This window comes from Anomaloglossus baeobatrachus, chromosome 4 (assembly GCF_048569485.1).
Source record: "Anomaloglossus baeobatrachus isolate aAnoBae1 chromosome 4, aAnoBae1.hap1, whole genome shotgun sequence".
Taxonomy (NCBI): Eukaryota; Metazoa; Chordata; class Amphibia; order Anura; family Aromobatidae; genus Anomaloglossus; species Anomaloglossus baeobatrachus.
The window spans coordinates 701,663,435-701,807,613 of NC_134356.1; the positions used below are offsets into that span (position 1 = coordinate 701,663,435).

Consider the following 144,179-nt stretch of genomic DNA (forward strand, 5'->3'; position numbering starts at 1 on the left):
GGCATCAGCTTCCACCACTGGCGCCACCATGGCATCAGCTGCCACCACTGGTACCACCATTACAACAACTTCCACCACTGGCACCACCATTACAACAGCTTCTACCACTGGTACCACCATGGCATCAGCTTCCACCACTGGTTTTGACGGGCACCCACTGAGAGGAGATAACGGCAAGCTTAGGAAGCTGACCGAGCACAGCAAGATATGTAGCCAGGCGACTGGATTGTTCCAACCTGGGTTCTCGTAGCAAATTAGTGGGCTCTCGTGACAGGAGCAAGGCCCTTTTTATATCCCTCAGTTCCTATTTCAGGGGATTGTGTCTTTCAGGATTGGGGGCAGACAATCATGGCTGGTCCTCATTTTTCACTGATTCAGTTATGCTGCACATTGTTTTCCAAATGCAGACTAGTACACCGCTGGGCGCTGATGCAATCCGTAATCAGCCGACAGTCCACAAATTAACATACAGAAAGAGGCACCGCACAGTCTGACATAAAACAATGGCTAATGTCTCTTATTTCCTGAACAATGGAACAATATGTCTGGCCTAATTAAGAATCGTTCATCCCACACAAGTGGTCAGCTATTCCTCATTGACGCAGAGTCATCAGATTCCTACCCCTTCTTAACTAGCCCCGGAGACTGCTGGATCCTAAGTGTACGTCACTGATGATGGGGAATCCAGACGTGATAGACGGCCAATCATCCTTCTCTACTTGACTGGACAATCCATCGTCATTTCCATAATCTTTGCCTTTTTTTATGATAGACCAACAAATTATAGAACTGTAAGGCTAGACTCCATCTGAGTAAATGTCTGTTGTCCTCGTCAGTCCAATTTAGCCAACGTAAGGGATTGTGGTCAGTTAGGACCGTGAACTCCTTGCCATAGAAGGATGCAATATGATCAGGGCCCAGACAATGGCCAGGCATTCTTTTTCTCTTGGTTCACCAGCTTCTGGGAGAGATAGCACCTTCTCTATTCGTGAGTGGTGATGTACTGGGACTAAATCCTTGTGTTCTCTCCCGATCTGCCTATGCACAGGAGAAATGTTTGCCAGGCACTGCAGCAACTAATGGAGAATCATTTATATGCCAAATTCAAGACGTGCATTTTTGAGTGGACGTCCTTTTCTGGACTACACTACCTCCGACACTAGTCGGAAGATGGATCCACAGAAAGTGTCGGCGGTTCCGAAATGGCCTCACCCTGACGCAGTGAAGGCGATTCAGCCAATCCTAGGGTTCACTTATTACTACCATCAATTTATTACGCACTTCTACTCCCGGATTGTCCCTATCACTGCTGTGACCCACAAGGGGGCGAATCCTAAGATGTGGTCTCCTGAAGCGGGAAGTGCCTTTATCTCCCTCAAGTAGACTTGATTCTTGGCTCCAGCGCTGTATATACCAGAGATCAGCAAGCAGTCTTCCTTCAAGTAAATGCTTCTTCCTGTAGGGCCAGGGTGGTCCTTACGCGGACGTCTGCTACCGGTAAGATGGCAACCTGCAGTTTCTTTTCCAACGCTTGCTCTATCTCTGAGAGCAACTACTGGATTGGCATCCAAGAATTTTTGTTGATTAAGATGGCTCTGGAGGAGTGGCGATACCTACTGGAAGGGGTGATGTATCCCATTGTCATCTACACTGACCAGAAGAACTTGGTCTACCTACCCTCGGCTCAGAGGTTGAATTCGCGCTAAGCTCAATGGTTGCTGTTCTTTACCTGCTTTGACTTTGTTCTCCATTTCTGGCCAGCTGAAAAGAATGTCAAGGTGGATGCACTATCCAGGTCTTTTCTGTCAGCTGACCAGGATGAGGAGACTCAGCACATCATTAAGCCCTCCAAACACTCATGCTAGGTCCAGTGACCTTGTCTTGGGTACTGTCTGGAAAGACATTCATTGCGGAAGTGGACATGAAGCATGTGTTGCAGTGGAGTCACTCCTCTAAGCTGGACGGTCACGCCGGTCAGAGGAAGATGACTCTTCTTATTTCGAGGCAATACTGGTGGACAACTGCGCGAAGATGTAGTGGACTTTGTCTCAGCCTGTCCCTTGTGTGCCCACAATAAGATTCCTAAGAAACCTCATACTGGGCTATTACCTCCTCTACTTGTGTCGTCCGCCCCTTGGCAATACATATCGATGGACTTCATCACTGACTTGCTGGTGTTCTCTGGTGGCTCTGTGACGCCCTGGCAAAACCAGGTAGTCACACATAGGCCCCCGCATAACACCTTCCCTCACCTAGGAAACATACAGCCGACCTGAAACCCTAGTCGCCTCCCCTTAGGGCAAGACAGGCACACCAGTGGGCAGGACCAGGCGGTTAGGAAACGCCCACCTAGGGGTCTAGACAGCCCGGGGCGGGAAAACAGTCAGTTCCAGTTCCGTTGGAGTCCAAGTTGTAGTTGGAGTGGAGAGGAGTGAGGCTGGAGCTAGGTGTAGCTCCAGCGGAGGAGAAGTTCCAGTTGGACGGTGCCAGGGTCGAAGCCCTGGTACCTTGGCTAGGTGGCAAACGGTGGTCTCCATCAGCAGAAGATGGGAAAATGGCTCAGCAGTTCCGAGGTGGACCGGGACAGGGTTGGAGCCCGCCGGTACCGACACCAGAGACCCGAACCGGAAACCGTGCACAGAGGGGGTACTCGGACCCTGAAGCCAGGTACGGAACCAACAGCCTAGCTAATCAACCGATTGAGGGCAGGATTACAGGTCCTGTCCCAACCAAAGTCCCAAAAGCAGACAACCACCCACAGAGAGGGATAGGGCAACCACCAGAGCCCATAGATCCCACGGGTCAGCGTCAGCGGGCTCGGCTCCTCAGGCACACAGAAAGCCGGGAGCGGACTCCCGTGTTCCATACTGGGATGTCTAAACACAAACACAGCCAGTTCAGATGAAGAGACGGCGAATACCAGCCTGGGTGGGGACCAGAGTACAACCGGAGGCGGCGGCCGGCCACCAGCACCTTGGTTTACCAAAAGACTCGTGTGATTCATTTACTTGTGAGTAACCAAACATCCCCTGGTCCATCCGGGCGCACAAGCCCCTGCCATCGCCATACCCTGCACAGAGACACTGGGCCCCGGGGCAACCATCCCTACCCACGGTTAACATCCGGCTGCCATTACATCTCCCCCGGGTATCCCACAGCAGCAGCAGTGGTGTCCCACCTCACCACACACCGTGGGTGGCATCACAGACATTTTGCAAACAACCCCTGTATAAATACGTCCCTTTTATTCGGAGTATCCACGTGACCCCCCCCTCCATCCCCGGGTCCGGAGAACCCCTCGAGCCGTACCATAGATCCAGATCCGAGCAGCACCAGCTGCTGGCACGGGGGCGGCACACCCCCATCATCTGGGCAGTGGTAGATAGTTTCTCTACAATGTCCCACTTCACTCAGTTGTCTGGCCTTCCTTCTGCGTCTGTGCCTGCTGAGCACTTTGTCCAGCATGTCTTCTGCCTGAATGATCTACCCCTCCACATTGTGTTTGATAGAGGCATCCAGTTCACATTTGGTTCGGTAGGGCCACCTGTAAACTGCTGGATGTTAACCTGGATTAGCAGCGATGTCCCTGCACTGCTCTGCCTCTCCCCAGCTGGGACACCGACTCGCTCATTGCCATGGCCGGACTGTGTCCTCCCCCGCACTCCCACGGCCTTCCCTCTGGGAATTCGCTTAGGGAGCACATGCCTCCCCTACTCTTAAAGGGCTGGCGTGCCATTTCCTGGAAGTGTCTCTCAGGCTATGGCTGTGAGGCACTAGGTACTTAAGGCATCCTCCCACTAGGGGAGGTGCCTGGGCAATGTCCTTCGTTAGTTGAGTGTCTTGCGTGCTAGCTAGTTGTCAGGTCTCCTGAATCCTGTGTTTGTGCTCTCTAACCCGTACCAGTGTCCTAGTCCCTGCTACCTGTCCCTGTGCCTGCCTTTCCATATCTGTCAATATCTGCCATCCTGTCTGCTTCAGCTGTCCCGCCTGCTCCCGCTGCACCTACAGACTGTAGCTGCCAGTACCTGAGCCCATCCCTGCCCTGGGGGTCAGCTGCCACAGTCCCGAAACTGCCCTGAAAGTGCCACCTTGCGTCTACCGGCAGCCAAGCCCATCCTCACGCTATGGGGCTCTGGTGTAAACCCAATAGGTGCTTCGCTAAGCCCCTCTCATGTAATCCCGAGTTCCCCGTGTGTTCCAGTGGGTCCACTCCCACTCATCACCACTGTTCTGTCCCCACTTAAAGGCGATGGAAGGTGCGTAGTTGTGAGAGGTTGTGAGAGTCTTACCTTCGTTTTTCCTATAGGTGGGGCAGACAGGACCTTGAGCACTCCAGAGTGAAAACATGCACAAGCTGAGATGAAACAATGGTGGTTTATTTTCTCCAAAGGTTAGGACATGCAGAGTGCAGTAATCCAAGTACCTGGCATTGTAATCTTCCAGTGATGCTTGCCTCTGTAGCTACTACGTGGTCAGAAGACTTTGCTTCTAGTAGCTCCTATAAGGGATCTTGCTCTCACAAAAGCTCTGGCTGGAATGAAAATCCCAGGAAGTGATGCAAGAGGGTCATCAGACACTCCCATGGGCTGGGCAAAAGAAACAGAGGAGCTGAAAAGTCTGACCAGTAGATGGCAGCAGAGACAGGCATGAAAAACATTAAATAACAGTTTTAACTAAGACAAATAGAAACAGCACACTCCCCGTCTGAAATTCACTTTGGGGATTTCACTATTGAGTCCATAATACAACCTGAAAGGAAAGGCATGTTAAATGCAAAAACAAGCTCAATTGAGTCGAAAACAAGAAGGATGGCTCAAAGTTCAGGTCCGGTAGCGTTCATCCTGTAGGGACGCTCTCTATGGGAGATGTCCTCAGCAGAAAGGGCTTTATGGCAGACATGCCAGCGATGACAGTCTTTGGTTTTAAGGTCAGTACGACAGCATCTGGCGATATGCACTAACCTAGCGACAGTCCTGACGAGCCTCATCCAGCTGGAGAAACGTTTAAAACGTTGGCAACCGAGGTTGGAAGTTTTTTCTGCACTAGTGGCCAGGGTATTGACTTCAGCTCGGACATCTGGATCGTTGTCTGGATCTAGGATGCTGAAGGCTTCCTGGACACCTTCTTCTGACTGTCTCAGCAGGAACTCTGGACCCGTAAGCCAAGAAGAGTTAGCAAAAGAACTTATAGACATAGGTCTAGTTGCGTGATCTGCTGGATTCAGTTCAGATGGTACATAACGCCATTGTTCTGGTTTGGAGGATCTCCTGATCCTTTCAATGCGGTTACTGACGTACACATAAAATCGTCTTGATTGATTGTAGATGTAACCTAAAACGACCTTACTGTCAGTGTAGTATTGGACCTCATCTATTTCGACACACAGTTCTTGTCGTATGAAGTCGGCAATTTCCACTGCCAAAACGGTGCCACAGAGTTCCAGTCTGGGAATGGTATGGTCGGGCTTCGGGGCCAGCTTCGCCTTGCCAAATACAAATCCAACGTAGTTTTGTCCGTTGGGGTCTGTCACTTTCAGGTATGCAACTGCTGCTATAGCTTCTGTGGAGGCGTCTGAGAAGATGTGCAGTTCCTTCTTTATGCTAGAAGTGAGGGAGATTTTGAGATAACATCTTGGGATGTGGATGTTGTTCAAACCACACAACGACTGTTTCCAAGCTTCCCATTTTTGCTGTTTGTCAGAAGGGAGTGGGGTATCCCAGTCCTTGACGGTTTCAGAGAATTGTCTCAGCAAGGATTTGCCTTGTATAGTGATAGGCGCCACAAATCCCAGTGGGTCGAACAAGCTGTTCACTATAGAGAGGACACCACGTTTTGTGAATGGCTTGTCTGAGCAACTTACTTGAAATCCGAAGGAGTCGGCTGCAAGATCCCATCTGATGCCCAGGCTCCTCTGCACGGGTGGACTGTCTAGCCCCAAGTCAATGTCCTTGAATCCAGGGGCGTGATCACCCGACTCAAAGGCTCTCATTACGGTCAGGCTATTGGAAGCAATTTTGTGTAACCTGAGTTTTGCCTGGGACAGCATGCCTTGAGTCCTTTTCAGCAAATCAATGGCTTCTTCCTCGGTGGGTAGTGATTTGAGCCCATCGTCTACATAAAAGACTTTCTCAACAAAGCCTCTGGCATCTGTTCCATACTCGAACTCTCCCTCTAATGCGGTTCTCCGGAGACCATAGGTTGCAACTGCGGGTGAAGGGCTGTTTCCAAACACGTGGACCCTCATACGATATTCCACCATCTCTTTATTGGTGTCATTATCCTTGTACCACAGAAATCTGAGGAAGTTCCGGTGGTCCTCTCTGACTAGGAAACAGTGGAACATCTGTTCAATATCGGCAGTGATGGCGACAAGCTCTTTTCTGAACCTCAGCAATACTCCTACCAAGTTGTTTGTTAGGTTAGGACCTGTGAGGAGAACATCGTTAAGGGATACGCCTTCATGTTTGGCGCTGGAGTCGAAGACAACCCTGATTTGATTCGGTTTTCGTGGGTGGTATACACCGAATGAAGGCAGATACCAACACTCTTCGTTCTTCTTCAAGAATGGAGCAGGTTCTGCGTGGTTGTTGCGGAATATTTTGTCCATAAAGGCAACAATATGTTCTCTCATTTCAGGTTTGCTGCTCATAGAACGCTGAAGAGAGTTAAATCTGGTCTGAGCTTGAGCTCGGTTGTTTGGGAGTCTTACCCTGGTAGATAGGAAGGGTAATGGAGAGACCCAATGGTTGGTTTTGTCTTTAGAAAACTCACAGTCCATTATTCCGATGAATTCTCTGTCCTCTACTGACAAGGCTACTTTATCGTCGTCCTTGGTTGTGTGAAAGACTGATCTTCCCAAGTTGTCGATATGCAGAGAAGAAGCGATGTCAGGTAGCTGTATTGTGTCTGGAGACTTCTCTTTCACTCCATAGTGATGAGGACATGGCTTTAAGCAGGTTGTGCGCCCATCTCCATGCACATAAGTCTTGAAGGAATCAATTTCTGATCGATCAACGCACACATTTCCTATGACTACCCATCCCAAGTCCAGTCTCTGGGCGTATGGTGCATAGTCAGGCCCATTACACTGCTGTCGCACCTTGTGTACCCTTAGATTGTCTCTGCCGAGCAGGAGTAGAATCTCTGCGTTATTGTCCAGAGGTGGGATAACGCTAGCGAGGTGTCTTAGGTGTGGTTGATGAAATGCAGCTTCTGGGGTAGGAATTTCATTCCTGTGGCTGGGTATTTGGTCACATTCAACGAGCGTTGGTAGAGGTATTTCAGTCTTCCCATTGATAGGAGAAGCAATGAATCCCTGGGCTCTTCTGCCGCTAGTCTCTATGCGACCCGAGCAGGTGTTCAAGGTGTAGGGTTCTGATGGTCCATTAATTCCGAAGGCTTCAAAGAATTTGGTTCCTGCTAGGGACCGGTTGCTTTGGTCGTCTATGATGGCATACACCTTCATTGCCTTTTCTGGATGTCCCTCGGGATAAACCTTGATGAGGCATATTCGGGCACAACATTTCTGTGTTTGGCCCTCTCCACATACCTCTGAGCATGAGCAGGAGACGGCTGTGGTGGTGTCAGTCTGATTCTTGGGCTCCCCGCCATGACTTGGAGTGGGAGTGGTGGTGACTGCAGCCGGTGTGTCTCTAGCTAGCTGGGTTGGGTGCATGGCTGAAACGTGTTTTTCACTATGACACTCCTCACACTTGACGATGGATTTACAGTCCTTGGCCATGTGCTCAAGTGATGCGCAGCATTTGAAACAGATCCCAAGCTCTGTGAGGACTTTCTTGCGCTCCTGTAGGGTTTTGGATCTAAACCCTCTGCACTTGTTCAGTGAATGCGGTTTTTTATGGATGGGACATTCTTGATTGAAAGACTTATCTCGTGATGAGATGGTGTTCTGTTTATCTGTGCGTGCTGCAGGTGATGGTAGCTCAGTCTTCCTGACACTCACAGTGTTCTTAATGTCTCTGCGTTTGTGTATGGCACCTTCATACCTTGATGATGATGATGTTGCAGCTGCCGAAGTGTTGAACTCTAGGAAGTCGAGGCTGGGGTCGTTCCTCATCTGGGCCTGCTCATCGATGAACCTGCAGAAGTGAATAAATGGGGGAAAGGTGACGTCATGCACTCTTTTGTACCTTGAGACTGACGTTGCCCATTTCTCCTGCAGACTGTATGGCAGCTTCACCACGATTGGGTTCACTCCATGGGCTGTATCCAGGTAGCACAGCCCAGACAGACGAGGGTCTCTTTTGGCTAGCTCCAGCTCCATGAGCAGATCACTTAGGTCTTGAAGCTTGTGGACTTCTTTAAGGTTGATCTTTGGGATGTCCTGCAGTCTCTTGAATAGGGCTTTCTCTATTGCTTCTGCGCTGCCAAAGGTGCGTTCCAGTCTCTGCCATGCAGCAGCGAGACCTGCTTCTGCTTGTCCCACATAGACGGTTCTGAGGCTCTTGATACGGTTTGTAGAGCCTGGGCCCAACCACTTGATCAGGAGGTCGAGCTCCTGTTCCGCAGTGAAGTTGAGATTGGCGATGGCTGCCTTGAAAGTTGCTTTCCAGGCCCTGTAGCTCTCTGCACGATCATCGAATTTCGTGAGACTAGTGTTGATTAGCTCTCTGCTCACCATGAACCTGGCAAACTCAGACATATCTGATTTCTCACCACTTGTTGCCACGACGACTCGTGATGCCCCTGGGGCGTATGGGCTGCCTGGCGTGAATGGATGAGATGTTCCCGGGTAAAATGACGTTGCTGCAGGGTTGAGCTGTGGTTTAGCCTCTGTAGATTCTGATGACCGCTGCTTGAGCTGTGGAAGTGGGTCAGGAAACACTTGGTTGCCATCTTGCTGTGGTGGCTGTGTTTGAGAGGGCACCTCTTGGTGACTGTTATTAATTTGCTCGGGTGCTTTAGGTGGTACTAGCACTGGGAGAGGTAAGTTGGAGGTTTCGGTGTTGTCGGCTTGGACGGTACTGCAAACCGGGGTTGCTACAGGTAACTGATTCAGTACATAGTCTCTTGTGCGATCAACTGGATTGTCTGCTTCCAGTGGTGGCGAGTCAGCTGGATCAGGGCCTTGGATCAATGCTTGCTCAAGTAGTCTCACTTTAGCTAGTGCAACTTCCTCTTCCATCTGTGACCGAATAATCTTTATCCGAGCCTCCGCTTCTGCCCTTTTGGCTTCCGCTTTAGCAGCTTCTGCTTTTGCATGGGCTTCTGCTTTAGTGGCTTCTGCTTTTGCAAGGGCTTCTGCTTTAGCAGCTTCTGCTTTTGCAAGGGCTTCTGCTTCTGCCCTTTTGGCTTCTGCTTTAGCAGCTTCTGCTTTTGCAAGGGCTTCTGCCCTTTTGGCTTCTTCCTCTACTTCTCTTTCTGTGAAGGAACGTCTCACCTTGGATTCCTCTGCTCTTATGCGGGCCTCTAGTATCCTGTCGCTCAGGGCTGAGCTTCTTGAGGATGATGACCCGGATGACCGAGAGGAACGTCTAGATGAGGTTGATCGGTGTGATCTGGTTTCTTGCTGGTGAGAGTTACGGTGTTCGGCCTTGTCTATGGCATCTTGCACCTTGGCATCTCTTTCCTTGTCTGCCTCTTCTGCCTTGCTCAGGTCTGAAAGAGCATCATCAATTTTAGAGTCTTTTAGAAAGGTAATGTACCTTGTTGACAGTCTCTTGTATCTTTCATGAGCTGTGTTCAGCCGTTCCAGAGCGGCTTGTAAGCATGTGGCATCACCTGATGAGGATTCAAGTCTTGACATGTAATAGGTGACTCGTTCCCACTGTTCCTCCAGGTGTTCACATAGCTCATCTTTCATAGTGTGATAGTTTTCAGCGGCCTTTATTGTGGGTTTGGAAGAGCGCTTCGGACGGACAACTTGGTCTGCTGGAGGCGTGGGACCTGCCTCCTGGGCTTCATAATGGACAGTATCAGGTTGTATTTGCTCTGTTTCAGCAGTGGGGAACTGTCCGAGGTCTTTTTCAGCCATTTTGATTTAAGGTGTACTGTCTCTTTAAGAAACTTGACTTTTGAATAGGGGTCCAAAAATCGTTGTGCAGCTCTGCAAGGACTCCCTGATGAGATTCCCAAGGTGTCTTCAGTAAAACTTGGGGTTCGCAGTGCAGCGATGTGCAGTAATGAGGTATAATGTACTGCAAGTCTATAGAAGGAGTATAGCAAGAGAGAAACAGCAGGTGCATAAACTGTCCTTTACAATGCAGCAGAGGTGACACAGGACGTGGCAGATGGGAGAGCTTCCCCTTAGGCTTGTCCAGGCATGCACTGTGCAGGCAGACTAGTGCACGAGGCTTGTTGCTAGGCAGATTACAGGGGAAGTTACAGGGCTCTTAGGGATCTGTAGCCGGGGTATTGAGCTCTTAAGCAGTCTTCTGACTGTTCTGTCCCCACGTAAAGGCGATGGAAGGTGCGTAGTTGTGAGAGGTTGTGAGAGTCTTACCTTCGTTTTTCCTATAGGTGGGGCAGACAGGACCAGAGCGCTCCAGAGTGAAACATGCACATGCTGAGATGAAACAATGGTGGTTTATTTTCTCCAAAGGTTAGGACATGCAGAGTGCAGTAATCAAAGTACCTGGCATTGTAATTCTCCAGTGATGCTTGCCTCTGAAGCTACTACGTGTGATCAGAAGACTTTGCTTCTAGTAGCTCCTATAAGGGATCTTGCTCTCACAAAAGCTCTGGCTGGAATGAAAATCCCAGGAAGTGATGCAAGAGGGTCATCAGACACTCCCATGGGCTGGGCAAAAGAAACAGAGGAGCTGAAAAGTCTGACCAGTAGATGGCAGCAGAGACAGGCATGAAAAACATTAAATAACAGTTTTAACTAAGACAAATAGAAACAGCACAACCACAACACCGGAGAGAGTTACAGTTTGCCCCGGCCATGGACTCCACGGTCCCGACACCCTTTCTCTTCCAGCCCTGTATCGGGAGATGTCTCAGATGCGGGAGCAGCAGGATCAGATTGTGTCTTTTCTGCACCCGGTGAACTCCCGTTTGAACAACGTGGGTCCGGCTGTTTCATCTGCATCCGTCCAAGCTGCAGCTGCGTCTGAACCAGGACCTCATCTATTTGCTCCACCACGTTTCATAGGCGACCCCAGGCTTCAAAACCGCCGTCACTTATCACTACAAGCGGTGGATACCGCGCGCACCCACAGCGCCGCACTCCGGCAGCTTCCCACCGGCAGCAGCTTCTCACTGGTGAAGGTCTGAACTTAGACCGAAACGTCTTTGTTTCTTGGACTAACTGCTGTAAAAAATAAAATAATTTTTTTTTCACCATATTGTAGTGCCTGGCACCGCCATGGCATCAGCTTCAACCACTGGCACCACCATAATATCATCTTCCACCAGGGGCGCCGCCATGGCATGAGCTTCCACCGCTGGCACCATTGTATCAGCTTCCACCGCTGGCACCACCATTGTATCAGCTTCCACCGCTGGCACCATTGTATCAGCTTCCACCGCTGGCACCACCATTGTATCAGCTTCCACTGCTGGCACCACCATTGTATCAGCTTCCACCGCTGGCACCACCATTGTATCAGCTTCCACCGCTGGCACCACCATGGCATCAGCTTCCACCGCTGGCACCACCATGGCATCAGCTTCCACCGCTGGCACCACCATGGCATCAGCTTCCACCGCTGGCACCATCATGGCATCAGCTTCCACCATGGGCATCACCTTGGTCAATTCTTCTACCACTGGCACCAACATAATAGCTCCATAATTAGCACCACAATAGTCACTTCACCTAGAACTGCCACAACTAAGCCATATCATCTTCCATCGCTGGCACCACCATGATATCTTCCACCAGTGGCACCACCATGACATCTTCCACCAGTGGCACCACCATGATATCTTCCACCAATGGCACCACCATGATATCATCTTCCACCAGTGGCACCACCATGATATCTTCCACCAGTGGCACCACCATGATATCTTCCACCAGTGGCACCACCATGATATCTTCCACCAATGGCACCACCATGATATCATCTTCCACCAGTGGCACCACCATGATATCTTCCACCAGTGGCACCACCATGATATCTTCCACCACTAGCACCACCATGATATCTTCCACCACTAGCACCACCATGATATCTTCCACCAGTGGCACCACCATGATATCTTCCATCGCTGGCACCACCATGATATCTTCCACCAGTGGCACCACCATGATATCTTCCACCACTAGCACCACCATGATATCTTCCACCACTAGCACCACCATGATATCTTCCACCAGTGGCACCACCATGATATCTTCCATCGCTGGCACCACCATGATATCTTCCACCACTAGCACCACCATGATATCATCTTCTACCAGTGGCACCACCATGATATCTTCCACCAGTGGCACCACCATGATATCTTCCACCAGTGGCACCACCATGATATCTTCCACCAGTGGCACCACCATGATATCTTCCACCACTAGCACCACCATGATATCTTCCACCAGTGGCACCACCATGATATCATCTTCCACCAGTGGCACCACCATGATATCTTCCACCAGTGGCACCACCATGATATCTTCCACCAGTGGCACCACAATGATATCATCTTCCACCAGTGGCACCACCATGATATCTTCCACCAGTGGCACCACCATGATATCTTCCACCAGTGCCACCACCATAATATCAGCTGTTACTGGTTTACTGCTTTGGATTATTTTTCCCTCTCTCCCCTCTTAACCCTTCGTCTGGTGTAGTTGCCACCTAACAGTCGGTGCTTCTGAGGTCACGTATTGGCGCGTTACATGTCTGATTGTGGATGGGAGTGGACACCGCCTGGGTGGATACACATGTGGGTCACTCAGATATCTGACATCTCTCTCACTTTCTGCAGGACAAGAGATGGAACCATTGCAAAAGATATTCCACCGAGCGGTAAGTGCAGCTCCATATACTCTGTAATAGCGTATGTAACTTATTACCTGTATATAATATATCCATATCCTCCTCTATATATAATACACGTATGTAACCACCCATGTAACTTATTACCTGTATATAATATATCCATATCCTCCTCTATATATAATACACGTATGTAACCACCCATGTAACTTATTACCTGTATATAATATATCCATATCCTCCTCTATATATAATACACGTATGTAACCACCCATGTAACTTATTACCTGTATATAATATATCCATATCCTCCTCTATATACAATACATGTATGTAACCACCCATGTAACTTATTACCTGTGCATGATATATCCATATCCTCCTCTATATATAATACATGTATGTAACCACCCATGTAACTTATTACCTGTATATAATATATCCATACCCTCCTCTATATATAATACATGTATGTAACCACCCATGTAACTTATTACCTGTATATAATATATCCATATCCTCCTCTATATATGATACACGTATGTAACCACCCATGTAACTTATTACCTGTATATAATATATCCATATCCTCCTCTATATATGATACACGTATGTAACCACCCATGTAACTTATTACCTGTATATAATATATCCATATCCTCCTCTATATATAATACATGTATGTAAGCACTCATGTAACTTATTACCTGTATATAATATATCCATATCCTCCTCTATATACAATACATGTATGTAACCACCCATGTAACTTATTACCTGTATATAATATATCCATATCCTCCTCTATATATAATACATGTATGTAACCACCTATGTAACTTATTACCTGTATATAATATATCCATATCCTCCTCTATATATAATACACGTATGTAACTACCCATGTAACTTATTACCTGTGCATCATATATCCATATCCTCCTCTATATATAATACATGTATGTAACCACCTATGTAACTTATTACCTGTATATAATATATCCATATCCTCCTCTATATATAATACATATACGTTACCACCCATGTAACTTATTACCTGTGCATCATATATCCATATCCTCCTCTATATATAATACATGTATGTAACCACCCATGTAACTTATTACCTGTATATAATATATCCATATCCTCCTCCATATATAATACATGTATGTAACCACCCATGTAACTTATTACCTGTATATAATATATCCATATCCTCCTCTATATATAATACATGTATGTAAACACCTATGTAACTTATTACCTGTATATAATATATCCATACCCTCCTCTATATATAATACATGTATGTAACCACCCATGTAACTTATTACCTGTATATAATATATCCATATCCTCCTCTATATATAATACATGTATGTAACCACCCATGTAACTTATTACCTGTATATAATATATCCATATCCTCCTCTATATATAATACATGTATGTAACCACCCATGTAACTTATTACCTGTATATAATATATCCATATCCTCCTCTATATATAATACATGTATGTAACCACCCATGTAACTTATTACCTGTATATAATATATCCATATCCTCCTCTATATATAATACATGTATGTAACTACCCATGTAACTTATTACATGTATATTATATATCCATATCCTCCTCTATATATAATACATGTATGTAACCACCCATGTAACTTATTACCTGTGCATCATATATCCATATCCTCCTCTATATATAATACATGTATGTAACTACCCATGTAACTTATTACCTGTATATAATATATCCATATCCTCCTCTATATATAATACATGTATGTAACCACCTATGTAACTTATTACCTGTGCATCATATATCCATATCCTCCTCTATATATAATACATGTATGTAACCACCCATGTAACTTATTACCTGTGCATCATATATCCATATCCTCCTCTATATATAATACATGTATGTAACTACCCATGTAACTTATTACCTGTATATAATATATCCATATCCTCCTCTATATATAATACATGTATGTAACCACCCATGTAACTTATTACCTGTATATAATATATCCATATCCTCCTCTATATATAATACATGTATGTAACCACCCATGTAACTTATTACCTGTATATAATATATCCATATCCTCCTCTATATATGATACATGTATGTAACCACCCATGTAACTTATTACCTGTATATAATATATCCATATCCTCCTCTATATATAATACATGTATGTAACTACCCATGTAACTTATTACCTGTATATAATATATCCATATCCTCCTCTATATATAATACATGTATGTAACTACCCATGTAACTTATTACCTGTGTATTACATATCCATATCCTCCTCTATATATAATACATGTATGTAACCACTCATGTAACTTATTACCTGTATATAATATATCCATATCCTCCTCTATATATAATACATGTATGTAACCACCCATGTAACTTATTACCTGTATATAATATATCCATATCCTCCTCTATATATAATACATGTATGTAACCACCCATGTAACTTATTACCTGTGCATCATATATCCATATCCTCCTCTATATATAATACACGTATGTAACCACCCATGTAACTTATTACCTGTATATAATATATCCATATCCTCCTCTATATATAATACATGTATGTAACCACCCATGTAACTTATTACCTGTATATAATATATCCATATCCTCCTCTATATATAATACACGTATGTAACCACCCATGTAACTTATTACCTGTGCATCATATATCCATATCCTCCTCTATATATAATACATATATGTAACCACCCATGTAACTTATTACCTGTATATAATATATCCATATCCTCCTCTATATATGATACACGTATGTAACCACCCATGTAACTTATTACCTGTATATAATATATCCATATCCTCCTCTATATATAATACACGTATGTAACCACCCATGTAACTTATTACCTGTGCATCATATATCCATATCCTCCTCTATATATAATACATGTATGTAACCACCCATGTAACTTATTACCTGTATATAATATATCCATATCCTCCTCCATATATAATACATGTATGTAACCACCCATGTAACTTATTACCTGTATATAATATATCCATATCCTCCTCTATATATAATACATGTATGTAACCACCCATGTAACTTATTACCTGTATATAATATATCCATACCCTCCTCTATATATAATACATGTATGTAACCACCCATGTAACTTATTACCTGTATATAATATATCCATATCCTCCTCTATATATAATACATGTATGTAACCACCCATGTAACTTATTACCTGTATATAATATATCCATATCCTCCTCTATATATAATACACGTATGTAACCACCCATGTAACTTATTACCTGTGCATCATATATCCATATCCTCCTCTATATATAATACATATATGTAACCACCCATGTAACTTATTACCTGTATATAATATATCCATATCCTCCTCTATATATGATACACGTATGTAACCACCCATGTAACTTATTACCTGTATATAATATATCCATATCCTCCTCTATATATAATACACGTATGTAACCACCCATGTAACTTATTACCTGTGCATCATATATCCATATCCTCCTCTATATATAATACATATATGTAACCACCCATGTAACTTATTACCTGTATATAATATATCCATATCCTCCTCTATATATAATACATGTATGTAACCACCCATGTAACTTATTACCTGTGCATCATATATCCATATCCTCCTCTATATATAATACACGTATGTAACCACCCATGTAACTTATTACCTGTATATAATATATCCATATCCTCCTCTATATATAATACATGTATGTAACCACCCATGTAACTTATTACCTGTATATAATATATCCATATCCTCCTCTATATATAATACATGTATGTAACCACCCATGTAACTTATTACCTGTATATAATATATCCATATCCTCCTCTATATATAATACATATATGTAACCACCCATGTAACTTATTACCTGTATATAATATATCCATATCCTCCTCTATATATAATACATATATGTAACCACCCATGTAACTTATTACCTGTATATAATATATCCATATCCTCCTCTATATATAATACATGTATGTAACCACCCATGTAACTTATTACCTGTATATAATATATCCATATCCTCCTCTATATATAATACATGTATGTAACCACCTATGTAACTTATTACCTGTGCATCATATATCCATATCCTCCTCTATATATAATACATGTATGTAACCACCCATGTAACTTATTACCTGTATATTACATATCCATATCCTCCTCTATATATAATACATGTATGTAAGCACTCATGTAACTTATTACCTGTATATAATATATCCATATCCTCCTCTATATATAATACATGTATGTAACCACCCATGTAACTTATTACCTGTATATAATATATCCATATCCTCCTCTATATATAATACATGTATGTAACCACCCATGTAACTTATTACCTGTATATAATATATCCATATCCTCCTCTATATATAATACATGTATGTAACCACCCATGTAACTTATTACCTGTGCATCATATATCCATATCCTCCTCTATATATAATACACGTATGTAACCACCCATGTAACTTATTACCTGTATATAATATATCCATATCCTCCTCTATATATAATACATGTATGTAACCACCCATGTAACTTATTACCTGTATATAATATATCCATATCCTCCTCTATATATAATACACGTATGTAACCACCCATGTAACTTATTACCTGTATATAATATATCCATATCCTCCTCTATATATAATACATGTATGTAACCACCCATGTAACTTATTACCTGTATATAATATATCCATATCCTCCTCTATATATAATACACGTATGTAACCACCCATGTAACTTATTACCTGTATATAATATATCCATATCCTCCTCTATATATAATACATGTATGTAACCACCCATGTAACTTATTACCTGTATATAATATATCCATATCCTCCTCTATATATAATACATGTATGTAACCACCCATGTAACTTATTACCTGTGCATCATATATCCATATCCTCCTCTATATATAATACACGTATGTAACCACCCATGTAACTTATTACCTGTATATAATATATCCATATCCTCCTCTATATATAATACATGTATGTAACCACCCATGTAACTTATTACCTGTATATAATATATCCATATCCTCCTCTATATATAATACATGTATGTAACCACCCATGTAACTTATTACCTGTATATAATATATCCATATCCTCCTCTATATATAATACATGTATGTAACCACCCATGTAACTTATTACCTGTATATAATATATCCATATCCTCCTCTATATATAATACATATATGTAACCACCCATGTAACTTATTACCTGTATATAATATATCCATATCCTCCTCTATATATAATACATTTATGTAACCACCCATGTAACTTATTACCTGTATATAATATATCCATATCCTCCTCTATATATAATACATGTATGTAACCACCTATGTAACTTATTACCTGTGCATCATATATCCATATCCTCCTCTATATATAATACATGTATGTAACCACCCATGTAACTTATTACCTGTATATTACATATCCATATCCTCCTCTATATATAATACATGTATGTAAGCACTCATGTAACTTATTACCTGTATATAATATATCCATATCCTCCTCTATATATAATACATGTATGTAACCACCCATGTAACTTATTACCTGTGCATCATATATCCATATCCTCCTCTATATATAATACATGTATGTAACCACCCATGTAACTTATTACCTGTATATTACATATCCATATCCTCCTCTATATATAATACATGTATGTAACCACCCATGTAACTTATTACCTGTATATAATATATCCATATCCTCCTCTATATATAATACATGTATGTAACCACCCATGTAACTTATTACCTGTATATTATATATCCATATCCTCCTCTATATATAATACATGTATGTAACCACCCATGTAACTTATTACCTGTGCATCATATATCCATATCCTCCTCTATATATAATACATGTATGTAACTACCCATGTAACTTATTACCTGTATATAATATATCCATATCCTCCTCTATATATAATACATGTATGTAACCACCCATGTAACTTATTACCTGTATATAATATATCCATATCCTCCTCCATATATAATACATGTATGTAACCACCCATGTAACTTATTACCTGTATATAATATATCCATATCCTCCTCTATATATAATACATATATGTAACCACCCATGTAACTTATTACCTGTATATAATATATCCATATCCTCCTCTATATATAATACATGTATGTAACCACCTATGTAACTTATTACCTGTGCATCATATATCCATATCCTCCTCTATATATAATACATGTATGTAACCACCCATGTAACTTATTACCTGTGCATCATATATCCATATCCTCCTCTATATATAATACATGTATGTAACTACCCATGTAACTTATTACCTGTGCATCATATATCCATATCCTCCTCTATATATAATACATGTATGTAACCACCCATGTAACTTATTACCTGTATATAATATATCCATATCCTCCTCTATATATAATACATATATGTAACCACCCATGTAACTTATTACCTGTATATAATATATCCATATCCTCCTCTATATATAATTGTGACGGGGGTGTACAGCAGAGCAAGGAGAGACAACAGGCCGAGGAACGATCCAACAGGTTTATTCACAAGAACACTGGAACAGCACACGATAAGTCCACGTAAAACAGATTCGGGGGCCCTTCCCGACAATCCTCGGACCGGATTACAAAGCAATCGTCCTTACAGTAGTCCAAAGAGTTCCACACAATCCCACGGGCCACCACACAGGCCTAGCTCCGTCCGTGTCCACAGCCACACAGGCTGGAGCTCCTGCTCCCTTCAAGTTTCAGCTCACTCTGAAGTTACAAAAAGGGAAATGCATTGTCTGTGCTCCTTGACCAGCCCACCATGTTCAGGGGGTGGGGGTCACACATCCTATCATCAATGGTTTGGTCCATCACAGGGCTCCGATATGTCTGCCAGCCACAGTAGATGAAGGGATCCCCTGCTGTGCAGAACAATGACTATTCCTTCACTGGCCAATGCAATTACAGATTAGATACACAACTCTGGAAAGAAGAGGACAGGCTATTTACATAATCACATTAGATGCCAAGACTACAATTGTATGAGAGAGACACATTGAGATCAGTAGCTCCCCCAAGGAAATACATGAATTACAACTAATACAACCAGGGAAATATACATATCATGACATAGTATCACAGCATATACAGTGAGAGGGTAAATTACATCTTCACAATCCCTCCCCCTCCCAACTTGTGTACGTACTAGGGACCTCTACAGGTCACTGGTTAAGTACACACAGGCAGAGCGTTACTTACATGTGGCTTCATGCAGCCACGAATTGGCATCGTAGCTCTCCCACATCATTGCCCAGGAGAACAGCTGCAGGCAGACCACCCATCACCCCAACCACACATCGCTTGACCCCAAAACCAAAGTTCAGATCCACAGTGGCTGTGGGAATAGTCCTCCATTGTCCACCAGCCAGTTCAATAACAATCCCAGGTCCTCTATGGATTGCCTCAGGCCGAACCACTCGGGGATCAGCCAGTGTGAGGAAAGCACCCGAGTCACAAAATCCAACAAGTCTCTGTCCATCCAGCACAACCTCCTGCAAGTGCTTACCTCGATGAGCAGAAGTCGTCATAACTGCGGGTCGCACCCCGTAAACTCCTGGTGGTGCAACATGGGGGGCTGAGTCACTAGGCCAGTCCTCACATAACGGTGCCACATCTTCCTCCATGGCACTGGGCTGTAAATAATTAACAATCCGATTGGGTGCAGGATCAGTCCTCATTTGAACAGCTGGGCAGGAGACTTGCCGATGCCCTGGCTGTCCACATTGATAGCATCTGAGCTGGGTCTCCCTCCATCCAAGGCGTCCTCTTGGGTAAGGGGTAGGGGAACTTGGAGGCCGGCTCCCACCTGAAGGTGCTGTAGGGGTTTGAGGATGATTCCTCCATGGCCTGGCTGGGCATGAGGCCTGCAAATGCCCGGGATGCCTACAAACATAACACCTGCGCTCTGTTACTTCCTCTCCCCGGCGTATTCCAGAAAGTGCAGTAGAAGCAACTGGAGGCACATTAACACGGGTATCAACATGTGGTGGCTTAGAGGAACGGGGAACAATGGGGACAGAATAACTGGGGGCATCCGGTGTTGTGGAGCTGTTAGGCGTCTCTCCATATCCTCCTCTATATATAATACATATATGTAACCACCCATGTAACTTATTACCTGTATATAATATATCCATATCCTCCTCTATATATAATACATGTATGTAACCACCTATGTAACTTATTACCTGTGCATCATATATCCATATCCTCCTCTATATATAATACATGTATGTAACCACCCATGTAACTTATTACCTGTATATAATATATCCATATCCTCCTCTATATATAATACATGTATGTAACCACCCATGTAACTTATTACCTGTGCATCATATATCCATATCCTCCTCTATATATGATACACGTATGTATCTGCTGATATCTCCTGAGTACACCGATACCCCATATGTGGTTGAAAACTACTTTTGAGATGCAGTACAAAGTGAAGAAGGGAAGGAGCGCCATATTGGAGGAAGATTTAGTTGCAATGGTTTGCGGGCGCCATGTCACACTGGCAGAGTCCCAGAGGGGCCAGAACAGCAGAAACCCCCACAAGTGACCACATTTTACAAACTGCACCCCTCAATTAATTCATCCAGGGGTGCAGTGAGCATAATGACACTACAGGTGTCACAAAATTTTACACTATTGGGCGGTGAAGAAAAATAATTACATTTTACCACTAAAATGATATTTTAACCCCAAATTTCCAATTTTCACAAGGCAAATAGTTAGAAAAGGCCCCATAATGTGTGGCACAATTTCTCCTGAGTGTGGGAATACCCCACATGTGACTGTACAGTAGTGTTTAGCAGGACGGCAGGGCTCAGGAGGGAAGCAGCGCCAGCATGGATTTTCCTAGAACAGTTGCGGACTCTTTTTGCAGAGCCCCTCAGTGACAAAACAGAAGAAATTGCCTTAAATGACCACATTTTGGAAATTACACCCCTCTGAGAGTTCACCTACATGTGTACTGATTATTTAGTCTCTGGAAAACACCCATTGTGTCAAACGCAGTGAATGTTGCAAAATTCAAAATTGCAAATAAGTCCTTGTAGTGCCCATACATTGTAGTGCTTGTACATTGTGTGCGGCTTGTGCTTCTGGAAACCTGCACCCCGTAAATTAAGCGGGCTCTTCTCACTATAACAGTGCCAGACATGTGTACGCTAGCTGTGGTTTAGGCACATTGTGGGGCTCAGAAGAGAGGGGGGCATTTTGATTTGGGAGCACAGATTTTGCTGGATTTCTTTTTTGAGGGGTGATAGTATTTTTCCATAGCCTTTGTGCCACCAGTAATGTGGACGCCCCTATATTTCTGTTAACAGATGATGGACCTGAGTGGTTACTTTTTGTGAATTGAGGTGAATACTATTTGGTGGTGATTTTGGTACAGAACATTTTGGATCAGATCACATTTATCCTGTGCTCTATGCTGAGCGCTTACATCGGGGTTATAATCTCCAAAATACGTGATTCAAGTGAAACCCTGACGGATCCATAAACTAATGAGGCAGCAGAATTACTCCGCACTCTGTTCGGCCTCTGTTCCTCGCTGTCCGTCTTTTTAAAAGTGAACAAAACTGTTGATGACCGCACTTTTGTGCACACGTGAAAAAGGGCATAAAAAGATGGGCACCGCCGCACCACAGGCCAGACGTGAGGTCACAGTGACTCCTCTGCCTCATTACAGGGGATTTTCTTTTAAAAATTTGATCTGAATCATGTTTTTCAGAGATTTAATGTAATCCCCGGTGTAAATGCTCAGTGTAGAGCGCAGGATAAATGTGAGCCACACCATATTGCAATCTTTGGAAGGTAGAATAAACAAATCAACAGCAGGTGAAGAATTGCAAATTCCGTCAAGACCTTCAGGAAGGAACAAGCTTTAAATTGATCCTGGTTGGGCGCGTACCGTCCCGCTATCGTGCACATAGTAGCACAGATTCTGAGTTTCAGCATTACATATCTGCCATCTGGGTCCAGACTCCAGTCCACCACTGTGTGATTTAGATTTTTATGCATTGTTATAGATACCCCTCGTGAACGTGACTCCATATTGGCGCTGTGGAGCCACTTTGTGAAGCGTCTGTCCCGTATATCAGGAACAGGACCCGCTGTGAAGTGTTTTCCGGTCCTCTGAGGAGGGTGTAAACCTCTTTAAGGATCCGCGCTTTAGTGCCGACAGTCACCCTATCTCAGCAGGTTCACCCGTCTGCTGTAAATAATGCCCCCGCGCCCACAGAAAGAGGGAAAGTAGAAGAAAAGGGACAGAAATAAAGGCAGGACAAAAGAAGGAAGGGGAGTATAGGTAAAGAAGAAAAATGGGCGCAGAGGAGAGAAAAGAAAGGGAAAAGCAGAGAAAAAAGGAGAAAGAAATGGAAGAGGGACGGGAAGATATTGGTGGGGGAATAGAAGTATAGTCCTATACCACGTCCAGCGAGGTATACTACCCCCGGGGGTCACCGGCCTCCTCCAGACCGGGCAGACCCCGGCCTGTAACCTATAACAATGGCAGGCATGTATATCGGAGAGCAATCCTACTATATATATATTACTAGGACGTATTCTACACATCTGGAACCAGGGAGGCAGCATGAACCTCTCCACCACAGCCATGGGCAATAAAGTGGTTCTCCAGCCCATGCCGAGCCACGTTAGATAACACCGCCTTCTGCCTGAGGTAGAGATTCTTAGGATAACCCCTTGAGCCCTCCCACACCCCCAGAGATCCAGTCAGTCCTAAATAGAATCTACAAGTCCGGGCTAGTCCAATCAGATGCATTCAGGAATGGAGGCAGACGGCCCCAACACATCAGGAGGGGATAGCGATAGAAGGAGGGACTCAGGCATAACAACTAAGGTCCCAGAGGGGCAGGAGTACCACAGGAGTGGACCTTCTTTCACCAATCACATCTCTTCATTTCTCCTCCTGGGTGCTCTTCGCCTTTGAGGGAATGGGTGGGGTGGACCTTCTTCATGCAGACCCGTGGGTAATTGGGGCTAGTCACATATCATCAATTACAGGAAACGGAGAGTGGCACATAAAAGCGTTGATGCCTCTAGGATGGGTAAGGGCATGAATTCTGCCCAAATATTGGACCCTCAGATGAAATGTATCTGGGATATTGTGCTGACAGACCACTTCTAGGAGGGGTGTCAGTGCCTTCCATTTCTGTAGAGTCCATTTCGCTGAGGTCCGGGAGTATCTGAACGATGTCAGTGCCTTCCTTTTCTGCAAAGTCCATTTCGCGAGGTCCGGGAGTATCTGGATGGTGTCAGGGCCTTCATTTTCTGTAGAGTCCATTTGGAGAGTTCTAGGAGTATCTGGACGGTGTCAGGGCCTTCCTTTTCTGTAGAGTCCATTTGGAGAGGTCCGGGAGTATCTGGACGATTTCAGGGCCTTCCTTTTTTGTAGAGTCCATTTTGCGAGGTCCGGGAGTATCTAGACGGTTTCAGGGCCTTCCTTTTCTGTAGAGGCCATTTGGAGAGGTCCAGGAGTATCTGGACGGTTTAAGGGCCTTCCTTTTCTGTAGAGTCCATTTAGAGAGGTCCAGGAGTATCTGGATGGTTTCAGGGTCTTCCTTTTCTTTAGAGTCCATTTTGAGAGGTTTGTGAGTATCTGGACGGTTTCAGGGCCTTCCTTTTCTGTAGAGGCCATTTGGAGAGGTCCGGGAGTATCTGGACGGTGTCAGGGCTTTCCTTTTCTGTAGAGTCCATTTGGAGAGGTCCGGAAGTATCTGGACGGTGTCAGTGCCTTCCTTTTCTGTAGAGTCCATTTAGCGAGGTCCAGGAGTATCTGGACGGTTTCAGAGCCTTCCTTTTCTGTAGAGTCCATTTAGCGAGGTCCAGGAGTATCTGGACGGTGTCAGGGCCTTCCTTTTATGTAGAGGCCATTTGGAGAGATCCGGGAGTATCTGGACGATTTCAGGGCCTTCCTTTTCTGTAGAGTCCATTTGGAGAGGTCCCGGAGTATCTGGACGGTTTCAGGGTCTTCCTTTTCTTTAGAGTCCATTTTGAGAGGCCTGTGAGTATCTGGACGGTTTTATGGTCTTCCTATTCTGTAGAGTCCATTTGGAGAGATCCAGGAGTATCTGGACTGGGTATCCCTGATATTGTAGATTCCCAGCAGTGCGGGCGTGCAACATTATTTCATCCTTTTGCTGATAACGATGCACCCTACAGATTACGACCCTGGGGTGCAAGGATCCAATGATTTGGGGCCCAAGGCCCTAGGTCCAGCTGGAGGTCAGTATCCAGGGGGCGCTCTGATGACAGAATTACACTGTTTTGCTCACTGGCCTCCTTGTCTCGGGCAGACCCCGGCATATGTTGTGATGCCGTCCCCCGTTTTCTGCGTCGTCTAGTTGGTCTGTTGGATGTTGTAGATGATATGAGGGTGTCGTCATGAGTGTCCATCTTTTGAGACAGAGAAGTCGTGGAGGTTTCGACTATTGCTCCTCTCTTCCCAGAGCTGTGCTTCATCGCTCAGCGCTATCGGTTCTGCTTTATATAACTCTCTACATGGGAGACATATTGCTCAATATCCTCCCTCGTGAGGATGTATTTGATTTTATAATTTAACTCATTAAAGTCCACCCGATCTTTGGAGGACCCCTGAGTGTTCAGCATCGCCTCGCAGGGGGCAGTGGCGGCTGCTGGAGACTGTGGCTCCCAATGCTTTGTGTGTCCCATTATCTCCCGGGATCTGGGAGTGCCGCCAAGCATGGGGGCAGGAAAGAAGCCGGGGATCCACAGGATGCTCAGGGTGCACTGTCCTCCGGGATGTTGTGGTCAAAGAGGAACCTACGCCTGAGGAACTTAGTCGCAGCACAATGTCCGCAGCACCAGAGCATCGTGCTCCCGGTCTCTCTTCTGTGGCACCATCTTGCCCCAGCAGTCCCAACCCAGAAGTACCCACACATGCCGCTCCGGGGACCACTGCCGGGGTCTGCTCCTTGGACTCAGGACTATGCCGTCCAGGGGAACCTCCAGACGCCTCCGCTTCCGCCCTTCCACTGACAGAGGTGAGCACCATGTTTGGTCAGGAGACTTCGAGGTCTGTGGGTCCTGGCCACGATATATATCGGACGATACCTTGTGTGGGGGACAGGACTGCTAGGGATCCCCTCTTCTTTCTGTCTCCCATTGGGGTGGGATTCAGAGCTGTGTTCACTGAAGGGGTTAACTTGTGTGACAGTTTTATAGCTCGGGTTGTTATGGACGCAGCAATAACAAATATGTGCAGTTTTTTGTTTATTTTTTTACATATTTATTGGAATTCTTTTGTTCTTTTATCGGTGCTCGATCACTGCAGTGTATTATATGTCGGTGCTGCACTCGCAGCTCTGACATTTTACCCCTCATGGATACAGCATGGTGTGTGAGGCGATCCATAGATGGGTGACCCGGGGTTGCCATGGCAGCAAACAAGTCTCTGTGATCGTATTAATGGGACCTGATTGACTGGGAGAGGAGCGCAATCCTCTTCCTGCCTCCTCAATGCTGCACTCGCTATTGATCACAGCATTTCGGAGGTTAAACATGCCAAGTGCAGCGCGGGCACCGCAACAGGCGATGAGAGCCGGGCCTCGGCTACAAGATAAGTCGCAGACCCGGAGGCGATCGCGGGGGCAGAGAGCATGAAGCCTCATGATTGCCAGGACGTACTGGGTACATCCTTGGTCATTAAGGCCCAGACAGCCAGGACAGACCCAGTATGTCCAATGTCACTAAGAAGTTCAGCAAGTTGAAGATGAAACGATCTCTAAAAGGCAGAACGTTACAGTTGGACATTTCCATTGTATTTTGGGCTAAAAAAAATAAATAAAATTATTTTCATCTTTCACACTTTAAAAATTACAAAAGGAAAATGGGCAGATGCAAAAGTTTTGGCACCCTTAGAGATTTGTCTGCTCAGGTAACTTACCAAGTTTTCAGCCCTTTAATATCCCGTTAAGGTTATGTCTTGTTAACTATCATCATTAGGAAAGGCTGGTGATGCAAATCTCACAGCAAAACAAACCCCCTTTAACCTTGTGCTGAGAACCAGCAGCCATGGGTTCATCTAAGCAGCTGCCTAGCACTCTGAAAATGAAAATGGTGGAGAAGACTATAAGCAGGAGAAGACTATAAGAGGATAGCAAAGTGTTTTCAAGTTGCCCTTTCCTCAGGTCGAAATGTAATTAAGAAATGGCCGTTACCAGGAACAGTGGTGGCCAATGTAAGGTCTGGAAGACCAAGGAACAGTTATGTGAGAGCTGCTGATAGAGGCAAATCAGAACCCCCTGTGTGACTGCAAAAGACCTTCAGGAACATTTAGCAGACTCTGGATTTGTGGTACATTGTTCTGCTGTTCAGAAACACCTGCACAAATATGGCCTTCATGAAAGAGTCGTTAGAAGAAAACCTCTCCTGCGTCCTCGCCATAAAATTCAGCGTCAGAATTCTGCAAAAGAACATCTAAACAAGCCTGATGCATTATGGAAACACGTCCCGTGGACCAATTAGGTTAGAACTCTCCACAATTGTCAAAGGTATGGGTGCAGAAAAAAAGAGCACAGAATTTTCAGGAAAAGAATATCTCGCCAACCATTAAGCATGGGGCTGGATCAATCATGCTTTGGGATTGTGTTGCACCCAATGTCACAGGGAACATTTAACGGGAGAGGGAAGAATGAATTCAATGAAATTTCAACATATTGTTGATGCAAACATAACACATCTGTAAAAAGCTTAAGCTGAAAAGAGAAGAAAAGAAGAGAAGAGAAGAAAAAAGAGGAGAAAATGGCTTCTACAAATGAATAATGATCCTAAATACAAGTCAAAATCCCCATACACTCCCTGACAGAAGTTCTGTCACTTATCCATGTTATGTAAATAAAAGCTTATAACCTGACTTTAAATTCATCCAATGGTTTTATAAATTACTCTTTTGAAAGCTGAAACCCTCCCAAATTTGGTTTAGGTTATGAAAATAAAGCTGCTGCAAAGCTGAAATATTAATCATTTAATGAACACAGAAAGGTCAGATTTTGTCGCCCACAAAAAGTAATGTGAAATTCACACAAATAATTAACTACTAATACAAAGATATGTGGCATAACATTGGTGAATGAAGTTGTGGTGCTATTAGAGCCATATGTAATATTTTGTGTGACTTCCATGAGCTTGAAGGACTGCATCCATGCGGCTCAACAATGATTCATGCAATTTATTGATGAAGTCATCAGGAATAGCAGAGAATGCATCTTACATGCCTCCCAGAGCTCATCTAGACTCTTTGGTTTTGTCTTCCAAGCTTCCTCTTTCATCCTACCCCAAACATGCTCAATGATGGTCATGTCTGGTGACTGGGCTGGCCAGTGCTTGAGCACCTTGATCTTCATTTCCAGGAGGAGCTTTGTTGTAGAGATGGATGTATGAGATGGAGCACCATCCTGCTGCAGAATTTGACCCCTTTTATGATTGGGAATATAAGAGGTAGCTAATACTTCTTGATATTTTAGGCTATTGATATTGCCTTCCACCTTGCAAATGTTTCGCACACCCCATACTGAATGTAACCCCAGACCATGATCTTTCCACCACCGAACTTAACTGTTTTCTGAATCCATACGGGCTCCAGTAGGTCTCCTGCAGTATTTGCGGCGGCTGTGGTGTAATTCAATCGAAGATTCATCAGCGAAATCCACCTTCTGCCACTTTTCCAGCGTCCATCTGTTTTGCAGACTGTGGGACTTGACAAATGCCACACGTTTTTTTTTGCCTTTTGTTTAGTGCTGTCTTCTGGGCACTGATTGGACCATGGAGGCCATTTCGAGACAGAATCCTACAAGCTCTTCTAGTTGACACAGGGACTTGAGGTGACCAGGCCTGTTGGAGCTCTGCTGCAGTGGAAGAGGGGCTGGCTTTGGATTTTCTAACCAACAAACGTTCCTCCTGAGCAGTTTTCTTGCGGGGTCTGCCGGACCTGGGCTTGTCAAAACCATCTCCAGTATCTTCAAATCTTTTTTTTAATTCTTTGTACTTGACGCTGAGACACATTAAAGGTGCAGCCACCTCTGCAGTGGATCTGGTCTTCAGCCTCTTGATAATCAAGGCTTTGGTCAAAGGGTGGATTTTTGGCATGTTGTCAGAGGTCAAGTTGCAGTTCAAGTGAAGGTCTGGGGTGCTGGGTTTCTTTTTATACACAACCACTAATTAACTGATCATTTAGTGAGCACAGGTGAGGATGTAAACTAGGATTGGGTGCATTATATGACAAGGCGACAAAACTTTTGTCTTGCCAAAATCTGGCCTTTCTGTGTTCAGTAAATGATCAATATTTCAGCTTTGCAGCAACTTTATTTTCATAACCTAAACCAAATTTGGGAGGGTTTCAGCTTTCAAAAGAGTAATTTATAAAACCAATGGATGAATTTAAAGTCAGGTTATAAGCTTTTATTTACATAACATAGATAAGCGACAGAACTTCTGTCAGGGACTGTAGATGACCTCAAAAGGCACAAGCTGAAGGTTTTACAATGGCCTCACAGTCCCCTGATCTTATCATCATTGAAAATCTGTGGCTAGACCTCAAAAGAGCGGTGCATGCAAGACGAGCCAGGAATCTCCCAGAACTGGAAGACGTTTCCAAGGAAGAATGGAGGGAAATCCCTGTAATAGGAATTGAAAGATTCTTAGCTGCTACAAAAAGCGTTTATAAGCTGCAGTACTGCCAATGGGGGTGCTACTAGGTATTAACCATGCAGGGTGCCCTAACTTTCGCATCAGCCCATTTTCCTTTTATGTTAATTTAAAAAATGTAAAGGATGATTTTTTTTTTCCTAAAATACGAAGGAAATGCGTCATCAGTACCGTTCTGCCTTCTAGAGATCGTTTCATCTTCATCTTGCTGAACTGTTCACAATCACAGTCATTTTGACCGGGGGTGCACAGACTTTTACATGCTGCTGTATGTAATAACACGTGTAATGTATTACTTGTATATTATTCACTGAACTAAATCTAAACACAGCACTTTTGTTTTCCTCCCATATTTCATGAGCTGACCTCTGAGAGCGCAGACTTTTTCTATGGACACAAGGTCTCACTACTTTCAATCTGTGTTAGTGATCACTTCTCCTCTGCGGAGATAATCCTCCACCTCACAGGTGTGGCATAGCAAGATGCCGATTAGACACATGATTATTGCACAGGTGCGCCTTAGACTGGCCACAATAAAAAAGCCACTGTAAAATGTGAAGTTTTATCACAGCACAATGCCACAGATGTCACGGGTTTTGAGGGAGGTGCACTTATGCTGATTACAGGAATCTCCAGCACAGCTGTCACCCATGAATTTAATATTCACTTCTCTACCATAATACCGTCTCCAAAAGTGTTTCCGATAGTGATGGGCGAACCCCCAGATATCCGGGATCAGTGGGTCCGACCAGCTTTTAAAAAAAAAACAAAAAAACATGTTTCTGGACCAGACTCAATCCAAAACAAAGTGAGCAACTGGGGGCTGGTATACTCGGGCTAGGGAAGCCCATGCTTATTGGGCCCACCCAGCCTAAAAATAGGTGCCTGCAGCTGCCCAGGATTGCCACATCCATTAGATGCGATAATCCTGGCACTTTACCAGACTCTTCCTGATTGCCCTGGTGTGGTGGAAATCGAGGTAATAAGGGGTTAATGACAGATCACAGCTGCCATTAAGATTTAGATTAGTAATGGGAGGCGGGAATGAGACCCCCCATTACTAATCTGTAGGTGAAAAGAAAAACAAAAAACACTGAAAAAATGCTTTATTTGAAATAAAATACAAAAAAAACCCACCACCCTCTTTTACCCCTTTATTAGCCCCCAAAACACCCAGGTCCGACGTAATTCACACGATGACGAGGTCCCACGATGATTTTAGCTCTGCTACATACTGAAGTCACAGTGTGCGGGCACCGAACATGTCTGCACGCTGTGGCTTCAGGGAGAGAATGACTGAACCTCAGTTGTGAGCGGAGACGTCACTCAGTTTATCTGAGGTCACAGCTGGAGGTTCCCACGGTCCTCTACCTGTGACCGCAGATGAATTGACCTAAGGTGACCTCATTGAACTCAGTGACCTCACCTGAGGTGACCTGAGTTCATAGACCTGCATCTTCTGGCTGACATTTACATGTATACACCGTATTCCTGCACCAAATCTGCATCTTCTGGCAAAAAAATGCATCAAAACACAATGTGGCTTTGATGCGGTAGTGACGCAATTTTTTTTGTCAGGAGATGCAGATTTGGTGCAGGAATATGGTGTATAAACTTCAGCTCTAAGTCTGCATCTCGGGCAGTCTCTCTGGTAGTGTCACCTCTTTCTCAATTTAAGCGACCTGACTTCTCCTGTTCCTCAGCTCTTCTCCTGCTCTTTCTCCTCTTCCCGCACTTTTTGGGCATCGTTAATCCTACTGCATAGTTCAGAGGGGAGCACCCACTCGGCCGGCTAGTCCACATAACACAGGGGAGCACTGTCTCTTAAAGATATGGCGTTCTTATCCGTTCGTAGTGGCGACACCCCCTACACACCTCCCCACCTTCGCCGTCCTCAACCATAATGATGTCAGAACTGTCAAGAGCAAACAAAAATAACTTCTTGAACGCTTAAAATTCTTGAATCAAGGTCCACAGCGAAGAGCATCCAGCTTCCTCGCCTCTCTCAGTCCCACAGCAAAGCAAGGGAGCGCTTAGCATACGCACAAGCACATGAAAAAGGGAAAAATGGACTCGACAGCATAGACAAAGTAAACTGATCAACAGTTGCAGCAACTGCAGTAGACCTTTGGGATCACCGGTGGTCTTGACTATCTAATGAGACCTGGCTTATCATCCAGAGGGATGGTTGCTGCTGGTGTTTCAGGGGGTTTCGGGTGTATTTCTTCTCTAGGAGGCGGTAGTGGCTCGTCCATCGGGTCACTGATACCAGCAGGCTGAGGACCCCCCACTGCATCAGGAACAGTCTAGAAATCTTAGTCATCATAGAACCTGGGTGGCATGGATTCAGGAAGTGGGGAAGGACTTTCTTTCGGTGGTGGAGCTGGAAGGACCTCGGATTGGCATGGCCGCAGCATGCTCAGGTGTAGAACTCTTGGGTCAGATGCTCCACTCATGACTTGCACCTTGTAGACCAGACCGTCAGCATGCACTTGCTCAATAAGTTTCTACTTCCTATCTTTTACTCAGCTTGCCCTTGGCATGTTTTTCTTGTACTAGCACTCGGTCTCCAGGCTGAAGTGGTAGCTCTTGGATTGGATCTTGACCAGTGTGCACTCTTTTCTGTAGCTGCTGGCCGGCCAATCGCCGGATAGTTTTCAGTCGTTGATGATGCTCTTTTACCCATGAGGTGGTAGTCCACTTCATTAAGTTCTCTGGGTGCTCCAAATTTAGCTATGTGATCTCTCGCCCAGCACCCATACAACCAGATTATATCTTGACAGACAGCTTGCGCTACAGATTTGGTGGTCTGGTCTTTAGTAGGGGTAACCACGGCAAACTTGGAGAAGTGATCAGTCATGACCAGGCTATACTGCGGCCCCCTAGCCGACTGTCCTACGAGGAGGTTGTCGATCATCAATACTTCCAATGGATCTTTGGTTTGTATGGTCTGGATGGGTGTCTTCTGCTCAGTGCTTTTGGTGAGTTTGCACAGTCGACATTGCCGACAAACGTCTTCCACCACAGACTCCAGCTGGGGGCAGTACACCTAAAGCTGCAGCCATTTGGTAGGTTTTTGCCAGTCCAAAGTGAGCCCCAAATTCATGAGCTTATCTAGATATCTACTGGGCCACACTCCCTAGAACAACCACCTGCCACCTCACCTCTGGATCACCATTGTTTCTTACGAGACAGTATAGTCTCTTGAACCTGCAGCTTATCCCACGGATGCAGGACAATCTTCATCTCGGTTTCAAGGTTGCTGATCTCCATCTTGCTGGGCTTCTCCTTTTGGGTTACCCAGGGCTTCATCTGTTGCAGCCCCACATCTTCATCTTGGGTGTGCCCCACTCTCCATTGGTCCTTCCCAGGGACCAAGGCAGCATGCAGACCCTCCCAATTGACTGGGTCACTACCACCGGAGGAATAAACTTATCAAAATCTTGGCTCTCCACCTCTTCTAGACATTCCTTGTGGTCCCTCTATGGAGTCTCCAATGTCACTTTTGACAGCCAATTGGCATTGGTATTCTCAGTAACGGATAGATAATGGATGGTAAAACAAACTTCGCCAGGTGAGCCACCCACCATTGTTCCAAAGCTTCCAGCGTGGCATTCTCGAAGTGGGCCAGAGGATTGTTATCTGCCCGAACCTGAACTTTGGTCCTCATCATGTAATTGTGATGATTCCTCTTGGTGTACCGTAGGTACCTATTGACATAAGTGATGACCCTTTTGTGTCCATCTTGTATCTGTGATACAACTGCACCCAATCCATGGAGGCGGTCGTCCTTATACAGGAGGAATGGTTTGTCAAAGTCCGCATAAGCCAGAAGCGGGGCCGATGTGAGCATATATCAGGGCATGGAAGGCCTCATCTTGTTTACAGGGGATACTTTGATTTTTCGGTGCTCCTATTGTCCCTCTCAACAACTCATTCAGGTGACCTGCCAACTTTGCAAAGTTTTTAATGAATCAACGTAAGTATCCTGTAAGTCCAAGGAAGGCCTTCAGCTTTCTCAAGGTTTTGAGGCACTGGCCACAGTTGTATAGCAGCCACTTTGTTCTGGAAAGGTAGGACTCTTTCTTATGACACCATATGGAAAAAGTACTCAATTTCACTCTTGATGAGGTGGCACTTCTTCAGTTTCACCTTCAAACTGTGGGCTTGCAGTCTCCCGAGTAACTGTACAAGCCAGTCAAGATGTTCTTGGAACAGGACGGAGTATACGATGATATCATCCAGGTAGATCAGGGTAGTTTAAAAGTTCAGATCACCCAGGCACTTCTCTATCAGCCAATGAAACGTACCCGGGGTATTGGACAGCCCGAATGGCATCTGGTTATAAACTCGAACAATCCCATAAAGAGGATGAACGCGGTTTTTACCTTGTCACTTGCCGCCACCAGTACCTGCCAGTATCCACTAGCTAGATCTAATGTGGAAAAGTAGTGGCCTTCCCCTGCGCGGTCAAGGATTCCTCAATTCGAGGTAGTGGGTATGAGTCTCGCACAGTACATGCATTTAGTTTCCTGTAGACAACGCAGAAGTGAATAGTCCCATGCTTCTTCATGAGTACCACCAGAGCTGCCCAGGGGCTCTGAAGACTGCACTACTCCTGACTCCAGCATCTGTCTCAATGTCTTCACTTCTTGGTACAGCTTGGGAGGAATTTGCTGGTACCATTTTCAGATTAGTCGAGAGTACCCCATTTTTATCTCATAGGTGACGAGCAAATGTGGCCTACTTCTCCCACAGCATTAACTCCTATTACCTGCACACACATGGGCCCAAGGGACTTCACATCTACCTCCACAGTGTATCTTCCACCGGAGCCATGACTACCTCCTTCTGACTCACTACTTTGCCTCTATGGAGGTATACACGGGCCAGCTCCATTCTAAGTGGCAAGGAGACTTCTTTGGGCCCTACATTCACAGCTCTAATAGATATTCATCCCTGTTGGACCACAGCCAGTGTGTGGGTTATCATGACTTCTTGACCCACTCTTCCAGGGATGACCGGCTCATCTAGCACTTCCATACCTTCAAGGTTGCAATATGTACCCACTGGTAAATGTAGCAAAATCACATACTGTCTTCTCGAGATCCTGATGACCCCCATAGATGGTTGGGCTGGAGCACGCTTTTACGTCCTGCTGATGAGAATCAACCTTTAGAAGGCCTCCTGGGTATACAGCACCCCAGAAGCACAGCTGTTCTGTAGCACCCCAGGGTTGCCACAGTAACAACACAAAGGGTTAACTCCCCACACAACACTAGCACCTCCTGGCCAGAAGGGGGAGACCAAGCTGCTTCCCTGTATATTATATTCTAGTGTGGAGAGGTAGCGGTCAGTTCAGTTTCAGTTTGTTTGTTCAGTCATTCAGTGCAGAGGACTGAGGAAAAAGGATCTCTGCAGGTTGGAGCTGGATCTAGCTCACCACAGGATCCGCTGACCAATTCCAGACCTAAGCCGAGGGTCTGAGGAAAGGAGACAGATTAATCAGAGGAACATTCCTGGGAGACAGAGTATTGCTGAACTCACCCCAGTGGAGCACACAGAACGGATGCCGGATCCGAGGCTGAGCAGGTTACACACAGCACAGCTAACACTGGAGAAGTGAAGATTCCAGATCTTTCACCTGTACCACAGACACAGCAACACACAGGAGAGTTCAGGAACATACAAGTAAGGACTTGAGTTGCCTGTCAGGTCGGTACCTGAGAGCAGAACAGGGCTTGCTGCCTAGTTTACACAGCAGCAGGGCCACACAAGCACAGTGCAGAAAAGGGAGCCAAAATGGCCCGGCTGGGTGGGAGAAACCCTGAACTCTTCACAGACTCCGTGGACAGTACTCTGCTGAATGCCATCATCAGTAAAGGACAAAGAAACTGCAAAACCGTGAGTCTGCCTGTTTATTGTGCTCGTGTCCTGCACTCCCCCCATAGACTAACACACTGCCCCGGGGAAAAGGCTCTACCCGTGGGGAGCCGTTCCATCTCAAGCTGCCCTCCATCCACCCCGGAGGTTCTGCAGCAGCGGTGGTCATCTCTGATCACATTCCACGGGTGGCGTCACGAACATAACTCCCCTTTTTATTGTGGAACAAGGGATCACAGACCGGGTCCCGACACCGTGATCCCCTTTCCAGAAGCGACCCCTTGGCCCGGTTCTGAGTATCCCCTTAACCCCTGGAGACACAACTTTGGCGTCACGAACAGGATGCGGACTGGACCCGGCTGCAAACCGGGTGTGACGTGCACCTGTAAAGACTTATTACATCGCATAAAAGACTTGCCCTGTGAATTGTTGCAACAAAGAACGGACTTTAAACTTTGTGAAGATACCTGGAAAATCCAAAAACATCATTGGTAAAATTTTCCAGGCGCCATCTTGGATCGCGCCATTAGCTGCTACGTGCGGGAAAACAGCGCGCCTAAATCAGGACTCCACCCACCGCTTGCAGAGGAGGTGCGCTCGGTGCTGCGACCTGAACGAAGACGCAGGAAAGTGCCCCAGGCTTGCTGTGAAGAAGACTGGTGAAATTAACTAAGGGGGCGCAAAGATGTCGCAGCAGGGAGACGCTGTTGTGCCCGGCGGTGCAGCGGCACCTATCATGCCGTTCCTGATGCCGTACACCCCGGGTGCAGTGTGGCTGCCGCAGTACTCAGGTGAGCCCAACACACTTAATGACTTTATCGGAAAGCTAAAAATCTACTACAGCATGTACCCCCTGACAGAAGCTCAGCGTGTTGGTATGCTTATGGGAAAGTTAACTGGCAATGCTCAGCGGGAGGCTACATCCTGGCCGGACGATGCAAAGGACACTGTAGAGCATATAATAGCTGGACTAAAAGCAGCTTTTGAATCCACTGCCGGCAGCCGGGCTAAAATGAGGTTCTTTGGATGCAAGCAAAAACCTAGAGAGAGCGCGAGAGGCTTTGCCTTAAACTTGCAGGAGGCGCTCAGAGCACTTAAATTAGCAGAACGTGCCTTAGCCCCTGGAGCAGATAAGCTGCTGATAGACCAATTCCTGGATGGACTCTCATCCCCTTCCCACTGGGGACAACTGAGCATGATGGTGATCCAGGATCCAGGACTAACATTTGCCCAGCTAAAGGATAGAGCCATCCGCCTCCAGCAGGTGGAGGAGCCGCAGGATATAGACTCTGTTCAACACCTTACAGTGGCACCCCAGCAGCCAGTAATGCCGGTGACATCGGCCATGTCAGCGGCTGCTGCTAACCACCTGGAGCCCATCACTAATGAGGCTCTCCATCAAAGGCTTGATGCCCTGACAGACACTGTTGCTTCCATGGCTAGAATCGTCCAGGAGCTGCGTGGATCCAAGTCTGCACCCAAGATTGAGCTGGCGACCAGCAAGGAGGATGTCCCGTGGATGAGGCCTAGGAGATACCAAGCGACGAGAGGACGACCCAGCGACCGCTACCAGCCGGATGGACAGCCCATTTGCCGCCGTTGCAAGGAGCCAGGTCACTTTGCCCGTGAATGTGCTTTAAATGGGGATCCCCTGGGGAGGCGGGCCGCTCCTCAGGAATGAACTCTCAAGGCCCCACACCATGGCACGACAAGTATGTGGGGGGACGTCCAGTCATCCCCATCGTGCTGGATGGTATTCCACTCAACGCCTTGCTGGACACTGGTTCCCAAATATCATCAATTCCGCATGTCCTTTATAAGAGGTACTGGGCTGATTCAGACGTTAGCAGTGGTCCATCTAATGTTGCATTGAACATATGGGCTAGCAATGGTGAATTAGTACCACAGGTTGGTTTCAGAGAAATGACCATTAAGATTGGGAGAGTAGAATTGCAGAATCAAGGTATTGTCATTGTTGATGTTGACCGGCGAGAACGTGAACCAACTATGCTGCTAGGAATGAATGTAATTGAAAATTGTTTTGCAGAGGTAATTACTGTCTTGCAGCAGATCGTCGAGACTGCCAAACCTGGGCAACAGAGACTCCTGCAGAAGGAAATTAAAGCCTTGATGCTGAAGCAGCAGGTAGAAGTGTCAGGAGGTGAAATTGGCAGTGCAAGGGTAAGTGACCCAATACCTATTGTAATTCCTCCCAAAACAGAAATGCTGGTCTGGTGTAGAGCCGCAATAGGCATCAGAGGGCGAGACTATCAGGCCCTGGTAGAACCCGTGTACTCAGACAGTAGGCCCACTGTACTGACGGCCAGAGGAATAGTTGAGGTACACAGGGGAAGAGTGCCAATACGCCTTCTAAATTGTGGGGAAGATGAGGTCACCCTACCTAAGTATGCTACCATGGCTAAGCTATATACGGTTGATAACAACGCCATCACCACCGTGGAGCCCTTGAAGCCGTCAAGTCAGGCGGAAGACAATGGCTCAGAGGGAAAGCTGGAGGATTGGTGCCAAAAGCTACATGTAGGTACCGACAGAGTATCAACATGGGTTTATGAGGGATCGATCCTGTCACACTGATCAGCTTCTATGAAGAGGTAAGTTCAAGCCTTGGGCAGGGAAATGCAGTGGATGTTGTGTATATGGACTTTTCAAAAGCTTTTGATACGGTGCCACACAAAAGGTTGGTACATAAAATGAGAATAATGGGGATAGGGGAAAATGTGTGTAACTGGGTTAAAAACTGGCTCAGTGATAGGAAACAAAGGGTGGTTATTAATGGTACGTACTCGGACTGGGTCTCAGTTCATAGTGGGGTACCACAGGGGTCAGTATTGGGCCCGCTTCTTTTCAACATATTTATAAATGACCTTGTTGGGGGCATGCGGAGTAGAATTTCAATATTTGCAGATGATACTAAACTCTGCAGGGTAATCAATACAGAGGAGGATAATTTTATATTACAGGGAGATTTATGTAAATTGGAGGATTGGGCTGAGAAGTGGCAATTGAAGTTTAATGTAGATAAATGTAAGGTCATGCACTTGGGTAGAGGAAATAACATTTATGATTATGTACTTAATTGTAGAACACTGGGTAAGGCTAGTGCCACACATCCGTGCCTCCGGCACGTGTTTGTCATTTTTTACACGTACCGGCGGCACGGAGACATGTACAGCAATGCTACCCTATGGTAGCAGGCACACACACGTAAAACCACACGGAACGTGTGTCCGTGTGCGTTTGTACGTGTGTGCGATTTTCAAAGCGCTGACATGTCAGTGTTTTCTCCGGCAGCACGGGTGTTACACGGCCCGCACCCGTACCACACGGGTGTAGTGTGGATGCGGTCCCGTGTGACACGCGCCGGAGTAAACACACATGTCATTGAAAAAAAAACAAAACATTAACTCACCTTCTCCAGCCCTCCTGTCTCTGCCGCTGCTGCCTCTTGCTGCCGACCGCCGCTCATTATTCTCATAGAATATTCACTTCACTGCCTGGCAGCAGCAGCAGCGGAGAGACGGGAGGGCTGGAGACCGAGGATCAGCACCACGGACAGCAGCGCGGGCAGCAGGAAGGACCAGGTGAGTATAATAATTACCGGTTCTACGTGTGCTATCGCGGATAGCACACGTAGAACACACGTGTCACGCACGTACCAGAGACACGTACTTACCTGCACGCAACACGCAGGGAAAATACGTGTCTCTCGGCACGTGCGTGAATTTCACGTGAGTGTGGCAGAGGCCTAAAACAGACACAGAAAAAGACTTGGGTGTATGGGTGGATGGTAAACTTCACTTTAGTGGCCAGTGTCAGGCAGCTGCTGCCAGGGCTAATAAAATAATGGGATGTATTAAAAGAGGTAGAAGTGTTCATGAAAAAAATATAGTTCTACCTCTGTACAAGTCACTAGTGCGACCGCACTTATATACTGTGTACAATTCTGGTCACCGATATATAAGAAGGACATAGCTGAACTGGAGAGGGTGCAGAGAAGACCACCAAGATTATTAGAGGAATGGGTGGGCTGCAATACCAAGACAGGAAAAACGAAGGCTTAGGGGGGATCTAATCACAATGTATAAATATATGAGGGGACAGTACAGAGACCTTTCCAAAGATCTTTTTACACCTAGGCCTGCGACTGGAACACGGGGGCATCCGCTACGTCTTCAGGAAAGAAGGTTTAATCATAATCACAGACGAGGATTCTTTACTGTACGAGCAGTGAGACTATGGAACTCTCTGCCGCATGATGTTGTAATGAGTGATTCACTACTAACATTAAGCAGAGCCTGGACGCCTTTCCTGAAAAATATAATATTACCAGTTATGTATATTAGATTTTATGACAGGGTGTTGATCCAGGGAACTAGTCTGATTGCCGGATGTGGACGAAGGAAGGACATTTTTTCCCCATTGGAACTTGTTTGCCACATTGGGGGTTTTTTTGCCTTCCTCTGGATCAACATGTTAGGCTATGGGGTGAACTAGATGGACTTAGAGTCTCCCTTCAACCTTAAAAACTATGATACCTATGATACCTATGACTCTACACCCTCCCATCAAAAGCATGGAGTATACAGGGTAGTGAAAGAATATGAACAAATATTCAGCAAACACCCATTAGACTTTGGACAGATCAAAGGGGTAGAGCACACTATACCCACAGGTAACCATCCACCCATAAAGGAGAGGTATAGACCAGTACCACCGGCTCACTACCAATGCACCAAAGACATGCTCAAAGAAATGAAAGAAGCAAAGGTAATAAGAGACAGTTGTAGCCCCTGGGCAGCCCCACTAGTGCTAGTTAAGAAAAAAGATGGGACCATGAGGATGTGCGTAGACTACCGACAGATCAACCGCATTACACACAAGGATGCATACCCATTACCTAGGATAGAAGAGTCATTGGCTGCATTAAAATCCGCTACTTACTTTTCCACCCTAGATCTGACTAGTGGATATTGGCAAGTTCCTGTGGCAGAGGCTGACAAGGAGAAGACAGCGCTCACCACGCCGATGGGCCTCTGTGAGTTCAATTGTATGCCGTTTGGACTCTGCAACGCGCCTGGTACCTTCCAGCGACTGATGGAGTGCTGCCTAGGACATAAGAACTTCGAAACTGTCCTCCTGTACCTGGATAACGTCATAGTCTACTCCAAGACCTATGAACAGCATCTACAAGACCTGGCAGAAGTGTTTGAAGCCTTATCCGGATATGGCATGAAGATCAAGCCATCCAAGTGTCACCTTCTAAAGCCAAGGGTACAGTAACCTGGGACATGTCGGGAGCTCAGAAGGGGTAGCACCAGATCCTGAAAAAGTTTCCGTGATCAGAGATTGGCCGAGACCCACCAGCGTGAAAGAGGTGAGGCAATTCCTGGGACTGGTGGGCTACTATAGAAGATTCATAAAAAAGGGTTCACGACGTTATCAGCACCCCTACAAGACATCCTAGTAGGACAGTCAAAAAAGTCTGCAGCCCGAAATCCTCCTTTCCAGTGGAGTGATGAGAGAGAAGAGTCCTTTAAGAAGTTGAAGTGGGCACTGACAGGAGAAGAGATCCTGGCATATCCAGATTACCATCAACCCTTCATTTTGTACACGGATGCCAGCAACGTAGGACTGGGAGCGAGCAGTATTGTCTCAAAGGCAGGAAGGCAAGGAGAAAGTTATTGCCTTTGCAAGCAGGAAGCTCCGGCCTACAGAAAGAAACCCAGAGAATTACAGCTCCTTCAAGTTAGAACTACTGCCAGTAGTTTGGGCTGTAACAGAGCGTTTCAAACACTACCTCGCAGCTGCAGAATTTACCATCTTTACTGACAACAATCCATTGACCCACCTGGCAGGGCCGGCGTCAGCACCCGGCAAACCCGGGCAAATGCCAGGGCCCTGGAGAGCCGGGGGGGCCCACTCGGCCTCGTCAGTTCTCCTGTCCCTTGGCCGGGGCCCACTCGCCTTTACAGTTCTGCGGTCCCCGGCCGAGTTCCGGGGACCGCAGTCCTCGGCAGCAATCTGCGGCGCCGTCACTTTAAGGCGCGCAGACATCCTCGTTTGAATTTCATCTGTGGGCGGAGCTACCGCCTTCTCAGTCCCACAGATGAAGGAGGCGAGCTTCTGTCCGGCGCTGTGTGGGCCCCCTCTCCACCGTGACCTAATCGGGTAAGTGCCCTCCCCGCCTCCCCATTATAGGCCCCGGTGAGCTGCTTCTACCCCCTGGATGTATGCCCTGGCCCCTGCCAATGCCCTCACCCGCCGATTCCGCGGGTGTGGGCCCCGCCGAGCCGCGGGTGCTGGCCCCGCCGAGCCGCGGGTGCGGGCCCCGCCGAGCCGCGGGTGCGGGCCCCGCCGAGCCGCGGGTGCGGGCCCCGCCGAGCCGCGGGTGTGGGCCCCGCCGAGCCGCGGGTGCTGCCAGTGCCGCGGGTGCTGTACCCGCCGAGCCGCGGGTGTGGGCCCCACAGAGCAGCAGAGTTGTGTGCATTTGTCTGAATGTAGCAGACTTGTATGTGTTTGTCTGAATGTAGCAGAGTTGTATGTGTTTGTCTGAATGTAGCAGAGTTGTATGTGTTTGTCTGTATGTAGCAGAGTTGTGTGTGTTTGTCTGCATGTAGCAGAGTTGTATGTGTTTGTCTGTATGTAGCAGAGTTGTATGTGTTTGTCTGTATGTAGCAGAGTTGTGTGTGTTTGTCTGTATGTAGCAGAGTTGTATGTGTTTGTCTGTATGTAGCAGAGTTGTATGTGTTTGTATGTAGCAGAGTTGTATGTGTTTGTCTGTATGTAGCAGAGTTGTGTGTGTTTGTCTGTATGTAGCAGAGTTGTATGTGTTTGTCTGTATGTAGCAGAGTTGTGTTTGTCTGAATGTAGCAGAGTTGTGTGCATTTGTCTGAATGTAGCAGAGTTGTATGTGTTTGTATGTAGCAGAGTTGTATGTGTTTGTCTGTATGTAGCAGAGTTGTATGTGTTTGTCTGTATGTAGCAGAGTTGTATGTGTTTGTCTGTATGTAGCAGAGTTGTATGTGTTTGTCTGTATGTAGCAGAGTTGTATGTGTTTGTCTGTATGTAGCAGAGTTGTATGTGTTTGTCTGTATGTAGCAGAGTTGTATGTGTTTGTCTGTATGTAGCAGACTTGTATGTGTTTGTCTGTATGTAGCAGAGTTGTATGTGTTTGTCTGTATGTAGCAGAGTTTGTGTGTGTGTTTGTCTGTATGTAGCAGAGCTGTATGTGTTTGTATGTAGCAGAGTTGTGTGTGTCTGTCTGTATGCAGCAGACTTGTGTGTGTGTGTGTGTGTCTGTAAGTGTATATGACTGTATATATTTGTCTGTTTATATGTATTTTTGTGAGTTTGTCTTTAAATATGTATATGTTCGTATCGGTGTCTGCGTGTGGATGGGGCCCACTGGGACTCTTCCGCCCGGGGCCCACAAAAACCTGGAGCCGGCCCTGCCACCTGGACTCGGCAAAATTAGGTGCGCTGGAACAGCGATGGCTAGCCCGACTGTCAAACTACAACTTTGTCATCAAGTACAGGGCAGGCCACAAGAATGGGAATGCAGATGCCTTATCCCGGATGCCACACTCGGGGGATGTGGAAGAGGAACCGGAGGGACTGGAAGAAATTGAGCTGCCGGCCTTTCACCTTCCTAAGATGGGACAGTATCAACCGAGTGTCTACCAAAAACAACAGCAGGCAACTCTCAACCCATTAGCACACCACGGATGGGCTGACACACAAGACAGTGATCCAGCTGTGAAGCTAGTGAAAGAACTGCTTACACAACAAGGTGCATACCCTAATCAGAATGCCCCAGATGAGACGCAACATCTCTGGAAGGAGAGAGGTAAATTGTTCCTGTACCAAGGGAAGCTCTGCAGAAGGCACACCAATCCAAAAACACATGAGTTGGTCTGGCAGATCATCATGCCCAAGAGAGACGTCAAGATGGTTCTGGAAGCTTACCACGACGGTGATGGTCATTTTGGTTGGAAAAAGTTGGAAGTGCTCTTAAGAGAAAGATTCTACTGGGTTTGCATGAGGAAATCAATTGAAGATTGGTGTAGAAAATGTGGCCCGTGCAACCTCAGAAGAAGAGATCAACAGAGCCAGAGAGCTCCACTCCAGTCCATAGTAACCAAGCAACCACTCGAGCTAGTCACATTAGACCACATCAAGTTGTCACCAAGCCGGTCCGGCTAGGTCTATGCCTTAACCATCGTGGACCATTACTCACGCTTCTTAGTGGTGGTACCCGTGAAAGACCTTACAGCTAGAACAGCAGCTAAAGCATTCCAGACGTACTTTTGCAGACCCCATGGTTACCCAGAACAAGTCCTTGCAGATCAAGGTCCAGCATTTGAATCACAGATCTTCCAAGAATTCTGCAACATGTATGGCTGTAAAAAGATCTGCACAACAGCATACCATCCCCAAACAAATGGCTTATGCGAGAAGATGAACCATATTGTGATTGACCTGTTGAAGACCTTACCAGAGTCAGAAAGAAATCAATGGCCAGAGAAATTATCCGACTTCGTGGACTTGTACAATCATGTCCCGGTGAGTTCTACAAACTGCACCCCCGCTTACCTCATGCGTGCAAGGCCCGGTAAACTGCCAATTGATTTAGATATGGGAATTCTGAAGCCAGATGCAGAAGTTCAAGAATCCAATTAGGATACCCTACGTCAGCAACAGTATCGCCAAGTACAAGAGTGTGTAGAGAAAAGTCTCCAACAAGCTAGGGGAAGGCAGGAGAGAACCTTCAACCAGCATGCTCTAGCAACCCCATTGCAACCTGGTGACCAAGTTCTCAAGAGGAAACGACGCACGAACAAATTGGATAATGAGTGGGAAACCACCCCATATATAGTCTTACCATCCAGTATGGATAATCCCAAAGTGTGTCTCATCAGTAAGGATGAAGGAAGGACATCAGCTGTTGTGTCAAGAGATCAACTCAAACTGTGTCCTGAAACCCTGAAGACACCAGAGGTCACCTTACCCGTACAAGTGCAACCTGTCAAGAAGGAAGAAGATGTGTTCCATACCGTTTTAGGAGATTTCCCAAAAACATGGCCAAATTACTATGGAGCAGTAGTAGTCCCAATGATCGCCTTCCTTCAAGTGGTGGAACTAGAATCAGAATCCATACCACAAGAAGTCTCAAGACAAGAAGAACTGGAAGTTGAACCCGTAGAGGAAGAACAGATTCCTGGTCCCAGTGAGCTTGCCGGTCCTACAGTCAGCCCCCCATCCTCACAAGTACCAGAAACACCAAATAGGTACACTTCCACCCACACCATTATGCTAAGTACACCCAGTACACCAGCAGTACGCAGGTCACAGCGTAGTACTCAGGGTCAGATACTAGCAAGATATAAAGACTAATGTGGAATTGCATATAAAATGTACATAATGGTATAATGTTTAAATGAAAAACCGTAACAGTTTAGTGTACAGAAAAGGTGAGAGAAGAGTGGTGTAAGGTGGCAGCACGGAGAGTTACAACTTGATCACATGGGTGGTGGCCCGAGGGCCGTGAGGCCTACTGCACTTACGACCAGAGTAAAGACACCTGTAAGAAGCGTTTGGTTATTGAAATGTTTATATAATTGCAACGTTACGACCCATAATCCCAGTACCTACAGAGACTATTCCGTATGAACACTTACATATTCTTGAACAATTGCCTTTTTATTAAATATGGACCATACCTACCACAGGACTGGTCGTGGTAAAGACTGAGTGTGTACTTTCATCAGCCAGCCCCGGAGGCAATAGTCTAAGCCCTGGAGAGACTGCTTTTTGAACTTTTTGGGTTTTTGTATTTTTCCTTTTGAGGCTCTCTCTCTCTATATATCTATATCTATATCTATATGTATAATTATATATATATATATATATATATATATATATATATATATATATATATATATATAAAATTGTTGTTGATAACTTGTTTGTTTCCTTCACAGTCCCGGAGTACTGTTCTTCAACAAGGGGGAATGTAGCACCCCAGGGTTGCCACAGTAACAAAACAAAGGGTTAACTCCCCACACAACACTAGCACCTCCTGGCCAAAAGGGGGAGACCAAGCTGCTTACCTGTATATTCTGGTGTGGAGAGGAAGTGGTCAGTTCAGTTTCAGTTTGTTTAGTCATTCAGTGCAGAGGACTGAGGAAAAAGGATATCTGCAGGTTGGAGCTGGCTCTAGCTCACCACAGGATCCGCTGACCAATTCCAGGCCTAAGCCGAGGGTCTGAGGAAAGGAGACAGATTAATCAGAGGAACATACCTGGGAGACAGAGTATTGCTGAACTCACCCCAGTGAAGCACACAGAACGGATGCCGGATCCGAGGCTGAGCAGGTTACACACAGCACAGCTAACACTGGAGAAGTGAAGATTCCAGATCTTTCACCTATACCACAGACACAGCAACATAGGAGAGTTCAGGAACATACAAGTAAGGACTCGAGTAGCCTGTCAGGTCGGTACCCGGGAGGAACAGGGCTGGCTGCCTAGTTTATACAGAAGCAGGGCCACACACAAGCACAGTACAGAAAAGGGAGCCAAAACGGCCCGGCTGGGTGGGAGAAACCTGAACCCTTCACAGACTCCGTGGACAGTACTCTGCTGAATACCAGGACAAAGAAACTGCAAAACCGTGAGTCTGCTTGTTTATTGTGCTCGTGCCCTGCACCTCCCCATGGACTATCACACTGCCCCGGGGAGAAGGCTCTACCCGTGGGGAGCCGTCCCATCTCAAGCTGCCATCCATCACCCCAGAGGTTCTGCAGCAGCGGTGGTCATCTCTGATCACATTCCACGGGTGGCGTCACGAACATAACCCCCCTTTTTATTGTGGAACCAGGGATCACAGACCGGGTCACGACACCGTGATCCCCTTTCCAGAAGCGACCCCTTGGCCCGGTTCTGAGTATCCCCTTAACCCACGGCGATACACTTCTCTTTACTTTAGGCCACCGACTTAGGCAGAATTTGACAAAACGTTTAAGCCCAGGCGCGTTCTGACAGGAGCTGAAGCAAGGGTCCACCATAGAGTCACAGAATTAACTGTTTTCGGAGTATCCGCTCCACGGGCCCCATACCGCTGACCCCATCTGCCTGTTTCTTCCGCACCTCCGCCAGCACTTCCTGCAACGTCGTTGCATACTGGGACACTCCCTCTTCTTCTCCCTGCAGCCTATAGAAGGATCTAGCCCGGAGGTACCCCACACTTGCTGTTTCAACACAGATTTCTTCCAGGAGCTCCCCCAACTCCTTCAGACTATTGTGCGTTGACTCCGGTTGCAGGCAAACATTTCTGCGGACCTCACCCTCCAAGGCCGTCATAGCTATGTCTTCTTAAAGATCTGGGACGATCTTATAGATCTTCATGGCGCACTGGAGCCTGGGCACCCAGTCAGACAGCGACATGTTGTGACCACAAATCTAGGCAGCACATTAAACATGGTGCCCATCGGAGGGGTCCTTGCAGGGGTTCCACCATTGCCTTCAGCGCCCCCATTAAAATTAACATCCATATTGACAATAGCATTTCTGGCTTTGTATCTGCCGCCTCCATCATTGTAGCCGTAACCTGCATGTGGCAGAGGTTTAGAAACCCCCTCCAGGCAGAGTCAACGATAGAGAATGGTATGACAAACACTGCAGGTCCTAGCTGGGCAGCACAAATGTGACGCCCTGGCCGGGCCAGGTAGTCACAGATAGGGCCCCGCATTACACCTGTCCCTCATAGGTAACACACAGGCGACCATATACACCCTAGTCACCTCCCTCAGGGCTGATGGGCACACCAGGGGGCGGAACCAGGCGGTTGGAAGACGCCCACCAAGGAGTCCTGATAGCCTGAGGCAGAAGAAAGAGTCAGTGATTAGTCTGGAGTTCAAGGAGAGTGGAGGCCAGGCCTGTGCCAGGGCCTGAGGCAAACTGACAGGTGCCAGGGTTGGAGCCCTGGTACTGCTGGCTAGGAGGCAGACGGTGGACTCGTCTGCAGGAGCCGGGAAGACGGCTAGGTGGAACCGAGGTGGACCGGGACAGGGTTGTAGCCCGCTGGTACCGACCCGGAAACCGGAGCACAAAGGGGGGTACTCAGACCCTGAAGCTAGGTCCAGAAACTACTGGGGACTAGTTAATTAACTAATTGAGGCCAGGACTCTAGGTCCTGTCCCACCCAAAGTCCCGAAAGAAGACAACAGCCCACAGAGAAGGGATAAAAGGCCACCGCCAGGGCTCAGAGATCCCACGGGCCAGCGTCTGCGAGCAAGGGCTCCCTAGGCCATCACAGGCCGGGAGCGGACTCCTGAAGTTGCAGGCTCAGGTTGTCCAACGTTCACACAGGTGCGGGAGAAAGAGAGACGACCAGCCGGGTGGGGGACCAGAACGCAGCCGGCTGCGGGCACCGACCACCATCATTTTGGTTTACCAGAGACTCGTGTGTTCAATAATAGTGAGTACAACAGCACCCTGCGGTCACCCATCTCCCTGCACCAATGCCCACCGGGTCCCGGGGCCACCATCCCTGCCCACGGAGGGGTTAACAACTTGCTGCATAACATCTCCCCCGGGTGCCCAGTCACAACAGCGGTGGTGTCCAACGTCACCACACACCATGGATGGCGTCACGAACTCTAATACGGCCCAGCCGTACATATACGTCCAACCCCGCACCTTTTCATTCGGAGTGTCTGCAGGATCCCCTGGGTCCGGGGACCCTAGAGCCACCACTTCCTGAAGTCCCGGACCCGAGCGGCGGCTGCTGGCCACGGGGGCGGCAAACAAACACTGCAGGTCCTAGCCGAGCCGCACAGACACTGCAGGTTCTACCTGGGCCGCACAAGCACTGCAGGTTCTAGCTGGGCCGCACAGACATTGCAGGTCCTAGCTGGGCTGCACAAACACTGCAGGTTCTAGCTGGGCCGTACAGACACTGCAGGTTCTAGCTGGGCCATACAGACACTGCAGGTTGTAGTTGGGCCTCACAAACACTGCAGGTTCTAGCTGGGCAGAACAAACACTGCAGGTCCTAGCTGGGCCGCACAAACACTGCAGGTTCTAGCTGGGCCTCACAAACACTGCAGGTTTTAGCTCGGCAGCACAAACACTGCAGGTTCTAGCTGGGCTGCACAAACACTGCAGGTTCTAGCTGGTACTCACAAACACTGCAGGTTCTAGCTGGTCCTCACAAACACTGCAGGTTCTAGCTGGTCCTCACAAACACTGCAGGTTCTAGCTGGGCTGCACAAACACTGCAGGTTCTAGCTGGTCCTCACAAACACTGCAGGTTCTAGCTGGGCTGCACAAACACTGCAGGTTCTAGCTGGTCCTCACAAACACTGCAGGTTCTAGCTGGTCCTCACAAACACTGCAGGTTTTAGCTGGGCCTCACAGACACTGCATGTTCTGCCTCGCCGCAGCTATTACAGGTATTATTAATACAATAAGAAACTTTACCAAACAATTTAGCTTACGGCTACACTACGATAAAAAGCTAACTGGCCTCCGCTAATCGAATGGCGGCTACCACACTCTCACTACTTAGGCCTACACTAGCCCCTAAACACCTATACAGAGCTCATGGTATCGTCGGGACGCGTCCACTCCTCGGGAGCTCGATGCTGTGATGCTCAGGTGCTTTGTCAGTGCACACTCTCCTTCCGGGGCGGGGGAAATTCTCCTGCTCCGCACACCCGGACGGAATTTCTTGACTCCTCCGGATGTCGTCTCTTCTCCTCCTCCACAGACCTGGGGTTTCTTGACTCCTACAGATGTCGTCTCTTCTCCTCTTCCTCAGATCTGGGGTTTCTTGACTCCTCTAGATGTCATCTCTTCTCCTCCTCCTCAGACCCGGGGTTTTTTAACTCATCCAGATGTCGTCTCTTCTCCTTCACAGACCCGGGGTTTCTTGACTACTCTGGATGTCGTCTCTTCCCCTCTTCCTCAGACCTGGCGTTTCTTGACTCTTCCAGATGTCATCTCTTCTCCTCTTCCTCAGATTCGGGATTTCTTGACTCCTCCGGGTGTCGTCTCTTGTCCTCTTCCTCAGACTCGGAGTTTCTTGACTCCTCTAGAGGTCGTCTCTACTCATCTTCCTCAGACGCAGGGTTTCTTGAATTCACCGGATGTTGTCTCTTCTCCTCTTCCTCAGACCCGGGGTTTCTTGACTCCTCTGGATGTCATCTCTTCTCCTCTTCCTCAAACCTGGGGTTTCTTGACTCCTCTGGATGTCGTCTCTTTTCCTCTTCCTCAGTCCCAGGGTTTCTTGACCGGATGTCGTCTCTTCTCGTCTTCGGGACCACTGACTTCAGGAGCTTTCCACTCCAGTACTGATGAACACCATTGCCCCACTACGATCCGGCTCACAGTCTCTCTCGCAGCCGGCACCGCGTTTCTCTCCCACCTGCCATCTTCTGACACTTCTCTGGCAACGTCTCCTTGCTCAGGCGACCTGACTTCTCCTGTTCCTTCTCTCAGTTCTTCCCACACTTTTTGAGCAGGGTCATACCAACTGTACAGTTCAGAGGGGAGCGCCGACTCTGCTGGCTAGTCCACAACACACAGGGGAGCACTGTCTCTTAAAGCCATAGCGTACTTATCAATTCGTAGGGGCATCAGTAAGTGTGGTCACCTGTATAAAAGCAGAACTTTTGTCAGTTTGCTGGTCTGAAGCAATCAGTTGTGTGTTAATATATCTGCTGATGCCTTTTATCATTGGCATTATCTCAGAGAACCCATTATAGCTGCCATCAGTCTGTGACGGCTTATAAGGCCTTTTCCAACGAATTTGGAAGCCATCATTCTATAGTGAGCAAGATTATTCACCAATGGAAAACAATGAAGAAAACCGACAATCGTCCAAGGAATGGACGTCACAGCAAAATCACCCCAAGGTCAGACTGAGGAATGCTCAGAGACACTGCACACAACCCAAGAGCTACAGCTCAGACTCTAAAGGCCTCGGCATGTTTCATGTTCAGGACTATTATGGTAATTAGAGTACAATATGACGTGTCTGGAGGGGTGGATACGAGCAATGGAAGTGGGAGGAAAATGATGGCTTCAAGTTATGTGTATCTCGGGGTCTGGTGCAGTTTGGTCGGGGGGCAGATACTTTTACAGTATGTAATGTTTGTCCCTTGCATCCCCTTGTACAGATGCCGTCCCATTCATACTCAGTGTATCGAGGGGTAGAGGAGGAAGACAAGGCTGAGCTCCATGTGGAGGATGTACCACGCGGCAACCACAGGACAAACCTAAAATGGCCCAATCTCTGCATCTCCCCCCTACAGCAAAAAATATTGATCGCCGTCATCCTGACTGCGCTTGGCGGTAATGTGTCTCTGCGCGCGGCCCCTGCACAGAAGAATGGGGGGGATCGGCAGATGATAGATCCCTCCTCACACCTGATCCCTCATCTCTTCTCCTTCACAGCTTTTCTCCTTGGATATTTGGTCACTCGTCGTCCGTGCGCAACATGCAACATCAATGGCGATGACTTCACATCAGACAAGGACTATCCGCAAGAAGACAGTGAACCCATAAAAATGGACTGGTCAGAGATAAAGGATCTATTCACCAAATATCTGAAAGATGGGCAACAACTGAAGGAAAAAATAGGGTGAGGCACCCCGCCCCCTGCAGGGTGACACAGAGAGAAGGGAGCCGAGATGCTGCACCCTGCAGGGTGATACAGAGAGAAGGGAGCTGTGACCCCGCCCCCTGCAGGGTGATACAGAGAGAAGGGAGCTGTGACCCCGCCCCCTGAAGGGTGATATACAGAAAGAAGAGATCTGTGACTCTGCCCCCTGCAAGGTGATACACAGAGAGAGGGGAGCTGTGACCCCACCCCCTGCAAGGTGATACACAGAGAGAGGGGAGCTGTGACCCCGCCCCCTGCAGGGTGATAGAGAGAAGGGAGCTGTGACCCCGCTCCTTGCAGGGTGACACAGAGAGAGGGGACTGTGGCCCTGCCCCCTGCAGGGTGATACAGAGAAGGGAGCTGTGACCCTGTCCCCTGCAGGGTGACACAGAGAGAAGGGAGCTGTGACCCTGTCCCCTGCAGGGTGACACAGAGAGAAGGGAGCTGTGACCCTGTCCCCTGCAGGGTGACACAGAGAGAAGGGAGCTGTGACCCTGTCCCCTGCAGGGTGACACAGAGAGAAGGGAGCTGTGACCCCGCTCCTTGCAGGGTGACACAGAGAGAGGGGACTGTGGCCCTGCCCCCTGCAGGGTGACACAGAGAGAAGGGAGCTGTGACCCTGTCCCCTGCAGGGTGACACAGAGAGAAGGGAGCTGTGACCCTGTCCCCTGCAGGGTGACACAGAGAGAAGGGAGCTGTGACCCTGTCCCCTGCAGGGTGACACAGAGAGAAAGGAGCTGTGAGCAACCCTGACCCCTATTGCTCCCCTCTTAACTGTCCTCTAGCATCTCTGCTCTGTGTCTGTCTTTAGCTCCTCCCCTCCATGCCTGCCTTTTGTTCCTCCCCTCCATGCCTGCCTTTTGCTCCTCCCCTCCATGCCTGCCTCTAGATCCCTTCCTCCGTGCCTGCCTCCAGCATCTCCCCTCCGTTCCTGCCTCTAGCTCCTCCCCTCCGTGGCTGCCTCTAACTCCTTCCCCTCCGTGCCTGCCTCTAACTCCTCCCCTCCATGTCTGCCTCTAGCTCCTCCCCTCCGTGCCAGCCTCTAGCTTCTTTCCACCATGGCTGCCTCTAGATCCTCCCCTCGTGTCTGCCTCTAGATCCTTCCTTCCATGTCTGCCTCTAGATCCTCCCTTCTGTCCCTTTCTTTAGCTCCTCCTCTCAGTGTCTGCCTCTAGATCCTTCCTTTGTCACTTTCTTTAGCTCCTCCCTCTCTCATAAGTCTACAGCTGTTGTGCTCTCCTGCAGTATCCTGGCTCCTCCCACTGCAGGCTGTATAATGATTTGTGCCTTACAGGAAGATCTCGAGGGTGGCTCACCCGGCGGGGTCACAGGAGAACGAGGAGTTGGCCGACTACGTCCTGCAGGCGTTCAGGAGCTACAAGATGGATCACACCTGGGTGGAAAGTCATTTTGCTGAGTTGCAGTTTCCTAACCGGTAAGAATGTGCCAAAGTAACCCGTCCTCCCCGCCTCCAGCCTATCCTCCCCCCGCCACAGGCCCGTCCTCTCCCCGTCGCCGGCCCGTCCTCTCCCCGTCGCCGGCCCGTCCTCCCGCGCAACCTGCTCGTCCTTCCCCCGCAACTGGCCTGTCCTCTCCTCGTCACTGGCCCGTCCTCACCACGTCACCGGCTGTCCTCATCCAGTCACCGGTCCGTCCTCCCTCACCACCGGCCCGTCCTCCCCCGCCCCGTCCTCCCCCGCCACCTGCTCGTGCTCCCCCGACACCGGCCCGTCCTCTTCCTGTCACCCCCTCGTCACCGGCTCTTTCTTCCCCAGTCACCGGCTTGTCATTCCCCCATCAACGGCACGTCCACGTCCACCTCCCCCCTCACCCCCCCCCCCGTCACCGGCCCATCCTCCCTCCGGTACAGGCAAATCTTTCCCCCGTCACTGGCCCATCCTTCCCCCATCACCGGCCCATCCTTCCCTGTCGCTGGCTTGTTACCCTCCCCCATCTCCAGCCTGTCCTCCTTCCGTCTCTGGCCCATCCTACTTCATCAGTGGCCCATCCACCACCATCACCAGCCCGTCCTCCCCCCCATCACCGCCTCCTCATCCATCATCACTGACCCATCCTCCCCCATTAGTGGCCCATCCTTCCCTCGTCACCAGCTTTGTGTTCTCTGTAGATCTCGCCCCAACATCGTGAACATTGTTAATAACAGCAGCGCGATTGTGGAGACGATTCCCATTGGTGACCCGGATGTGTACAGTCCGTACAGCGCCACGGGGGAAGTGGAGGTAACGCCTGTTATGTACAACTTGTGCCCACGGCCCATACAACCGGTGCCCACGGCCCATACAACCAGTGCCCATGGCCCATATAACCGGAGCTTACAGTGCCCCCTAACCAACACATCTAAAAGTGGCTAATAATAGTAATACTGGTAATCAAGAAGTTGTTAACATTACTAGAGAGAAAAGGGTTAAATGCACTGCCAGTCTAGTGTGGATATCACTGTTATTATGGGGGCTGCAATGGGGTCCTTCTCCCATATCACACAATCAACAGAGCGAGAGATGATTGAACAATCCAAAGAACATTTATTCCAAGCAATCCAGAATGTCCATCAAATAATCCACCACACAGAGGGTAAAGTAGTCCAGTAATGGGATAAATGTCCACAATCCTCCAGCAGTCCTTTTCCAGAGAAATCAGGGTTTCTCACAGTCTCTCTGGGGTGTCAGCTTCTCCCTCAGAGGTTCAATCCTGCTTCTTCTCTTTTGTAAAGCTGGTGTCACACTAAACGACAGCGACAACGACGTCGCTGTTACGTCACCATTTTCGGTGACGTAACAGCGACCTTGTAAGTCGCTGTTATGATCGCTGCTTAGCTGTCAAACACAGCAGAAGCAGCGATCATAAGGTCGCTGTGCTACATGTTCAGAGAGCAGGGAGCCGCGCTTAGCGCTGGCTCCTTGCTCTCCTGCAGCACACATCGGGTTAATTAACCCGATGTGTGCTGCAGCTACATGTCACAGTTCAGAGAGCAGGGAGCCGCGCGCACTGCTTAGCGCTGGCTCCTTGCTCTCCTTGCTACAGTATACATAGGGTTAATTACCCGATGCATACTGCAGCCACATGTCACAGTGCAGGAGCCGGCGCTGGCAGCAAGAGCGGAGGCTGGTAACCAGCGTAAACATCGGGTAACCAGGGAAAGGTCTTCCCTTGGTTACCCGATGTTTACGCTGGTTACAGCTTACCGCAGCTGCCAGTGCCGGCTCCTGATCGCTTCATTTCGTCGCTCTCTCGCTGTCACACACAGCGATGTGTGTGTCACAGCGGGAGAGTGACGACCAAAAAATGAAGCTGGACATTCAGCAACGACCGGCGACCTCACAGCAGGGGCCAGGTCGTTGCTGGATGTCACACACAGCGACAGCGACGGGACGTCGCTGCAACGTCACAGAAAATGGTGACGTAGCAGCGACGTCGTTGTCGTCGTCGTTATGTGTGACACCAGCTTAAGTCTCAGCCAGACTGAATAATCCCCCAGGTAAAAAGAGAGATTAGGTGGATCCCAGGCACCTCTTCCCCACACCTAGGAACAGAAGCACTACAGGGGGTTATAACCCTGCAGACAGGACAAATAATACATCGAATAGACAGAGCACCATGCCCAAAACACGAACCCACACTAAATGGTACATGACACACCATATCCCACCATCACAATCTGTCCCCCCCTTCTTAATAAGTGACTGCGCCATGAGGTCTACACAGACCTCTGGCCACCTCACTTAAGTCCATGTTGCTCTGCTGTGGATAGTCCCTTGTACAGTGGTAGGGTTGGAAGGACAAGCTTCCCTTTGTGTCCTCCTTCACTCAAACTGTGTTTCCTGCACCCACAAATCGGCATTGTAGATCTCCCACATCATTTCCAAGGAGAATATCTGCAGGCAGCCGCTCATCACCCCAACCACACATTGCTTGACCCCAAAGCCAAAGTCCAGATCTACAGTCGCCTTTGGGATCTTCCTCCTTTGTCCTCCAGCCAATTCAATAACAATCCCTGGTCCATGATGTATTGCCTCTGGCCGAACCACTCGGGGATTAGCTATTGTGAGAAATGCCCCGGAGTCACAAAATCCAATGACTCTCTGTCCATCCAGGACAATCTCCTGTAAGTGCTTACTTTGATTGTGAGAGGAACTCGGGGCTGTGGCTCGCACCCCATAAACCCCTAGTGGCCGACCACGAGTGTCTGAGTCCTTAGGTACGTCGACTTGAAGGGGTGAGAACTCTTCCCCCATTGTGTGTGGCTGTAGAAAATGAACAGGTCAATTTGGTGCAAGGTCATTCCTCAATCGACCAGCAGGGCAAGTGTCTTGCAAATGTCCAGGCTGCCCACATCGATAACATCTCCTCTGCGTCCTACTCCTTCCAGTGTGCATTCTGGAGAAGGCAGGAGGAGAACCTGGTGACAGAGGCCGGAGGCCATACACTCCAACAGGGGCATCTATGGTGCAGGGGTCAGCGGTACACGCCGGTGGAGGTGGTGGTAACTCTTCCTCAGGTGAGATGGAATGCACAAAATGCACCAGAGGTGGAGGTGCGTGGGGGTCCCTCCGAGTCCTTGCAGGACAACTTGATTGCAGGTGCCCAGGTTGCCCGCACCCATAATATCTCCTCTCTGTGATCCCCCCAGGGCGTGGTTGGAAGTGTTGGGGCCCAGGATTGTGAGCCGTGGTTGTCATTGGCCTGCGGCTGGTTGGAGGGGCAGATATAACTGGAGAGGGCCGGGGAGCAGGAGCAGGCTGCGGCTGGTTGGAGGGGCAGATATAACTGGAGAGGGCCGGGGAGCAGGAGCAGGCTGCGGCTGGGTGGAGGTGCAGATATAACCGGAGAGGGCCGGGGAGCAGGAGCAGGCTGTGGCTTATTGTCCAGAAGCCCCTTCCATTGTGGTCGGATAGTAAGGGCCTCAGCAGCCAGGGCTGCAGCTCTATTCAAGGTGCACGGCGTGCGTTCTCTGACCCATTCCCGTATTTCTGAGGGACACTTGTACAGAAATTGTTCTATAAGAAATACCTGTGTAACGTCTTCTGCAGTGAAGGCGTCTTCCGCTTCCAGCCATCTCCGACATACCTGGGACATCTTATGGTCATACATCCTAAACGATCCCCCCGTGGTGCATGGGAGGTCTCGGAGCTGTGCCCTATGTGAGTCTGGGGTGTTGGTAATCCAGGATAATCCGCTTTACAATGTTGTAATCCCGGTTCTGCTGTGAGTCAATGGTGCAATAAGCCTCTGCCAGGCTCCGTTCAGGAGTCCCACTAACAAACGCATCCAGCCAGAGTGGGGAACCTCCATCACCGCACACTGCTAGTCAAAGTCCTTGAAGAACCCCTCCACATCTCCGGAAGCCTCATCAAATGGCTTGAAGTCCGCCCGGATGATCCGTACAGACTCCCGGATCGCTGGGTTTACACTCACATTACTCCCTCTGCCGGACTCCATTGCTTCTTGTCTCCTCTGTGCTCGGCGAGCAGCCTCCTCCTTATATTCCTGAGATAAACCTGGGCCCAGAACATCCATCTCTTCTTCATACCACCAACAACCACTGGCTTTTTGGGGCAGGGATCCCCGTCTCCAGTGCTTATCTGTCAGACATCTGGGAGGAGGGGGTCAGGTTCGCACCCACCAGTAGATCAATTAAGGCCTCTTTAGTCAGTCTCTGGTAGCTCAGGCCCAGATCTCTGGCTCTCTCCTGTAGACTGGATGCAGTCCAGTTTCTGTACTCACTCTGTGGGTGGATCTCCATTGGGCTGCGCTCTGTTGATCCCACCGCTGCCACCAGTTGTCACGAGGGCCTTCTCCCATATCACACAATCAACAGAGCGAGAGATGAGTGAATAATCCAAAGAGCATTTATTCCAAGCAAATCAGAAAGTCCATAAAAATAATCCACCACTCAGAGGGTAAAGTAGTCCAGTAATGGGATAAATGTCCCGGGGATCAGGCAATCCTCCAGCAGTCCTTTTCCAGGGAAATCGGGGTTTCTCACAGTCTCTCTGGGGTGTCAGCTTCTCCCTCAGAGGATCAATCTTACTTCTCTTTAGTCTTTCTCAGCCAGAATGCATAATCTCCCAGGTAAACAGAGTGTTTGGGTGTATTCTAGGCCCCTCCCCCAGACCTAGGGACAGAAGCACTTCAAGGGGATATAACCCTGCAGACAGGACAAACAATACTTCGAATAGACAGACCACCCCGCCCAAAACATGAACCCACACAAAATGGTACATAACCCACAATATGACACCATCACAGGGACACTGTGGATATCTCTGTTATTATGGGGGCACTGTGGATATCACTGTTATTATGGGGGCATTATGGATATTGCTGTTATTATGGGGGTCGCTCCCCTCTCTCTCTATTACAGGGGGGGCTGCTGTATGTGAATTATGGGCGGCGGGAGGACTTCGAGCTCCTCCGTTCCTGGCACGTTGATGTTTCGGCCTCTCTGGTTCTGCTCCGCACCGGACACATCAGTTTCGCGGAGAAGGTGAGTAGCGGGGTCCGTGGCCGCAGGGGATCTTCTGTCTCCATCACTGACACATTCATCCCTCTCAGGTCTACAACGCGGAGGAGGCCGGGGCTGTGGGGGCGCTGATATTCTCAGACAGTGCGGAGACCCCGGTGTATGGACACGTGAGTAATGTTACCATCCACTGCCCGCAGAGCATCGCTCCTCCATACACTGCTCCACAGAGCATCGCTCCTCCATACACTGCCCCCGCAGAGCATCGCTCCTCTGTACATCTGTACACTGCCCCCGCAGAGCGTCACTCCCGTGCTCCACCCTCTGACGGCGCGCTCTCTTCCAGGCTCACCTCGGCACTGGAGATCCCAACACTCCGGGTTTCCCGTCCTTCAATCACACGCAGTTTCCTCCCTTCAAATCCTCAGGACTCCCCAAGATCCCGGTCCAGGGGATCAGTCGCTCGTCTGCGAGGTCCTTACTGAGGTAAGTGGAAAAAAACACGCTGCCCCGGTCACATCCAGAGCGTCCGCCATCACCATCACATACGGAACGAGACCCGAGAGCAACGCGGGAGATGCAGAAGTGAGTACACCCCCAACACTGCTGTACAGATAGAATTATATCTTCTCCTGGGACCAAAGATGTGACCCTGAGATACAATGTACAGACCCTACACAGGGGTGGGGGGTCCGCCTGTCAGTGCTCAGACCATACACCGCACACTGCAGAGGTTACAGAGGTGGGGGGTCCGCCTGTCAGTGCGCAGACCATACACCGCACACTGCAGAGTTTACAGGGGTGGGGGGTCCGCCAGTCAGTGCTCAGACCATACACCGCACACTGCAGAGGTTACAGAGGTGGGGGGTCCGCCTGTCAGTGCGCAGACCATACACCACACACTGCAGAGGTTACCGGGGTGGGGGTGTGACGGGGTATGCGGCAGAGCAGTGAGGGACGCCAGGCCAAGGAACAATCCAAAGGGCTTTATTGGAACCACAAACATAAAGCACCAAACATAAATATAGATACTTAAAGTCTGCAAGGAGTCCACAACAAAACAAAGGATCCAGGGGCACCGCCCGGTATTCCAACGCCAGGGAAAATATGGCAATGGACCTTATATGAGTTCCTTGAGTCCAACAGGGTGAACAACAAAACGCAATCCCACGTGGCCACTGATCTCCAGTCTGTGACAGTCCATACACAGGCTCTAGGATCCAGCCTCAGCTATAGATCCTAGTCCTTCTCCAGCCGAGATCCAACTAACTGACCTAACATGGGTCTCATTGTCCTTCTGTCCTGGGAATAGCCCCTTAGGTGGGCAGAAGAGTCCAACTCCACCTGGACACTTGATACGTGAATGGACTTTAGAAGTCCTGGCTCTGTTCTGTTTACCAAGTTGTGGATTAGAGAAGTCCCATGCTGAGAAGAACAAACAATCCACCACCAGTAGTACATACAGTACAGTCAAGGAGAGACAGACTATTACACCATGAGCAAAGGTGGGGGAGGGACACACTGTTACAACCCCTTCCCCCCTCAATTTGTGTACGGACTAGTGACATCAACAGGTCACTTGTCAAGTACACGTAAACATGGTGGACCTGACTCAGGGCTCCTCTTGCCTGGACAATCCTTCTGCATTTTGGTGTTGGCTGCCCCTTCTATATTGTATTGTAAAGTTATAGGGTTGAAGAGCCAGGCTCCATCGCAGTAAGCGTCCATTGTCCCCAGAGACGCTGTTCAGCCAGGTGAGGGGATTGTGATCAGTAACCACAGTGAATTCTTGTCCATACAGATACGGCCGTAGTTTCTTAAGGGCCCACACTACAGCCAGACATTCCTTCAACAGTTGCATAGGCCACTTCTCGGTCCAGCAGTTTCCTGCTGAGGTAGGCAATGGGGTGTTCCTCCCCGGCTGCATTCACCTGGCTGAGGACAGCTCCCAGTCCATACCAAGAGGCGTCCGTCTGCACAATGAATCTCCGCTTGTAGTCTGGAGCAGCCAGAACAGGGTCGCAGACCAGGGCGTTCTTCAGCCGGTTAAAAGTCTCATCACAAGCTGGAGTCCAGATAACCAGCCGGGGCATCGTTTTCTTCGTGAGGTCTGTTAGGGGCTTGGCAACAGAGCTCCAGCTCCCGTCTTTCCTCCCCTTGCTGTGGAAATCCTTCCTCGGTGCCATCTTGCAGGCAAGCGTTTTCCAATGCCTCAATTAGTTGCTCCTTAGAGAGTCCTTTGTAGCCGACTCCATTCTTTCTGCTCTGATCCCGCCGCTGCCACCAGTTTGTGACGGGGTATGCGGCAGAACAGTGAGGGACGCCAGGCCAAGGAACAATCCAAAGGGCTTTATTGGAACCACAAAGATAAAGCACCAAACATAAATATAGATCCTTAAAGTCTGCAAGGAGTCCACAACAAAACAAAAGATGCAGGGGCGCCTCTCGGTATTCCAACGCCCGGGAAAATATGGCAATGGTCCTTACATGAGTTCCTTGAGTCCAACAGGGGGAACAACAAAACACAATCCCACGTGGCCACTGATCTCCAGTCTGTGACCGTCCATACACAGGCTCTAGGATCCAGCCTCAGCTATAGATCCTAGTCCTTCTCCAGCCGAGATCCAACAACTGACTAACATGGGTCTCATTGTTCTTCTCTCCTGGGATCAGCCCCTTAGGTGGGCAGAAGAGTCCAACTCCGCCTGGACACTTGATACATCAATGGACTTTAGAAGTCCTGGCTCTGTTCTGTTTAGCAAGTTGTGGATTGGAGATCCCATGCTGAGAAGAACAAACAATCCCCCACCAGTAGTACATACAGGACAGTCAAGGAGGGACAGACTATTATTACACCATGAGCAAAGGCGGGGGAGGGACACACTGTTACAGGGGGGTCCGCCTGTCAGTGCTCAGACCATACGCCACACACTGCAGAGGTTACAGGGGTGGGGGATACACCTGTCAGTGCTCAGACCATACGCTGCATACACTCTGTATGGCTGTCATCCCAGAAGGAAGCCTCTTCTAAAAATGATGCAGAAGAAACCTGTAGAAAGTTTACTGAAGATAAGCAGACGAAGGACATGAATTACTGGAACAATCTTGGGGTGGCAGCATGTGCGGCGGCTCCAGGTTAGGAGCACAAAGACAAGTGTGTCCTGCCTACAGTCAGGCATGGTGGTGTTCAAGGGTCATGGTTTGGGGCTGCATAAGTGCTGCCAGCTGTGGGTAGCTACAGATCATTGAGGGAACCATGAATACAACATGTCCTGTGACACTGAAGCAGAGCAGGATCCCCACCCTTCATAATCCACCATAGGACCCCCAAACACCTCCAAGCCCCCCACTGCCTCGCTACAGACACTGAAGGTGAAGGTGCTGGACCAGCCGAGCATCTCCAGACCTAAACCCTATGGAGCATCTGTGGGACCTCCTCTCACGAAAGGTGGAGACGCGGAAAGTCTGTAACATCCACCAGCTGCGGGGTGTGGTCATGGAGGATGAAGAGGATCCAGCGGCTCCTGTGAAGATCTACTGATTTCCAGGAACAAGAGAGGTAAGGCCGTGCTGGGAAATAATGGCGGCCACACAAAATATTCACACTAAGGGCACAATGTGGCCATAGTCACTTAGGGGTGTACTCACATTTGTTGCAGCAGTTTAGACATTAATGGCTGTGATGAGTTATGTACACAGTTATACAAGCTGCGCACTGACACTGCACATTGTATACAAGCTGCACACTGACACTGTACATTGTATACAAGCTGCACACTCACACTGCACATTGTATACAAGCAGCACACTGGCACTGCACATTGTATACAAGCTGCACACTGACACTGCACATTGCATACAAGCTGCGCACTGACACTGTACATTGTATACAAGCTGCGCATTCACACTGCACATTGTATACAAGCTGCACACTCACACTGCACATTGTATACAAGCTGCACACTGGCACTGCACATTGTATACAAGCTGCGCACTGGCACTGCACATTGTATACAAGCTGCACACTCACACTGCACATTGTATACAAGCTGCACACTCACACTGCACATTGTATACAAGCTGCACACTGGCACTGCACATTGTATACAAGCTGCGCACTGACACTGTACATTGTATACAAACTGCGCACTGACACTGCACATTGTATACAAGCTGCACACTAGCACTGCACATTGTATACAAGCTGCACACTGACACTGCACATTGTATTCAAGCTGCGCACTGACACTGTACATTGTATACAAGCTGCACACTGACACTGCACATTGTATACAAGCTGCGCATTCACACTGCACATTGTATACAAGCTGCACACTGACACTGCACATTGTATGCACACTGGCACTGCACATTGTATACAAGCCGCGCACTGACACTGTACATTGTATACAAGCTGCACACTCACACTGCACATTGTATACAAGCTGCACACTGACACTGCACATTGTATACAAGCTGCGCATTCACACTGCACATTGTATATAAGCTGTACACCGACACTGCACATTGTATACAAGCTGTGCACCGATACTGCACATTGTATACAAGCCGCACACTGGCACTGCACATTGTATACAAGCTGCAGACTGACGCTGCACATTGTATACAAGCTGCGCACTGACACTGCACATTGTATACAAGCTGCACACTGACACTGCACATTGTATACAAGCTGCACACTGACACTGCACATTGTATACAAGCTGCACACTGACACTGCACATTGTATAAAAGCTGCGCATTCACACTGCACATTGTATATAAGCTGTACACCGATACTGCACATTGTATACAAGCTGCGCACCGATACTGCACATTGTATACAAGCCGCACACTGGCACTGCACATTGTATACAAGCTGCACACTGACACTGCACATTGTATGCACACTGACACTGCACATTGTATACAAGCTGCGCACCGATACTGCGCATTGTATACAAGCCGCACACTGACACTGCACATTGTATACAAGCTGCGCATGGATACTGCACATTGTATACAAGCTGCGCACTGACACTGCACATTGTATATAAGCTGCGCACCGATACTGCACATTGTATACAAGCTGCACACTGACACTGTACATTGTACCACGGGGCAGATCTGTAGCGCTGTCCCAGGAGAAGATAGAGTAAAATATTCACAGACATGTGAGGGGTGTACTGACTTGTTATCACCGATCCTCCAGACATCCATTGGAAAAAAAGTTCTGCAAACGCAGCCGTTTTGGCCATTGTTAAATAACTGATTTCTGCTAGATCCATTTTTCTTTTTACATTGGAGTCTATGGAGGACGGATCCATTACTGGATCACTATTTATCTTCCGTTTCTTTCTTACAAGATCCATTTCAAATGGAAGATAAATAGTGATCCAGTAACGGATCCGTCCTCCATAGACTCCAATGTTAAAAAAACGCATCAGGCAGAAATCATATTGCAACTGGATCTCTGCAGGATCTGTTTTCACGGCAGACATGTGAACGCAGCCTAATACACTATGCGGCTGTGTATGTGACCGGAGTGTTCCCCGGGACGTGACTGTAGTGTGGCGGGAGTGTGCCCCGGGACGTGACTGTGGTGTGGCGGGAGTGTTCCCCGGGACGTGACTGTAGTGTGGCGGGAGTGTGTCCCGGGACGTGACTGTAGTGTGGCGGGAGTGTGCCCCGGGACGTGACTGGGGTGTGAACGGGGTGTGCCCCGGGACGTGACTGTGGTGTGACCGGAGTGTGTCTCGGGACGTGACTGTAGTGTGGCGGGAGTGTGCCCCGGGACGTGACTGTGGTGTGACCGGAGTGTGTCCCGGGACGTGACTGTAGTGTGGCGGGAGTGTGCCCCGGGACGTGACTGTGGTGTAACCGGAGTGTGCCCCTGGACGTGACTGTAGTGTGGCGGGAGTGTGCCCCGGGACGTGACTGTGGTGTAACCGGAGTGTGCCCCGGGACGTGACTGGGGTGTGACCGGGGTGTGCCCCGGAACGTGACTGTGGTGTGACCGGAGTGTGCCCCGGGACGTGACTGTGGTGTGACCGGAGTGTGTCCCGGGACGTGACTGTAGTGTGGCGGGAGTGTGCCCCGGGACGTGACTGTGGTGTGACCGGAGTGTTCCCCGGGACGTGACTGTAGTGTGGCGGGAGTATGCCCCGGGACGTGACTGTGGTGTGACCGGAGTGTGTCCCGGGACGTGACTGTAGTGTGGCGGGAGTGTGCCCCGGGACGTGACTGTGGTGTAACCGGAGTGTGCCCCGGGACGTGACTGTAGTGTGGCGGGAGTGTGCCCCGGGACGTGACTGTGGTGTGACCGGAGTGTGTCCAGGGACGTGACTGTGGTATGACCAGAATGTGCCCCGGGACGTGACTGTGGTGTGACCGGAGTGTGTCCCGGGACGTGACTGTAGTGTGGCCGGAGTGTGCCCCGGGACGTGACTGTAGTGTGGCCGGAGTGTGCCCCGGGACGTGACTGTAGTGTGTCGGGAGTGTGCCCCGGGACGTGACTGTGGTGTGACCGGAGTGTTCCCCGGGACGTGACTGTAGTGTGGCGGGAGTGTGCCCCGGGACGTGACTGTGGTGTGACCGGAGTGTGTCCCGGGACGTGACTGTGGTGTGACCGGAGTGTGCCCCGGGACGTGACTGTGGTGTGACCGGAGTGTGCCCTGGGACGTGACTGGGGTGTGAACGGGGTGTGTCCCGGGACGTGACTGTAGTGTGGCGGGAGTGTGCCCCGGGACGTGACCGTGGTGTAACCGGAGTGTGCCCCGGGACGTGACTGTAGTGTGGCGGGAGTGTGCCCCGGGACGTGACTGTGGTGTAACCGGAGTGTGCCCCGGGACGTGACTGGGGTGTGACCGGGGTGTGCCCCGGAACGTGACTGTGGTGTGACCGGAGTGTGCCCCGGGACGTGACTGTAGTGTGGCGGGAGTGTGCCCCAGGACGTGACTGTGGTGTGACCGGAGAGTGTCCCGGGACGTGACTGTAGTGTGGCGGGAGTGTGCCCCGGGACGTGACTGTGGTGTGACCGGAGTGTTCCCCGGGACGTGACTGTAGTGTGGCGGGAGTGTGCCCCGGGACGTGACTGTGGTGTGACCGGAGTGTGTCCCAGGACGTGACTGTAGTGTGGCGGGAGTGTGCCCCGGGACGTGACTGTGGTGTAACCGGAGTGTGTCCCGGGACGTGACTGTAGTGTGGCGGGAGTGTGCCCCGGGACGTGACTGTGGTGTGACCGGAGTGTGTCCCGGGACGTGACTGTGGTATGACCGGAATGTGCTCCGGGACGTGACTGTGGTGTGACCGGAGTGTGTCCCGGGACGTGACTGTAGTGTGGCCGGAGTGTGCCCCGGGACGTGACTGTAGTGTGGCCGGAGTGTGCCCCGGGACGTGACTGTAGTGTGGCCGGAGTGTGCCCCGGGACGTGACTGTAGTGTGGCGGGAGTGTGCCCCGGGACGTGACTGGGGTGTGACCGGAGTGTTCCCCGGGACGTGACTGTAGTGTGGCGGGAGTGTGCCCCGGGACGTGACTGTGGTGTAACCGGAGTGTGCCCCGGGACGTGACTGGGGTGTGACCGGGGTGTGCCCCGGAACGTGACTGTGGTGTGACCGGAGTGTGCCCCGGGACGTGACTGTAGTGTGGCGGGAGTGTGCCCCGGGACGTGACTGTGGTGTGACCGGAGTGTGTCCCGGGACGTGACTGTAGTGTGGCGGGAGTGTGCCCCGGGACGTGACTGTGGTGTGACCGGAGTGTTCCCCGGGACGTGACTGTAGTGTGGCGGGAGTGTGCCCCGGGACGTGACTGTGGTGTGACCGGAGTGTGTCCCGGGACGTGACTGTAGTGTGGCGGGAGTGTGCCCCGGGACGTGACTGTGGTGTAACCGGAGTGTGCCCCGGGACGTGACTGTAGTGTGGCGGGAGTGTGCCCCGGGACGTGACTGTGGTGTGACCGGAGTGTGTCCCGGGACGTGACTGTGGTATGACCGGAATGTGCCCCGGGACGTGACTGTGGTGTGACCGGAGTGTGTCCCGGGACGTGACTGTAGTGTGGCCGGAGTGTGCCCCAGGACGTGACTGTAGTGTGGCCGGAGTGTGCCCCGGGACGTGACTGTAGTGTGGCAGGAGTGTGCCCCAGGACGTGACTGGGGTGTGACCGGAGTGTTCCCCGGGACGTGACTGTAGTGTGGCGGGAGTGTGCCCCGGGACGTGACTGTGGTGTGACCGGAGTGTGTCCCGGGACGTGACTGTGGTGTGACCGGAGTGTGCCCCGGGACGTGACTGTGGTGTGACCGGAGTGTGCCCCGGGACGTGACTGTAGTGTGGCCGGAGTGTGCCCCGGGACGTGACTGTAGTGTGGCGGGAGTGTGCCCCGGGACGTGACTGTAGTGTGGCCGGAGTGTGCCCCGGGACGTGACTGTAGTGTGGCAGGAGTGTGCCCCGGGACGTGACTGTGGTGTGTCCGGAGTGTGTCCCGGGACGTGACTGTGGTGTGACCGGAGTGTGCCCCGGGACGTGACTGTGGTGTGACCGGAGTGTGCCCCGGGACGTGACTGTGGTGTGGCGGGAGTGTGCCCCGGGACGTGACTGTAGTGTGGTGGGAGTGTGCCCCGGCACGTGACTGTGGTGTGACCGGAGTGTGCCCCGGGACATGACTGTGGTGTGACCGGAGTGTGCCCCGGGACGTGACTGTGGTGTGACCGGAGTGTGCCCCGGAACGTGACTGTGGTGTGACCAGAGTGTGCCCCGGGACGTGACTGTGGTGTGACCAGAGTGTGCCCCGGGACGTGACTGTGGTGTGACCGGAGTGTGCCCCGGGACGTGACTGTAGTGTGGCAGGAGTGTGCCCCGGGACGTGACTGTGGTGTGACCGGAGTGTGCCCCGGGACGTGACTGTGGTGTGACCGGAGTGTGCCCCGGGACGTGACTGTGGTGTGACCGGAGTGTGCCCCGGGACGTGTGTAACGGGGTATGCGGCAGAGCAGTAAGGGACGCCAGGCTAAGGAACAATCCAAAGGGCTTTATTGGAACCAAAGATAAAGCACCAAACAAATGCTTGGTTATAAATGACTTAGTGACCAAATGTAGAACTGGTGGAGGAAGGTTGAACTAAATGGACCTAGGTCTTTTTTCAACCTAAGTAACTACATATAAATCCTTAAAGTCTGCTAGGAGTCCACAACAAAACAAAAGATCCAGGGGCACCTCCCGGTATTCCAACAGCAGGGAAAATATGGCAATGGTCCTTATATGAGTTCCTTAAGTCCAACAGGGTGAACAACAAAACGCAATCCCATGTGGCCACTGATCTCCAGTCTGTGACAGTCCATACACAGGCTCTAGGATCCAGCCTCAGCAATAGATCCTAGTCCTTCTCCAGCCGAGATCCAACTAACTGACCTAACATGGGTCTCATTGTCCTTCTGTCCTGGGATCAGCCCCTTAGGTGGGCAGAAGAGTCCAACTCCGCCTGGACACTTGATACATGAATGGACTTTAGAAGTCCTGGCTCTGTTCTGTTTACCAAGTTGTGGATTGGAGAAGTCCCATGCTGAGAAGAACAAACAATCCCCCACCAGTAGTACATACAGGACAGTCAAGGAGAGATAGACTATTATTACACCATGAGCAAAGGCGGGGGAGGGACACACTGTTACAACCCCTTCCCCCCTCAATTTGTGCACGGACTAGTGACCTCAACAGTTCGCTTGTGAAGTGCACGTATACATGCCGACCCTGACTCCGGGCTCCTCTTGCCTGGACAGTCCATCTGCATTTTGGTGTTGGCTGCCCCTTCTATATTGTATGGTAAAGTTATAGGGCTGCAGAGCCAGGCTCCATCGTAATAAGCGTCCATTGTCCCCAGAGACGCTGTTCAGCCAGGTGAGGGGATTGTGATCAGTAAACACAGTGAATTCTCGTCCATACAGATACGGCCTTAGTTTCCTAAGGGCCCACACTACAGCCAGACATTCCTTCTCAACAGTTGCATAGGCCACTTCTCGGTCCAGCAGTTTCCGGCTGAGATAGGCGATGGGGTGTTTGTCCCCGGCTGCATTCACCTGGCTGAGGACAGCTCCCAGTCCATAAGAAGAGGCATCCGTCTGCACAATGAATCTCCGCTTGTAGTCTGGAGCAGCCATAACAGGGTCGCAGACCAGAGCGTCCTTCAGCCGGTTAAAAGCCTCATCACAGGCTGGAGTCCAGATCACCAGCCGGGGCATCGTTTTCTTCGTGAGGTCTGTTAGGGGCTTGGCCACAGAGCGTCTGTGAGAAACAAATTTTCGGTAATAACTGGCAGTGCCCAAAAAAGCCATAACTTGTTTTTTAGTTTGGGGTACAGGCCAGTCTCTAATAGCCTGGATTTTGGCAGGTTCAGGAAGTAACTTCCCTCCTCCTACTCGATGCATTACGTATTGGACTTCACCCATCCCCAATTGGCATTTATCAGGTTGAATAGTTAGGCCAGCTGCGAGAATCCGGTCAAGAACAACAGCTCCTTGATTCAGATGTTCCTCCCATGTGTGGCTGAAGATGGCGATATCATCCAGGTAGGCACAAGCGAAGTCGCCACATCCCCGGAGGATCTGGTCCACCATTCTCTGAAATGTTGCAGGGGCGTTTTTCATTCCGAAAGGCATGTTTAGAAATTTATACAGACCAAAGGGGGTTATAAAAGCCGACTTTTCTCTACCTTCCTCGAGCAGGGGAATTTGCCAGTATCCCTTACTGAGATCCAAGGTGGTGACGTATCATGCCCCAGCTAGCCGGTCTAGAAGTTCATCAATGCGGGGCATTGGGTAAGCATCACTGATGGTATAGTCATTTAGTCGTCTGTAGTCCACACAAAATAGAGTACTCCCATCTTTCTTGGGTACTAACACAACAGGAGAGGCCCAAGGACTATGGGAGGCCTGAATCACCCCAAGCTGTAACATCTTCTCCAGCTCATGCTGCATGGTGATTCTAACTGGTTGTCTGGAGTTTATTTTGCCGATGGGGAACAATCATTAAGACTTGTTGTCCCTCTACAAATTCTCGATAGCGTGCTTTGCGGTCATACCATGTCTTCTGTCTGGTTTGAGCCATCCGCACATGATCCTGAGCCAAACTAGCAAGTTGAGCCAGGGTTTCCCGAAGCTTGAGGACATATGGAACAACAGGGGTTCCTGTATCTTCAACTTGCCCCTCCCAATATTCCTTTAGTAGAGTTAAGGGTCCTCTGACCTTTCTTCCATAGAGTAGTTCAAAGGGGGAAAACCCAGTGGACTCCTGGGGAACTTCCCGATAGGCGAACAGGAGATGGGGTAGGTACTTCTCCCAGTCGGAATCCCTGTCAGTGAAGGCCCTTAGTATATTTTTCAGTGTTTGATTAAACCGTTCACAAAGTCCATTGGTTTGAGGATGGTATGCTGTAGTTCGAATTGTTCGTACTCCACAGGTGCGCCACAGACACTGCACCAACTCTGACATGAACTGGGAGCCTTGGTCCGATAAGATTTCACTTGGGAATCCTACTCGGGTGAAAATGGTAACAAAGGCCTTGGCCACCTTGGCTGCAGAAATACTTGACAAGACCACGGCTTCTGGATATCGGGTGGCATAGTCCACAACAGTGAGAATGTATTGCTTTCCAGATTTACTTGGTTTAGCCAGAGGTCCAATGATATCGACAGCTACTCTTTGAAAGGGTTCTTCTATGATAGGGAGTGGTTGCAAGGGTGCCTTTGGGTGATCTCCGGGTCGCCCTCTACGCTGACATATGTCGCAAGTTCTGCAGAAATGCGCCACTGCTTGAGAAATTCCAGGCCAATAGAAACTTTGAGTCAATCGTCTCTCGGTGTGGGTTTTCCTTTGATGGCCGGCCGTAGGAATGTCATGAGCAAGGTGTAATAGGGAAATTCTGTATTTCTGAGGAACAATCAGCTGTTTGCTATAAGTCCAGGGCTTATCTAAGGAGTCAGCGTTGGTAACCCGATATAGAAGTCCATTTTTTCTAATTTTTTCCCCATTTTCTCCTAACTGTCCTACTTCAGCCCGAGCTCTAAAGCTAGCCAGGGTGGGGTCAGTCTCTACTTCTTGTCTAAACTGAACTTTAGCCCAAGTGACATTCATATGAGAGACCCACAAGAAGAATCACTCACCGGCTGTGACGGCAGTTCTGGTGGCCTCATTTCCATGGATGGGTTGTACACGTCCACATCTGCTGCTTTCTTGGCTTGACTTCTGGTTATCGCACCGACAAAGTGGCATTGAAGATTCCCCACATCATTGCCTAGGAGTATGTCTGCAGGAAGGCCGCTCATCACACCAATCATGCATTGTTTTGCCCCAAAGCCATAATCCAGGGTCACACTCGCTCTTGGAATATATCTCTGAGTACCTCCAGCCAATTCAATGGCAATTCCTGGTCTCTTTTGCATTGCTTCTGGTTGAATTACTCGGGGATCTGCGATGGTGAGAAAAGCCCCAGTGTCACAAAAGCCAACAACTTTTTGGCCATCCAGCACGACCTCCTGTAGATGTTTATGCTGAAGATCAGAAGAACGGGCGGCTGTGGCTCGCACCCCATAGACTCCTGGTAGGGGAGCCAGGATATCAGAGTCACTTGGCAAATCATCAGGGCCTGAATCCAGTTCTTCTCCTGGTGAAGGTGTCTGTAGATAATGAACAGGCAAAGGGGGTCTGTAACTGTTTTGCCTCTGAACACCTGGACAGTGAGCTTGCGGATGACCAGGCTGCCCACATCCATAACATCTACGTTCTATGAGTCTTTCTCCACGTCGTACTCCCAAAGAGGAGGCAGGAGTAGTAGGAGGCACATTCACACGGGGTCCGCCATGTGTTGGTAGTCTATTGGGACGGTGAACATTGGAGGCCAAAGGACAAGGGACCACTGGTGTTGGGGAGCTGGTAGTTTTTTTCTCACTGACTAGTAGCCTTTTCCATTGAGGCTTGATGGTGAGAAGATCATCAGCTAGAGCGGCAGCTTGTTCCACTGTCTCTGGTCTCCTCTCACGCACCCATTCTCTGATTTCCGCAAGGCACCTGGCATAGAACTGCTCTATCAGGATGACCTGGAGGAAGGTCTCCCAAGTTAAGGCCCCCTCTCCCTCCAGCCAGCGATGGCATACTTGTTTCAGTCTGTGGGCATACATCTTGAAAGACACTTCCCCATCACAGGCTAATGTACGGAACTTAGTCCTATAAGTATCTGGGGTCACGGCATAATGTTCTAGAATGCTCTGTTTTATCTCCCCATACTCACAATTCCACTGAGGGTCCATAGCTCTATAGGCGTCGGCAGCTCCACCCTCCAAGAGGCCCACCAGGTGTCTGACTCGCTCTCTTTCTGGGACTTCCATTAATCGGCACTGATGCTCAAAGTCCTGGAAGAAGCCCTCAATGTCGCGTGCAGTTTCATTAAATGGCTTACAGTCCTTGCGGGACACTCTGGAGAATTCCCTCATAGTTGGTGCTGTGGTTACAGTTTGTCTGGAGCCTCTAGCTGCTTCCACAGCAAACCTCCTCTCCAGCAATGCTGCCCTCTCTTGAGCTCTGCGAATGGCCTCCCTCTTATCTTCTATGGTGGCCTCATCTCCAAGCAGTGCCATCTCCTCCTCATACGACACAACCCATTTACTTTTTTGGGTATTTACCTCCAGCTCCCGTCTTTCCTCCCCTTGCTGTGGAAATTGTTCCTCGGTGCCATCTTGCAGGCAAGCGTTTTTCAATGCCTCAATTAGTTGCTCCTTAGAGAGTCCTTTGTAGCAGACTCCTAATTCACGGGCCTTTGTTTGTAGCCTCACCACAGTCCAGTTCTTGTACTCTGAGGTTCTGATTCCAGATGTAAATGGGCCGTAGTCCTCCACTCTTTCTGCTCTGATCCCGCCGCTGCCAACCAGTTAGTGACGGGGTATGCGACAGAGCAGTAAGGGACGCCAGGCCAAGGAACAATCCAAAGGGCTTTATTGGGACCACAAAGATAAAGCACCAAACATAAATATAGATCCTTAAAGTCTGCAAGGAGTCCACAACAAAACAAAAGATCCAGGGGCGCCTCCTGGTATTCCAACGCCAGGGAAAATAGGGCAATGGTCCTTACATGAGTTCCTTGAGTCCAACAGGTGAACAACAAAACACAATCCCACGTGGCCACTGATCTCCAGTCTGTGACAGTCCATACACAGGCTCTAGGATCCAGCCTCCGCAATAGATCCTAGTCCTTCTCCAGCCGAGATCCAACTAAGTGAACAAACATGGGTCTCATTGTTCTTCTGTCCTGGGATCAGCCCCTTAGGTGGGCAGAAGAGTCCAACTCCGCCTGGACATCTGATACATGAATGGACTTTAGACTCCTGGCTCTGTTCTGTTTACCAAGTTGTGGAGTGGAGAAGTCCCATGCTGAGAAGAACAAACAATCTCCCACCAGTAGTATATACAGGACAGTCAAGGAGAGACAGACTATTACACCATGAGCAAAAGCGGGGGAGGGACACACTGTTACAACGTGACTCTGTAGTGTGACCGGAGTGTGCCCCGGGACGGGAGTGTGGTGTGACCAGAGTGTGCCCCAGGACGTGACTGAGGTGTGACCAGAGTGTGCCCCGGGACGTGACTTTGGTGTGACCAGATTGTCCCCTGGGACGTGACTCTATGGTGTGACTGGAGTGTGCCCCGACCCGTGACTTTGGAGTGTGACTGGAGTGTGCCCGGGAGGAAACTCTGTAGTGTGACCAGAGTGTGCCCCGGGACGTGACTGTGGTGTTACCGGAGTGTGCCCCGAGACGTGACTCTGTAGTGTGACCAGAGTGTGCCCCAGGACGTGACTGAGGTGTGACCAGAGTGTGCCCTGGGACGTGACTGAGGTGTGACCAGAGTGTGCCCCGGGACATGACTGAGGTGTGACCAGAGTGTGCCCCGGGACGTGACTGAGGTGTGACCAGAGTGTCCCCTGGGATGTGACGGTGCTGTGACCGGAGTGTGCCCCGGGATGTGACGGTGCTGTCACCGGAGTGTGCCCCGGGACGTGTCTCTGTAGTGTGACCGGAGTGTGCCCCGGGATGTGACTGGTGTGACTGGAGTGTGCCCCGGGACGTGACTCTGTAGCGTGCGACGGGTTGTGACTACGGTGTGGCTGGGGTGTGCGGCGGGATAGGACTACGGTGTGGCTGGAGTGTGCGGCGGGATGTGACTCTGGTGTGGCTGGAGTGTGCAGCGGGATGTGACTGTGGTGTGGCTGGAGTATGCGGCGGGATGTGACTGTGGTGTGGCTGGAGTGTGCGGCGGGATGTGACTGCGGTGTGGCTGGAGTGTGCGGCGGGATGTGACTGCGGTGTGGCTGGAGTGTGCGGCGGGATGTGACTACGGTGTGGCTGGAGTGTGCGGCGGGATGTGACTGTGGTGTGGCTGGAGTGTGCGGCGGGATGTCACTGTGGTGTGGCTGGAGTGTGCGGCGGGATGTGACTGTGGTGTGGCTGGAGTGTGCGGCGGGATATGACTCTGATGTGGCTGGAGTGTGCGGCAGGATATGACTGGTGTGGCTGGAGTGTGCGGCGGGATGTGACTGTGGTGTGGCTGGAGTGTGCGGCAGGATGTGACTGTGGTGTGGCAGGAGTGTGCGGCGGGATGTGACTGTGGTGTGGCAGGAGTGTGCGGCGGGATGTGACTGTGGTGTGGCAGGAGTGTGCGGCGGGATGTGACTGTGGTGTGGCTGGAGTGTGCGGCGGGATGTGACTGTGGTGTGGCTGGAGTGAGCGGTGGGATGTGACTGTGGTGTGGCTGAAGTGTGCGGCGGGATGTGACTACGGTGTGGCAGGAGTGTGCGGCGGGATGTGGCTACGGTGTGGCTGGAGTGTGCGGCGGGATGTGGCTACGGTGTGGCTGGAGTGTGCGGCGGGATGTGACTGTGGTGTGGCTGGAGTGTGCGGCGGGATGTGACTGTGGTGTGGCTGGAGTGTGCGGCAGGATATGACTCTGATGTGGCTGGAGTGTGCGGCAGGATATGACTGGTGTGGCTGGAGTGTGCGGCAGGATATGACTGGTGTGGCTGGAGTGTGCGGCGGGATGTGACTGGTGTGGCTGGAGTGTGCGGCGGGATGTGACTGTGGTGTGGCTGGAGTGTGCGGCGGGATGTGACTGTGGTGTGGCTGCAGTGTGCGGCGGGATATGACTGTGGTGTGGCCGGAGTGTGCGGCGGGATGTGACTGTGGTGTGGCTGGAGTGTGCGGCGGGATATGACTCTGATGTGGCTGGAGTGTGCGGCGGGATGTGACTGGTGTGGCTGCAGTGTGCGGCGGGATATGACTGTGGTGTGGCTGGAGTGTGCGGCGGGATGTGACTGTGGTGTGGCTGGAATGTGCGGCGGGATATGACTGTGGTGTGGCTGGAGTGTGCGGCGGGATATGACTACGGTGTGGCTGGAGTGTGCGGCGGGATGTGACTGTGGTGTGGCTGGAGTGTGCGGCGGGATATGACTACGGTGTGGCTGGAGTGTGCGGCGGGATGTGACTGTGGTGTGGCTGGAGTGTGCGGCGGGATGTGACTGTGGTGTGGCTGGAGTGTGCGGCGGGATGTGACTACGGTATGGCAGGAGTGTGCGGCGGGATGTGACTACGGTATGGCAGGAGTGTGCGGCGGGATGTGACTGTGGTGTTACTGGAGTGTGCGGCGGGATGTGACTATGGTGTGGCTGGAGTGTGCGGGGGGATATGACTCTGATGTGGCTGGAGTGTGCGGCGGGATGTGACTGGTGTGGCTGCAGTGTGCGGCGGGATATGACTGTGGTGTGGCTGGAGTGTGCGGCGGGATGTGACTGTGGTGTGGCTGGAGTGTGCGAGGGGATATGACTCTGATGTGGCTGGAGTGTGCGGCGGGATGTGACTGGTGTGGCTGCAGTGTGCGGCGGGATATGACTGTGGTGTGGCTGGAGTGTGCGGCGGGATGTGACTGTGGTGGGGCTGGAATGTGCGGCGGGATATGACTGTGGTGTGGCTGGAATGTGCGGCGGGATATGACTACGGTGTGGCTGGAGTGTGCGGCGGGATGTGACTGTGGTGTGGCTGGAGTGTGCGGCGTGATATGACTACGGTGTGGCTGGAGTGTGCGGCGGGATGTGACTGTGGTGTGGCTGGAGTGTGCGGCGGGATGTGACTGTGGTGTGGCTGGAGTGTGCGGCGGGATGTGACTGTGGTGTGGCTGGAGTGTGCGGTGGGATGTGACTACGGTATGGCAGGAGTGTGCGGCGGGATGTGACTACGGTATGGCAGGAGTGTGCGGCGGGATGTGACTGGTGTTACTGGAGTGTGCGGCGGGATATGACTATGGTGTGGCTGGAGTGTGCGGCGGGATATGACTCTGATGTGGCTTGAGTGTGCGGCGGGATATGACTACGGTATGGCTGGAGTGTGCGGCGGGATGTGACTATGGTGTGGCTGGAGTGTGCGGCGGGATGTGACTGTGGTGTTACTGGAGTGTGCGGCGGGATGTGACTATGGTGTGGCAGGAGTGTGCGGCGGGATATGACTCTGATGTGGCTGGAGTGTGCGGCGGGATGTGACTATGGTGTGGCTGGAGTGTGCGGCGGGATATGACTCTGATGTGGCTGGAGTGTGCAGCGGGATATGACTACGGTATGGCTGGAGTGTGCGGCGGGATGTGACTATGGTGTGGCTGGAGTGTGCGGCAGGATGTGACTGTGGTGTTACTGGAGTGTGCGGCGGGATGTGACTACGGTGTGGCAGGAGTGTGCGGCGGGATATGACTCTGATGTGGCTGGAGTGTGCGGCGGGATGTGACTATGGTGTGGCTGGAGTGTGCGGCGGGATATGACTCTGATGTGGCTGGAGTGTGCGGCGGGATATGACTACGGTATGGCTGGAGTGTGCGGCGGGATATGACTCTGATGTGGCTGGAGTGTGCGGCGGGATGTGACTACGGTATGGCTGGAGTGTGCGGCGGGATGTGACTGTGGTGTGGCTGGAGTGTGCGGCGGCATGTGACTATGGTGTGGCTGGAGTGTGCGGCGGGATGTGACTGTGGTGTGGCTGGAGTGTGCGGCGGGATGTGACTGTGGTGTGGCTGGAGTGTGCGGCGGGATATGACTCTGATGTGGCAGTAGTGTGCGGCGGGATATGACTACGGTGTGGCAGGAGTGTGCGGCGGGATATGACTCTGATGTGGCTGGAGTGTGCGGCGGGATATGACTACGGTGTGGCAGGAGTGTGCGGCGGGATATGACTCTGATGTGGCTGGAGTGTGCGGCGGGATGTGACTACGGTATGGCTGGAGTGTGCGGCGGGATGTGACTATGGTGTGGCTGGAGTGTGCGGCGGGATGTGACTATGGTGTGGCTGGAGTGTGCGGCGGGATGTGACTATGGTGTGGCTGGAGTGTGCGGCGGGATATGACTCTGATGTGGCTGGAGTGTGCGGCGGGATGTGACTATGGTGTGGCTGGAGTGTGCGGCGGGATGTGACTATGGTGTGGCTGGAGTGTGTGGCGGGATGTGACTATGGTGTGGCTGGAGTGTGCGGCGGCATGTGACTATGGTGTGGCTGGAGTGTGCGGCGGGATATGACTCTGATGTGGCTGGAGTGTGCGGCGGGATGTGACTATGGTGTGGCTGGAGTGTGCGGCGGGATGTGACTATGGTGTGGCTGGAGTGTGCGGCGGGATGTGACTGTGGTGTGGCTGGAGTGTGCGGCGGGATGTGACTATGGTGTGGCTGGAGTGTGCGGCGGGATGTGACTGTGGTGTGGCTGGAGTGTGCGGCGGGATGTGACTGTGGTGTGGCTGGAGTGTGCGGCGGGATATGACTCTGATGTGGCTGGAGTGTGCGGCGGGATATGACTACGGTGTGGCAGGAGTGTGCGGCGGGATATGACTCTGATGTGGCTGGAGTGTGCGGCGGGATATGACTACGGTGTGGCAGGAGTGTGCGGCGGGATATGACTCTGATGTGGCTGGAGTGTGCGGCGGGATGTGACTACGGTATGGCAGGAGTGTGCGGCGGGATGTGACTATGGTGTGGCTGGAGTGTGCGGCGGGATGTGACTATGGTGTGGCTAGAGTGTGCGGCGGGATATGACTCTGATGTGGCTGGAGTGTGCGGCGGGATATGACTACGGTGTGGCAGGAGTGTGCGGCGGGATATGACTCTGATGTGGCTGGAGTGTGCGGCGGGATGTGACTACGGTATGGCTGGAGTGTGCGGCGGGATGTGACTATGGTGTGGCTGGAGTGTGCGGCGGGATGTGACTATGGTGTGGCTGGAGTGTGCGGCGGGATGTGACTATGGTGTGGCTGGAGTGTGCGGCGGGATATGACTCTGATGTGGCTGGAGTGTGCGGCGGGATGTGACTATGGTGTGGCTGGAGTGTGCGGCGGGATGTGACTATGGTGTGGCTGGAGTGTGCGGCGGGATGTGACTATGGTGTGGCTGGAGTGTGCGGCGGCATGTGACTATGGTGTGGCTGGAGTGTGTGGCGGGATATGACTCTGATGTGGCTGGAGTGTGCGGCGGGATGTGACTATGGTGTGGCTGGAGTGTGCGGCGGGATGTGACTATGGTGTGGCTGGAGTGTGCGGCGGGATGTGACTGTGGTGTGGCTGGAGTGTGCGGCGGGATGTGACTATGGTGTGGCTGGAGTGTGCGGCGGGATGTGACTGTGGTGTGGCTGGAGTGTGCGGCGGGATGTGACTGTGGTGTGGCTGGAGTGTGCGGCGGGATATGACTCTGATGTGGCTGGAGTGTGCGGCGGGATATGACTACGGTGTGGCAGGAGTGTGCGGCGGGATATGACTCTGATGTGGCTGGAGTGTGCGGCGGGATATGACTACGGTGTGGCAGGAGTGTGCGGCGGGATATGACTCTGATGTGGCTGGAGTGTGCGGCGGGATGTGACTACGGTATGGCTGGAGTGTGCGGCGGGATGTGACTATGGTGTGGCTGGAGTGTGCGGCGGGATGTGACTATGGTGTGGCTGGAGTGTGCGGCGGGATGTGACTATGGTGTGGCTGGAGTGTGCGGCGGGATGTGACTATGGTGTGGCTGGAGTGTGCGGCGGGATATGACTCTGATGTGGCTGGAGTGTGCGGCGGAATGTGACTATGGTGTGGCTGGAGTGTGCGGCGGGATGTGACTATGGTGTGGCTGGAGTGTGCGGCGGGATGTGACTATGGTGTGGCTGGAGTGTGCGGCGGGATGTGACTATGGTGTGGCTGGAGTGTGCGGCGGGATGTGACTCTGGTGTGGCTGGAGTGTGCGGCGGGATATGACTCTGATGTGGCTGGAGTGTGCGGCGGGATGTGACTATGGTGTGGCCGGAGTGTGCGGCGGGATATGACTCTGATGTGGCTGGAGTGTGCGGCGGGATATGACTCTGATGTGGCTGGAGTGTGCGGCGGGATATGACTCTGATGTGGCTGGAGTGTGTGGCGGGATATGACTACGGTATGGCTGGAGTGTGCGGCGGGATGTGACTCTGATGTGGCTGGAGTGTGCGGCGGGATGTGACTATGGTGTGGCTGGAGTGTGCGGCGGGATGACTATGGTGTGGCTGGAGTGTGCAGCGGGATGTGACTATGGTGTGGCTGGAGTGTGCGGCGGGATGTGACTATGGTGTGGCTGGAGTGTGCAGCGGGATGTGACTATGGTGTGGCTGGAGTGTGCGGCGGGATATGACTCTGATGTGGCTAGAGTGTGCGGCGGGATGTGACTATGGTGTGGCTGGAGTGTGCAGCGGGATGTGACTATGGTGTGGCTGCAGTGTGCGGCGGGATGTGACTCTGATGTGACTGGAGTGTGCGGCGGGATGTGACTCTGATGTGGCTGGAGTGTGCGGCGGGATATGACTCTGATGTGGCTGGAGTGTGCGGCGGGATATGACTCTGATGTGGCTGGAGTGTGTGGCGGGATATGACTACGGTATGGCTGGAGTGTGCGGCGGGATGTGACTCTGATGTGGCTGGAGTGTGCAGCGGGATGTGACTATGGTGTGGCTGGAGTGTGCGGCGGGATGTGACTATGGTGTGGCTGGAGTGTGCGGCGGGATGTGACTATGGTGTGGCTGGAGTGTGCGGCGGGATGTGACTATGGTGTGGCCAGAGTGTGCGGCGGGATATGACTCTGATGTGGCTGGAGTGTGCGGCGGGATATGACTCTGATGTGGCTGGAGTGTGTGGCGGGATATGACTACGGTATGGCTGGAGTGTGCGGCGATGTGACTATGGTGTGGCTGGAGTGTGCGGCGGGATGTGACTATGGTGTGGCTGGAGTGTGCGGCGGGATGTGACTATGGTGTGGCTGGAGTGTGCGGCGGGATGTGACTATGGTGTGGCTGGAGTGTGCGGCAGGATGTGACTGTGGTGTGGCTGGAGTGTGCGGCGGGATGTGACTGTGGTATGGCTGGAGTGTGCGGCGGGATATGACTACGGTATGGCAGGAGTGTGCGGCGGAATGTGACTATGGTATGTCTGGAGTGTGCGGCGGGATGTGACTCTGATGTGGCTGGAGTGTGCGGCGGGATATGACTCTAATGTGGCTGGAGTGTGCGGCGGGATGTGACTATGGTGTGGTTGGAGTATGCGGTGGGATATGACTACGGTGTGGCTGGAGTGTGCGGCGGGATATGACTACGGTGTGGCAGGACTGTGCGGCGGGATGTGACTCTGGTGTGGCTGGAGTGTGCGGCGGGATGTGACTACGGTGTAGCAGGAGTGTGCGGCGGGATGTGACTGTGGTGTGGTTGGAGTGTGCGGCGGGATGTGACTATGGTGTGGCTGGAGTGTGCGGTGGGATATGACTATGGTGTGGCTGGAGTGTGCGGCAGGATATGACTACGGTATGGCTGGAGTGTGCGGCGGGATGTGACTGTGGTGTGGCTGGAGTGTGCGGCGGGATGTGACTGTGGTGTGGCTGGAGTGTGCGGCAGGATGTGACTACGGTATGGCAGGAGTGTGCGTCGGGATATGACTCTGGTGTGGCTGGAGTGTGCGGCGGGATGTGACTGTGGTGTGGCTGGAGTGTGCGGCGGGATGTGACTGTGGTGTGGCTGGAGTGTGCGGCAGGATGTGACTGTGGTGTGGCTGGAGTGTGCGGCGGGATGTGACTACGGTATGGCTGGAGTGTGCGGCGGGATATGACTCTGATGTGGCTGGAGTGTGCGGCGGGATATGACTACGGTGTGGCAGGAGTGTGCGGCGGGATATGACTACGGTGTGGCTGGAGTGTGCGGCGGGATATGACTACGATGTGGCAGGAGTGTGCGGCGGGATATGACTCTGATGTGGCTGGAGTGTGCGGCGGGATGTGACTACGGTATGGCTGGAGTGTGCGGCGGGATGTGACTATGGTGTGGCTGGAGTGTGCGGCGGGATATGACTCTGATGTGGCTGGAGTTTGCGGCGGGATGTGACTATGGTGTGGCTGGAGTGTGCGGCGGGATGTGACTATGGTGTGGCTGGAGTGTGCGGCGGGATGTGACTATGGTGTGGCTGGAGTGTGCGGCGGGATGTGACTATGGTGTGGCTGGAGTGTGCGGCGGGATGTGACTCTGATGTGGCTGGAGTGTGCGGCGGGATGTGACTATGGTGTGGCTGGAGTGTGCGGCGGGATGTGACTATGGTGTGGCTGGAGTGTGCGGCGGGATGTGACTATGGTGTGGCTGGAGTGTGCGGCGGGATGTGACTATGGTGTGGCTGGAGTGTGCGGCGGCATGTGACTATGGTGTGGCTGGAGTGTGCGGCGGGATGTGACTCTGATGTGGCTGGAGTGTGCGGCGGGATGTGACTCTGATGTGGCTGGAGTGTGCGGCGGGATGTGACTATGGTGTGGCCAGAGTGTGCGGCGGGATATGACTCTGATGTGGCTGGAGTGTGTGGCGGGATATGACTACGGTATGGCTGGAGTGTGCGGCGGGATGTGACTCTGATGTGGCTGGAGTGTGCGGCGGGATGTGACTCTGATGTGGCCAGAGTGTGCGGCGGGATGTGACTCTGATGTGGCTGGAGTGTGCGGCGGGATATGACTCTGATGTGGCTGGAGTGTGCGGCGGGATGTGACTCTGATGTGGCTGGAGTGTGTGGCGGGATATGACTACGGTATGGCTGGAGTGTGCGGCGGGATGTGACTCTGATGTGGCTGGAGTGTGCGGCGGGATGTGACTATGGTGTGGCTGGAGTGTGCGGCGGGATGTGACTATGGTGTGGCTGGAGTGTGCGGCGGGATGTGACTATGGTGTGGCTGGAGTGTGCGGCGGGATGTGACTATGGTGTGGCCAGAGTGTGCGGTGGGATATGACTCTGATGTGGCTGGAGTGTGTGGCGGGATATGACTACGGTATGGCTGGAGTGTGCGGCGATGTGACTATGGTGTGGCTGGAGTGTGCGGCGGGATGTGACTATGGTGTGGCTGGAGTGTGCGGCGGGATGTGACTATGGTGTGGCTGGAGTGTCCGGCGGGATGTGACTATGGTGTGGCTGGAGTGTGCGGCGGGATGTGACTGTGATATGGCTGGAGTGTGCGGCGGGATATGACTACGGTATGGCAGGAGTGTGCGGCGGAATGTGACTATGGTGTGGCTGGAGTGTGCGGCGGGATGTGACTCTGATGTGGCTGGAGTGTGCGGCGGGATATGACTCTGATGTGGCTGGAGTGTGCGGTGGGATATGACTACGGTGTGGCTGGAGTGTGCGGCGGGATATGACTACGGTGTGGCAGGAGTGTGCGGCGGGATGTGACTATGGTGTGGTTGGAGTATGCGGTGGGATATGACTACGGTGTGGCTGGAGTGTGCGGCGGGATATGACTACGGTGTGGCAGGAGTGTGCGGCGGGATGTGACTATGGTGTGGCTGGAGTGTGCGGCGGGATGTGACTGTGGTGTGGCTGGAGTGTGCGGCGGGATGTGACTGTGGTGTGGCTGGAGTGTGCGGCAAGATGTGACTACGGTATGGCAGGAGTGTGCGTCGGGATATGACTCTGGTGTGGCTGGAGTGTGCGGCGGGATGTGACTGTGGTGTGGCTGGAGTGTGCGGCAGGATGTGACTGTGGTGTGGCTGGAGTGTGCGGCAGGATGTGACTGTGGTGTGGCTGGAGTGTGCGGCGGGATGTGACTGTGGTGTGGCTGGAGTGTGCGGCGGAATGTGACTATGGTGTGGCTGGAGTGTGCGGCGGGATGTGACTGTGGTGTGGCTGGAGTGTGCGGCAGGATGTGACTGTGGTGTGGCTGGAGTGTGCGGCGGGATGTGACTATGGTGTGGCTGGAGTGTGCGGCGGGATGTGACTACGGTGTGGCTGGAGTGTGCGGCAGGATATGACTGGTGTGGCTGGAGTGTGCGGCGGGATGTGACTGTGGTGTGGCTGGAGTGTGCGGCGGGATATGACTCTGGTGTGGCTGGAGTGTGCGGCGGGATGTGACTGTGGTGTGGCTGGAGTGTGTGGCGGGATGTGACTGTGGTGTGGCTGGAGTGTGCGGGAGGATGTGACTGTGGTGTGGCTGGAGTGTGCGGCGGGATGTGACTGTGGTGTGGCTGGAGTGTGCGGCGGGATGTGACTGTGGTGTGGCTGGAGTGTGCGGCGGGATGTGACTATGGTGTGGCTGGAGTGTGCGGGGGGATATGACTGTGGTGTGGCTGGTGTGTGCGGCGGGATGTGACTGTGGTGTGGCTGGAGTGTGCGGCGGGATGTGACTGTGGTGTGGCTGGAGTGTGCGACGGGATGTGACTGTGGTGTGGCTGGAGTGTGCGGCAGGATATGACTGGTGTGGCTGGAGTGTGCGGCGGGATATGACTACGGTATGGCTGGAGTGTGCGGCGGGATGTGACTGTGGTGAGGCTGGAGTGTGCGGCGGGATGTGACTGTGGTGTGGCTGGAGTGTGCGGCGGGATGTGACTGTGGTATGGCTAGAGTGTGCGGCGGAATGTGACTGTGGTGTGGCTGGAGTGTGCGGCGGGATGTGACTGTGGTGTGGCTGGAGTGTGCGGCAGGATGTGACTATGGTGTGGCTGGAGTGTGCGGCGGGATGTGACTGTGGTGTGGCTGGAGTGTGCGGCGGGATGTGACTGTGGTGTGGCTGGAATGTGCGGCGGGATGTGACTGTGGTATGGCTGGAGTGTGCGGCGGGATGTGACTACGGTGTGGCTGGAGTGTGCGGCAGGATGTGACTGTGGTGTGGCTGGAGTGTGCGGCGGGATGTGACTGTGGTGTGGCTGGAGTGTGCGGCGGGATATGACTGTGGTGTGGCAGGAGTGTGCGGTGGGATGTGACTACGGTATGGCAGGAGTGTGCGGTGGGATGTGACTACGGTGTGGCTGGAGTGTGCGGCGGGATGTGACTACGGTGTGGCTGGAGTGTGCGGCGGGATGTGACTGTGGTGTGGCAGGAGTGTGCGGCGGGATATGACTACGGTATGGCTGGAGTGTGCGGTGGGATGTGACTACGGTGTGGCTGGAGTGTGCGGTGGGATGTGACTACGGTGTGGCTGGAGTGTGCGGCGGGATGTGACTGTGGTGTGGCAGGAGTGTGCGGCGGGATATGACTACGGTATGGCTGGAGTGTGCGGTGGGATGTGACTACGGTGTGGCTGGAGTGTGCGGTGGGATGTGACTACGGTATGGCTGGAGTGTGCGGCGGGATGTGACTGTGGTGAGGCTGGAGTGTGCGGCGGGATGTGACTGTGGTGTGGCTGGAGTGTGCGGCGGGATGTGACTGTGGTATGGCTAGAGTGTGCGGCGGAATGTGACTGTGGTGTGGCTGGAGTGTGCGGCGGGATGTGACTGTGGTGTGGCTGGAGTGTGCGGCAGGATGTGACTATGGTGTGGCTGGAGTGTGCGGCGGGATGTGACTGTGGTGTGGCTGGAGTGTGCGGCGGGATGTGACTGTGGTGTGGCTGGAATGTGCGGCGGGATGTGACTGTGGTATGGCTGGAGTGTGCGGCGGGATGTGACTACGGTATGGCAGGAGTGTGCGGTGGGATGTGACTACGGTGTGGCTGGAGTGTGCGGTGGGATGTGACTACGGTGTGGCTGGAGTGTGCGGCGGGATGTGACTGTGGTGTGGCAGGAGTGTGCGGCGGGATATGACTACGGTATGGCTGGAGTGTGCGGTGGGATGTGACTACGGTGTGGCTGGAGTGTGCGGCGGGATATGACTACGGTATGGCTGGAGTGTGCGGCGGGATATGACTACGGTATGGCTGGAGTGTGCGGTGGGATGTGACTATGGTGTGGCTGGAGTGTGCGGTGGGATGTGACTATGGTGTGGCTGGAGTGTGCGGTGGGATGTGACTACGGTATGGCTGGAGTGTGCGGCGGGATATGACTACGGTATGGCTGGAGTGTGCGGCGGGATGTGACTACGGTATGGCTGGAGTGTGCGGTGGGATGTGACTACGGTATGGCTGGAGTGTGCGGTGGGATGTGACTACGGTATGGCTGGAGTGTGCGGTGGGATGTGACTATGGTATGGCTGGAGTGTGCGGTGGGATGTGACTATGGTGTGGCTGGAGTGTGCGGTGGGATGTGACTATGGTGTGGCTGGAGTGTGCGGCGGGATGTGACTATGGTGTGGCTGGAGTGTGCGGCGGGATGTGACTATGGTATGGCTGGAGTGTGCGGTGGGATGTGACTATGGTGTGGCTGGAGTGTGCGGCGGGATGTGACTATGGTGTGGCTGGAGTGTGCGGTGGGATGTGACTATGGTATGGCTGGAGTGTGCGGTGGGATGTGACTATGGTGTGGCTGGAGTGTGCGGCGGGATGTGACTATGGTGTGGCTGGAGTGTGCGGCGGGATGTGACTACGGTGTGGCTGGAGTGTGCGGCGGGATGTGACTGTGGTGTGGCAGGAGTGTGCGGCGGGATATGACTACGGTATGGCTGGAGTGTGCGGCGGGATATGACTACGGTATGGCTGGAGTGTGCGGTGGGATGTGACTACGGTATGGCTGGAGTGTGCGGTGGGATGTGACTATGGTATGGCTGGAGTGTGCGGCGGGATATGACTACGGTATGGCTGGAGTGTGCGGTGGGATATGACTACGGTATGGCTGGAGTGTGCGGCGGGATGTGACTACGGTGTGGCTGGAGTGTGCGGTGGGATGTGACTACGGTGTGGCTGGAGTGTGCGGTGGGATGTGACTACGGTGTGGCTGGAGGGTGCGGTGGGATGTGACTACGGTGTGGCTGGAGTGTGCGGCGGGATGTGACTACGGTATGGCTGGAGTGTGCGGCGGGATGTGACTACGGTGTGGCTGGAGTGTGCTGCGGGATGTGACTGTGGTGTGGCTAGAGTGTGCGGCGGGATGTGACTGTGGTGTGGCAGGAGTGTGCGGCGGGATATGACTACGGTATGGCTGGAGTGTGCGGTGGGATGTGACTACGGTATGGCTGGAGTGTGCGGTGGGATGTGACTATGGTGTGGCTGGAGTGTGCGGCGGGATGTGACTGTGGTGTGGCTAGAGTGTGCGGCGGGATGTGACTGTGGTGTGGCAGGAGTGTGCGGCGGGATATGACTACGGTATGGCTGGAGTGTGCGGTGGGATGTGACTACGGTATGGCTGGAGTGTGCGGTGGGATGTGACTACGGTATGGCAGGAGTGTGCGGCGGGATATGACTCTGATGTGGCTAGAGTGTGCGGCGGGACGTGACCTCTGGTGTGACCGGATTTCGGCTGTTTCCGTCCTTCTCTGCAGGAGGCTGTCCGGCATGCGTGTCCCGGAGATGTGGAGGGCCCCGGATTTTCTGTCCCACTGTTTGGGCCCCGCACTGACCTCCTTGGAGCACAAGGTTCGCCTGTCGGTGCACAATGTCCCCCGGAGCGTGGAACTGCACAATGTGTTTGGCAGCATTACTGGCCGCCATGAGCCCGGTGAGCAGACGGCCCCCTCCCCGACACTGTCGCCCGCGCCCGCACTAACCATCTAACGTGTCCCTAGAACACTACATCGTGGTTGGAGCCCAGCGCGATTCCTGGGGCCCTGGAGCGGCAAAGTCTGGCGTGGGCAGTGCCATCCTACTGGAGCTGGCCCGTACTATGGCCATGATGGTGCACAATGGTGAGCGCGGCAGGGTGCGGGCGGCACAGCAGAGTCGGTTGTGCGGTGCTCTCACCGCAGGTGTCCGTGTGTTCCAGGTTTTCAGCCCCGCCGCACCATCTTGTTTGTCAGCTGGGACGGAGGAGAGTTCGGCAGCATTGGTGCTACAGAGTGGCTGGAGGTATGAATGGGTGGGATGGACGCCCCCTCCTCAGGAGGAGACCCCCGACCTGACCGTATCTGTATTTCAGGGGTACCTCAGCATGCTGCACCTGAAGGTGGCCGCCTACGTCAGCCTGGACACCCCAGTCCTAGGTATCCACCGCTCCAAGAACAAGACGTATCGCCCTCCTGTTCCATGCGTCTGTTTTCATCATGGATGCAAAAAGTTTCCAGTCACTGACAGAAAGCAGAGGTGTGGAGACCCGAGGACACATTCACTGACGGCTTCTCTCTTTTACAGGGGATGAAAACTTTCTGGTGAAAATGAGTCCTCTGTTCACGAACCTGATAGAGAATATCATAAAGCAGGTATACGGCTCCTCTCCTCGAGTCCCAGCCTCTGTATACGGCTCCTCTCCTCGAGTCCCATCCTCTGTATACGGCTCCTCTCCTCGAGTCCCATCCACTGTACACGGCTTCTCTCCTCAAGTCCCATCCTCTATATGCGGTTCCTCTCCACGAGTCCCATCCTCGTATGCAGCTCTTCTCCTCGAGTCTCATCCTCTGTATGCGGCTCCTCTCCACGAGTCCCATCCTCTGTATGCAGCTCTTCTCCTCTAGTCTCATCCTCTGTATGCGGCTCCTCTCCACGAGTCCCATCCTCTGTATACGGCTCCTCTCCACGAGTCCCATCCTCTGTATACGGCTCCTCTCCACGAGTCCCATCCTCTGTATGCGGCTCCTCTCCACGAGTCCCATCCTCTGTATGTAGCTCTTCTCCTCGAGTCTCATCCTCTGTATGTGGCTCCTCTCCACGAGTCCCATCCTCTGTATGCAGCTCTTCTCCACGAGTCCCATCCTCTGTACGCGGCTCCTCTCGAGTCCCATCCTCTGTACACGGCTCCTCTCCTCGAGTCCCATCCTCTGTACGCGGCTCCTCTTCATGAGTCTCATCCTATGTACGTGGCTCCTCTCCATGAGTCCCATCCTCTGTACGTGGCTCCTCTACATGAGTCCCATCCTCTGTACGTGGCTCCTCTCCATGAGTCCCATCCTCTGTACGCGGCTCCTCTCCTCGATTCCCATCCACTGTACACGGCTTCTCTCCTCAAGTCCCATCCTCTATATGCGGTTCCTCTCCACGAGTCCCATCCTCGTATGCAGCTCTTCCCCTCGAGTCATCCTCTGTATGCGGCTTCTCTCCTCGAGTCCCATCCTCTGTATACGGCTTCTCTCCTCGAGTCCCATCCTCTGTACACGGCTCCTCTCCACGAGTCCCATCCTCTGTATGCAGCTCTTCTCCTCGAGTCTCATCCTCTGTATGCGGCTCCTCTCCACGAGTCCCATCCTCTGTATGCAGCTCTTCTCCTCTAGTCTCATCCTCTGTATGCGGCTCCTCTCCACGAGTCCCATCCTCTGTATACGGCTCCTCTCCACGAGTCCCATCCTCTGTATACGGCTCCTCTCCACGAGTCCCATCCTCTGTATGCGGCTCCTCTCCACGAGTCCCATCCTCTGTATGTAGCTCTTCTCCTCGAGTCTCATCCTCTGTATGTGGCTCCTCTCCACGAGTCCCATCCTCTGTATGCAGCTCTTCTCCACGAGTCCCATCCTCTGTACGCGGCTCCTCTCGAGTCCCATCCTCTGTACACGGCTCCTCTCCTCGAGTCCCATCCTCTGTACGCGGCTCCTCTTCATGAGTCTCATCCTATGTACGTGGCTCCTCTCCATGAGTCCCATCCTCTGTACGTGGCTCCTCTACATGAGTCCCATCCTCTGTACGTGGCTCCTCTCCATGAGTCCCATCCTCTGTACGCGGCTCCACTCCACGAGTCCCATCCTCTGTACCCGGCTCCTCTCCTCGAGTCCCATCCTCTGTACCCGGCTCCACTCCACGAGTCCCATCCTCTGTACCCGGCTCCTCTCCTCGAGTCCCATCCTCTGTACGCGGCTCCTCTTCATGAGTCCCAGCCTCTGTACGCGGCTCCTCTCCATGAGTCCCATCCTCTGTACCCGGCTCCACTCCATGAGTCCCATCCTCTGTACCTGGCTCCTCTCCTCGAGTCCCATCCTCTGTACCCGACTCCACTCCACGAGTCCCAGCCTCTGTACGCGGCTCCTCTCCTCGAGTCCCATCCTCTGTACCCGGCTCCACTCCACGAGTCCCATCCTCTGTACACGGCTCCACTCCACGAGTCCCAGCCTCTGTACGCGGCTCCTCTCCATGAGTCCCATCCTCTGTACCCGGCTCCACTCCACGAGTCCCATCCTCTGTACCTGGCTCCTCTCCTCGAGTCCCATCCTCTGTACACGGCTCCACTCCACGAGTCCCATCCTCTGTACGCGGCTCCTCTCCTCGAGTCCCATCCTCTGTACCCGGCTCCACTCCACGAGTCCCATCCTCTGTACGCGGCTCCTCTCCTCGAGTCCCATCCTCTGTACCCGGCTCCACTCCACGAGTCCCATCCTCTGTACACGGCTCCACTCCACGAGTCCCAGCCTCTGTACGCGGCTCCTCTTCATGAGTCCCAGCCTCTGTACGCGGCTCCTCTTCATGAGTCCCAGCCTCTGTACGCGGCTCCTCTTCATGAGTCCCAGCCTCTGTACCCGGCTCCTCTCCTCTACGTGTCCCACCCTCAGTGGCTCTTCATCTGTTTCTTGTCATCTGTACACTGCTCCTCTCTTCTCCACGTTTCCTATCTTTTATATGCAGCTTCTCTCTACGTGTCCTGTATGTTCTAGTTGGCGCCTCATCTTGTGCTCTGTACTCACTATACTGCTCCTCTCCCCTCTACGTGTCCTGTATGTTCTAGTTGGCGCCTCATCTTGTGCTCTGTACTCACTATGCTGCTCCTCTCCCCTCTACGTGTCCTGTATGTTCTAGTTGGCGCCTCATCTTGTGCTCTGTACTCACTATACTGCTCCTCTCCCCTCTACGTGTCCTGTATGTTCTAGTTGGCGCCTCATCTTGTGCTCTGTACTCACTATACTGCTCCTCTCCCCTCTACGTGTCCTGTATGTTCTAGTTGGCGCCTCATCTTGTTCTCTGTACTCACTATACTGCTCCTCTCCCCTCTACGTGTCCTGTATGTTCTAGTTGGCGCCTCATCTTGTGCTCTGTACTCACTATACTGCTCCTCTCCCCTCTACGTGTCCTGTATGTTCTAGTTGGCGCCTCATCTTGTGCTCTGTACTCACTATACTGCTCCTCTCCCCTCTACGTGTCCTGTATGTTCTAGTTGGCGCCTCATCTTGTGCTCTGTACTCACTATACTGCTCCTCTCCCCTCTACGTGTCCTGTATGTTCTAGTTGGCGCCTCATCTTGTGCTCTGTACTCACTATGCTGCTCCTCTCCCCTCTACGTGTCCTGTATGTTCTAGTTGGCGCCTCATCTTGTGCTCTGTACTCACTATGCTGCTCCTCTCCCCTCTACGTGTCCTGTATGTTCTAGTTGGCGCCTCATCTTGTGCTCTGTACTCACTATACTGCTCCTCTCCCCTCTACGTGTCCTGTATGTTCTAGTTGGCGCCTCATCTTGTGCTCTGTACTCACTATACTGCTCCTCTCCCCTCTACGTGTCCTGTATGTTCTAGTTGGCGCCTCATCTTGTGCTCTGTACTCACTATACTGCTCCTCTCCCCTCTACGTGTCCTGTATGTTCTAGTTGGCGCCTCATCTTGTGCTCTGTACTCACTATACTGCTCCTCTCCCCTCTACGTGTCCTGTATGTTCTAGTTGGCGCCTCATCTTGTGCTCTGTACTCACTATGCTGCTCCTCTCCCCTCTACGTGTCCTGTATGTTCTAGTTGGCGCCTCATCTTGTGCTCTGTACTCACTATACTGCTCCTCTCCCCTCTACGTGTCCTGTATGTTCTAGTTGGCGCCTCATCTTGTGCTCTGTACTCACTATACTGCTCCTCTCCCCTCTACGTGTCCTATATGTTCTAGTTGGCGCCTCATCTTGTGCTCTGTACTCACTATACTGCTCCTCTCCCCTCTACGTGTCCTGTATGTTCTAGTTGGCGCCTCATCTTGTGCTCTGTACTCACTATACTGCTCCTCTCCCCTCTACGTGTCCTGTATGTTCTAGTTGGCGCCTCATCTTGTGCTCTGTACTCACTATACTGCTCCTCTCCCCTCTACGTGTCCTGTATGTTCTAGTTGGCGCCTCATCTTGTGCTCTGTATTCACTATGCTGCTCCTCTCCCCTCTACGTGTCCTGTATGTTCTAGTTGGCGCCTCATCTTGTGCTCTGTACTCACTATACTGCTCCTCTCCCCTCTACGTGTCCTGTATGTTCTAGTTGGCGCCTCATCTTGTGCTCTGTACTCACTATGCTGCTCCTCTCCCCTCTACGTGTCCTGTATGTTCTAGTTGGCGCCTCATCTTGTGCTCTGTACTCACTATACTGCTCCTCTCCCCTCTACGTGTCCTGTATGTTCTAGTTGGCGCCTCATCTTGTGCTCTGTACTCACTATGCTGCTCCTCTCCCCTCTACGTGTCCTGTATGTTCTAGTTGGCGCCTCATCTTGTGCTCTGTACTCACTATGCTGCTCCTCTCCCCTCTACGTGTCCTGTATGTTCTAGTTGGCGCCTCATCTTGTGCTCTGTACTCACTATGCTGCTCCTCTTCCCTCTACGTGTCCTGTATGTTCTAGTTGGCGCCTCATCTTGTGCTCTGTACTCACTATACTGCTCCTCTTCCCTCTACGTGTCCTGTATGTTCTAGTTGGCGCCTCATCTTGTGCTCTGTACTCACTATACTGCTCCTCTCCCCTCTACGTGTCCTGTATGTTCTAGTTGGCGCCTCATCTTGTGCTCTGTACTCACTATACTGCTCCTCTCCCCTCTACGTGTCCTGTATGTTCTAGTTGGCGCCTCATCTTGTGCTCTGTACTCACTATACTGCTCCTCTCCCCTCTACGTGTCCTGTATGTTCTAGTTGGCGCCTCATCTTGTGCTCTGTACTCACTATGCTGCTCCTCTCCCCTCTACGTGTCCTGTATGTTCTAGTTGGCGCCTCATCTTGTGCTCTGTACTCACTATGCTGCTCCTCTCCCCTCTACGTGTCCTGTATGTTCTAGTTGGCGCCTCATCTTGTGCTCTGTACTCACTATACTGCTCCTCTCCCCTCTACGTGTCCTGTATGTTCTAGTTGGCGCCTCATCTTGTGCTCTGTACTCACTATACTGCTCCTCTCCCCTCTACGTGTCCTGTATGTTCTAGTTGGCGCCTCATCTTGTGCTCTGTACTCACTATACTGCTCCTCTCCCCTCTACGTGTCCTGTATGTTCTAGTTGGCGCCTCATCTTGTGCTCTGTACTCACTATGCTGCTCCTCTCCCCTCTACGTGTCCTGTATGTTCTAGTTGGCGCCTCATCTTGTGCTCTGTACTCACTATACTGCTCCTCTCCCCTCTACGTGTTCTTCTCTCTTTCAGGTGGACAATCCTCGTCAGAGTAAACAATCCATCTATGAATACGTGAGGATGAAAAGTAGTAACTGGAAATCAGCAGTGTAAGTACACCAGTAGCAGCAGTGCTCCACATGGCGCAGTGCGTCAGCTGACCACAGAGATTAGATGGACATCTTTGGGCTCAGAGTTGATCAGTCGTTAGGCCAACAGCCCAAGAAAACCTCCATTGGAGCCGGCACCATGATAACTTGTAGATGTGGCCACCAAACAATGAACCGCACAGCACAGTCCTGTGCCCAGAACCATACTAAGGGGTACTTTGCACGTTGCGACATCGCTACTGCGATCTCGTCGGGGTCAAATCGAAAGTGACGCACATCCGGCGCCGGTAACGATGTCGCAACGTGTAAAGCCTAGAAGCACCGATAAACGATCGCAAAAGCGTCGTAAATCGGTGATCTGTGTAGGGTCGGTCATTTCCATAATTTTGCTGCAGCGATAGGTACGATGTTCTTCCTCGTTCCTGCGGCAGAACACATCGCTGTGTATGAAGCCGCAGGAGCGAGGAACATCTCTTACCTGCGTCCCGGCTGCAATGAGGAAGGAAGGAGGTGGACGGGATGTTTATGTCCCGCTCATCTCCGCCCCTCCGCTTCTATTGCCCCCTGCCGCGTGACGTCGCTGTGACGCCGCACGACCCGCCCCCTTAGGAAGGAGGTGGGTCGCCGGCCAGAGCGACGTCGCAGGGCAGGTAAGTGCGTGTGAAGCTGCCGTAGCGATAATGTTCGCTACGGCAGCTATCACAAGATATCGAATGTGCGACGAGGGCGGGGACTATCGCGCTCGGCATCGCTACAATCAGCTTACGATGTCGCAGCGTGCAAAGTACCCTTAAGACTTGGGCTTTTCTCATAGGAGTTGATCTCAGTCCCATTTTCTGTGACTTGGAAGAACTGACAAGATCCAAGTAATCTGATGGCTACGAGTTGGTCTGGTGGCTTCAAGTTGGTCTGGTGGCTACGATTTGGTCTGGTGGCTACGATTTGGTCTGGTGGCTACGAGTTGGTCTGGTGGCTACGTGTTGGTCTGGTGGCTACGTGTTGGTCTGGTGGCTACGTGTTGCTCTGATGAGTGGGTGGTCTCATGGCTAAGTGGTGGTCTGTTGGCATTGGGTTGGTCTGATGGTTACCAGTTGGTTTGATGGCTATGCGTTGGTTTGATGGCTATGCGTTGGTCTGATGAGTGAATGGACTGGAGGCTACCTGTCAGGCTGAAGGCTACGTGTCGGGCTGAAGGCTACGTGTCGGGCTGAAGGCTATGTGTTGGTCTGATGGCTACAGGTTAGTCTGATGAGTGAATGGTCTGGAGGCGGTGTTGGTCTGATGGTTACGTGTAGGTCTGATGACTGAGTGGTCTGATGACAGGTCATCGATGTGGAGTGGTCTCGGGGAGAATACTAACGTTGGTGATGATTTCTCTTACAGCTTCGTACCTCTGAAGAAGGACAGCAGTGCTTTTGCCTTTACTGCATTTGCTGGGGTTCCTGCTGTGGAGTTCTCATTTGTTGAGGTGATAACTACGTTCTGCTCTCTCCATCTCCGCAGTTGTCCTTGCATGGCTCCTCACCATATAATGCTTCTGCTCACATTTTCTAGAACTCACAGCCGTATCCTTTCCTGGACACAAAGCAGGATACATATGAAAGTCTGGACCAGGTCAATAATGGCCGCCTTCCATCAGTTGCGACCAGTGTGGCAGAAGTCGTTGGACTTACTCTGATCAAACTTGCCCATGATTATATTCTTCCCCTGGATTACACGGCATACAATGAGATCCTGCTGAAGCATCTGGTCAAGCTACAGACCCATCAGAAGAAGCTGAAGGTGAGGGCTCAAGCCGTTTGCCCTCTCTGTAGCATGGGGCACGGAGGGACCCCAAAAATTTGCCTAGCTACATGTCTAGTAGCTCTGAGGGCACAATTTCCCATAGATCTCTATAGAGCAGAATATGTGGTGTCCCACAGGTAATCACGGGTATCTTGGGATAATTCAGAAATCATCTACTCAGAATTAGTAGTTCATTACTGGACATAGTCCACGACGCAGTCAGACCCTCATACTCTGGAAACATAGGCGATCGAGTGGGTGAACTGAGAACATGGTCTTGGCCATATATGACTAAATTCAGATGTTCAGGTACACTCCAGAATTGGGGATGAGGGATGGTGTAAGAAGGGCATAAAACTAATTTCAGTCTGGAATTTATGCAGGCGCGGGGTCTTACTCTTGACTGGCTGTATTCTGCCCGAGGCGATTACACACGAGCTACGCAAAGGCTGAAGCAGTCCATCAGCCTGTCCGACATCCAGAACGAGAGGGTCATCCAGTTCTTCAACGTCCGCATTATGAGGGTGAGTGCCTTCTGTGGGGGGCATTGTGAGGCTGAGTGTCTTCCGTGGGGGGCATTGTGAGGCTGAGTGCCTTCTGTGGGGTCATGACAAGGTGTGCATTTTGTGGGGGGGGATTGTTGGGGGGGAGGGAGTGCCTTCTGTGGGGGCGAGTGCCATCTGTGGGGGGCTTTGTGAGGCTGAGTGCCATCTGTGGGGGGCTTTGTGAGGCTGAGTGCATTCTGTGGGGGGCATTGTGAGGCTGAGTGCCTTCTGTGGGGGGCATTGTGAGGCTGAGTGCCTTCTGTGGGGGGCATTGTGAGGCTGAGTGTCTTCTGTGGGGGGCATTGTGAGGCTGAGTGCCTTCTGTGGGGTCGTGACGGGGTGTTTATTTTGTGGGGGGCATTGTTTGGGGGGAGTGCAGTCTGTGGGGGCGAGTGCCGTCTGTGGGGGTGAGTGCCTTCTGTGGGGGAATTGTGAGGCAGAGTGCCCTCTGTGAAGGCACTGTGGGGCATTGTGATTTTTGTGAGGAGGAGTGCATTCTGTTGGGAGAATTTTGAGGGTGCAATTATTGCATTATTTGAGGGTCAAGTGCCTTCTATCGGGATAACTGCTTTCTGTGGGGCGAATGCCTTCTGTGAGGGCCAGTGCCTTCTGTGAGGGCTTTGAGATGGCGAGTGTCTTCTTTGGGGGAGAGTGCCGTCTGTGGGGGCCTTGTGAGGGACAGTATCTTCTTTGGGGTCAAGTGCCTTCTGTGGGGATGAGTGCCTTCTCTTGGGGTTTTGTGAGTAGGAGTGCCTTCTGTGGGGATGAGTGCCTTCTCTTGGGGTTTTGTGAGTAGGAGTGCCTTCTGGGGATCCCTTGTGAGGGCGAGTGCTTTGTGTTGAAGCTTCTGTCCCACTTACTTCTTAGATGAGATTTCTTGCTGACGTTCTTTCCTGTCCTCGTTCTGAATTTCTCCCCTTTCTCTTCATCTACAGGTTGAGTTCTACTTCCTTTCCCAGTATGTTTCGGCTATTAATTCTCCATATCGCCACATCCTTCTCGGCCGGGGCGAGCACACCCTGGAGGCTTTGATGGAACATCTCAGTGAGGACCAGAATACTATTAATGACAATGAACTGCGCAAACAGATCGCCCTCTTCACGTGGACACTGGAAGGGGCTGCCAATGCTTTGAGCGGGGAAGTTTGGGAGGTCCAAAGAAGTTTTTAGACCCCAGAAATGTTTGACCTTATAATGACGACTCTTCAGCCTTGTGTTTGATGTTGACCGTTTGGACGTCTCGCTCCGGCAGGTGCCTGGAATGATGAAGTAATGCCTATCAGCGACAGTGCTCGCTATAAACTACTGTTACAACTTCATTATGTGGTGCCATTTAGTGGGAAACTCTATGTTTTAGTATCTCCTCCATGAAGCCTGGTCGGATTTTGGAGAGGACCCCTTTAGTGTTGCTTGGAAATCTCTGACCTTGAACTTCGTCGATTACCACGTGCTTTACTACAGGATTCTGGGTGATGGATTTCTCCATGCAGCAACTAATGGGTCCGGCTTCTCCATGTAGCTCTACCGATCATCCTCTTGGGCGATGGTGGATGTCACTGCCTCCCACCAGTGTTTTCAGACATGTAATGTCAGGAGGAGACCTTTCCCTCTAAAATCAACTTGTGGCTTCTACTAATGCAGATTTGGCTTTGGTCTTGCTGTTTGTGCCCCGTGTAAAGCTGATCCTATGGTTCCCCTTGTGCAGAAATCAGCCGTTATTACGGTTTATCACTGACAGTGCTCAGTAGAACTGTACCTCGTTGTGTGGCTGACATTACAATGTTCCTCTGTGAGTCTCTGAAGGCTTTGCTTTTCTATTAAAGGTTGAACTTGTCTTGAGATCCTTATTTCTACGTAGATTTTGATCAATCTTAGAAAGTCCTTGTATGTGGCTCAGGGACCACTTTCCTACATCCATCAGTCCGGCATGAGACTGGACCCCCTTTTACCCTTCAAGTGGTCTGAATTGTTCTTGTCCTTGAATCTGCAGGGTGTTGACCCCAAATTAATTGTACACCAAACATCAGATGGAGATGATGATCCCCGACAGATTTCCATCCGTATCGGCACAGTGCTCAGTCTAGGAGCTTGGCAGACATCGGTCAAGTTTACACCGGTCAATATTTCTAAAAATTTGCAACTTGGTCCATGATTGATGGGAGAGGTCTTCTCCAGTTTTGGAATCAATTTGGACATGATGATTTTATGTCTGGTATAGAGATGAGCAAATCGATTCTTAGGACCCTGTTCTAGTGGTGACATCAGTAGCACATGGCCACTGGACGGGAGGCGTCCTAACCGCCTCCTATCTGCCGGAATACCCAGCACCTCTCAGTTGTACCCAATCAACATTGTGATTGTGGTGTGATGCACGTGGAGGTCGTGTCCGATCTACTAACCAGCGATGCCAGCAAGTAGAAAGAGGCTTACGAGGCTGCTATCCGGTAACATCGGTCCACTGATGTGCCAGCTGCACCAGGGTTCTGAGAATCAGTACTGAGATATTTCCCGCCATTGCTCCTCTTTGATCCTTCCTCTGTTGCCATCCTAGGGACCACCATAGAAAGGAAACAAAATGTCCTCACAGCGGAGTCGCCCTTTAATGACGCAGTCCGTGTTGATGTGTCAGCATGGAGGGACTTTGCCTTTAAAATTAAGCTCTTTCATTCAATCACCAAAATGATAAAACCGGACACCAGGTACAGTACAGACCAAAAGTTTGGACACACCTTCTCATTCAGAGAGTTTTCTTTATTTTCATGTCTCTGAAAATTGTAGATTCACATTGAAGGCATCAAAACTATGAATTACCACATGTGGCATGAAATACTTAACAACAAAGTGTGACACAAGTGACAATATGTCTTATATTCTAGGTTCTTCACAGTCGCCCCCTTTTGCTTTGATTACTGCTTTGCACACTCTTGGCTTTCTCTTGATGAGCTTCAGGAGGTAGTCACCGGAAATGGTTTTCCAACAGTCTTGGAGGAGTTCCCAGAGATGCTTAGCACTTGTTGGCCCTTTTGCCTTCACGCTGCGGTCCAGCTCATCCCAAACCATCTCGATTGGGTTCAGGTCTGGTGACTATGGAGGCCAGGTCATCTGTTGTAGCACCCCATCACTCTTCTTCTTAGTCACATAGCCCTTACACAGCCTGGAGGGGTGTTTGGGGTCATTGTCCTGTTGAAAAATAAATGATGGTCCAACTAAACGCAAACCGGATGGAATAGCACGCCGCTGCAAGATGCTGTGGTAGCCATGCTGGTTCTGTATGCCTTCAATTGTGAATAGATCCCCAACAGTGTCACCAGCAAAGCCCCCCCCACACCATCACCCCTCCTCCACCATGCTTCACGGTGGGAACCAGCCATGTAGAGTCCATCCGTTCACCTTTTCTACAAAGACACGGTGGATGGATCCAAAGATCTCAGATTTGGACTCATCAGACCAAAGCACAGATTTCCACTGGTCTAATGTCCATTCCTCGTGTTCTCTTCTGCTTGTTGCCGGTCCTTAGCAGGGGTTTCCTAGCAGCTATTTTACCATGAAGGCTGCTGCACAAAGTCTCCTCTTAACAGTTGTTCTAGAGATGTGTCTGCTGCTAGAACTCTGTGTGGCATTGACCTGGTCTCTAATCTGAGCTGCTGTTAACCTGCGATTTCTGAGGCTGATGACTCGGATAAACTTATCCTCCGCAGCAGAGGTGACTCTAAAGGGGGCTTTACACGCTACGATATCGTTAATGTTTTATCGTCGGGGTCACGTTGTTTGTGACGCACATCCGACATCATTAACGATATCGTAGCGTGTAACAGTTTTGTGCCATCTAAAACGATCGCAAAAGCGGCAAAAATCGTTTGCCGTGGAGAGCTCGTCCGAAAACCAAAAATTGTTTATTTCTCATTAGCGATGTTGTTCGTCGCTCCTGCGACAGCACACATCGCTGTGTGTGACACCGCAGGAGCGAGGAACATCTCCTTACCTGCCTCCACCGGCAATGAGGAAGGAGGGAGGTGAGCGGGATGTTACGTCCCGCTCATCACAGCTCCTCCGCTTCTATTGGATGCCTGCCGTGTGACGTCACTGTGACGCCGAACGACCCGCCCCGTTAGAAAGGAGGTGGATTGCCGGCCAGAGCGACGTCGCAGGGTAGGTAAGCCGTGTGGCGGAGGAGCGCCATTTTGTGCGCGACGGGCAGCGATATGCCCGTGTCGCACAAACGATGGGGGCGGGTACGCACGATAGCGATATCGGTACCGATATCGCTACCGTGTAAAGCCCCCTTTAGTCTTCCTTTCCTGGGGCGGTCCTCATGTGAGCCAGTATCTTTGTAGCGTTTGATGGTTTTTGCCACTGCACTTGGGGACACTTTCACAGTGTTCCCAATTTTTCGCACTGACTGACCTTCATTTCTTAATAATGATGGCCGCTCGTTTTTCTTTACTTAGAATTTGTATTATGGCAAGAAAAAAAAGCAGCTAAAAGTCTATTCAGTAGGACTATCAGCTGTATCCACCAGACGTCTGCACAACACAACTGATGCTCCCAACCCCATTTATAAGGCAAGAAACCCCACTTATTACACCTGACAGGGCGCACCTGTGAAGTGAAAACCTGGCAGGGCGCACCTGTGAAGTGAAAACCTGGCAGGGCGCACCTGTGAAGTGAAAACCTGACAGGGCGCACCTGTGAAGTGAAAACCTGACAGGGCGCACCTGTGAAGTGAAGACCATTTCTGGTGACAAGAGAATGCCAAGAGTGTGCAAAGCAGTAATCAAAGCAAAAGGTGACTACTGTGAAGACCCTAGAATATAAGACATATTGTCAGTTGTGTCACACTTTTTGTTAAGTATTTCATTCCACATGTGGTAATCCATACTTTTGATGCCTTCAATGTGAATCTACAATTTTCAGAGTCATGAAAATAAAGAAAACTCTTTGAATGAGAAGGTGTGTACAAACTTTTGGTCTGTACTGTATGTACCCCAAATACAATGATGTATCGATCAGCAAGCGCACGTTATATGTCACGGACCTGCCACTGTGACCTGCAGGACCGTCCACACCGAATCCAACCACTATGACCTGCAGGACCATCCACACCAGGACCTGCCACTATGACCTGCAGAACAGTCCACATCAGGACCTGCCACTATGAGCTGCAGGACCAACCAGACCGAGACCTGCCACTATGAGCTGCAGGACCTTCCACACCGGGACCTGCCACTATGAGCTGCAGGACCTTCCACATCGGGACCTGCCACTATGAGCTGCAGGACCGTCCACACCGGGACCTGCCACTAGGACCTGCAGGACCAACCAGACCGAGACCTGCCACTATGACCTGCAGGACCGTCCACACCGGGACCTGCCACTATGAGCTGCAGGACCGTCCACACCAAGACCTGCCACTATGAGCTGCAGGACCGTCCACACCAGGACCTGCCACTATGACCTGCAGGACCAACCAGACCGAGACCTGCCACTATGACCTGCAGAACCGTCCACACTGAGACCTGCCACTATGACCTACAGGACCGTCCACACCAGGACCTGCCACTATGACCTGCAGGACCAACCAGACCGGGACCTGCCACTATGACCTGCAGGACCATCCACACCGGGACCTGCCACTATGACCTGCAGGACCATCCACACCGGGACCTGCAACTATGACCTGCAGGACCGTCCACACCGAGACCTGTCACTATAAGCTGCAGAATCGTCCACACCAGGACCTGCCACTATGACCTACAGGACCGTCCACACCGAGACCTGCCACTATGACCTGCAGGACCGTCCACACCAGGATCTCAAACTATGTATTTGCAGGACTACAAAACCTGTTTGCCTCACCTGTGGCCGGCTGGGTATGCCTATATGCCTCTCTGGTTGTTGAGCACTTGAGTGTCTATGAACACGAGTCGCCTGTAGCTTTTGCTGCGATGGGAGGTAGCATAGAAACACAGTTCATTAAACAGGTTTATTCACAACATAGAAGAGATAACCCATCAGAGAATAAAGGAAAACAGCCGCCTTCCCTCGGCATGACAGGCAAATGAGCCGCTTTACCTGTGGGATCCCACGCAGATTACACTAACCCGGGTCAGGATCCAGCCACAGATTTCACGTCTGTCTTACTCGTGGTACGCCCGCAAAGCTTCACATACACAGCTGTAGGGTCCCACTGACCATGGTCAGCACATACACAGATTTAATGTCCGTTACCTTCACGGCCGCCCGCACAGGTTCAGATACACCTCCAGTATCCTAGTGGAGCTCGCTCAGCCTCCACTCACTCACTTCCAGGCAGTTGAAGCAAAACCCTCACCTTCCTCAGCTGGGTTCCTTCCAGAGGCCTTCATACCTCTATGAGAGTTTAGCAGCCTCTGCCCACTGGCTCCTCCTGCGCCCGTCCATCCACTCTCAGGCTGCACCTCCTACGCCCGTCTGCCCACTCTCAAGCTGCTCCTCCCACGCACACCCACCCTCAGGTTGCTCCTCCCACGCTCAGGCTCCTCCTCCCGCGTGCGCGCGCACACCCGCCCAGTCTCAGGCTGCTCCTCCCGCGTGCGCCTGCCTGCCCTCCAACTGCTCCTCACATACTCTCTGAGTCTGTGTCACGGGTATGACATAATACACCAAAGTGAGGGTACCTTGACTGGCCCTCAGACTAGGGGCCCTAAACTGTTCCTTATTCCAGAAGTAGGCTTGATGGTAGCAAGGTCTGGACCACCAGTATAGCCCTAACTCCTGAGCAGCCCTGGTCTAACACTGCCGGGGAGGGCTGGGACAGGAGTAAAGAATCCAACAAATAGCAATGAACAGGGGAAACCAAGGCTCAAACTCACTACAAGCACACACAGGGGAAGAGACAATGCATGCTCAGGGAGAAATAAAGTACAGGGAGCAATCTTCGGCATTTGAGGCTGGGCGCCACCATTTTTTATAAGGCAGAGGCGGCTGTCATCGGACGTCCAAAACCTGTGACCCCAGCAGCCATTCCCCAGCCAGCAGGAATTAACACCTGGTAAACCGAGGACCAGAGAGCACGACACCCAACTCTGGCTGGGCAACAGAGGAGCATCAGACTGCCTGCCAGACTCTGCAACGTGAACAGTCTGGTGTCACCATGACACAGTGAGTGAGGGGCAGAACACCGCATGACAGTACCCCTCCCTCTACGAGGGGCCTCTGGACTCTCAGGATCCACTGGCCCTGGTTCCTCAGGATGGTGACGATAAAAAGACAATCAGCTGGTGGCACCAAGTCCTTTCCTCGGCACCACAACCCTGCCGGTGCACCAGATACTGCAGACCACGACGAACAACTCGGGAGTCAACAATTCTAGACACCACAAAATCCAGAGAACCGTCCACCAAACCAGGGGTGGAGGTGAAATAGGAGCTCCCGAAAACACACATTTCTTCAGAAGAGACATATAAAATACGTTGTGAATTTTGTAAACAGCAGGTAACGCCAACCGAAAGGCCAGCGGGCGGATGACGGCAGAGATTTTAAATGGAACGATGAATTGAGGTGACAACTTAAGTGAAGGTAATTTAAGTTTGATGTTTTTAGTGGAGAACCACACCAAATCACCCACACACAGGTCCGGACCTGGCACACGTCCACAGTCAGCCCCACGCTTATACCTAGGCGAGTGCTGCTGAACCTTCCTCCATGTGGACGCTACAGCTGACCGTACTGGTCCTCTCCAGGTACCCCAGAAGAGTGACCTTTACGCAAGGTACAGAATTGGAGATGTTGAACATAGACACAAAAAAACGGAGACACACCAAAGGACTCTTGACGGTGGTTATTAATAGTGAACTCCGCTAAGGGAAGGAATGTGGACCACTCCGCCTGGGTGTCGGAGGCAAAACAGCGCAAATACTGCTCCAGATTCTGATCCATGCACTCAGTCTGCCCGTAAGATTGAGGATGGAAAGCTGAAGAGTGAGACAACTTAACTCCCATGAGGGAGCAGAATGTTCTCCACAAATTCTCCAAAAACTGAGCCCCCCTATCAGAGACTATGTCAGACAGGACTCCATGGGGTCTGATCGTCTCACGTATCAACACCTGGGCTAACGTCTTGGCATTAGGCAGAGATGGTAACGCAACAAAATGTGTCATTTTGGAAAACCTGTCCACCACCACCACCAAAATCCCCGTGTTACCAGCAGAGGGCGACAGATCAGTAATGAAATCCATGGAAATATCAGTTCACGGTTTTCTAGGCACACTTGACGGCTGCAGACTCCCAGATGGACGAGGGTGTGAAGGCTTAGAGCGCGCACAGATGGTACAAGCGGATACATAGGAAACCACAACCTTCCGAATATTGGGCCACCAGAAACAACGCAACAGGAGGTCCAGTGTGCCCTTCACCCCAGGATGACCAGCGAGGACAGAATCGTGATACTCCCCCAAAACCTTAAGGTGAAAGTTCAGAGGAACAAATGTTAGCTGGGATTCCCGCTGGCACCTTGTCCTGGGCCTCAGCAATCTCAGCCTCCACCTCAGTGCTGGCACCACCGCACCTTTCTGTAGGACGGGCACTGGTTCCTCACGCGGTTCTCCACCTGGAGAGCTCTTACACAACGCATCTGTCTTAATGGGGGTTTTTTTTTATCCAGGACAATAAGTAACAATAAAATTAAACCTGTTAAAGAATAAAGACCACCGAGCTTGTGTCGGAGAAAGACGCTTAGAAGACTTGAGATATAGGAGATTTTTATGGTCTGTAATAACCGTAACAGGGTGAGTGGCCCCCTCAAAGTGTCGCCATTCCTAAAATGCCAACTTGATGGCGAGTAATTCCCTGATTTCATAATTGTGTTAAGCTGGCGACTTCTTAGAGAAAAAGGCACATGGGCGGAGCTTACCAAGTGACGGGACTTTGAGACAAGACAGCCCCCACCCCCACCTCAGAAGCATCCACCTCCACATTGAAGAGACACATTGGACTGTATAAGACCTGGTCCAGATGTAGAGCATTTTTTTTTTTTTACACAGTCAAATACATGTAACGCATTCCCAGACCAGTCAGAGAAGTCCGAACCTTCTATATCACATCGGTCAGAGGTCTTGCTATAGCGGAAAAATTCTTTATAAATTTTCATAATAATTGGCGAAACTTATGAACTGCTGTAACGCCTTCAGATTATCAGGACGGTCCCAAGTTAATATCGCCTGCAACTTGGAGGGATCCATCCAGAACCCGGAAGTAATGTAACGCAAAGACGGGAATTCCTGAGCGGCGAATGCACATTTCTCAAGCTCAGCGTACAACTCGTTTGCCCTAAGTATCTGCAATACCTGTTTAACATGATCCATGTGTGACCTGAGATCCAGAGAATAAATGAGGATGTCATCCAGATATACGATCACAAATTTACCCAACACGTGAGAGAGCACGTCATTGACAAAATGGTGAAATACTGCAGGCACGTTTGTTACACCAAAGGGCATTACCAGATTCTGAAAGTGACCCTCAGGCGTATTAAACGCCGGTTTCCACTCTTCCCCCTGTCGGGCCCTCAGATTATAGGCCCATGTGAGGTCTAGTTTAAAGAACCATTTGGCACCAGAAATCTGGTTAAATAAATCCGGAATCAGCGGCATAGGATAAGGATCCCAAACCGTAATCTGGTTAACTTCCCGAAAATCCAGACACAGACGTAATCCACCATCTTTCCTTCGAACAAAGAAAAAAACCTGCCGCAACCGGAGAGGAGGAAGGCCTAATGTGACCACTGGCCAAGCTCTCTGGTGTGTACTCCTTGAGAGCTTCGCTCTACGGTCCAGACAGATTATAGGGCCTGCATCTGGGCAGCTTGACCCTCATGGTGGAGTAATAAGGTCTGTGCGGTGGCTGCTCCTGACAACCCTTCTCAGAGGACACATCACCAAAATCTGAGATAGGCTCCAGGATGGTGGAGGTCACAGTCGAGACACAGATCCCCAGACAATATTCCTTACAATACGGGCTACACACAACAATGTCCTGCGTCTTCTAGTCTTCCACCGGATTGTGTACAACGAACCACTTGCGCCGGTAAGTCCTTGAGGACCTGGCAAGTAATACATTCTAAATGGAATGAAGGACCCCAAACTTTGTACCCATTCCTTGAAGACCACTTGGAAGACAAGGTGATGAGTCGATGGCAACAGTCCGTATCGGACTAGGGAGCTCGTCAACCCTCAACCCGAATGAGCGGGCAAACTGCTCATCTATGACATTGGCCCCAGAACCGCTATCCAGAACACCTTAATGGAGACCTTTTGGCCCCCAATTTTCACCTTAGCAGGTAAAATACACAGAGATAATCATGGCGGAGACACGGAGATCCAGGCAGGAATCGCCAATCCATCTCGGACTAGAAGTCTGTCGATGGCCGGCCTTTCCCACGTACCTGGGGACACACGCGGACGAAGAGCCCCTTTTGACCACATAAAAAATATGCTCCTCACCTACTAGAGTAAGGGGCTCTCACTTCACCTGAGATGTCCCACCGAGCTGCATGGGTCCGACAGAGGTCTCTGGGGGTGTCGGACTACAAGGGCCACGGCACACTCCAGAGAGGGGGGTCTCATACATCACCTCCTTCACCCTCTCAGATACGCCCTGACATACGGGCTCTTCAGAGTGGGGTCGCTCCATTGTGTGTCCACGGATCAGCGCCTGGAATCAGCGCAGTTATCCTCCACCGGACGACTCCCCTGTAGAAGTGAACGGATCTGGGCCTCAGCCAGCGACACATTATCAGGATCGTCATATAGGAGACCGAGGGTCGAAAAAAAAACGTCCAATGACCCAAAAAGGGGAAACCTAGGACTGGGAAACTGCCCATGACTGTGGATCACCACTGAGCAGTGACATTACAATACCCAAACGCTGTGTCTCATTACAAGAAGAAAGAGGGCGCAGGAGGAAACACAATGTGCAGGGAGAAAAGGCGACTGCGATCCCCAGCAAACCACTCCGGAAAATACAGATTAGGGGTATATACAGCACCCCCTGTATATACAGGAGCTGTGTACAGTGAGGGGTATACTGGGGTCTGTACTCGGGGTATATACAGGAGCTGTGTACAGTGAGGGGTATACTGGGGTCTGTACTCGGGGTATATACAGGAGCTGTGTACAGTGAGGAGTATACTGGGGTCTGTACTCGGGGTATATACAGGGGCTGTGTACAGTGAGGGGTATACTGGGGTCTGTACTCGGGGTATATACAGGGGCTGTGTACAGTGAGGAGTATACTGGGGTCTGTACTCGGGGTATATACAGGGGCTGTGTACAGTGAGGGGTATACTGGGGTCTGTACTCGGGGTATATACAGGAGCTGTGTACAGTGAGGAGTATACTGGGGTCTGTACTCGGGGTATATACAGGGGCTGTGTACAGTGAGGGGTATACTGGGGTCTGTACTCGGGGTATATACAGGAGCTGTGTACAGTGAGGGGTATACTGGGGTCTGTACTCGGGGTATATACAGGAGCTGTGTACAGTGAGGGATATACTGGGGTCTGTACTCGGGGTATATACAGGGGCTGTGTACAGTGAGGGGTATACTGAGGGCTGTACTCGGGGTATATACAGGAGCTGTGTACAGTGAGGGGTATACTGGGGTCTGTACTCGGGGTATATACAGGAGCTGTGTACAGTGAGGGATATACTGGGGTCTGTACTCGGGGTATATACAGGGGCTGTGTACAGTGAGGGGTATACTGAGGGCTGTACTCGGGGTATATACAGGGGCTGTGTACAGTGAGGGGTATACTGAGGGCTGTACTCGGGGTATATACAGGGGCTGTGTACAGTGAGGAGTATACTGGGGTCTGTACTCGGGGTATATACAGGAGCTGTGTACAGTGAGGGGTATACTGGGTTCTGTACTCGGGGTATATACAGGAGCTGTGTACAGTAAGGGGTATACTGGGGTCTGTACTCGGGGTATATACAGGGGCTGTGTACAGTGAGGGGTATACTGGGGTCTGTACTCGGGGTATATACAGGGGCTGTGTACAGTGAGGGGTATACTGGGGTCTGTACTCGGGGTATATACAGGGGCTGTGTACAGTGAGGGGTATACTGGGGTCTGTACTCGGGGTATATACAGGAGCTGTGTACAGTGAGAGGTATACTGGGGTCTGTACTCGGGGTATATACAGGAGCTGTGTACAGTGAGGGGTATACTGGGGTCTGTACTCGGGGTATATACAGGGGATGTGTACAGTGAGGGGTATACTGGGGTCTGTACTCGGGGTATATACAGGAGCTGTGTACAGTGAGGGGTATACTGAGGGCTGTACTCGGGGTATATACAGGGGCTGTGTACAGTGAGGGGTATACTGGGGTCTGTACTCGGGGTATATACAGGAGCTGTGTACAGTGAGGGGTATACTGGGGTCTGTACTCGGGGTATATACAGGGGTTGTGTACATTGAGGGGTATACTGGGGTCTGTACTCGGGGTATATACAGGGGCTGTGTACAGTGAGGGGTATACTGGGGTCTGTACTCGGGGTATATACAGGGGCTGTGTACAGTGAGGAGTATACTGGGGTCTGTACTCGGGGTATATACAGGGGCTGTGTACAGTGAGGGGTATACTGGGGTCTGTACTCGGGGTATATACAGGGGCTGTGTACAGTGAGGGGTATACTGGGTCTGTACTCGGGGTATATACAGGGGCTGTGTACAGTGAGGGGTATACTGGGGTCTGTACTCGGGGTATATACAGGAGCTGTGTACAGTGAGGGGTATACTGGGGTCTGTACTCGGGGTATATACAGGGGCTGTGTACAGTGAGGGGTATACTGGGGTCTGTACTCGGGGTATATACAGGAGCTGTGTACAGTGAGGAGTATACTGGGGTCTGTACTCGGGGTATATACAGGGGTTGTGTACAGTGAGGAGTATACTGGGGTCTGTACTCGGGGTATATACAGGAGCTGTGTACAGTGAGGGGTATACTGGGGTCTGTACTCTGGGTATATACAGGGGCAGTGTACAGTGAGGGGTATACTGGGGTCTGTACTCGGGGTATATACAGGGGCTGTGTACAGTGAGGGGTATACTGGGGTCTGTACTCTGGGTATATACAGGGGCAGTGTACAGTGAGGGGTATACTGGGGTCTGTACTCGGGGTATATACAGGGGTTGTGTACAGTGAGGAGTATACTGGGGTCTGTACTCGGGGTATATACAGGAGCTGTGTACAGTGAGGGGTATACTGGGGTCTGTACTCGGGGTATATACAGGAGCTGTGTACAGTGAGGGGTATACTGGGGTCTGTACTCGGGGTATATACAGGGGCAGTGTACAGTGAGGGGTATACTGGGGTCTGTACTCGGGGTATATACAGGGGCTGTGTACAGTGAGGGGTATACCGGGGTCTGTACTCGGGGTATATACAGGGGCTGTGTACAGTGAGGGGTATACCGGGGTCTGTACTCGGGGTATATACAGGGGCTGTGTACAGTGAGGGGTATACCGGGGTCTGTACTCGGGGTATATACAGGGGCTGTGTACAGTGAGGGGTATACTGGGTTCTGTACTCGGGGTATATACAGGAGCTGTGTACAGTGAGGGGTATACCGGGGTCTGTACTAGGGGTATATACAGGGGCTGTGTACAGTGAGGGGTATACTGGGGTCTGTACTCTGGGTATATACAGGGGCAGTGTACAGTGAGGGGTATACTGGGGTCTGTACTCGGGGTATATACAGGAGCTGTGTACAGTGAGGAGTATACCGGGGTCTGTACTCGGGGTATATACAGGGGCTGTGTACAGTGAGGGGTATACCGGGGTCTGTACTCGGGGTATATACAGGGGCTGTGTACAGTGAGGGGTATACTGGGGTCTGTACTCGGGGTATATACAGGGGCTGTGTACAGTGAGGGGTATACTGGGGTCTGTACTCGGGGTATATACAGGAGCTGTGTACAGTGAGGAGTATACTGGGGTCTGTACTCGGGGTATATACAGGAGCTGTGTACAGTGAGGGGTATACTGGGGTCTGTACTCGGGGTATATACAGGAGCTGTGTACAGTGAGGGGTATACTGGGGTCTGTACTCGGGGTATATACAGGGGCTGTGTACAGTGAGGGGTATACCGGGGTCTGTACTCGGGGTATATACAGGGGCTGTGTACAGTGAGGGGTATACTGGGGTCTGTACTCGGGGTATATACAGGGGCTGTGTACAGTGAGGAGTATACTGAGGTCTGTACTCGGGGTATATACAGGAGCTGTGTACAGTGAGGGATATACTGGGGTCAGTACTCGGGGAATATAAAGGAGCTGTGTACAGTGAGGGGTATACTGAGGGCTGTACTCGGGGTATATACAGGAGCTGTGTACAGTGAGGGGTATACTGGGGTCTTTACTTGGGGTATATACAGGGGCTGTGTACAGTGAGGGGTATACTGGGGTCTGTACTCTGGGTATATACAGGGGCTGTGTACAGTGAGGAGTATACTGGGGTCTGTACTCGGGGTATATACAGGGGCTGTGTACAGTGAGGAGTATACTGGGGTCTGTACTCGGGGTATATACAGGGGCTGTGTACAGTGAGGAGTATACTGGGGTCTGTACTCGGGGTATATACAGGGGCTGTGTACAGTGAGGAGTATACTGGGGTCTGTACTCGGGGTATATACAGGGGCTGTGTACAGTGAGGGGTATACTGGGGTGTGTACTCGGGGTATATACAGGGGCTGTGTACAGTGAGGAGTATACTGGGGTGTGTACTCGGGGTATATACAGGGGCTGTGTACAGTGAGGGGTATACTGAGGGCTGTACTCGGGGTATATACAGAGGCTGTGTACAGTGAGGGGTATACTGGGGTCTGTACTCGGGGTATATACAGGGGCTGTGTACAGTGAGGGGTATACTGGGGTCTGTACTCGGGGTATATACAGGGGCTGTGTACAGTGAGGGGTATACCGGGGTCTGTACTCGGGGTATATACAGAGGCTGTGTACAGTGAGGGGTATACCGGGGTCTGTACTCGGGGTATATACAGGGGCTGTGTACAGTGAGGGGTATACCGGGGTCTGTACTCGGGGTATATACAGGGGCTGTGTACAGTGAGGAGTATACTGGGGTGTGTACTCGGGGTATATACAGGGGCTGTGTACAGTGAGGAGTATACTGGGGTGTGTACTCGGGGTATATACAGGGGCTGTGTACAGTGAGGGGTATACTGGGGTCTGTACTCGGGGTATATACAGGGGCTGTGTACAGTGAGGAGTATACTGGGGTGTGTACTCGGGGTATATACAGGGGCTGTGTACAGTGAGGAGTATACTGGGGTGTGTACTCGGGGTATATACAGGGGCTGTGTACAGTGAGGGGTATACTGGGGTCTGTACTCGAGGTATATACAGGAGCTGTGTACAGTGAGGGGTATACTGGGGTCTGTACTCGGGGTATATACAGGGGCTGTGTACAGTGAGGGGTATACCGGGGTCTGTACTCGGGGTATATACAGGGGCTGTGTACAGTGAGGGGTATACCGGGGTCTGTACTCGGGGTATATACAGGGGCTGTGTACAGTGAGGGGTATACCGGGGTCTGTACTCGGGGTATATACAGGGGCTGTGTACAGTGAGGAGTATACTGGGGTCTGTGCTCGGGGTATATACAGGAGCTGTGTACAGTGAGGAGTATACTGGGGTCTGTACTCGGGGTATATACAGGGGCTGTGTACAGTGAGGAGTATACTGGGGTCTGTACTCGGGGTATATACAGGAGCTGTGTACAGTGAGGGGTATACTGGGGTCTGTACTCGGGGTATATACAGGGGCTGTGTACAGTGAGGGGTATACTGGGGTCTGTACTCGGGGTATATACAGGGGCTGTGTACAGTGAGGGGTATACTGGGGTCTGTACTCGGGGTATATACAGGGGCTGTGTACAGTGAGGGGTATACTGGGGTCTGTACTCGGGGTATATACAGGGGCTGTGTACAGTGAGGGGTATACTGGGGTCTGTACTCGGGGTATATACAGGGGCTGTGTACAGTGAGGGGTATACTGGGGTCTGTACTCGGGGTATATACAGGGGCAGTGTACAGTGAGGAGTATACTGGGGTCTGTACTCGGGGTATATACAGAGGCTGTATACAGTGAGGAGTATACCGGGGTCTGTACTCGGGGTATATACAGGAGCTGTGTACAGTGAGGGGTATACCGGGGTCTGTATTCTGGGTATATACAGGGGCTGTGTACAGTGAGGGGTATACCGGGGTCTGTACTCGGGGTATATACAGGGGCTGTGTACAGTGAGGGGTATACCGGGGTCTGTACTCGGGGTATATACAGGGGCTGTGTACAGTGAGGGGTATACTGGGGTCTGTACTCGGGGTATATACAGGGGCTGTGTACAGTGAGGGGTATACTGGGGTCTGTACTCGGGGTATATACAGGGGCTGTGTACAGTGAGGGGTATACTGGGGTCTGTACTCGGGGTATATACAGGGGCTGTGTACAGTGAGGGGTATACTGGGGTCTGTACTCTGGGTATATACAGGGGCTGTGTACAGTGAGGAGTATACTGGGGTGTGTACTCGGGGTATATACAGGGGCTGTGTACAGTGAGGAGTATACTGGGGTGTGTACTCGGGGTATATACAGGGGCTGTGTACAGTGAGGGGTATACTGAGGGCTGTACTCGGGGTATATACAGGGGCTGTGTACAGTGAGGGGTATACTGGGGTCTGTACTCGGGGTATATACAGGGGCTGTGTACAGTGAGGGGTATACTGGGGTCTGTACTCGGGGTATATACAGGGGCTGTGTACAGTGAGGGGTATACTGGGGTCTGTACTCGGGGTATATACAGAGGCTGTGTACAGTGAGGGGTATACTGGGGTCTGTACTCGGGGTATATACAGAGGCTCTGTACAGTGAGGGGTATACTGGGGTCTGTACTCGGGGTATATACAGGGGCTGTGTACAGTGAGGGGTATACTGGGGTCTGTACTCGGGGTATATACAGGGGCTGTGTACAGTGAGGAGTATACTGGGGTCTGTACTCGGGGTATATACAGGAGCTGTGTACAGTGAGGAGTATACTGGGGTCTGTACTCGGGGTATATACAGGGGCTGTGTACAGTGAGGGGTATACTGGGGTCTGTACTCGGGGTATATACAGGGGCTGTGTACAGTGAGGAGTATACTGGGGTCTGTACTCGGGGTATATACAGGGGCTGTGTACAGTGAGGGGTATACTGGGGTCTGTACTCGGGGTATATACAGGGGCTGTGTACAGTGAGGGGTATACTGAGGGCTGTACTCGGGGTATATACAGGGGCTGTGTACAGTGAGGGGTATACTGGGATCTGTACTCGGGGTATATACAGGGGCTGTGTACAGTGAGGGGTATACTGGGGTCTGTACTCGGGGTATATACAGGGGCTGTGTACAGTGAGGGGTATACTGGGGGTCTGTACTCGGGGTATATACAGGAGCTGTGTACAGTGAGGAGTATACTGGGGTCTGTACTCGGGGTATATACAGGGGCTGTGTACAGTGAGGGGTATACTGGGGTCTGTACTCGGGGTATATACAGGAGCTGTGTACAGTGAGGGGTATACTGAGGGCTGTACTAGGGGTATATACAGGGGTTGTGTACAGTGAGGGGTATACTGGGGTCTGTACTCGGGGTATATACAGTGGCTGTGTACAGTGAGGGGTATACTGAGGGCTGTACTCGGGGTATATACAGAGGCTGTGTACAGTGAGGGGTATACTGAGGGCTGTACTCGGGGTATATACAGGGGCTGTGTACAGTGAGGGGTATACTGGGGTCTGTACTCGGGGTATATACAGGAGCTGTGTACAGTGAGGAGTATACTGGGGTCTGTACTCGGGGTATATACAGGAGCGGTGTACAGTGAGGGGTATACTTGGGTCTGTACTCGGGGTATATACAGGGGCTGTGTACAGTGAGGGGTATACTGGGGTCTGTACTCGGGGTATATACAGGGGTTGTGTACAGTGAGGGGTATACTGGGGTCTGTACTCGGGGTATATACAGGGGCTGTGTACAGTGAGGGGTATACTGAGGGCTGTACTCGGGGTATATACAGGGGCTGTGTACAGTGAGGGGTATACTGGGGTCTGTACTCGGGGTATATACAGGGGCTGTGTACAGTGAGGAGTATACTGGGGTCTGTACTCGGGGTATATACAGGGGCTGTGTACAGTGAGGGGTATACTGGGGTCTGTACTCGGGGTATATACAGGAGCTGTGTACAGTGAGGGGAATACTGGGGTCTGTACTCGGGGTATATACAGGGGTTGTGTACAGTGAGGGGTATATTAGGGTCTGTACTCGGGGTATATACAGGGGCTGTGTACAGTGAGGGGTATACTGGGGTGTGTACTCGGGGTATATACAGGAGCTGTGTACAGTGAGGAGTATACTGGGGTCTGTACTCGGGGTATATACAGGAGCTGTGTACAGTGAGGGGTATACTGGGGTCTGTACTCGGGGTATATACAGGGGCTGTGTACAGTGAGGGGTATACTGGGGTCTGTACTCGGGGTATATACAGGGGCTGTGTACAGTGAGGGGTATACTGAGGGCTGTACTCGGGGTATATACAGGGGCTGTGTACAGTGAGGGGTATACTGGGGTTTGTACTCGGGGTATATACAGGAGCTGTGTACAGTGAGGGGTATACTGGGGTCTGTACTCGGGGTATATACAGGGGCTGTGTACAGTGAGGGGTATACTGGGGTCTGTACTCGGGGTATATACAGGGGCTGTGTACAGTGAGTATACTGGGGTCTGTACTCGGGGTATATACAGGAGCTGTGTACAGTGAGGAGTATACTGGGGTCTGTACTCGGGGTATATACAGGGGCTGTGTACAGTGAGGGGTATACTGGGGTCTGTACTCGGGGTATATACAGGAGCTGTGTACAGTGAGGGGTATACCGAGGTCTGTACTCGGGGTATATACAGGGGCTGTGTACAGTGAGGGGTATACTGGGGTCTGTACTCGGGGTATATACAGGGGCTGTGTACAGTGAGGGGTATACTGAGGGCTGTACTCGGGGTATATACAGGGGCTGTGTACAGTGAGGGGCATACCGGGGTCTGTACTCGGGGTATATACAGGGGCTGTGTACAGTGAGGAGTATACTGGGGTCTGTACTCGGGGTATATACAGAGGCTGTGTACAGTGAGGGGTATACTGGGGTCTGTACTCGGGGTATATACAGGGGCTGTGTACAGTGAGGGGTATACTGAGGGCTGTACTCGGGGTATATACAGGGGCTGTGTACAGTGAGGGTTATACTGGGGTCTGTACTCGGGGTATATACAGGAGCTGTGTACAGTGAGGGGTATACTGGGGTCTGTACTCGGGGTATATACAGGGGCTGTGTACAGTGAGGGGTATACTGGGGTCTGTACTCGGGGTATATACAGGGGCTGTGTACAGTGAGGAGTATACTGGGGTCTGTACTCGGGGTATATACAGGGGCTGTGTACAGTGAGGGGTATACTGGGGTCTGTACTCGGGGTATATACAGGAGCTGTGTACAGTGAGGGGAATACTGGGGTCTGTACTCGGGGTATATACAGGGGTTGTGTACAGTGAGGGGTATATTGGGGTCTGTACTCGGGGTATATACAGGGGCTGTGTACAGTGAGGGGTATACTGGGGTGTGTACTCGGGGTATATACAGGAGCTGTGTACAGTGAGGAGTATACTGGGGTCTGTACTCGGGGTATATACAGGGGCTGTGTACAGTGAGGGGTATACTGGGGTCTGTACTCGGGGTATATACAGGGGCTGTGTACAGTGAGGGGTATACTGAGGGCTGTACTCGGGGTATATACAGGGGCTGTGTACAGTGAGGGGTATACTGGGGTTTGTACTCGGGGTATATACAGGAGCTGTGTACAGTGAGGGGTATACTGGGGTCTGTACTCGGGGTATATACAGGGGCTGTGTACAGTGAGGGGTATACTGGGGTCTGTACTCGGGGTATATACAGGGGCTGTGTACAGTGAGTATACTGGGGTCTGTACTCGGGGTATATACAGGAGCTGTGTACAGTGAGGAGTATACTGGGGTCTGTACTCGGGGTATATACAGGGGCTGTGTACAGTGAGGGGTATACTGGGGTCTGTACTCGGGGTATATACAGGAGCTGTGTACAGTGAGGGGTATACCGAGGTCTGTACTCGGGGTATATACAGGGGCTGTGTACAGTGAGGGGTATACTGGGGTCTTTACTCTGGGTATATACAGAGCTGTGTACAGTGAGGAGTATACTGGGGTCTGTACTCGGGGTATATACAGGGGCTGTGTACAGTGAGGGGTATACTGAGGGCTGTACTCGGGGTATATACAGGGGCTGTGTACAGTGAGGGGCATACCGGGGTCTGTACTCGGGGTATATACAGGGGCTGTGTACAGTGAGGAGTATACTGGGGTCTGTACTCGGGGTATATACAGAGGCTGTGTACAGTGAGGGGTATACTGGGGTCTGTACTCGGGGTATATACAGGGGCTGTGTACAGTGAGGGGTATACTGAGGGCTGTACTCGGGGTATATACAGGGGCTGTGTACAGTGAGGGTTATACTGGGGTCTGTACTCGGGGTATATACAGGAGCTGTGTACAGTGAGGGGTATACTGGGGTCTGTACTCGGGGTATATACAGGGGCTGTGTACAGTGAGGGGTATACTGGGGTCTGTACTCGGGGTATATACAGGGGCTGTGTACAGTGAGGAGTATACTGGGGTCTGTACTCGGGGTATATACAGGGGCTGTGTACAGTGAGGGGTATACTGGGGTCTGTACTCGGGGTATATACAGGGGCTGTGTACAGTGAGGGGTATACCGGGGTCTGTACTAGGGGTATATACAGGGGCTGTGTACAGTGAGGGGTATACCGGGGTCTGTACTCGGGGTATATACAGGGGCTGTGTACAGTGAGGGGTGTACCGGGGTCTGTACTCGGGGTATATACAGGAGCTGTGTACAGTGAGGGGTATACCGGGGTCTGTACTCGGGGTATATACAGGGGCTGTGTACAGTGAGGGGTATACTGGGGTCTGTACTCGGGGTATATACAGGGGCTGTGTACAGTGAGGGGTATACTGGGGTCTGTACTCGGGGTATATACAGGAGCTGTGTACAGCGAGGGGTATACTGAGGGCTGTACTCGGGGTATATACAGGGGCTGTGTACAGTGAGGGGTATACTGGGGTCTGTACTCGGGGTATATACAGGGGCTGTGTACAGTGAGGAGTATACTGGGGTCTGTACTCTGGGTATATACAGGGGCTGTGTACAGTGAGGGGTATACTGGGGTCTGTACTCGGGGTATATACAGAGGCTGTATACAGTGAGGGGTATACTGGGGTCTGTACTCGGGGTATATACAGAGGCTGTGTACAGTGAGGGGTATACTGGGGTCTGTACTCGGGGTATATACAGGGGCTGTGTACAGTGAGGGGTATACTGGGGTCTGTACTCGGGGTATATACAGAGGCTGTATACAGTGAGGGGTATACTGGGGTCTGTACTCGGGGTATATACAGAGGCTGTGTACAGTGAGGGGTATACTGGGGTCTGTACTCGGGGTATATACAGGAGCTGTGTACAGTGAGGGGTATACTGGGGTCTGTACTCTGGGTATATAAAGGGGCTGTGTACAGTGAGGGTATACTGGGGTCTGTACTCGGGGTATATACAGGGGCTGTGTACAGTGAGGGGTATACTGGGGTCTGTACTCGGGGTATATACAGAGGCTGTATACAGTGAGGGGTATACTGGGGTCTGTACTCGGGGTATATACAGGGGCTGTGTACAGTGAGGGGTATACTGGGGTCTGTACTCGGGGTATATACAGGGGCTGTGTACAGTGAGGGGTATACTGGGGTCTGTACTCAGGGTATATACAGGGGCTGTGTACAGTGAGGGGTATACTGGGGTCTGTACTCGGGGTATATACAGGAGCTGTGTACAGTGAGGGGTATACTGGGGTCTGTACTCAGGGTATATACAGGAGCTGTGTACAGTGAGGGGTATACCGGGGTCTGTACGCGGGGTATATACAGGGGCTGTGTACAGTGAGGGGTATACTGGGGTCTGTACTCGGGGTATATACAGAGGCTGTGTACAGTGAGGGGTATACTGGGGTCTGTACTCGGGGTATATACAGGGGCTGTGTACAGTGAGGGGTATACTGGGGTCTGTACTCGGGGTATATACAGGAGCTGTGTACAGTGAGGGGTATACTGGGGTCTGTACTCGGGGTATATACAGGGGCTGTGTACAGTGAGGAGTATACTGGGGTCTGTACTCGGGGTATATACAGGGGCTGTGTACAGTGAGGGGTATACTGGGGTCTGTACTCGGGGTATATACAGGAGCTGTGTACAGTGAGGGGTATACTGGGGTCTGTACTCGGGGTATATAAAGGGGCTGTGTACAGTGAGGGGTATACTGGGGTCTGTACTCGGGGTATATACAGGGGCTGTGTACAGTGAGGGGTATACTGGGGTCTGTACTCGGGGTATATACAGGGGCTGTGTACAGTGAGGAGTATACTGGGGTCTGTACTCGGGGTATATACAGGGGTTGTGTACAGTGAGGAGTATACTGGGGTCTGTACTCGGGGTATATACAGGAGCTGTGTACAGTGAGGGGTATACTGGGGTCTGTACTCGGGGTATATACAGGGGCTGTGTACAGTGAGGAGTATACTGGGGTCTGTACTCGGGGTATATACAGGGGCTGTGTACAGTGAGGGGTATACTGGGGTCTGTACTCGGGGTATATACAGGAGCTGTGTACAGTGAGGGGTATACTGAGGGCTGTACTCGGGGTATATAAAGGGGCTGTGTACAGTGAGGGGTATACTGGGGTCTGTACTCGGGGTATATAAAGGGGCTGTGTACAGTGAGGGGTATACTGGGGTCTGTACTCGGGGTACATAAAGGGGCTGTGTACAGTGAGGGGTATACTGGGGTCTGTACTCGGGGTATATACAGGGGCTGTGTACAGTGAGGGGTATACTGGGGTCTGTACTCGGGGTATATACAGGGGCTGTGTACAGTGAGGGGTATACTGGGGTCTGTACTCGGGGTATATACAGGGGCTGTGTACAGTGAGGGGTATACTGGGGTCTGTACTCGGGGTATATACAGGGGCTGTGTACAGTGAGGAGTATACTGGGGTCTGTACTCGGGGTATATACAGGGGCTGTGTACAGTGAGGGGTATACTGGGGTCTGTACTCGGGGTATATACAGGGGCTGTGTACAGTGAGGGGTATACCGGGGTCTGTACTCGGGGTATATACAGGGGCTGTGTACAGTGAGGAGTATACTGGGGTCTGTACTCGGGGTATATACAGGGGCTGTGTACAGTGAGGGGTATACTGGGGTCTGTACTCGGGGTATATACAGGGGCTGTGTACAGTGAGGAGTATACTGGGGTCTGTACTCGGGGTATATACAGGGGCTGTGTACAGTGAGGGGTATACTGGAGTCTGTACTCGGGGTATATACAGGAGCTGTGTACAGTGAGGAGTATACTGGGGTCTGTACTCGGGGTATATACAGGGGCTGTGTACAGTGAGGAGTATACTGGGGTCTGTACTCGGGGTATATACAGGGGCTGTGTACAGTGAGGGGTATACTGGGGTCTGTACTCGGGGTATATACAGGGGCTGTGTACAGTGAGTATACTGGGGTCTGTACTCGGGGTATATACAGGGGCTGTGTACAGTGAGGAGTATACTGGGGTCTGTACTCGGGGTATATACAGGGGCTGTGTACAGTGAGGGGTATACAGGGGCTGTGTACAGTGAGGGGCATACTGGGGTCTGTACTCGGGGTATATACAGGGGCTGTGTACAGTGAGGAGTATACTGGGGTCTGTACTCGGGGTATATACAGGGGCTGTGTACAGTGAGGGGTATACTGAGGGCTGTACTCGGGGTATATACAGGGGCTGTGTACAGTGAGGGGTATACTGAGGGCTGTACTCGGAGTATATACAGGGGCTGTGTACAGTGAGGAGTATACTGGGGTCTGTACTCGGGGTATATACAGGGGCTGTGTACAGTGAGGGGTATACTGGGGTCTGTACTCGGGGTATATACAGGAGCTGTGTACAGTGAGGGGTATACTGGGGTCTGTACTCGGGGTATATACAGGGGCTGTGTACAGTGAGGAGTATACTGGGGTCTGTACTCGGGGTATATACAGGGGCTGTGTACAGTGAGGGGTATACTGGGGTCTGTACTCGGGGTATATACAGGGGCTGTGTACAGTGAGGGGTATACTGGGGTCTGTACTCGGGGTATATACAGGAGCTGTGTACAGTGAGGAGTATACTGGGGTCTGTACTCGGGGTATATACAGGGGCTGTGTACAGTGAGGGGTATACAGGGGCTGTGTACAGTGAGGGGTATACTGGGGTCTGTACTCGGGGTATATACAGGGGCTGTGTACAGTGAGGAGTATACTGGGGTCTGTACTCGGGGTATATACAGGGGCTGTGTACAGTGAGGGGTATACAGGAGCTGTGTACAGTGAGGAGTATACTGGGGTCTGTACTCGGGGTATATACAGGGGCTGTGTACAGTGAGGGGTATACAGGGGCTGTGTACAGTGAGGGGTATACTGGGGTCTGTACTCGGGGTATATACAGGAGCTGTGTACAGTGAGGAGTATACTGGGGTCTGTACTCGGGGTATATACAGGGGCTGTGTACAGTGAGGGGTATACAGGGGCTGTGTACAGTGAGGGGTATACTGGGGTCTGTACTCGGGGTATATACAGGGGCTGTGTACAGTGAGGAGTATACTGGGGTCTGTACTCGGGGTATATACAGGGGCTGTGTACAGTGAGGGGTATACTGGGGTCTGTACTCGGGGTATATACAGGGGCTGTGTACAGTGAGGGGTATACTGGGGTCTGTACTCGGGGTATATACAGGAGCTGTGTACAGTGAGGAGTATACTGGGGTCTGTACTCGGGGTATATACAGGGGCTGTGTACAGTGAGGGGTATACTGAGGGCTGTACTCGGGGTATATACAGGGGCTGTGTACAGTGAGGAGTATACTGGGGTCTGTACTCGGGGTATATACAGGGGCTGTGTACAGTGAGGGGTAAACTGGGGTCTGTACTCGGGGTATATACAGGGGCTGTGTACAGTGAGGAGTATACTGAGGGCTGTACTCGGGGTATATACAGGGGCTGTGTACAGTGAGGGGTATACTGGGGTCTGTACTCGGGGTATATACAGGGGCAGTGTACAGTGAGGAGTATACTGGGGTCTGTACTCGGGGTATATACAGGGGCTGTGTACAGTGAGGGGTAAACTGGGGTCTGTACTCGGGGTATATACAGGGGCTGTGTACAGTGAGGAGTATACTGAGGGCTGTACTCGGGGTATATACAGGGGCTGAGTACAGTGAGGGGTATACTGGGGTCTGTACTCGGGGTATATACAGGGGCTGTGTACAGTGAGGAGTATACTGGGGTCTGTACTCAGGGATATACAGGAGCTGTGTACAGTGAGGAGTATACTGAGGGCTGTACTCGGGGTATATACAGGAGCTGTGTACAGTGAGGAGTATACTGGGGTCTGTACTCGGGGTATATACAGGAGCTGTGTACAGTGAGGGGTATACTGGGGTCTGTACTCAGGGTATATACAGGGGCTGTGTACAGTGAGGGGTATACTGAGGTCTGTACTCGGGGTATATACAGGGGTTGTGTACAGTGAGGGGTATACTGAGGTCTGTACTCGGGGTATATACAGGGGTTGTGTACAGTGAGGGGTATACTGGGGTCTGTACTCGGGGTATATACAGGGGCTGTGTACAGTGAGGGGTATACTGAGGTCTGTACTCGGGGTATATACAGGGGTTGTGTACAGTGAGGGGTATACTGGGGTCTGTACTCGGGGTATATACAGGGGCTGTGTACAGTGAGGGGTATACTGAGGTCTGTACTCGGGGTATATACAGGGGTTGTGTACAGTGAGGAGTATTCTGGGGTCTGTACTCGGGGTATATACAGGAGCTGTGTACAGTGAGGGGTATACCGGGGTCTGTACTCGGGGTATATACAGGGGCTGTGTACAGTGAGGAGTATACTGAGGGCTGTACTCGGGGTATATACAGGAGCTGTGTACAGTGAGGGGTATACTGGGGTCTGTACTCGGGGTATATACAGGGGCTGTGTACAGTGAGGGGTATACTGGGGTCTGTACTCGGGGTATATACAGGAGCTGTGTACAGTAAGGGGTATACTGGGGTCTGTACTCGGGGTATATACAGGAGCTGTGTACAGTGAGGGGTATACTGGGGTCTGTACTCGGGGTATATACAGGGGCTGTGTACAGTGAGGGGTATACTGGGGTCTGTACTCGGGGTATATACAGGAGCTGTGTACAGTGAGGAGTATACTGGGGTCTGTACTCGGGGTATATACAGGGCTGTGTACAGTGAGGAGTATACTGGGGTCTGTACTCGGGGTATATACAGGAGCTGTGTACAGTGAGGAGTATACTGGGGTCTGTACTCGGGGTATATACAGGAGCTGTGTACAGTGAGGGAGTATACTGGGGTCTGTACTCGGGGTATATACAGGGGCTGTGTACAGTGAGGGGTATACTGGGGTCTGTACTCGGGGTATATACAGGGGCTGTGTACAGTGAGGGTATACTGGGGTCTGTACTCGGGGTATATACAGGGGCTGTGTACAGTGAGGGGTATACTGGGGTCTGTACTCGGGGTATATACAGGGGCTGTGTACAGTGAGGGGTATACTGGGGTCTGTACTCGGGGTATATACAGGGGCTGTGTACAGTGAGGGGTATACTGGGTCTGTACTCGGGGTATATACAGGGGCTGTGTACAGTGAGGGGTATACTGGGGTCTGTACTCGGGGTATATACAGGGGCTGTGTACAGTGAGGGGTATACTGGGGTCTGTACTCGGGGTATATACAGGGGCTGTGTACAGTGAGGGGTATACTGGGGTCCTGTACTCGGGGTATATACAGGGGCTGTGTACAGTGAGGGGTATACTGGGGTCTGTACTCGGGGTATATACAGGGGCTGTGTACAGTGAGGGGTATACTGGGGTCTGTACTCGGGGTATATACAGGGCTGTGTACAGTGAGGGGTATACTGGGGTCTGTACTCGGGGTATATACAGGGGCTGTGTACAGTGAGGGGTATACTGGGGTCTGTACTCGGGGTATATACAGGGGCTGTGTACAGTGAGGGTATACTGGGGTCTGTACTCGGGGTATATACAGGGGCTGTGTACAGTGAGGGGTATACTGGGGTCTGTACTCGGGGTATATACAGGGGCTGTGTACAGTGAGGAGTATACTGGGGTCTGTACTCGGGGTATATACAGGGGCTGTGTACAGTGAGGGGTATACTGGGGTCTGTACTCGGGGTATATACAGGAGGCTGTGTACAGTGAGGGGTATACTGGGGTCTGTACTCGGGGTATATACAGGAGGCTGTGTACAGTGAGGGGTATACTGGGGTCTGTACTCGGGGTATATACAGGGGCTGTGTACAGTGAGGGGTATACTGGGTCTGTACTCGGGGTATATACAGGGGCTGTGTACAGTGAGGGGTATACTGGGTCTGTACTCGGGTATATACAGGGGCTGTGTACAGTGAGGGGTATACTGGGGTCTGTACTCGGGGTATATACAGGAGCTGTGTACAGTGAGGGGTATACTGGGGTCTGTACTCGGGGTATATACAGGGCTGTGTACAGTGAGGGGTATACTGGGGTCTGTACTCGGGGTATATACAGGGGCTGTGTACAGTGAGGGGTATACTGGGGTCTGTACTCGGGGTATATACAGGGCTGTGTACAGTGAGGGGTATACTGGGGTCTGTACTCGGGGTATATACAGGGGCTGTGTACAGTGAGGGGTATACTGGGGTCTGTACTCGGGGTATATACAGGGGCTGTGTACAGTGAGGGTATACTGGGGTGTACTCGGGGTATATACAGGGGCTGTGTACAGTGAGGGGTATACTGGGGTCTGTACTCGGGGTATATACAGGGGCTGTGTACAGTGAGGGGTATACTGGGGTCTGTACTCGGGGTATATACAGGGGCTGTGTACAGTGAGGGGTATACTGGGGTCTGTACTCGGGGTATATACAGGAGGCTGTGTACAGTGAGGGGTATACTGGGGTCTGTACTCGGGGTATATACAGGAGCTGTGTACAGTGAGGGGTATACTGGGGTCTGTACTCGGGGTATATACAGGAGCTGTGTACAGTGAGGGGTATACTGGGGTCTGTACTCGGGGTATATACAGGGGCTGTGTACAGTGAGGGGTATACTGGGGTCTGTACTCGGGGTATATACAGGGGCTGTGTACAGTGAGGGGTATACTGGGGTCTGTACTCGGGGTATATACAGGGGCTGTGTACAGTGAGGGGTATACTGGGGTCTGTACTCGGGGTATATACAGGGGCTGTGTACAGTGAGGGTATACTGGGGTCTGTACTCGGGGTATATACAGGGGCTGTGTACAGTGAGGGGTATACTGGGGTCTGTACTCGGGGTATATACAGGGGCTGTGTACAGTGAGGGGTATACTGGGGTCTGTACTCGGGGTATATACAGGAGCTGTGTACAGTGAGGGGTATACTGAGGGTCTGTACTCGGGGTATATACAGGAGCTGTGTACAGTGAGGGGTATACTGGGGTCTGTACTCGGGGTATATACAGGGGCTGTGTACAGTGAGGGGTATACTGGGGTCTGTACTCGGGGTATATACAGGGGCTGTGTACAGTGAGGGAGTATACTGGGGTCTGTACTCGGGGTATATACAGGAGCTGTGTACAGTGAGGGGTATACTGGGTCTGTACTCGGGGTATATACAGGGGCTGTGTACAGTGAGGGGTATACTGGGGTGTGTACTCGGGGTATATACAGGAGCTGTGTACAGTGAGGGGTATACTGGGGTCTGTACTCGGGGTATATACAGGGGCTGTGTACAGTGAGGGGTATACTGGGGTCTGTACTCGGGGTATATACAGGGGCTGTGTACAGTGAGGAGTATACTGGGGTCTGTACTCGGGGTATATACAGGGGCTGTGTACAGTGAGGGGTATACTGGGGTCTGTACTCGGGGTATATACAGGGGCTGTGTACAGTGAGGGGTAAACTGGGGTCTGTACTCGGGGTATATACAGGGGCTGTGTACAGTGAGGGGTATACTGGGGTCTGTACTCGGGGTATATACAGGGGCTGTGTACAGTGAGGGGTATACTGGGGTCTGTACTCGGGGGTATATACAGGGGCTGTGTACAGTGAGGGGTATACTGGGGTCTGTACTCGGGGTATATACAGGGGCTGTGTACAGTGAGGAGTATACTGGGGTCTGTACTCGGGGTATATACAGGGGCTGTGTACAGTGAGGGGTATACTGGGGTCTGTACTCGGGGTATATACAGGGGCTGTGTACAGTGAGGGGTATACTGAGGGCTGTACTCGGGGTATATACAGGGGCTGTGTACAGTGAGGGGTATACTGGGGTCTGTACTCGGGGTATATACAGGAGCTGTGTACAGTGAGGGGTATACTGAGGGCTGTACTCGGGGTATATACAGGGGCTGTGTACAGTGAGGGGTATACTGGGGTCTGTACTCGGGGTATATACAGGGGCTGTGTACAGTGAGGGGTATACTGGGGTCTGTACTCGGGGTATATACAGGGGCTGTGTACAGTAGGGGTATACTGGGGTCTGTACTCTGGGTATATAAAGGGGCTGTGTACAGTGAGGGATATACTGGGGTCTGTACTCGGGGTATATACAGGAGCTGTGTACAGTGAGGAGTATACTGGGGTCTGTACTCGGGGTATATACAGGGGCTGTGTACAGTGAGTGGTATACTGGGGTCTGTACTCGGGGTATATACAGGAGCTGTGTACAGTGAGGGGTATACTGGGGTCTGTACTCGGGGTATATACAGGGGCTGTGTACAGTGAGTGGTATACTGGGGTCTGTACTCGGGGTATATACAGGGGCTGTGTACAGTGAGTGGTATACTGGGGTCTGTACTCGGGGTATATACAGGAGCTGTGTACAGTGAGGGGTATACTGGGGTCTGTACTCGGGGTATATACAGGAGCTGTGTACAGTGAGGGGTATACTGGGGTCTGTACTCGGGGTATATACAGGAGCTGTGTACAGTGAGGGATATACTGGGGTCTGTACTCGGGGTATATACAGGGGCTGTGTACAGTGAGGGGTATACTGGGGTCTGTACTCGGGGTATATACAGGGGCTGTGTACAGTGAGGGGTATACTGGGGGTCTGTACTCGGGTATATACAGGGGCTGTGTACAGTGAGGGTATACTGGGGTCTGTACTCGGGGTATATACAGGGGCTGTGTACAGTGAGGGGTATACTGGGGTCTGTACTCGGGGTATATACAGGGGCTGTGTACAGTGAGGGGTATACTGGGGTCTGTACTCGGGGTATATACAGGGGCTGTGTACAGTGAGGAGTATACTGGGGTCTGTACTCGGGGTATATACAGGGGCTGTGTACAGTGAGGGGTATACTGGGGTCTGTACTCGGGTATATACAGGGGCTGTGTACAGTGAGGGGTATACTGGGGTCTGTACTCGGGGTATATACAGGGGCTGTGTACAGTGAGGGGTATACCTGGGGTCTGTACTCGGGGTATATACAGGGGCTGTGTACAGTGAGGGGTATACCGGGGTCTGTACTCGGGGTATATACAGGGGCTGTGTACAGTGAGGGTATACTGGGGTCTGTACTCGGGGTATATACAGGGGCTGTGTACAGTGAGGGGTATACTGGGGTCTGTACTCGGGGTATATACAGGGGCTGTGTACAGTGAGGGGTATACTGGGGTCTGTACTCGGGGTATATACAGGGGCTGTGTACAGTGAGGGGTATACTGGGGTCTGTACTCGGGGTATATACAGGAGCTGTGTACAGTGAGGGGTATACTGGGGTCTGTACTCGGGGTATATACAGGGGCTGTGTACAGTGAGGGGTATACAGGGGTCTGTACTCGGGGTATATACAGGGGCTGTGTACAGTGAGGGGTATACTGGGGTCTGTACTCGGGGTATATACAGGAGCTGTGTACAGTGAGGGGTATACTGGGGTCTGTACTCTGGGTATATAAAGGGGCTGTGTACAGTGAGGGGATATACTGGGTCTGTACTCGGGGTATATACAGGAGCTGTGTACAGTGAGGAGTATACTGGGGTCTGTACTCGGGGTATATACAGGGGCTGTGTACAGTGAGTGGTATACTGGGGTCTGTACTCGGGGTATATACAGGAGCTGTGTACAGTGAGGGGTATACTGGGGTCTGTACTCGGGGTATATACAGGGGCTGTGTACAGTGAGTGGTATACTGGGGTCTGTACTCGGGGTATATACAGGGGCTGTGTACAGTGAGTGGTATACTGGGGTCTGTACTCGGGGTATATACAGGAGCTGTGTACAGTGAGGGGTATACTGGGGTCTGTACTCGGGGTATATACAGGAGCTGTGTACAGTGAGGGGTATACTGGGGTCTGTACTCGGGGTATATACAGGAGCTGTGTACAGTGAGGGGTATACTGGGGTCTGTACTCGGGGTATATACAGGAGCTGTGTACAGTGAGGGGTATACTGGGGTCTGTACTCGGGGTATATACAGGAGCTGTGTACAGTGAGGGATATACTGGGGTCTGTACTCGGGGTATATACAGGGGCTGTGTACAGTGAGGGGTATACTGGGGTCTGTACTCGGGGTATATGACAGGGGCTGTGTACAGTGAGGGTATACTGGGGTCTGTACTCGGGGTATATACAGGGGCTGTGTACAGTGAGGGGTATACTGGGGTCTGTACTCGGGGTATATACAGGGGCTGTGTACAGTGAGTGGGTATACTGGGGTCTGTACTCGGGGTATATACAGGGGCTGTGTACAGTGAGGGGTATACTGGGGTCTGTACTCGGGGTATATACAGGGGCTGTGTACAGTGAGGGGTATACTGGGGTCTGTACTCGGGGTATATACAGGGGCTGTGTACAGTGAGGGGTATACTGGGGTCTGTACTCGGGTATATACAGAGGCTGTGTACAGTGAGGGGTATACTGGGGTCTGTACTCGGGGTATATACAGGGGCTGTGTACAGTGAGGGGTATACTGGGGTCTGTACTCGGGGTATATACAGGGGCTGTGTACAGTGAGGGAGTATACTGGGGTCTGTACTCTGGGGTATATACAGGGGCTGTGTACAGTGAGGGGTATACAGGGGTCTGTACTCGGGGTATATACAGGGCTGTGTACAGTGAGGGGTATACTGGGGTGTGTACTCGGGGTATATACAGGGGCTGTGTACAGTGAGGGGTATACTGGGGTCTGTACTCGGGGTATATACAGGGGCTGTGTACAGTGAGGGGTATACTGGGGTCTGTACTCGGGGTATATACAGGGGCTGTGTACAGTGAGGGGTATACTGGGGTCTGTACTCGGGGTATATACAGGGGCTGTGTACAGTGAGGGGTATACTGGGGTCTGTACTCGGGGTATATACAGGGGCTGTGTACAGTGAGGGGTATACCTGGGGTCTGTACTCGGGGTATATACAGGGCTGTGTACAGTGAGGGGTATACTGGGGTCTGTACTCGGGGTATATACAGGGGCTGTGTACAGTGAGGGGTATACTGGGGTCTGTACTCGGGGTATATACAGGGCTGTGTACAGTGAGGGGTATACTGGGGTCTGTACTCGGGGTATATACAGGGGCTGTGTACAGTGAGGGGTATACTGGGGTCTGTACTCGGGGTATATACAGGAGCTGTGTACAGTGAGGGGTATACTGGGGTCTGTACTCGGGGTATATACAGGGGCTGTGTACAGTGAGGGGTATACCGGGGTCTGTACTCGGGGTATATACAGGGGCTGTGTACAGTGAGGGGTATACTGGGGTCTGTACTCGGGGTATATACAGGGAGCTGTGTACAGTGAGGGGTATACTGGGGTCTGTACTCGGGGTATATACAGGGGCTGTGTACAGTGAGGGTATACCTGGGGTCTGTACTCGGGTATATACAGGGGCTGTGTACAGTGAGGGGTATACTGGGGTCTGTACTCGGGGTATATACAGGGGCTGTGTACAGTGAGGGGTATACTGGGGTCTGTACTCGGGGGTATATACAGGGGGCTGTGTACAGTGAGGGGTATACTGGAGGTCTGTACTCGGGGTATATACAGGGGCTGTGTACAGTGAGGGGTATACTGGGGTCTGTACTCGGGGTATATACAGGGGCTGTGTACAGTGAGGGGGTATACTGGGTCTGTACTCGGGGTATATACAGGGGCTGTGTACAGTGAGGGGTATACTGGGGTCTGTACTCGGGGTATATACAGGGGCTGTGTACAGTGAGGGGTATACTGGGTCTGTACTCGGGGTATATACAGGGGCTGTGTACAGTGAGGGGTATACTGGGGTCTGTACTCGGGGTATATACAGGGGCTGTGTACAGTGAGGGGTATACTGGGGTCTGTACTCGGGGTATATACAGGGGCTGTGTACAGTGAGGGGTATACTGGGGTCTGTACTCGGGGTATATACAGGGGCTGTGTACAGTGAGGGGTATACTGGGGTCTGTACTCGGGGTATATACAGGGGCTGTGTACAGTGAGGGGTATACTGGGGTCTGTACTCGGGGTATATACAGGGGCTGTGTACAGTGAGGGGTATACTGGGGTCTGTACTCGGGGTATATACAGGGGCTGTGTACAGTGAGGGGTATACTGGGGTCTGTACTCGGGGTATATACAGGGGCTGTGTACAGTGAGGGGTATACTGGGGTCTGTACTCGGGGTATATACAGGGGCTGTGTACAGTGAGGGGTATACTGGGGTCTGTACTCGGGGTATATACAGGGAGCTGTGTACAGTGAGGGGTATACTGGGGTCTGTACTCGGGGTATATACAGGGGCTGTGTACAGTGAGGGGTATACTGGGGTCTGTACTCGGGGTATATACAGGAGCTGTGTACAGTGAGGGGTATACTGGGGTCTGTACTCGGGGTATATACAGGAGCTGTGTACAGTGAGGGGTATACTGGGGTCTGTACTCGGGGGTATATACAGGGGCTGTGTACAGTGAGGGGTATACTGGGGTCTGTACTCGGGGTATATACAGGAGCTGTGTACAGTGAGGGGTATACTGGGGTCTGTACTCGGGGTATATACAGGAGATGTGTACAGTGAGGGGTATACTGGGTCTGTACTCGGGGTATATACAGGAGCTGTGTACAGTGAGGGGTATACTGGGGTCTGTACTCTGGGGGTATATACAGGAGAGTGTGTACAGTGAGGGTTATACTGGGGTCTGTAACTCGGGACAGGGGCTGTGTACAGTGAGGGGTATACTGGGGTCTGTACTCGGGGTATATACAGGGGCTGTGTACAGTGAGGGGTATACTGGGGTCTGTACTCGGGGTATATACAGGGGCTGTGTACAGTGAGGGGTATACTGGGGTCTGTACTCGGGGTATATACAGGGGCTGTGTACAGTGAGGGGTATACTGGGGTCTGTACTCGGGGTATATACAGGAGCTGTGTACAGTGAGGAGTATACTGGGGTCTGTACTCGGGGTATATACAGGGGCTGTGTACAGTGAGGGGTATACTGGGGCCTGTACTCGGGGTATATACAGGGGCTGTGTACAGTGAGGGGTATACTGGGGTCTGTACTCGGGGTATATACAGGGGCTGTGTACAGTGAGGAGTATACTGGGGTCTGTACTCGGGGTATATACAGGGGCTGTGTACAGTGAGGGGTATACTGGGGTCTGTACTCGGGGTATATACAGGGGCTGTGTACAGTGAGGGGTATACTGGGGTCTGTACTCGGGGTATATACAGGGGCTGTGTACAGTGAGGAGTATACTGGGGTCTGTACTCGGGGTATATACAGGGGCTGTGTACAGTGAGGAGTATACTGGGGTCTGTACTCGGGGTATATACAGGGGCTGTGTACAGTGAGGGGTATACTGGGGCCTGTACTCGGGGTATATACAGGGGCTGTGTACAGTGAGGGGTATACTGGGGTCTGTACTCGGGGTATATACAGGGGCTGTGTACAGTGAGGGGTATACTGGGGTCTGTACTCGGGGTATATACAGGGGCTGTGTACAGTGAGGGGTATACTGGGGTCTGTACTCGGGGTATATACAGGGGCTGTGTACAGTGAGGGGTATACTGGGGTCTGTACTCGGGGTATATACAGGGGCTGTGTACAGTGAGGAGTATACTGGGGTCTGTACTCGGGGTATATACAGGGGCTGTGTACAGTGAGGAGTATACTGGGGTCTGTACTCGGGGTATATACAGGGGCTGTGTACAGTGAGGGGTATACTGGGGTCTGTACTCGGGGTATATACAGGAGCTGTGTACAGTGAGGGGTATACTGGGGTCTGTACTCGGGGTATATACAGGGGCTGTGTACAGTGAGGAGTATACTGGGGTCTGTACTCGGGGTATATACAGGGGCTGTGTACAGTGAGGAGTATACTGGGGTCTGTACTCGGGGTATATACAGGAGCTGTGTACAGTGAGGGGTATACTGGGGTCTGTACTCGGGGTATATACAGGGGCTGTGTACAGTGAGGGGTATACTGGGGTCTGTACTCGGGGTATATACAGGGGCTGTGTACAGTGAGGGGTATACTGGGGTCTGTACTCGGGGTATATACAGGAGCTGTGTACAGTGAGGGGTATACTGGGGTCTGTACTCGGGGTATATACAGGGGCTGTGTACAGTGAGGAGTATACTGGGGTCTGTACTCGGGGTATATACAGGGGCTGTGTACAGTGAGGAGTATACTGGGGTCTGTACTCGGGGTATATACAGGGGCTGTGTACAGTGAGGAGTATACTGGGGTCTGTACTCGGGGTATATACAGGGGCTGTGTACAGTGAGGGGTATACTGGGGTCTGTACTCGGGGTATATACAGGGGCTGTGTACAGTGAGGAGTATACTGGGGTCTGTACTCGGGGTATATACAGGGGCTGTGTACAGTGAGGAGTATACTGGGGTCTGTACTCGGGGTATATACAGGGGCTGTGTACAGTGAGGGGTATACTGGGGTCTGTACTCGGGGTATATACAGGGGCTGTGTACAGTGAGGGGTATACTGGGGTCTGTACTCGGGGTATATACAGGAGCTGTGTACAGTGAGGGGTATACTGGGGTCTGTACTCGGGGTATATACAGGGGCTGTGTACAGTGAGGGGTATACTGGGGTCTGTACTCAGGGTATATACAGGGGCTGTGTACAGTGAGGGGTATACTGGGGTCTGTACTCGGGGTATATACAGGGGCTGTGTACAGTGAGGGGTATACTGGGGTCTGTACTCGGGGTATATACAGGGGCTGTGTACAGTGAGGGGTATACTGGGGTCTGTACTCGGGGTATATACAGGGGCTGTGTACAGTGAGGGGTATACTGGGGTCTGTACTCGGGGTATATACAGGGGCTGTGTACAGTGAGGGGTATACTGGGTCCTGTACTCGGGGTATATACAGGGGCTGTGTACAGTGAGGGGTATACCGGGGTCTGTACTCGGGGTATATACAGGGGCTGTGTACAGTGAGGGGTATACTGGGTCCTGTACTCGGGGTATATACAGGGGCTGTGTACAGTGAGGGGTATACTGGGGTCTGTACTCGGGGTATATACAGGGGCTGTGTACAGTGAGGAGTATACTGGGGTCTGTACTCGGGGTATATACAGGGGCTGTGTACAGTGAGGGGTATACTGGGGTCTGTACTCGGGGTATATACAGGGGCTGTGTACAGTGAGGGGTATACTGGGGCCTGTACTCGGGGTATATACAGGGGCTGTGTACAGTGAGGGGTATACTGGGGTCTGTACTCGGGGTATATACAGGGGCTGTGTACAGTGAGGGGTATACTGGGGTCTGTACTCGGGGTATATACAGGAGCTGTGTACAGTGAGGGGTATACTGGGGTCTGTACTCGGGGTATATACAGGGGCTGTGTACAGTGAGGGGTTTACTGGGGTCTGTACTCGGGGTATATACAGGGGCTGTGTACAGTGAGGGGTATACTGGGGTCTGTACTCGGGGTATATACAGGAGCTGTGTACAGTGAGGGGTATACTGGGGTCTGTACTCGGGGTATATACAGGGGCTGTGTACAGTGAGGGGTATACTGGGGTCTGTACTCGGGGTATATACAGGAGCTGTGTACAGTGAGGGGTATACTGGGGTCTGTACTCGGGGTATATACAGGGGCTGTGTACAGTGAGGGGTATACTGGGGTCTGTACTCGGGGTATATACAGGGGCTGTGTACAGTGAGGGGTATACTGGGGTCTGTACTCGGGGTATATACAGGAGCTGTGTACAGTGAGGGGTATACTGGGGTCTGTACTCGGGGTATATACAGGGGCTGTGTACAGTGAGGGGTATACTGGGGTCTGTACTCGGGGTATATACAGAGGCTGTATACAGTGAGGGGTATACTGGGGTCTGTACTCGGGGTATATACAGGAGCTGTGTACAGTGAGGGGTATACTGGGGTCTGTACTCGGGGTATATACAGGGGCTGTGTACAGTGAGGGGTATACTGGGGTCTGTACTCGGGGTATATACAGGAGCTGTGTACAGTGAGTGGTATACTGGGGTCTGTACTCGGGGTATATACAGGAGCTGTGTACAGTGAGGGGTATACTGGGTCTGTACTCGGGGTATATACAGGGGCTGTGTACAGTGAGGGGTATACTGGGGTCTGTACTCGGGGTATATACAGGAGCTGTGTACAGTGAGGGGTATACTGGGGTCTGTACTCGGGGTATATACAGGAGCTGTGTACAGTGAGGGGTATACTGGGGTCTGTACTCGGGGTATATACAGGGGCTGTGTACAGTGAGGAGTATACTGGGGTCTGTACTCGGGGTATATACAGGGGCTGTGTACAGTGAGGGGTATACTGGGGTCTGTACTCGGGGTATATACAGGAGCTGTGTACAGTGAGGGGTATACTGGGTCTGTACTCGGGGTATATACAGGGGCTGTGTACAGTGAGGGGTATACTGGGGTCTGTACTCGGGGTATATACAGGAGCTGTGTACAGTGAGGAGTATACTGGGGTCTGTACTCGGGGTATATACAGGGGCTGTGTACAGTGAGGGTTATACTGGGGTCTGTACTCGGGGTATATACAGGGGCTGTGTACAGTGAGGGGTTTACTGGGGTCTGTACTCGGGGTATATACAGGGGCTGTGTACAGTGAGGGGTATACTGGGGTCTGTACTCGGGGTATATACAGGAGCTGTGTACAGTGAGGGGTATACTGGGGTCTGTACTCGGGGTATATACAGGAGCTGTGTACAGTGAGGGGTATACTGGGGTCTGTACTCGGGGTATATACAGGGGCTGTGTACAGTGAGGGGTATACTGGGGTCTGTACTCGGGGTATATACAGGGGCTGTGTACAGTGAGGGGTATACTGGGGTCTGTGCTCGGGGTATATACAGGGGCTGTGTACAGTGAGGGGTATACTGAGGGCTGTACTCGGGGTATATACAGGAGCTGTGTACAGTGAGGGGTATACTGGGTTCTGTACTCGGGGTATATACAGGAGCTGTGTACAGTGAGGGGTATACTGGGGTCTGTACTCGGGGTATATACAGGGGCTGTGTACAGTGAGGGGTATACTGGGGTCTGTACTCGGGGTATATACAGGGGCTGTGTACAGTGAGGGGTATACTGGGGTCTGTACTCGGGGTATATACAGGGGCTGTGTACAGTGAGGGGTATACTGGGGTCTGTACTCGGGGTATATACAGGAGATGTGTACAGTGAGGGGTATACTGGGGTCTGTACTCGGGGTATATACAGCCCCCGTATACTCTGCCCCGGGTCCCCCTCCCCGCAGTGTACGGGGCCGCCCGGGCTCTCGGGCAGGGCTCGGGCCTCGCTCCTTCTGTCGCCATTTTAATTCCCCTCACGGAAGAGAATGCGGAGACGACATTAGAACGTAAGGAGAGAGGGCGGGGAGCGGAGACTACAACTCCCGGCATGCCGCGGGCGCGGCGCAGGCCCCCTCAGTCACACGGAAGGCGTCCGCGCAGCTCCTGGCGGGATTTGTCTGCTCGGTGCCAGTTACCGGAGGAGATGGGGGCCTTATCCTGGAGCCCCGGAGGTGAGTCGTGCAGCGGCGGTCTCCGCATTATGGGCGGCTCCGTGCAGCTCACGGACGGGAGAACACACTCCCGGATTTTACGGGCGACTCCTAAGGCAACTTGTACAATGTTTACGTTTTTGATTGGCTGAGATCTGAAGGCGGATCCTTTTTTCTCTCGTTATGATTGGCTGCTTACATCTTTCAGTCTTAGTCACGTGATAAAAACTCAGCACGAAAGGGGGCCTGAGCTGTTGTGACGTCACGGCTGTGGGCGGAGGAACAGTCGCCTATATAACGGCGCGCACGACGCGTCCTCGCACACAGACTCGCTTCATCTCTTCTCCAGTTTTAGGTGCGCTTGGGGGCGTGGTTTGTGGTACGCATGCGTAGTGTAGGTGTTTGAGCGGAGCTTCGCGATTGGGTTGAGGAGGGGGGGCGTGTCCGGCGAAGGGAGTATAAATAAGCAGGCTCCCCCGCCATTTCTGTCAGTAGTCCGCGGCCGCTGCGGGGGCCGGGCGGGTGCGGGAGGTGGGTGTCTGCTGTAACTCTGCCTCAGTCAGCGCGGCTGTCATCCGGGAACTTACTGCTGAGTAATCATTTCTCACTTTTCTCTTCTAGGCTCCGCCCATTGCACTTCTGACATCTTGCTGTACAGAGAGGAGTTGCTCGGGGGCGTGTCTTACGGTGGGCGTGGTCTGTGCTGGTCCCACCTCCCAGGAGTCTGTTTTGGTTGTGATTGGCCGTTGTGGAGCCGCCATGTTTGAGGCGTTGCTGTGAATGTGGAGCGAGGCGCGCCCTGTCCCCACGTATCTGGACGCTGGAGGTCTCCTCACCCCCGATGCCCCCATGCAGGTTCTGCTAGAGATGACGTCCTCCTCTGAAACCTTGCAGCAGGCTGTGAGGCCGGCGGCCCATGATGGGGAAAAGACTTTTTTGGCTCCTGCCCCTCCCCCGCCTGCGGATTCTCAGAATCGAGGCCTAAAAGATGTTCTGGAGCCGCCCCCACCGCGGGGCCCACGGAACGGTTTCCAAGGCAAGAGGCGCAACAGCTTCAATGTGGGCTTCAAGCACCCCACCCCCTTCAAGCGCCGCAGACGGGTGAACTCTGACTGTGACCCTGCCCTGCCCTCCAACTTCCTCCTGGGCGGGAACATATTCGACCCCCTGAACCTGAACAGCCTCCTGGACGAGGAGGTGAACCGGGCGCTGAACGCCGAGACGCCAAAGTCCTCTCCACTCCCGTCCCGCAATCGTGATCCCGTGGAGATTCTGATCCCGAAGGATCTGACGGATCCGCTGAGCCTTAATACGGGGTCTGGAGACGTGGAACTGCTGCTGTCCCCACTGAAGAGTGGGCGGAAACGTCACCGGCACCGCCACCACCTGTCCACGGACGCCCCCAACAAGGCGGAGGCCGAGCCCGTCCCCGAGGAGCTGCGGCCCTACGAACTGAACACCACCATAAACTGCCGGGACGAGGTGGTGCCACCACCGGCCCTGGAGAGCGAGGCCGCAGACGGGCCCGCGCCCACCGCCACTGCATCCGCTGCACCACCATCACGACACCGCAAGAGGAGGAGGACGTCCAGCAAATCCGAGGGGAGGCAAGGGAGCCCCGAAAAGGGCAAGAACTTGGCGAGTGTGGTGATGGCCGTGAGGCCCCAGGCCGGGCCCGAAGCCCCCAAGGTGCACTGTCGGGGGCCCCACACTAAGGGCAAGGACAAAAACCGCTTCCAGTATGGTAATTACTGCCGGTATTACGGTTACCGGAACCCGTCGCACTCTGACGACCCGCGGCTACGGGCGCTGAGGCCGGAGTGGTTCCGGGGCAAAGCCGTGCTGGACATTGGCTGCAACGTGGGCCACCTGACGCTGAGCGTGGCCCTGAAACTGGAGCCGGCGCGCATAGTGGGACTGGACATTGACGGCGCGCTGGTGCAGGCCGCCCGGCAGAACATCCGACATTACCTGTCACAGTCCTCCAGAGACCGTGGCGGCGGCTTCCCCGCAGCGCTGTCCTCCACCCGGGGGCCCATCGCGGCTCCCAGCATTCCCGCCGAGCAGAAGAGCCAGGACCAGAGCCACGCGTTCCCGCACAATGTCGTGTTTGTGAAGGTGAGATGACGCACGGCCACCACTATGGGGCAGGGGGGTAAATGGTGGGTCTGTGACCTCCGGGGGGGGGCGGGGTCTGTGACCTCCGGGGGGGGGGGGGTCAGAGGCTGATCGCCTGTAGGTGAGTGTGTCCTCAGCAGCGGTGGCCCGTGTAGCAATGGCTGCCAGTCTCCACTGATCTTGCCCGTTGCCAGGGGCATCGGACCCACCAAGCCCGCCTAGCAGGGAGACGTGGTGGGGGTCTCACCTGCTGAACCCAGAGCAAGCAGCAGCGGCCCTGGCACCCCCCGACACCACCTCAATTATAGGCCGCCACCGGTTATATACAGCCCTCAGCCCCCCTGGTGTGCAGGGGTTCTGTATGGGGTCCCCTTATAAAGGAGGCATGGTGGGGGTCTCACCTGCTGACCCCGGAGCAATCGGCAGCAGCCCTTGGTACCCCCCCACTCCCTTACCCCGACACCACCTCAATTATAGGCCCACCCTGGTTATATTCACTTACAACCCTAAGCCCCCCTGGTACATTGTGTGGGGGTCCGGGATGGGGCCCTTATAAAGGAGGTGTGGTGGGGGTCTCACCTGCTGACCCTGGAGCAAGCCACAGCGGCCCCTGGCACCCCCCTCACACCAGACACCACCTCAATTATAGGCCGACACTGGTTATATACAACCCTCAGCCCCCCTGGTACATCGGGGGTCCCCTCTGGTGTGTGGGGGTCCTGGATTCGCTGCGTTCTCTGGGTCAGGCTCGTACATAACCCCATGACTGTTCTTCCTGGCAGGGAAACTACATTCTGGACCGGGAGGAGCTGATGGAGGTGCAGAGACCGGAGTACGACGTCATCTTGTGCCTCAGCGTCACCAAATGGATCCACCTGAACTGGGGCGACGACGGCCTGAAGAGAATGTTCCAGAGAATGTTCCGACACCTGCGCCCCGGGGGCCGCCTGATCCTGGAGCCGCAGCCCTGGTCCTCGTACGGCAAGAGGAAGAAGCTGACGGTGAGCGGTGCGGGAGGCAACTGTGAGCGACACTGGGGGGGTGGCGGTGAGCGGCGCGGGGGGCAACTGTGAGCGACGCTGGGGGGGGCGCCTGATCATGGAGCCGCAGCCCTGGTGCTCGTACGGCAAGAGGAAGAAGCTGACGGTGAGCGACGCTGGGGTAGGGGGGTTGCGGTGAGCGGCGCGGGGGGCGCCTGATCCTGGAGCCGCAGCCCTGGTCCTTATACGGCAAAAGGAAGAAGCAGATGGGGAGCGACGCTGGGGGACGGGACTGGGAGCGAGGGGGGACGCTGGGGGGACGGGGACTGGGAGCGAGGGGGGACGGGACTGGGAGCGAGGGGGGACGGGACTGGGAGCGAGGGGGACGGGACTGGGAGCGAGGGGGACGCTGGGGGGGGACGGGACTGGGAGCGTGGGGGACGGGACTGGGAGCGAGGGGGACGCTGGGGGACGGGACTGGGAGCGAGGGGGACGCTGGGGGACGGGACTGGGAGCGAGGGGGACGCTGGGGGACGGGACTGGGAGCGAGGGGGACGCTGGGGGACGGGACTGGGAGCGTGGGGGACGGGACTGGGAGCGAGGGGGACGCTGGGGGACGGGACTGGGAGCGAGGGGGACGCTGGGGGACGGGACTGGGAGCGTGGGGGACGGGACTGGGAGCGAGGGGGACGCTGGGGGACGGGACTGGGAGCGAGGGGGACGCTGGGGGACGGGACTGGGAGAGAGGGGGACGCTGGGGGACGGGGACTGGGAGCGAGGGGGACGGGACTGAGAGGGACGCTGGGGGACGGGACTGGGAGCGACGCTGGGGACGGGACTGGGAGTGAGGGGGATGGGACTGGGAGGGACGCTGGGGGACGGGACTGGGAGCGAGGGGGATGCTGGGGGGACGGGGCTGGGAGCGACGCAGGGGGGACGGGGCTGGGAGCGACGCAGGGGGGGACGGGGCTGGGAGCGACGCAGGGGGGACGGGGGCGCGCGGGGAATAATGGGGGTGGGGGGGCTCTTTGGTCACACTCAGCACTAACCTCCACTTCTTCCCCTGCAGGAAGCCATCTACAAGAATTACTGCCGGATCTCGCTGCGGCCGGAGCAGTTCACCTCCTACCTCATGTCCTCCGAGGTGGGATTCTCCAGCTACGAGCTGCTCGCCACCCCCTGCACCTCCGCAAAAGGTAACCGCGCGCAAATATGTATATATGTATAGCCTCCACTGCAGACTGCTGCCGTCCAGCTCCCTCTCTCCTGTTGGGGGCGCTGCAGGCCGTCGTCCGGCTCCCTCTCTCCTGTCGGGGGCGCTGCAGGCCGTCGTCCAGCTGTCTCTCTCCTGTCGGGGGCGCTGCAGGCCGTCGGCCGGCTCCCTCTTTCCTGTCGGGGGCGCTGCAGGCCGTCGTCCGGCTGTCTCTCTCCTGTCGGGGGCGCTGCAGGCCGTCGTCCGGCTCCCTCTTTCCTGTCGGGGGCGCTGCAGGCCGTCGTCCGGCTCCCTCTTTCCTGTCGGGGGCGCTGCAGGCCGTCGTCCGGCTCCCTCTTTCCTGTCGGGGGGCGCTGCAGGCCGTCGTCCCGGCTCCCTCTTTCCTGTCGGGGGCGCTGCAGGCCGTCGTCCGGCTCCCTCTTTCCTGTCGGGGGCGCTGCAGGCCGTCGTCCGGCTCCCTCTCTCCTGTCGGGGGCGCTGCAGGCCGTCGTCCGGCTCCCTCTCTCCTGTCGGGGGGCGCTGCAGGCCGTCGTCCAGCTGTCTCTCTCCTGTCGGGGGGCGCTGCAGGCCGTCGTCCGGCTCCCTCTTTCCTGTCGGGGGGCGCTGCAGGCCGTCGTCCGGCTCCCTCTTTCCTGTCGGGGGCGCTGCAGGCCGTCGTCCGGCTCCCTCTTTCCTGTCGGGGGCGCTGCAGGCCGTCGTCCGGCTCCCTCTTTCCTGTCGGGGGGCGCTGCAGGCCGTCGTCCGGCTCCCTCTTTCCTGTCGGGGGCGCTGCAGGCCGTCGTCCGGCTCCCTCTCTCCTGTCGGGGGGCCCTGCAGGCCGTCGTCCAGCTGTGTCTCTTTTTCTCTCTCTCGCGCTCTCGTCGTTGATGCGCTGTATCTGACATCATATTATTTTTTTTTTATTTTTTTTTTCCCCGCAGGTTTCCGCCGCTCCATCTACGCTTTCCACAAGTCCGGGCCCCGGGAGGAGCCGCCCCCCGCCGTCCAGGGGTAGAGGACAGGATTTTTTATGTGCCCTTTTTGTATTGTTTTGGGGGAGGGAGAGTTTATTTTTTATTGGGGCCTTTTCTGGGGTTTCTTTGCTGTTGCAGAATATAAACCTGTTATACGACGCCCGTCTCCTGTGTTATTGCGGGGTCTGGGAAGGTGACGCCCACAAGGGGAGGAGCCTAGGCTCTCATTAAACTTTATTTACAATTCACAGACTGGGCAATTAGACGCTGCGCGGCGACAGCATCAAATAGGAGGTGACGCTGTATGGTGACAACATAGTATAGGGCGACATCATCCCATAGGGGGCGACACTGCGCGGTGACATCATCCCATAGGGGGCGACACTGCGCGGTGACATCATCCCATAGGGGGCGACACTGCACAGTGACATTATCCCATAGGGGGCGCCACTGCACAGCGACATTATCCCACAGGGGGCGACACTGCACAGCGACATTATCCCACAGGGGGCGACACTGCACAGCGACATCATCCCATATCGGGCGACACTGTGCGCGGTGACATCATCCCACAGGGGGCGACACTGTGCGAGATAACATCATCCCATAGGGGGTGACACTGTGCGCGGTGACATCATCCCATAGGGGGGCGACACTGCACAGTGACATTATCCCATAGGGGGCGCCACTGCACAGCGACATTATCCCACAGGGGGCGACACTGCACAGCGACATTATCCCACAGGGGGCGACACTGCACAGCGACATCATCCCATATCGGGCGACACTGTGCGCGGTGACATCATCCCACAGGGGGCGACACTGTGCGAGATAACATCATCCCATAGGGGGTGACACTGTGCGCGGTGACATCATCCCACAGGGGGTGACACTGCGCGCGGTGACATCATCCCATAGGAGGCGACACTGCGCGTGGTGACATTATCCCATAGGAGGCGACACTGCGCGTGGTGACATTATCCCATAGGGGGCGACACTGCGCGTGGTGACATTATCCCACGGGGCGACACTGCGCGTGGTGACATTATCCCACGGGGCGACACTGCGCGTGGTGACATTATCCCACGGGGCGACACTGCGCGTGGTGACATTATCCCATAGGGGGCGACACTGCGCGTGGTGACATTATCCCATAGGGGGCGACACTGCGCGTGGTGACATTATCCCATAGGGGGCGACACTGCGCGCGGTGACATTATCCCATAGGGGGCGACACTGCGCGCGGTGACATTATCCCATAGGGGGCGACACTGCGCGCGGTGACATTATCCCATAGGGGGCGACACTGCGCGCGGTGACATTATCCCATAGGGGGCGACACTGCGCGCGGTGACATTATCCCATAGGGGGCGACACTGCGCGCGGTGACATTATCCCATAGGGGGCGACACTGCGCGCGGTGACATTATCCCATAGGGGGCGACACTGCGCGCGGTGACATTATCCCATAGGGGGGCGACACTGCGCGCGGTGACATTATCCCATAGGGGGCGACACTGCGCGCGGTGACATTATCCCATAGGGGGCGACACTGCGCGCGGTGACATTATCCCATAGGGGGCGACACTGCGCGCGGTGACATTATCCCATAGGGGGCGACACTGCGCGCGGTGACATTATCCCATAGGGGGCGACACTGCGCGCGGTGACATTATCCCATAGGGGGCGACACTGCGCGCGGTGACATTATCCCATAGGGGGCGACACTGCGCGCGGTGACATTATCCCATAGGGGGCGACACTGCGCGCGGTGACATTATCCCATAGGGGGCGACACTGCGCGCGGTGACATTATCCCATAGGGGGCGACACTGCGCGCGGTGACATTATCCCATAGGGGGGCGACACTGCGCGCGGGTGACATTATCCCATAGGGGGCGACACTGCGCGCGGTGACATTATCCCATAGGGGGCGACACTGCGCGCGGTGACATTATCCCATAGGGGGCGACACTGCGCGCGGGTGACATTATCCCATAGGGGGCGACACTGCGCGCGGTGACATTATCCCATAGGGGGCGACACTGCGCGCGGTGACATCATCCCATAGGGGGCGACACTGCGCGCGGTGACATCATCCCATAGGGGGCGACACTGTGTGCGGTGACATCATCCCACAGGGGGCGACACTGTGCGCCGCGACATCATCCCACAGGGGGCGACACTGTGCGGTGACATTATCCCATAGGGGGCGACACTGTGCGCGGTGACATCATCCCACAGGGGGCGACACTGTGCGCGGTGACATCATCCCACAGGGGGTGACACTGTGCGCGGTGACATTATCCCATAGGGGGCGACACTGTGCGGTGACATTATCCCATAGGGGGCGAAACTGCGCGCGGTGACATTATCCCACAGGGGGCGACACTGTGCGGTGACATTATCCCATAGGGGGGCGACACTGTGCGCGGTGACATCATCCCACAGGGGGCGACACTGTGCGCGGTGACATCATCCCACAGGGGGTGACACTGTGCGGTGACATTATCCCATAGGGGGCGACACTGTGCGGTGACATTATCCCATAGGGGGCGAAACTGCGCGCGGTGACATTATCCCACAGGGGGCGACACTGTGCGCGGTGACATCATCCCACAGGGGGGCGACACTGTGCGCGGTGACATCATCCCACAGGGGGCGACACTGTGCGCCGCGACATCATCCCACAGGGGGCGACACTGTGCGGTGACATCATCCCACAGGGGGCGACACTGTGCGGTGACATTATCCCATAGGGGGCGACACTGTGCGCGGTGACATCATCCCACAGGGGGCGACACTGTGCGCGGGTGACATCATCCCACAGGGGGTGACACTGTGCGGTGACATTATCCCACAGGGGGCGACACTGTGCGGTGACATTATCCCATAGGGGGCGAAACTGCGCGCGGTGACATTATCCCACAGGGGGCGACACTGTGCGCGGTGACATCATCCCACAGGGGGTGACACTGTGCGGTGACATTATCCCATAGGGGGCGACACTGTGCGGTGACATTATCCCACAGGGGGGCGACACTGCGCGCGGGTGACATTATCCCATAGGGGGCGACACTGCGCGCGGTGACATTATCCCATAGGGGGCGACACTGCGCGCGGCGACATTATCCCATAGGGGGCGACACTGCGCGCGGCGACATTATCCCATAGGGGGCGACACTGCGCGCGGCGACATTATCCCATAGGGGGCGACACTGCGCGCGGCGACATCATCCCATAGGGGGCGACACTGTGCGCGGCGACATCATCCCACAGGGGGCGACACTGTGCGCGGTGACATCATCCCACAGGGGGCGACACTGTGCGCGGTGACATCATCCCACAGGGGGCGACACTGTGCGCGGTGACATCATCCCACAGGGGGCGACACTGTGCGCGGTGACATCATCCCACAGGGGGCGACACTGTGCGCGGTGACATCATCCCACAGGGGGCGACACTGTGCGCGGTGACATCATCCCACAGGGGGGCGACACTGTGCGCGGTGACATCATCCCACAGGGGGCGACACTGTGCGCGGTGACATCATCCCACAGGGGGCGACACTGTGCGCGGTGACATCATCCCACAGGGGGCGACACTGTGCGCGGTGACATCATCCCACAGGGGGCGACACTGTGCGCGGTGACATCATCCCACAGGGGGCGACACTGTGCGCGGTGACATCATCCCACAGGGGGCGACACTGTGCGCGGTGACATCATCCCACAGGGGGCGACACTGTGCGCAGTGACATCATCCCACAGGGGGCGACACTGTGCGCAGTGACATCATCCCACAGGGGGCGACACTGTGCGCCGTGACATCATCCCACAGGGGGCGACACTGTGCGCGGTGACATTATCCCACAGGGGGCGACACTGTGCGCCGCGACATCATCCCACAGGGGGCGACACTGTGCGGTGACATCATCCCACAGGGGGCGACACTGTGCGGTGACATTATCCCATAGGGGGCGACACTGCGCGGTGACATCATCCCACAGGGGGCGACACTGTGCGCGGTGACATCATCCCACAGGGGGCGACACTGTGCGCGGTGACATTATCCCACAGGGGGCGACACTGTGCGCCGCGACATCATCCCACAGGGGGCGACACTGTGCGGTGACATTATCCCATAGGGGGCGACACTGTGCGGTGACATTATCCCATAGGATGCGACACTGCGCGCGGTGACATTATCCCATAGGGGGGCGACACTGTGCGGTGACATTATCCCATAGGGGGCGACACTGTGCGGTGACATTATCCCATAGGATGCGACACTGCGCGCGGTGACATTATCCCATAGGGGGCGACACTGTGCGGTGACATTATCCCATAGGGGGGCGACACTGCGCGCGGTGACATTATCCCATAGGGGGCGACACTGTGCGGTGACATTATCCCATAGGGGGCGACACTGCGCGCGGTGACATTATCCCATAGGGGGCGACACTGTGCGGTGACATTATCCCATAGGGGGGCGACACTGCGCGCGGTGACATTATCCCATAGGGGGGCGACACTGCGCGCGGTGACATTATCCCATAGGGGGCGACACTGTGCGGTGACATTATCCCATAGGGGGCGACACTGCGCGCGGTGACATTATCCCATAGGGGGGCGACACTGCGCGCGGTGACATCCCATAGGGGGCGACACTGCGCGCGGTGACATTATCCCATAGGGGGCGACACTGTGCGGTGACATTATCCCATAGGGTGCGACACTGCGCGTGGTGACATTATCCCATAGGGGGCGACACTGTGCGGTGACATTATCCCATAGGGGGCGACACTGCGCGCGGTGACATTATCCCATAGGGGGGGCGACACTGCGCGCGGTGACATTATCCCATAGGGGGGGCGACACTGCGCGCGGTGACATTATCCCATAGGGGGGGCGACACTGCGCGCGGTGACATCCCATAGGGGGCGACACTGCGCGCGGTGACATTATCCCATAGGGGGCGACACTGTGCGGTGACATTATCCCATAGGGTGCGACACTGCGCGTGGTGACATTATCCCATAGGGGGCGACACTGTGCGGTGACATTATCCCATAGGGGGGCGACACTGCGCGCGGTGACATTATCCCATAGGGGGGCGACACTGCGCGCGGTGACATTATCCCATAGGGGGCGACACTGCGCGCGGTGACATTATCCCATAGGGGGCGACACTGCGCGCGGTGACATTATCCCATAGGGGGCGACACTGCGCGCGGTGACATTATCCTATAGGGGGCGACACTGTGCGCGGTGACATCATCCCACAGGGGGCGACACTGTGCGCGGTGACATCATCCCACAGGGGGCGACACTGCGCGGTGACATCATCCCACAGGGGGCGACACTGTGCGGTGACATCATCCCACAGGGGGCGACACTGTGCGCGGCGACATCATCCCACAGGGGGGCGACACTGTGCGCGATGACATCATCCCACAGGGGGCGACACTGCGCGATGACATCATCCCACAGGGGGCGACACTGCGCGGTGACATCATCCCACAGGGGGCGACACTGTGCGGTGACATCATCCCACAGGGGGCGACACTGTGCGCGGTGACATCATCCCACAGGGGGCGACACTGTGCGCGATGACATCATCCCACAGGGGGCGACACTGCGCGATGACATCATCCCACAGGGGGCGACACTGCGCGGTGACATCATCCCACAGGGGGCGAC

At 52.3% G+C, this 144,179-nt stretch overlaps 2 protein-coding genes across 6 annotated transcripts; both read left to right on the forward strand.

Annotated features, from left to right (window-relative positions):
• Positions 1 to 12,868: 12,868 nt before the first annotated feature.
• Positions 12,869 to 95,801, forward strand: TFR2 (transferrin receptor 2). Of its 3 annotated transcripts, none has more exons than XM_075346750.1 (18): positions 12,869 to 12,938; positions 50,951 to 51,125; positions 51,228 to 51,414; positions 52,730 to 52,870; positions 53,564 to 53,675; positions 57,818 to 57,940; positions 58,009 to 58,086; positions 58,263 to 58,402; positions 85,610 to 85,785; positions 85,853 to 85,972; positions 86,050 to 86,132; positions 86,203 to 86,266; positions 86,415 to 86,482; positions 91,555 to 91,631; positions 93,015 to 93,099; positions 93,186 to 93,413; positions 93,800 to 93,940; positions 94,897 to 95,801. In XM_075346750.1, exons 1-18 carry the CDS (start codon positions 12,906 to 12,908, stop codon positions 95,128 to 95,130), a joined length of 2,265 nt encoding a protein of 754 aa, XP_075202865.1. In that variant the 5' UTR covers positions 12,869 to 12,905; the 3' UTR covers positions 95,131 to 95,801. The 3 variants fall into 3 exon arrangements, with proteins under 3 accessions (XP_075202865.1, XP_075202863.1, XP_075202864.1); XM_075346748.1 differs by lacking the exon at positions 12,869 to 12,938 and adding an exon at positions 25,998 to 26,204; XM_075346749.1 differs by lacking the exon at positions 12,869 to 12,938 and adding an exon at positions 37,743 to 37,929.
• A 37,409-nt stretch (positions 95,802 to 133,210) lies between these two features.
• On the forward strand, positions 133,211 to 138,635 carry MEPCE (methylphosphate capping enzyme). 3 transcript variants are annotated; one of them, XM_075343286.1, is made up of 5 exons: positions 133,211 to 133,234; positions 133,835 to 135,331; positions 136,114 to 136,332; positions 137,381 to 137,507; positions 138,445 to 138,635. In XM_075343286.1, exons 2-5 carry the CDS (start codon positions 133,994 to 133,996, stop codon positions 138,516 to 138,518), a joined length of 1,758 nt encoding a protein of 585 aa, XP_075199401.1. In that variant the 5' UTR covers positions 133,211 to 133,234; positions 133,835 to 133,993; the 3' UTR covers positions 138,519 to 138,635. The 3 variants fall into 3 exon arrangements, with proteins under 3 accessions (XP_075199401.1, XP_075199399.1, XP_075199400.1); XM_075343284.1 differs by lacking the exon at positions 133,211 to 133,234 and adding an exon at positions 133,489 to 133,568; XM_075343285.1 differs by lacking the exon at positions 133,211 to 133,234 and adding an exon at positions 133,662 to 133,744.
• The last annotated feature ends 5,544 nt before the right edge of the window (positions 138,636 to 144,179 follow it).

Excerpts from the sequence above, each read along its gene's own strand:
- MEPCE (XM_075343286.1), top strand. The coding sequence starts at position 133,994 with ATGTGGAGCGAGGCGCGCCCTGTCCCCACGTATCTGGACGCTGGAGGT. Across the intron at positions 135,332-136,113 it reads ACAATGTCGTGTTTGTGAAG|GGAAACTACATTCTGGACCG; the intron begins GTGAGATGACGC and ends TCTTCCTGGCAG. Across the intron at positions 136,333-137,380 it reads GCAAGAGGAAGAAGCTGACG|GAAGCCATCTACAAGAATTA; the intron begins GTGAGCGGTGCG and ends CTTCCCCTGCAG.
- TFR2 (XM_075346748.1), top strand. The coding sequence starts at position 26,013 with ATGTCCGCAGCACCAGAGCATCGTGCTCCCGGTCTCTCTTCTGTGGCA. Across the intron at positions 53,676-57,817 it reads GCGCCACGGGGGAAGTGGAG|GGGGGGCTGCTGTATGTGAA; the intron begins GTAACGCCTGTT and ends TCTCTATTACAG. Across the intron at positions 93,100-93,185 it reads TGGAGTTCTCATTTGTTGAG|AACTCACAGCCGTATCCTTT; the intron begins GTGATAACTACG and ends CACATTTTCTAG.